Source organism: Nansenia antarctica, assembly GCF_963989245.1.
Source record: "Nansenia antarctica genome assembly, chromosome: 4".
Classification (NCBI taxonomy): domain Eukaryota; kingdom Metazoa; phylum Chordata; class Actinopteri; order Argentiniformes; family Microstomatidae; genus Nansenia; species Nansenia antarctica.
Genome location: NC_137689.1, coordinates 62136136 through 62274535, shown reverse-complemented (window position 1 = coordinate 62274535; position 138400 = coordinate 62136136). Strand labels below are relative to the sequence as shown.

The 138400-nt window shown below is 44.0% G+C and overlaps 1 protein-coding gene across 1 annotated transcript; it reads left to right on the top strand.

Moving 5' to 3' along the window:
- The first annotated feature begins 36478 nt into the window (after positions 1 to 36478).
- On the top strand, positions 36479 to 124459 carry psd3l (pleckstrin and Sec7 domain containing 3, like). Its single transcript, XM_080528344.1, has 14 exons — positions 36479 to 36575; positions 38194 to 38712; positions 64125 to 64319; positions 69912 to 69992; positions 70236 to 70348; positions 71885 to 71943; positions 76031 to 76120; positions 102860 to 102903; positions 111850 to 112034; positions 114333 to 114403; positions 118146 to 118303; positions 119844 to 119988; positions 120129 to 120272; positions 123988 to 124459. Exons 1-14 carry the CDS (start codon positions 36505 to 36507, stop codon positions 124183 to 124185), a joined length of 2073 nt encoding a protein of 690 aa, XP_080384470.1. The 5' UTR covers positions 36479 to 36504; the 3' UTR covers positions 124186 to 124459.
- The last annotated feature ends 13941 nt before the right edge of the window (positions 124460 to 138400 follow it).

The following is a 138400-nucleotide window of genomic DNA, read 5'->3' as shown; positions in this document are numbered from 1 at the left end:
ATATCTATGTCCTCAATAAAAAACTTTTGGCGAGAAGACACTCCCATTATGCAAATGAACACATGTGTGCCGCTCCCGCAACACACAGCAACACGCTGCTGCCATCCTCCACCCAGGGACGCCTACCGCAACTCAGGTAGAGGCCCCTGACTGAGTCACACCAGACATGCAGTTTAGAGGGTGTGGTGCGTTTGGCCTGCCGCTTAGGTTACATGAGATACAAACTAGAAGTATGTATCCGGTTGCCGTTGTTTGTCACAAATTGTAGGCATTGAACACACTTGTCCGAAGAACAGGTTCCTATTGGATTGTACCTGGTGGTGCAGTAACATGTCTTGCTCTGGAGTCATTTAAGGTTAGGACATTTGGTCATAAATGGAACTCATTGTAATTTTTTCCCCACCAGATGGTGATCTTGTCATGTCTACGATACTACCAGTCGGAAACATCTTTGGACTAAAAAATCCTCTGTTCTTCAAGGGTTCATTGAACGGCTGGTTCATTAAATAGATTTCAATATAATAATAGTGGGTTCAGATGTTAAGTTCCTAGCCTTCCCTAACTCTAACCCTAACTGCAAACCTAATCCCAGCTCCAAACCTAACTTTAAATCTATCCTTAACCCTAACCCTAATTCTAGCCCTAACTCTAACCATATATTGGCCACCAGATTTATTGTCCTTATTTTGTCCTGCCCAAGGTACTCAAGTGTCCAGTAATCTACCCCTGCAGTAATAGAGTTTGGCTGTACTTCTTTGGGGGTCTTTGCAGTGGAGACTGGAGACTGTGCCAACCAAGAGGTAAGGAGTTAAAGAACCACAACATTGGTATTCTATGGAGGAGTGACTTGAATGTTAACCAGACTGAATCAGACTATGTGCTTTGAATCACACACACTACCAGAGTTGGAGTTACATAAAGTGTGTGTGTTTGTGTGTGTGTGTGTGTGTGTGTGTGTGTGTGTGTGTGTGTGTGTGTGTGTTAAACTTGTTTGGGAGTCACCCCATGCTCAGGAAAATTATTCTACTGAGGACATTGATATTTTAATGTATTTCAGTCTCATATGTACCAAGCCAGGATTACATGCAATCATTCAAAATAAGTACCTTTACCCAAACAAAAAATATCCTTTATTAACAACCCATTACATCAACATGCTTTCTATGTAAACCTACCTAACCTTTATGTATTTGCCTTTTTAAAGACCTCATTCTCAAAAGGTGCAACAGGAGTCTATATTAAGACTCTAGCTCAGCCTAATATTCCTTCAACTAAACACATGTTATTGGTAGGGAATAAGAGGGTCTCTTTGCCCTTAATGGTGAGTGCTTGTTTTCTATGGAGCCTATGGGACCCAGTTCCAACCACTGAATGCTGCCTTTTATTACAGTCCTTCTGTGTCCCCAGTGAGAGTTTCCTAATAAACGACATGGAACACGGCACCTGGAATAGTAACGTATAAATGTTTATAGTAACAGGGCTTGAATACAGAACAAAGCCGTTGAGAACAGAGAGTCATGATCTATAGGTGCTGTGTGGTTTGGTGATAGGAAACAGATGTGGCTTAATGTGCTGAGATTCAAATAATCCTGTCTGTTATGATGATATAGGAGCTCTGTGTGTAGGTGTCAGAGGAGGCTGATGGAGGCAGAAATCGGAGGACAGGCCCATTGTGAATCATGGAATGGTTTGGAACGTGTTCGATACCGTTCCTCATTCCATTCCATTACAATGAGCCAGTCCTCCGATTTCTACCTCCACCAGCCTCCCCTGCCGCTAATTGACTATGAATTAACCTGAATATGCTACCAGCTTGGTCATGAATGGAGTTAATCTAATGTAATTATTCAGTCTCTTAAGCAGGCCTGTACTGTAGAAAACCGTTGAACAGCCCTGAATACATGGTTCCCAAATGCAGCCAACTCCCACAGTAGTACCAGACTACATAACAGCAAGTCAGGTTTCATTTAAATGCTTCACGTAAACAAACCCACCCGATCCCTGAGGCTGTCCATTAGGTGTGGTGGTTGGAATGCGTGTAACACAAACCTGTAAAAGAGGGAATCATCTGCTTACATTTACAGACTTTGGTTACACCATTTTAGGCCTACAGGTAAGTATCACACATAAGAACATGATTTGATTTTGTAATTGTGTCAAGTACATTATTTAAACCCTGGCTGAGTACCAGGGAAGGCTGGTGACGGTAGAAATCGGAGGACAGGCTCACGGAATGAGGAATGGTATCAAACATGCATTCCTCATTCCATTCCATACATTACAATGAGCCAGTCCTAAGATTTCTACCTCTACCAGCCTCCCTTGGTGTATACAGTTCAAGCCCCTCTGTGATGTTCCCCCTCAGCCAGGTCTCATTGGATTTTGAGAGAGACATTTTGAGTCACATGGTCATAGTATGAATCTGCCCTTGGTCTGACATGTCAATCTGCTGTAGAAAGTCATAAAAGAAGAAGAGCCACAAGATCACTGGTGTCCTGCCTCCTCCACCAGCCTCCACTGGTGTCCTGTCTCCTCCACCAGCCTCCACTGGTGTCCTGTCTCCTCCACCAGCCTCCACTGGTGTCCTGTCTCCCTCCACTAGCCTCCACTGGTGTCCTGTCTCCCTCCACCAGCCTCCACTGGTGTCCTGTCTCCTCCACCAGCCTCCACTGGTGTCCTGCCTCCTCCACCAGCCTCCACTGGTGTCCTGTCTCCTCCACCAGCCTCCACTGGTGTGATGCCTCCTCCACCAGCCTCCACTGGTGTCCTGTCTCCTCCACCAGCCTCCACTGGTGTCCTGTCTCCTCCACTAGCCTCCACTGGTGTCCTGTCTCCCTCCACTAGCCTCCACTGGTGTCCTGTCTCCCTCCACCAGCCTCCACTGGTGTCCTGTCTCCCTCCACCAGCCTCCACTGGTGTCCTGTCTCCTCCACCAGCCTCCACTGGTGTCCTGTCTCCCTCCACCAGCCTCCACTGGTGTCTTGTCTCCTCCACCAGCCTCCACTGGTGTCCTGTCTCCCTCCACTAGCCTCCACTGGTGTCCTGTCTCCTCCACCAGCCTCCACTGGTGTCCTGTCTCCCTCCACCAGCCTCCACTGGTGTCCTGTCTCCTCCACTAGCCTCCACTGGTGTCCTGCCTCCTCCACTAGCCTCCACTGGTGTCCTGCCTCCTCCACTAGCCTCCACTGGTGTCCTGTCTCCCTCCACCAGCCTCCATTGGTGTCCTGTCTCCTCCACCAGCCTCCACTGGTGTCCTGTCTCCCTCCACCAGCCTCCACTGGTGTCCTGTCTCCCTCCACCAGCCTCCACTGGTGTCCTGTCTCCCTCCACTAGCCTCCACCAGCCTTCACCGGTATAAACAGAACTTCAGACCGCAACATCACCAGACTACAATGTCAGGCAGGTACCCGGTGTAAAGCATGTAGAAGAGACTGGAATGTTTCATATGAGATTTGCTTTGAATGTGCAGTCTCCTCCTTCTTGAGACAGAGAGAGAGAGAGAGAGAGAGAGAGAGTGTCCACTTTTAATTTGACGTTTGTTTACAAAACATTTTGTTGGGAGTAGCGCCGAGCTTGATCTCCAAGGCAATAACCATTTCCTGCTCCACGTTTCAACGGAACTTGGTAATTTGTCTCTGTTTATGCAACAGTTGATGTTAATCTCGTCGGTACGTGAGATTGTTTTAGAGTTGGTATCATAGAGAACCATTAGAAGTGACCCCAGACACTGGCGAGTGTTTGATGTCAACAGAGGAGGAAGTTGCACAGAGATGAAGAGGAACATTCCTGGGTTCTTTATATTTTTACTGTATCGCTGTTATTACTGTTATTTACTGTCATTACTTTTAGATTTATGTTTACTTACTTATTATTATACTTTATTGTTGATGTTGATTGATGTAGTAGAGCTGCTCTGGCTCAAGCATTGTATACTTGTAATGACAAATACACTTGAAACTTGAACTTCCTGAGGAGGACCCAGGAGAGGACGGATCATAACCCAGGAGAGGAGTCATCAGAACCCAGGTGAGGAGGGATCAGACCCCAGGAGAGGAGTCATCAGAACCCAGGAGAGGAGGGATCAGAACCCAGGAGAGGAGGGATCAGAACCCAGGAGAGGAGGGATCAGAACCCAGGAGAGGAGGGATCAGGCCGGTGAGATGGTCGGAGCAGATGTACATGGCTGAGAGGGAGGGAGAGGACTTCCTTATCTAGACCCAGGTTGACAGAGCGGAGAGATGGGCAGTAGAGACCAAGGGAGGCTGGTGGAGGTAAGAATCAGAAGACGGGCTCATTGAAATTCCTCATTCCATTCCATGCATTACAATGACCCCGTCCTCCGATTTCTACCTGCAGCAGCCTTCCACGGAGAGACAGTATCTAGAGAGAGTAGGCCTGGGCAGAGACGAGTCAGGTAGAGAGCGCTTTATACTGTAAACCAGATTAGAACATGAATTTCCATTAAAGCCACGGTTACATGACCCGTGTTGTGGTATTATGTCTGACTACAGACAAAGAGCAGTCTCTAACTCATCATAACAAATGGGAGAGTGTTTCTACATTGTTTACTGTGCAAATGGACTTCTTATGACCTCCTTGTGACAAGACATGGAAGACTATTTTAATTGGATCAACCCAGAGAGCAGAAATACACTCTCTCTTCATCCATAACACCAGAGAGAGATGAAAAGAGGAAAAAAACACTCTGACTGTCATCCACCATGTCATCCACCACGTGGCCCAGTGTGTGGTCAGACCAAGGATTGGCAGGGAGTATAGTACAGGATATGAGGTGGGAGGGTCTTGGGGGAGGTTGCGACCCTGACCTTGGGTGTCTACTCTGTACTGACTGTGTGTGCGTGTGTGTGTATGTGTATGTGTGTGTCACATTCCTGTGTGTGTGCGTGAGTGTATGCTAGTGTGTGTGGGTCATTAGCAGTTGCAGGGAGTCAGGGGTGCATAGCTGTCATCACGTCTGTGTGTCACATTCCTGTGATGGCTTGACATGGTGATGGATCAAACCAATGATCTCCTGTCAACGTGTGTGTGTGTGTGTGTGTGTGTGTGTGTGTGTGTGTGTGTGTGTGTGTGTGTGTGTGTGCGCATGCAAAGAGGAAGTGCTCTTGATTCACTCTTTAGATACTCATGAAAGTCTTGACTCAAACCACCTTCACTGATCTTCTCTGAAGTGCACTAAAAGAAACTACTAAGCTAAATACTAAATTATTTTCACTCTGACATCATGAACATAAACAGTTCAGTTGTATGTATTGGCAAGAGACATCAGATCTAATTCATACAGAATTACAAACAAATCTACAACCCTAACATTTACTGTTGTACAGTATAGAACACGTGTTTGTCTTGGAAAAGAGTGGACATTAGTTACATCACAATGTGTGTGTGTGCCAAGATGGATGTGTTAGCAGGTGGCATTGGGTGTGGTGGTGTTGGTCACATGTCTCCACCAGTCCTCATTTACTCTCCAATGTTGTAAATCTGTATTGGTAATAAATCCTATTTCCATGATGAGCTCCAACTTGCACCCTCCACCAGCCAATGTGTTTATTTTATTCAGCAACATTACCTTTCTAAAGAACACAGTTTAAGTCATGGTACTTGTCACAGTTCTGGCAGACAAGCCTCCTCCATCCAATCAGAGCATTGCCAGTACATGTGGACGTCACCATGGGAGGCTCTGATTGGCTAGATTAGGTCATCATCCAAACCCTGCCAAATTGGAGAGACAGGAGGGCGGGGTCATGACAGATCTGGAGCCAACGCAGTCGGGTGCATCTCAATAGTCTAAAATGTCTTCTTCTCTCATATACAGTATATATATATATATATATATATATATATATATATATATATATATATATATATATATGCCATTTAGCTGACGCTTTTATCCGAAGTGACTTACATTGTAGTGAGTGCATACATAATTTATTTCAGTAAATATGGTCCCAGTGGGAATCGAACTCAAAACAAGCATTGTTAGCGCCATGCTCTACCAACTGAGCCACAGAGGACCTCCTCCTTTCATCCTCTCCTGTTCTCTCTCTGAATGAATGAATGAATGAATGAATGAATGAATGAATGAATGAATGGACTTTATTGTCATTGCTACAGTACAGGTACCAAACAACGACATTTAGGAGGGGTGGCTCCCCTGGTGTTAGGGAAAAAAAAAAAAAAAAAACTTTTAGAAAAAAAAATCACAAGAAGGTAAGGAGCTGGTTTACATAAATAAAGGCTATGTACACAATCCTCTGTACTATACTGTACAGATAGTCAACTAGGGTTGTCATATTGCACAATAGTATTTTTTCACGTTATTTAAAGTGTCACAGTTTGCAGGCTTGAAATGTACATGTTTGTGCCTCAGCACTACACCTGATTTTTTCAGTCCAGCAGCTGCCATACAATCCGTCCAGACTGTCCAGGGCCCAGAACTTAGGTCTTTGCTGTGTTCAGGGCCTGGACGGCCCTGTGGTAGAAGCAGTTCTTCCAGGTCAGGTCATCCCGCATGTGATGTCCCAGGAATCGGAGGGTTGAGACTCTCTCCACGCTCTCTCCGTCGATGAGCAGGGGCTGGATCTCGGACTTTTTCCTCCTGAAGTCTCTCTCTTCCCCTCCTCCTCTTTTGCTCTCTTCCTCTCCTGCTCTGCACCTCTCTTTCTTTCCTCTCCTGCAGATCAGGGAAGGCTGGTGGAGGCAGAAAGGCAGACAGGCTCATTCTATTCCTGCCTCCACTGATCTGCACTGATCTTTAAGAACTTGACTGGAGAAAATGAAAACCCTTGCACTCGTGTTGCTTTCACCTATCCCTTGTTTTCTGATCAGATGAAGGAGAGGAGATGAGCCAAGGAGACGAGGAGAGGAGCCATCCTAGACTATTGGGATCAGCCAGTAGTGTTAGCCTATGATGTCAGAAGAAAGTCCTGGTCATAAAAGACTTGGCACGTCTGTATCTGCTGTGTAAACGCTCTCAGCCCGCTCTCCTCCCTGACGCTGTCAATGGCCCCTCTGTTCAACCTGCTAGTCATGAGGAGTGATGCTAGAAGTGTGTGTGTGTGTGTGTGTGTGTGTGTGTGTGTGTGTGTGTGTGTATGTGTGTGTGTGTGTGTGTGTGTATGTGTCACAGTTCTAAGTGACAGAAGATATGGATAAACATGTTTTTCTACTATATTCTGAGTCATTGGTGTGGTATTCCTCAACGTGATGTTATCAGGTCAAACTTGTTCTTACAGGCTGTCTACAGCTTGTCTACACCAGTCACCCCACTATCAATATAGGCTTTGTTTGCTAAGTAAGTTGGGAACATTTTAGCATCATTTAGCACAGATCTTAAATGGGGTAGTTTAGGTTGAGTGATTTCTACCCCAAGTACACTGTTTCCACTCCTCTTTATCTGCGACAGTGCTCTTTCTGATTCATGTCATCATCAATGACCCAGGCAATTCATCATATCTTATTCAACAATCAATATCACCTGAACCTTATCAATGTGTGGAATCAGGCGATACATACTAGCCGTTACCCACATCGCCTTCATCAAATGATTCCTGTAAAACTCACTGTGTAAATAAATACTGTTGGCTGTCTTACTGGTTGACTTGCTAACGGTTGTGTTTGAACATTGCCTGTTTTGTTCTTGTTTTGAAAGCACCTGACAAACATTGCCCTTTCAGAACTTCACAATCCTTACTCTTCCTTGAGGGAGATGTTGGGTGCAGGAGTGTTGGGGGGGGGGGGGCTAGAGAGGTGGTAGTGTGCTCTGTGCCAAACCCCAGTCTTACCTCTGAGTCAGGGGAACAATGCTCCTTTCAGACCTCCCTCCTCTGTTTTGACTAGAATTCCTCCACAAACGCACAGCGCTGCAATTAGTCCGACCCCAGGCAGCTCGGGGTCAACATCTGGGTCTCCCCTTCCCCCCCACACCTCCCTCCCTACCTCCCCCCCGCCCCCGCCCCCCCCCTCCGCCTGTCTAATCTGGCTGAAGTGATTGTTTTAATGCAACTCCTGTGTATCACATTCCATAAATCTTCAAACACTCCTCATTATCCAGTAACCTGCACCCCCCTCCTGCTCCACTCAACTGATGATGATGTGGTATTGAAAAACATTATGACCAGTTTAACTTTTGAAAACATATACATGTTTGAACTGTTCTGTGGGCTATGTTACACATCAACAAGGGTAAAGGAAGCCATGCAAACAACATATCTATCTATACATGTCTATACAAACTTTACTTTGTGAACTGGTTCAGATTATGTGCAGAGAGGAGAAGAGGAGGGGAGAGGAGAGGACAGGAGGGGGAGAGAAGAGGATAGGATAGGGGGGAGGGGAGGAGGTAGAGTAGAGGAGAGGAGAGGAGGAGGGGAGGGAAGGGGTGAGAAGAGAGGACAGGAGATGGGAGGAAGGGAAGGGAGGGGAGGAGAGGTGTAGGAAAGCGGTAAGGAGGGGGCGCTGACAGTTCTATCTCTCTTTGACCCATTTCTTTATTTTAAGAAGAACTGACGTGGTCTCTAATTAGCACTGACCTTGAATCTGAAGGAAATTAATTTCAGGAGAAGTCATGTCCTCCTTTCTGAAACCTGACATGAAAAATCTGTCCTCCTTACAATAGCATATTTTCTCTGAGCGATAGACTTCCTGAAGAACAAACTTACACTTTAACATCAGGCAATAGGTCAATCTAAGGATTCTTATATACAATAAGACATTTTTACCAAATGACAGATTGAATCCTTTGTGGTCAGTTCTAAAGGAGAATGAGAAAGATTTAGTGTCAGAAACTGAGGACCTTAAATGGCTGCAAATCATCACTGAAATATATGATGATTCTTTGATGTTTACCACCCTAAATAAAACACAATGTCATCTGAGACTCTCATAATCATGGGTGGACTCGCTTCCCTAAATCACTTACCCATGAATCAAAGTGTCTACTAGCCAATCAACATGCAGATATTCTGCCAGCTTTGAAGAGAGAAACACATCTTGAGGTAATTGCTTCCATTTGCAGGTTCTATTAACCGTATCCTTGATGCTAAATATTTGAAATAACTGTTCAATTATTGTTCTTCAGTTTCATTCCCCTAACACTGTGTCCATTCAGTTACACATGTAGAAGGAAATGTAGAGGTTTTTGCAAAAGAGTAGGTATTTGAATCAATAACGATTAAAGATGCTTATTGAGAAGCCCCACTACACACTTCCTGCTCAGTGGTAAAAGTTTCTCCATAATTCTAATAATAATTTAAAAAGGCAGTTGATTAAACGTATCCCCAGAAATTGACAATATTCTTGACTCGACCGACTGCACATGCATTATTGTTACATCACAAAAAACGTTACACGTACAAGTGTAAGAGAGTAACATTCTTAGGCTTTTCTTCCTGTCATTGCAGCACAAGATAATAAAAGTGACAATAGTACAGACATAAGTGACAAATATGACAGGATACAATTAGCATTACAAATAGTAAATGGACTGACTTATGTAGCGCCTTATTCCAAAAAGCTTTACAATGACCTCTCATTCACACACACATTCACACACCAATGGGGACAAGCTACCATGCAAGGCGCCGGCCCGCTCATTGGGGGCAATTTGGGGTTCAGTGTTTTGCCCAAGGACACCTCGACATGTGGCCAGCCGGGGATTGAACCGCCGTTCTGCCGACCTTGCGATCATTAGATGCCGGCTCTACCTCCTGCGCCACACTCGCCCAATAGTAATAGTAAATGCACTTTGTGGCAGTGGGAGTGAGAGGTAGTATTGAGTAAAGTGACTGTGAGCTTAAGGTTTAGGTAGTTGGGAGTTGGTAGTACTTGGGGATGATAGCCAATTGTCTACAGTAGGCTTGTTTATGAGCCTGATCGCCTGGGGGAAGTAGTTGTTGGTTAGCCTCTGAGTTTTTGCCCTGAGGCTCCGGAAGAGGCATCGTCTTTTAGACGGCATCGGTTCAAACTGACTGTGGTTAGGGTGGCTGGGATCTTTGATGATCCTCCGGATCACCCTCTGTAGCGCTGAGGTTGAGGGCAGTGCAGTTGCCGTGCCAGGCAGTGATGCACCCAGATCATTTTATTGCCCATGTCAAACTACCGAAGTTGGTGGAATTTGTTTGGTACAATGTGTTACTAAGCTGGCCTGGAACAGAATGAGTAACAATGGTCTAGTATCTGGGCCTGACCAGGGGTCTGATCAAGAGAGGAGTCCAGTGTGAGTGATGATACACTTGATTAGCAGGAAGCAGTGAAAGCCAATGCTTCACCAGTCCCCAGCTCAGCTGCCAGTATGAATGAATAGTTTCTTGGGAAACAAACTGACTGCGGAAAGGAAGGCATTTAAATGGACCAGGATGTTAAGCTCTAGTCAACAAGTGCTGAGTGGTTTCTACAGTACAAAGGCTTCCTTGGCCACACACACACACACGCACGCACGCATGCACGCACGCACGCACGCATGCACACACACACACACACACACACACACACACACGCATGCACGCACGCACGCACGCACGCGCACACACACACACACACACACACACACACACACACACACATACACACACTTAATCTAGGTCAAGAAATGGCTCAATAGTGGATCACAAATGCTTGCGTTCCATAACATGTCATCACATGCTACATCTTCATGCCCTGCAGATGAACATGGAACATGGTGATTGTGTGATGATGCTGGATATGTAATCTGTCCATAAACAGTCTGCATATACAAGTGTGCTGCTCTGCTCTGGTGCCATGAAGGAGTGTAAGATAATTTCCTCCCAGGACAATCAGAGCAGTGTGCAGTAGTGACACCAGAGCAGACTCTTTAGAATAGGGGGCAGCATATAGGAGCAAATTGAAAACAGCTCTAACTCTGTCATACATGATGCTATCCTACAGAATATGAAGGCCAGGCCTGTGTAGGTCATGCACGCACGCACGCATAGACACACAGATACACAGACACACACACACACACACACACACACACACACACACACACACAGACACACACACACACACACACACACACACACACACACACACACACACACACACACTGGATTCCACATTACCATTGTATATGGTCAGTGTGCTATCTCAAAATACAATTATATGCACTATGACTATAGCCTACAGTATACTGTATTTATAATGATATATGCGCAAAATATTTGATATACATGTATTATATGAAGATTTCCAATATTATGATATTTTGTGATTTGTCATGATAGTCACTATTTGATATACAGTGTTTAGTGTGTGTTCTTTTAAGGTTTGGTCACGTCTGACTGGACAGATCGTCACTGTATGTCCACGGAGCTGAGTGTGATGTGTCTGTGTTTCCCTGGGTATTCAGACAGAAACACGTCCTATCCCTATCATCACAATCATCCGGTTCACTGGCGCAGTCACACTTGGGTCAACACACTGTCATTTAACAATGGGAAGGCAGGATGAGGAAATATTGGACAAGTTTGTGACTGACTAGAATGCAACGAAACATTAAAAGCATATTCAAAATGATAAAGTAGGCTACTTGATAAAATAAGTGATGTGTTAAAAAAGCAATGTATTCCTTTAAAAAAAAAAAAAAGCATTTGAATGAATTAATGAATTAATATTCAAATCATGCTTCAGAACAGTGTTAAAAGCTGATATATTGAGGAAGAAATTATTGTATTCATTTAATTATACTGATGATTTTCAACAGAGTATGTGAAGTATAGGTCCCATCTCCCCCTTTATGGTCAGAGAGGCTCCAGAGGAACAGATGTAGGGGTCCAATGTTGAGGACCTGCGATGCTAAGGTCTGTAGTTGGGGTCCCCGGCGCAAGGAAGCCAGAAACCTCGGGTTTGGGAACGTGGAGCGGGTGAGAGCGAACGAGGCAGGAGAAACAGCGGAACTCCCTTTGCAGTTTGGGCAGTCCAGCAACATTACGCACACCGGGCGTTATTTATTTTCTAGTGCAAACACGTGGGATTTAAACGCGGGCGGAGCGCGAACACTTTTGGACAACAATGGTTCAAGATTGAGTGCACACTTTGGAGACGACAGTAGGATTGTCTGAACCTATAACTAACTGCGTAATGCAAACTATCATTATCTACAAGCAAAAAAATCTACCAGGATGGGCTGGAACAGTTGACTATCATGGTAAGTTTGCTATGCATCTGTTTGCTATGCATCTGAGGTATGGATATATGGATGACATAGATATTTACATCATGCCATTTTGCCTGCCATGCCATCCATGAGTGTTGAGTGATGATGTGTTTAATTGGGAGATAATTGGGACTCCTACAGAGGGCGGTCAACTACAGTATATTAATGACCTAGAAAATAAATTAATAAAATTAATAAAAGTGCATTAATTCAAAGGAGAGGGAAATAGTGAACACAGGGGAGTTTGAGGTGTCTCGGTGGCCCCAAAATGTATGGATCATGTAATGTAGTAATCTGTCATGTAAATTCATGTAGTTTTACTGTCACAATTTTTTGTTAATGAAATGCCTAAAATGAATCCAAATATATACACACTCCCAGGTGTCTTCTCTTCTAGTTTTTTTATATGCAAATGAGATGAACAGACTAAATCTAATATTTAACAAGTGTACAGTAAACGTGTTGTTCCCCATAACTGATGTAGCGCCCCTCTCTAGAAGAGTGATGGAATAAAGCCTGAGAATGAAGCAAGACGTTTTTTGCGATCACTTTCTCTGACCAAAGAGAACAATAATTTAGACGCTATTATCGTATTAACTATTGAATGGACGCCCTTACTTCAAACACACATTTCACTAATAAAACAATATATTTGCACAGCCAAATTGTTTGTTTACAAATGCTACTGGCAATACACCAAGTTACACAGCTCTGGTTTCTGTATGGATATGGGGTACCGTGTCGGTATTTATTCTGCATAACAGACTTCACTCACAAAACAATAATTAGCCTATAGGCCGTTTGCATTAGGCTACGCTCCTACAGAAGGAAAAGTCAGTTCAGTTTATCAGGCTTGTTTCTTAGAGCTTTGTGCTGATTTCTCAATATAGTATTCTCAAATTACTTTAATCGTAATTTCGTAAAAATTGGCCAAATTTTTGTAATTTCGTAAATGACCCATCATTAACCGGTTTCATAACAATTCTCCCAGTTGTGTCGGAAATAAAGCTTGTGACACACGAATGGACAGAGACCGAATCATAGTCCCCTCTGATTGATTGATTGAAAACTTTATTAGAAGATTTGCAGAAGTAGGTACATGAAAGTACATATTACATACAAGGTCAACTAAAAGGATAAAAACCCAAGAAAGCCACTGGCTTATTTCAATTGGGGTCCTTAATGATATCATAGGTGGCGGACAAAAGGCAGGGGATCATAATTAAGAAGGAGTGTGAACACAGCAGTCTATTACTCACTACTACACATAGGCTGGTGTGGTATGCACACTAGTGTAATAGATTGGAATCATCCACATTAGAATACCATTTAGAATGCAGGGGCCAATTTGCCATGCATTGTAAATGGTATTCTAGATTGGTCATGCATTCTTAAGGGAATTCTAGAGTGGAAATTGGAACTTTGAGTGTCCATCAGGCAGTAGACTGCTCCAACTGACTTCCTCCTCCAGAAACACTTCCTATAAAGAGCCAGTTGTTTCTCTGACAGATTCCTCACTGTTCAGGACCAGGAGGAGGAGGAGGAGGAGGGCACGCGCTGTAGGCTGGATTATGACAACACACACCCACTCTGTCCTTTTATCAGGCCAGTAAATGTTTGGTTGGCCTGGTCACACATGCATGGAACCAGCATGTCCTCTGTCTTATCACAGCGGAGCCCCCAGCAGCCTGGCCATGCATGCCAGAATTCAATGGGACTATTGTTTAACCCCTGCCTGCACTTAAATTATGCTTTGACTTGTGTTGCCTTTGGAGCCACAATGGAACTCAAAAAGTGTCCACTGGGGCTTGTAACAGAGCTCTGGATATTATGTAAAACTGCATTTAATGTGATATTTCAGATGTGTTTACTTTTGCTCATTGACTTTTGATGCTTTGACTTTCGATTATTGCCTTTGCAGCCATAGTGAAACTCAAAGTGGTGCCGTGTGAACTTGTGAACAAAGCTCAAAAGTACAGATGGAGTATGTAAAACGCCATTTAATTTGATGTTTCAGACTTTGAAGAACAGTTTTTCTGTAGCTTTGAGTTTGACCCTTCTGTGAGTTTGTCCCTGTGATTGGATCACATTAAACACAATGTGTGATTGTATCACATTAAACGGCTACTTCTTCTGGTACTTGACATTATGGATAAACACTGTCCGTGTTTTCTAAGAAAATCTCTCAACTCCCTCAACCATGAAAAAGAAGGACAAGTAATATCAAGTCTTTGATGGGATAGAGGGGTGGTCTGTTTATACTTCTGCTTCAGCTGGGTTCTTGCTGTTGGGACTGGGTCTGGGCTGTCCAGAACCACATTGACTCTGCCAAGACAATGCTTTCATTGCAAGTGAAACCTTCAGCACTGCTGTTTTTATGGGCGCTGCTGAATGAACGAGGGAAGGGAGGGAGAGGTGAAAGGGAAACTGCCCCCCCCAAAATCCCCAACAACCCCCCCTGTAGGAGCCTTCTGATGACATAATTTCCTCTGTGTTTGGTTTCAATAAAGACCGTAGTTTGTATTGACTTGCCAGAATTTCAGCACAAGCCCCTCCCTGCGTTTAAACGTTTAGCCAATCAGAATGTAATCAGGCACATTTAACTTGACTCAGACAAACATTCACTGCTTGTGATCTTGAGGCTGTGGTCTGGTTGTGTGTGTGTGTGTGTGTGTGTGTGTGTGTGTGTGTGTGGCACTGGGTGGGCATGTGGGGGATGTAACAGGAGTGAGGTTCCTGAGACTTTGTTTCCACCAGCAAAATCCTAACATTAAAAACATCATTACATTCTCTAGTCAGAGTAGCTTCATCTTGGAAACGACTTGGGTCAGGATATTTGACAATGTGGTCAGCTTTGGAACCTGTTCAGTTGAACTCCCAGTGCTATGCCTGCTCGGTCAGTTTATGGCTAAGAGCTGGGTAAACAGGAGGACTTGTATACTATAATTGTACAGTATGACTACTGTAACAGCAGAACACATCATACTGGCCGTCCATCTGAACACAACCACACTCACATGGAAGTGGAAATCTGTCTGGATACTTTGACTACATTTGCCCATTAAAAATGTTAAAAGTAGTGAATTAGCATCAAGTCTATCATCATCATTCTTACCAAACACCACATAGCCTACAGTAGAGACAATAGCTAACCACGTCAGCTTCACAGTCTGCTGAACAACAGGCCCTAGATCTAGTGTTTCCTTTAAGAGACACGTGTGTGTGTGTGTGTGTGTGTATGTCTGTGTGTGTGTGTGTGTGTGTGTGTGTGTGTGTGTGTTTGTGTGTATGAGAATGTGGGTCACATTGCTTGACCGCTGAATTAGATGGATCCCACTTCAGACTGGTATTATGCACATTCCCTAAGCCTCGGCTCCAGAGTAATAACCCTACTGGAGATTAAATTGGCACACACACACACGCATGCGCATGCGCGCACACACACACACACACACACACACACACACACACAGGCACGCACGCACGCACGCACGCACGCACGCACACACACACACACACACACACACACACACACACACACACACACACACACACACACACACACTTCAGGACTAGACTGTATGTGTGTGTGTGTGTGTGTGTGTGTGTGTGTGTATGATGGGGAGGGGAGTTATACTGTAGCTATGGCTAGTCAGGCTGAAAATAGTAACATTAGCAGTCAATGATGTTGTTTATTCAAGGTCAATGCTTATGATAAATGTCTGCTTTTTTGGTTTAAATAGTAAATAATTCAATAGGTTTAATCAACTGTGAAGTTCTAACATTCAACATTCAACATTCTGCCTATGCATTGAATATGTATTTCCTCATACTTGTCTTGGTGAGTAGAGAAGAAGTCACATGATTTAACTGAATTATGAGTTTCCTCGGGTCAGTGCTCAGGTTGCATAATGGCCTGAGGGAACTACAGTTGCCTTAACTATATATTTCCATAACCAGACTAAACCTCAACTGCTTTTGTTTTTGAGTATGATACAAGGAGAGGGGATTCCCACACATTGCTTTCTTTCTTTCAAAGTGTCACCTTCTTATTGGAAATGTCAGCATTTCAGTCTTGCCACCCTATCAGAGCTTGTATCACTTTCTATATTCCAACATGATTGCAAAGCACCTTCAAGAGACTATTATCAAAACATGCATCCTTCTTCAAAGATACAGTTTATCTGTAGCAAGGGAGGCTGGTGGAGGTAGAAATCGGAGGACGGACTCATTGTAATGCATGGAATGGAATCATGAGGTTGATACCATTCCTCATTCCAATCAATGCATTCCAATGAGCCCGTCCTGAGATTTTTGCATCTACCAGATACCTGTAACGAAATTAAAGCATTTCCTGCTGATGGTAGTGTAAGCATTGATCTGATGATGAATAAGGAGAAAATTAAAAATTAGAGAGGTCACCTTCTCTCCACACCCTGCTGTGGTTTCACTTCCCTCCTCTGTTATGGCAGAGACCCTGTGAGAACTGGGGAAACGGTATTCTATTCTGAAATATCATGCACAGGCAATATTCTCTGCACACGGGGAAACAGAAACTTATGAGGAATACCATGACAGGCTGCATTTAATGTCATTTAGAAGACACTCTTATCCAGCGTGACTTACAATAAGTGCATATGTCGAAAGTAAGTGAAACTTACAGCAGTAAGAAAGTGAAATGAAAGCAGATGCTAATTACGACCACAGTAGAGTGTCGCCACTTGCAGTCAAGGTTGAACCCAGCACGCTCCCTAGGCCGTTCTCTGACAGGGGCCACCAGAGTCCATTTTCATGTGGTGTGGATGTTGATGTGCCTATGTAAACCCTGGGAATTAGAGGCTTATGTTTACGTTATACTACTGAAATGTATGTGTGTTGTGTTCTGATGGGATGGGGTGGATGAGGAGGAGCTATGTGTGTGTGTGTGTATGTGTGTGTGTGGGGGTGGGGGTGAAGAGAGAGAGAGAGAGAGAGGGTCATGATCATAATCTGATCTGGCCAGATGTACCATAGTGACTCCATGGTGAGCAGCATTTGGCTCTTACGTATATAAGGTTGCTGAGCATTTGCTTGGCTTTGAGGTTTTGAGGGGAAGCAAACACATTGCACATTTGCTTTAAAGTAGGATGAGGATGATGGCTCTCAAATAGACTGCCCTTTGGGACATCAGTCACTTACAGTATGTACTATTATGTATACACCATGAATATCCACATGTATACACCAAGAATATACTGTATTGTATATAAATGTATTCTATGTATAAATGCAACTCATATACATGCATATCCATCCATCCATCTAAACATACTGTATAAACAGCTAAAATAACAGAAAAGGACATTCTACTGTAGATCTTAGATGTTGTCAGTCAATTGTCTGTACACAATTCCTTGAAGTAGCATTGAGATGAATCACACATTCTCACCAATAACATCTCTCCATCTCTCCCCAGCCCAGCACTGACAGGAGTGGGGCTGGCCTTGGGACCCCGTCTCCCCCTCTGAGCCCTCCTGGGGGGCACGTTCCCCACTCCCCTTCCTCAGCGCCCTCCCACCCCCCTGCTGCAGTGCTCCCAGAGACGAAGTTCCCATAGAGGAAATGGGCGATCATCATCACATCAAGACTTCCTTCCTCTATATCCAACTGCAGTCACCCTCCAAGAGCCATGCGCAGCCACGCCGTGCAGCCAGTGCCAGCTCTGACTGTGGTGAGGAAGGAGTCTCCACCATCCCTGACCCTGACACCTCAGGAGGAGTCGGAGTCACGACCAGCTCTTCCACTCCAGAGAAAGAAGTCAATACCATCTCTGCTGTAGCTACCACTACACCCTACACAACTACAGCACCCTCTGATAACACAGAGGCAGGGACAACAGTTGCTACCAGCTCTGACACCACAGAAGAACACAACGTTAATATCACGTCAGCTGGAGCTACAGCTATAACTACGGCACCCTTCATTCCTGATAACATAGAGGACTATAGCTTTACGGCCCTGAGGGTAGAAGTCACCTCAAACCACGGAGGAGAGGAAACAGAGAAAGGAGAAGTGTTGATTTCATCAGCTGGGGTCGGAGATGTGTCTTCCTTCTCCGCAGATCCCCAGAACCAGGAGAGCTCGTGTCTGAGTGGTGACGCATCACTGGCAGGATTGCAGGACGTTAGTTGGAGTACTTCAGATCCCCCTGTTTGGGTCCTACGAGAAGACATTCCTCTGATGATGAATAAGGAGAATCCACAACCTTTAGAGGGAACCACCAACCCAGCGTCTCCCTCCCCGACCCGCTCGGCCGCTCCACGGGTCAGCTTCCTGCACCCTCCTGCAGGGTCAGATGCCCAGACCAGACCTGAGATGAAGAAGGAAGAGCCCAGAAGCCCCAGCAAGCCTGTAGACCAGGCCCCTGTCCACCCAGCCACCCCTGCCCAGCCCAGAGCGGCCCCCAGCCTCCACCGACCCAGCTCTAACAGCTGGGTCAGCAGTGCCAAGCAGAAGGAGGCTGGTAGGCCCAGTGGTTCACAGGTGATGTCATCATTAGTGGCCCCCAAGAGCCCAGAGCGCAATACTTTTCTGTATGCGGTCAAGGAGAGATCCTCCAAGATCCCTGGAGATGCATACAGACAGTCAATGACTAGGAGTACCTCTACGCCTGTATCTATCTCACAGCCTGGGGCCGTGACCTCAGGTTCTTCTCAGGGGTCTGTTGTTGTGAGCTCTGAGTCTCACCCCTCCGTCTCCATGGAAGGCCCAGCAGAAGCTGTGGTCAGTGTTAATGTCTCCTTGGCGACGACCAAGCCTTCTACAGCTCAGAAGGTGAGTCGCTGTGTTGGTACTACTGTACTATATGTGTGTGGAGTTGATGGACTAGATGAATGTACATTGCCGTTTCTAACTTGATGAACAGTTTCCTTTGTGACATTTCAAATGCTGTACCATAATTGCAGTAAATATTCTGTAGGCATTTCTGTGTCCCCTTACAACAAACAGTAGCAAGATTTTGCCCATGCAGTCATTATATTTCATGAACATTGCTCTGTTATTTCCCATGAAAACAATTAGCATTTTTGTTTTGGAGAACGGTGAGTATACCAAAACAAACTAGGAAACTTCTGCTGGTTTTAGATGTTTAAGAGCTCTTGCCGGTGTAGCATAAATGCATGAACTCAATGTCTGAGACATGACCACACAAGATGAACAGTGCCGTTTAGCTAGTTCCCCACCCAGATGGAATGAATGATAGCTGCTAGGTATCCGGGGCTTGTCTCTCTCATTCCTCACTCTAAATGGTGCAGAAAGAAATTTCATCTGTGGGATCTGCCTCTTCTAGAGATAACCCAAAACTGTCTGAAGTTCTAAGGACAATTTGATCTCTTCTCTGTCTCTCTCTCTATCTCACTCTCTCGCTTTCACAAACAATCCATAGATGTTTGTTTTATCCTCTTCAATATTTCTTTTTTTTTCTTTTTCTTTTTTACAAAACTTTTAGCTGTCCTTCACTAAGCCATAATATTCCTGTCTTGAACATTATCCATCTAATGCAGAAGAACATGTTTATTCTAAATGTTCTGTTTACTTAGGGCATTTGTATTCATTTCAGTGTTGTCACAGTGTAATTACCGAAAAGACAGCACCATCTGCTGCTTGTCTGTGTCCACTAACGAGCTAATGGGATTACTGTTTTTTAAGTGGGTTAAGTCCACCAGTATCCACCGTCTAACCCTAAACCTAGTTTAAATACTGTACATCTTAGATCCCACTGTCCCACTATCTTATTGTCTCTTTATGCTATACTCTGTGAACAAGAGCATCAGATGCTGCTGTCACCCTTGTGTTACCATGGTATGGGAATACTCTCTGAATAAGAAGGGGGGTGAGAACTGTGAATGGCTCAACCTGGAATTGGATCACCCCCTAGTGTTCGATTGTCATAATCTGAACAGGAAAATAGGACGCCACCAGTTTATCTCCCATCCTCTTATATATTTAGTTCTTGTTGAGAGGATTAACTGATACAATAACATTCCTATAATACCCTACATTAATGTTCAGGCTGTTATATATGATTAACAATGTCCGATCCTTTCAAGTCTGTATGTTGGTCACAGTTAGCTTAGCTGAGTTGTTGAGTTTACATTGGCATTGTCCCAACCTCTCACCTCCACCAAAATTAGTTTCATCTGTCTACTTTATGGCTGCACAGACCTGTTCCATTGAGAACTCAGTAAGTTACAGCAATATAACTTTAATAAGATGTGTATTTCAAACATTTGACATACAAGCACATTGCCCACTTTTTCCAGACATATTCAAGCTGTTCCTTGACATAATCACGTCACAAATGCAGCATCAGGAATGGAAAGCTTACTTTCCTAAAGAATCAAACAATCAGAAAAACTTGTGTCAAATTTGTGTGCTTGCTAAAAACAAAATCATATTATAATCATTATTGTAGGATTGAGCCCAGCTCTGCAGTCCAGCCCATCCCCAGTCTCTCTGTCTGCAAAGCAAACGATTTTCTGTCCTAATGTTTGTGGAAATTTGAGTCGGTGCAGTAAAAGTAAATGTCTATTTAAGGATTAGATGCGGTGGTGTAAAAATAGAGCCTATTTTTTAAAGATATACATAATAATGGTGTTTAGTCTGGCTATTCCCTGGAGAGCTGCAATTCAGGGGAGTGGCCAGAAACTGATATGTCAAATACATGTAAATGCCACGGAGTACAAGTCTCGCAGGTATAGCCCCTTATGGAGCTCTGTGCTATGTATTTTTCTGGACCACATTTTTCCCCTTGCCAATCTTCATTTGAGGTGACTGGGGGCAGTGTTTTTCTTTCTCCCTTTTCCATTTCTCACTGCATTTAAACATCATGTCTTGATTACTGTACAGCAAGATCCTGTCAAACGTCATACAGTTCTCAGTGGCTTGATTTGAAGCCTTTTTTCTTCATCTGTCAAATCAAATGTACAGTTCCCAGGGTGTTCAGACCTTATTATATGTCGGTGGTTCATACACTCTGGTCTTGGCAGGCGATGTGTTACATGGAGCATGCTGTATAGTGTACAGAAACACCTGGCAGTAATAAACCTTACACTTTTCAAAATTAAGATTCTCAGTCTCCTAGAATGTCCCAATCAGCAGAATGGACACAGTCTTCTTGCAACATTCACCTGTAAGTTATAGAAGATAGGCTACAGTAGAAATAGCCTCAGTGTCTACCTCCATGCAATGAATGAATTACTAGATTTTGATGAATGGACCATAGATAGGATTGCATACTTCACGCTACATCTGTAAAACATTTTTAGCACAGAATATTTGTATTTTCGATGTGAAACCAAAATGTTGTGTAATCAACAATATCTATTTTTTTGTTTTGTTATCACATTATTTACATAATCACAGCCTACATTTTTGACCAGTGCCTCGTGTAACCCTCTTTTCACTGAGAATGGATGGATCCAGGCAGTGGTTGTAGAGCAGGATCGTACCAAGTGTCACGACGTTTGAGGGGAAGGCTGGAAAACAAAACAAAAGTCAATAGATAAACACCGAGGGCAAAGTGTACAGTAGCGGCAGATAGGAAGCGAAGAGAGACAGAGAGAGAGAAGCACGGCGACTCGTGCAAATGCTTTGCTAGATGGGATAATATAAATCCATTATAGGTGAGTCAATCTATCGCTTCTTAAATACTACCAAACCTTTACAGAGAGCAGTGTTTGTGATTGGACTCTAAATGATGCGGGAGCGAGACGGAATCGAATTCGTGGCTCGCAGGTCTCGAGACCCGTGGGGTTCCAGGTCTTATGTCACGCCTCCATCCATTCCCTGCCAGCCCGGTTCTGCCCCGACTGAAGGGCTGAAGTCACTTTTATCGTTACGAATACTCTACTTTCAATGTCCCGCATGTTAGGAAAATAGGTCAGCTTTGTATTGGTGTGGAGGAGGGCTCTGAGAGAAGATGAGAGAAGAGTTTGTCGGCTAACGTTAGTGTTTTAGCCAGCTGTAACTAAGGAATATGGGGGGAATTGTGACCAGTCAAGGAGGGATCTGAACTGTCAGTGTCAGAAGTCAGCTTTACGAGCCTCACGAAAAAGCCAGTGTGTCAGTTTGGTACAAAAACAGTTGGGATATGGACGAGAGTGATGATGGGGTAAGGTGCTATGCTTTGCCAGCATTTCTTTATTCAACAAAGCTTAGCAAGCAGCTCTTACAGCCCAGCTGCCATTCATTAGTGGTAGCTAGCTAGCTAATGTTCGCTAGCTATATAACGGTCTTTTTTGGCTTGCTGTCAATAGCTTGCTGACACACAGTCTGTAGCTTACTGTGACAATCTGATGATTTTCCTTCTATCAGAACGCTGCTATTATTAGCCATTCAATATCCCAATACCTACCAGCTTTTGCCAATACATTTGGATAATGTGTCTTAACTGTGGTCCTGGCTGCCTGAAAGGTACCAACTGTCTGTAAGCTCTTTGTTGCCATCCAGCCTCTCCATCCAGCCTCTCCAGTCAGCCTCCAGGCAGTCAGACACCAGACAGTCAGACACCAGGCAGTCAGACACCAGACAGTCAGACACCAGGCAGTCAGACACCAGCCAGCCTCTCCATCCAGCCTCTCCCCCCAGCCTCTCCAGTCAGTCAGTCAGACAGTCAGACACCAGCCAGCCTATCCAGCCAGCCTCCAGACAGTCAGACACCAGCCAGCCTCCAGACAGTCAGACACCAGGCAGCCTGTCCACGACTGGACTATCTGGCCGCTGCTTTTATACATTGTAGGCTTCTGTACTTCTGGATCTTAATAGTCTCTACTGAACTGATACACTTCACTACATTACTGCAACTTGCTTTAGTCTGTCTGTCTTTTCAATTTAGAGTCATACATTAATTAAACTGATCAACGTTTTCAACACTGTTATATACATACACCTACATTCATCGAAACAGTATTTTACTAGTATTGTAGGCTACATTTGATTTCAGAAACGTTATAGGTAAACTTAGCTAACACTTTATTTTACAGTCCTACTATTTCTACAGTCCTATGCTGTAACTAAGTAATTGTTGGTAATAGCCTAATTGGTACTTTCTTAGTATTTATTAGGGTTGAAATGAATCCATAGTAATTGAGAATTAATTCCTAGGTAATAATTATGTAATTATGCTGTTTATATGGTCTCCAGGTAATTATGGGACTGTAAAATAATGTCTTCAGGATTTTTAGAGCAAAGTCATAACAGCAGTAGGTATCGTTGGACCATCCTTGCAAGCAGCGAGACTACTTTCTTTCCCTCTGTTTTTCCCACATGGTGGGAACAACACGTGTGTTTTTCATTATCCACAATTAACTATCAAAGTAACCAAAAAGTGCATTTTACCAAGGAGTTTAAACGGATGCTCCATAGCTACAATATGAGCTTCAGATAAAATCCTTGGCTCAGATTCAAATCTGGGTTAGAGCCCCAACGGTGTTTCCCTCTCAGCAGCAAATGTTTCCACTTCACTGTTCCCCCCCATCCCCTCATCCCCTCATCCTCTCTCTCCAATTACAGTAGCCTGAGCTTGTACAGTCAGCGGGGCTCTGCCTGAACTAATCCCCCTCTCTCTACAGTGGTGCCTGGTTCTGATGTGATTAAGTTCAGGTAATAGGGAAGGCTTGGAGAGACCCAGCAACCCTTACCGGCATCATAAAATGTCTTGCCAACAGAGGAGTGCATTAAGCAGCACTGCCTTCACTGGAGTAGCTGTTAAACTGTTTATGATGGACTAAGTAGGAGCTTTTTTTTTATAGACCTTAGTTTTTTTATTTTTAACACATGGTCTTGACACAGGCTTTCAGTTACTCATTTAGGCCTCCTTAGAGAGTGTTGGGTGACAGCAAGGCTCCTAGGCAAAGGGCATCATAACCTACAATACCACTACATTAACTTTCCATATGTTAATCATGCTTTTCTAGGGCAGTCCTGATAGTTCAACCTACACACACACACACACACACACACACACACACACACACACACACACACACACACACACACACACACACACACACACACACTCTCCACTTCACTATGTGGAGCATTAGAGATGTAATGACGCATGAATCCCATAATCCCTTCAATAGCTGTCAGAGACATCTTCCTGAGTGTGTATTAGGATGAGACTCCCTCCCTCCTGAGTGTGTGTGTACTAAGATGAGACTCCCTCGGAGTCCCTCCTTCCTGAGTGTGTACTAGGATGAGACTCCCTCCCTCCTGAGTGTGTACTAGGACAAGACTCCCTCCTTCCTGAGTGTGTACTAGGACGAGACTCCCTCCTTCCTGAGTGTGTACTAGGATGAGACTCCCTCCCTCCTGAGTGTGTACTAGGATGAGACTCCCTCCCTCCTGAGTGTGTACTAGGATGAGACTCCCTCCTTCCTGAGTGTGTACTAGGATGAGACTCCCTCCCTCCTGAGTGTGTACTAGGATGAGACTCCCTCCCTCCTGAGTGTGTACTAGGATGAGACTCCCTCCTTCCTGAGTGTGTACTAGGATGAGACTCCCTCCCTCCTGAGTGTGTACTAGGATGAGACTCCCTCCCTCCTGAGTGTGTGTACTAGGATGAGACTCCCTCCCTCCTGAGTGTGTGTACTAGGATGAGACTCCCTCCCTCCTGAGTGTGTACTAGGATGAGACTCCCTCCCTCCCGAGTGTGTGTGTAGTAGGATGAGACTCCCTCCCTCCTGAGTGTGTGTGTACTAAGATGAGACTCCCTCCTTGTGTACTAGGATGAGACTCCCTCCGTCATGAGTGTGTGTGTACTAGGATGAGACTCCCTCCGTCATGAATGTGTGTGTACTAGGATGAGACTCCCTCCTTCCTGAGTGTGTACTAGGATGAGACTCCCTCCTTGTGTACTAGGATGAGACTCCCTCCGTCATGAGTGTGTGTGTACTAGGATGAGACTCCCTCCGTCATGAATGTGTGTGTACTAGGATGAGACTCCCTCCGTCATGAGTGTGTGTGTACTAGGATGAGACTCCCTCCGTCATGAATGTGTGTGTACTAGGATGAGACTCCCTCCGTCATGAATGTGTGTGTACTAGGATGAGAAACCCTCCCTCCTGAGTGTGTACTAGGATGAGACTCCCTCCCTCCTGAGTGTGTACTAGGATGAGACTCCCTCCCTCCTGAGTGTGTGTGTACTACCATAATTATGGACAGGCTGCCCTCATTTGACCAGATCGTAGTGTATTTCTGAAACACACAGCCTCATGGTATTTCTATAGTGGGTCTGATTCACACACTGATTGTGTGCATAGTTGAAAATGACATTGCATTGCATTTCTTCTCAAACCAACCCTGGATGGTTTTAGTTTTTGGTCAGACAGAGTTGCTTTGATAATTACACCTGTTCTCTTACTGGTATTTAGAAACAGTACGCTGCAGAACTCCTCTGAGCTTGAACAAGTGACTTGATGATTCATGCTGCCTCATGCAAGCAAACAAGCTAGGCCTAGAAGGAAGACAATGGTTGTCTCTAGTCTGCCTCTCTAGCAGGAATGTCTGTCACCTGTCATTACAAGCAGCTTTCCTCCATGTTCATGATTTATTCACAGTAACCCATCTTCCACACTCTTAGATCCCTGCCCCCCCACCCCTCCTTCCCCTGTAGATACCCTGTGTGTTCAGCCTGTGTTTGTCTGGGTGTCTGTCTGTCTCCCCCCGCCTTCACCTGCCACTTGGGCCGGTCTGACTGCCATGTGAGGGAGTGGCAGCATGTGGCCTGGCTGACTGACAGCTGAGAGAGGGGGGGATTGTTTCCTTGGGGGATAGACAGTAACAAAGCCATATGCAAAGAGCCTGAAGCCAGGGGACTCACTTAGAAGGGTCTTTCGAAGTAAGAATAGGGGTTTAATGATGAGTAGATTGATGTTTTTAAATGATTCTATGTTTATTTAGGAGATCTAGAGCTGGTACAAATTAGCTTAGTGTAGTTAGTAAGCACATTTGTCTTATTTGGTTTCCCTAATGATGTGTCTCGGCTAGACTAGCCTGGATTTCATCTGTGGTGCGACTGCCTCCTAAGCCGGCCAACTCCTTCCCCCACAGCCCCCATGCAGGCCAGATTTTGGGCAAGCGCTCTTGTCTTTTTTACGGGCAAACAAGGACTGGTTTTCCCCTCCTCTGCTGGCTGATGGGAATAGTGAGCTTTCTGTGTCTTCTTGGACAGACCGTCCTTTACCTCCACAAGTCAGGCTGAACCAACGACACAGCCGGCTCTGTTTCCCATTAATAAAGAACATGATAGACTGCATGCATAGCAACGAGCAAACCTCAGAAATGAGCTCTTTTAGCTCAAGATGACATTTGATATCAGAATGGTTTAGGATCTATGCATGGAGTTTTTTCCCCCTACTTTCCATTGGCAATTTCATCTAAATTTCTATTTAGACGAGTCTATTCATGCACTCATATCATAGGTCTCCAATATGCTGTATACTGATATCCTTGTTGTTGTTCTTCCAGTCAGGACTTCTGCTAACAGTCTACATTGAGCTGTTTTCATACAGTAGTAACACTGTAATCAGTCCTGTTGCACCACAGTGATCGAGAAGTGGGGCTAAAAGCAGTCTCTGCAGAAGACAGCAATAAATAGATCATGTCTAATTCACAAGCTGTCTATGCTGTGCACCCGCCCCTCCTCCCTCCCTCCCTCCTTCCCTCCTCCAATGCTGTATGTCTGCTTCCTCTAATGCCCTACATGTGAGCCCTCATTTCACCTCATTAACTGATGTTATTAGCACGGCTCAGATGATATTAGCCTTCAAGGTCATGTCATATCCTGTTTCTCCAGTCTGACTGATGTGCCAAGTTACCCTGTAACTATTACTAACCTCCAGTGACCATAAGGCCTAGGATACACCTCAATACTAATGCAATAGAACTACTTGGATCCAGATTCCTCATGTCTCTGGGTCAAATGTATTAGTGCTTTTTAAGTCTTTTTTAAAAGTCTTTTTAAGTGCTGAGGAGAGTGGCGGTAGGAAACCCAGTCAAGTGTTTCATGTGGCTGGCATCTGATATGAATATTTGGCACAGAGCTGTATTTCTGCCATATTTGTTCAGTAATCAGTGCTCATGATAAGTAGGCCTGAGACTACATAAGAGGATTACTTCACGATTCAGGAGAAAGTCCTGTTAGTCCATGATAGACTTGAGCCTAATCAGATTCTGTACTGTTTGCAAACAAAGCATCAGAGACCAGCTCTACAGATTTAGTGAAAACTTGAGGTAGGCAGAGCTATAGATTCATGTAGGCCTATCTATTGGCCTGGAAAAATGTACAGGTATCAAGAGCATCTAATGGTCAGTGGTGTGAAAACACGCACACACACACACACACACACACACACACACACACACACACACACACACACACACACACCCTGTGGACATGCACATGTTATCTGCACTGTAATTGGTAGTGTAGAACCTCCTCCATTACAACTAATTACGCTGTGACACGGAACACGGAACAACAAGCCCAGATCACAGACAGCAACATGCTGACACGCTGCTCGGCTGTAATCTGGAATGTTCTCCAACCCCTGGCAGGGCTGTTGTGGTTCACACAACATTACGGCCTCATAACAAAGTGACAGGCTAATGGTCCTCCTAGGAGGTCAGATGAGTTCATTCATGAGGTAGAATCCTGAACAACACCCTGAGGCCCTGTGAGACAGAGCCATAAGCCCAGAGGAAGGCGGTGTGGGCAGAAACTGTGGGTTTATCTAATGCTTGTAAATATTAGGGGCTATTAAAGAGTGTGCAGCTGACTTTCTTTATCATTGTTTTCACAAGTTTATCATCTGTTATGCTGCTTCCCCTCTAAATGGAGGGAGGGCCTTATCTGTTGTGGACCTTCTTAGCTTCTGCTGTTCTCCATGACTTCTTCTACTTCATGCTCTCTCCTTGTTTCATCTCCCGGCTCTAGCATACATCCTCCTAAGACGTGAATCTAGTCCCTTCAGAGAGTTAACTTTGTGTCGGTCGGTGCTGTGTTTGTGTCATAACGGAAAAGCTGACCCGTAGGTTAGAGAGGAGCTCCGAGCCGGGAGCTGGGAGTGGAACCAACCAACTATGCAGCTGCACACTCCATGTTCCAAAACCATCTGCACTTCTACTTTACTTTGAACCTCACACACACACACACACACACACACACACACACACACACACACACACACACACACACACACACACACACACACACAGCCTGCCAGATGAGTTGGAGCACAGTTGTCCCACAGCTCAGGAATTGACAAATAGTTGCTCACTATAAATGGCCCCGCAGCTGTATGTTTGTGACGGTGTTTACTCCACCAGTAGACGTGTAGCCTAGCCTATATGTGCAGGAGCCAGTCAACAACAGTTTACAACGTGGGCCTTTCGAATGTCCTGTTTGTCTGACCAACACAATGCTTGAACACAGCAGTCTGTTGAAGACATAGTACAGGAGTCCTCACACTGTGGCGCCAGTTAGACTGCATAAAGGTTAGGCTTTTTATTTTAATGTCTGAGAGGAGCTTCTGCTGAAGTGCTTCTGCTGAACAGTGGGCATAACCATGCGTGACATTGTGGCATCCTTCAGGGCTGTAGTACAGTCACACCATTCTTCAACATCTCACAAACCCCGTCATTGTGTTCTCATGTGTGTTGTTGTGTATCATTTGTGCTGTAATGTTAACCTTAGTGTAGATGACTTGCAACCTTTTTACTGTTTGTTTGTGTGGACTGGCTAGATTTGGGAAATCCCCCGATTTGCAAGGTGAAGGAAATACCCACAGTTTTCTTTAACTTGTTCACAAGTTGCACACATGCTGGTTCCAGCCTAGTCCTCCGGTGAGCACGTCTTTTGCAGTCAAAATCATGGTATCCTGTTCTAGATTTACAGCTATGCAGGCCATTTCCACTTCTTTTTTTTTTTTTACACGGATGTAACTTTGGCTCAGATATTGAGCTCATAGTGCTGTATTTCATGCACTCTCATGTCCTGTCTTGTGCTTTGGGAATAAGTGCAAATATGAACAACTGCAAAAAAAACCAGTAAGGCTCCAATTTGCATTAGCAAAAATGGGAGCAAAGTCTGACATTTTTACCGTAATATTTCTAATAGAAGCAATGAAATTCTGTGTTTAGCGTTTCCATGATATGCAAATGCTATTTTCAGACTGCTCACTTAGTGAGTTCTCAGAAACATTGTTAAAGACAAGGTGCAATAAAAAAAGTCATGCTCCTCAGCACTAGCCTCTTGTTCCAGCAAATTGGGGCCCAAAGATAAAGTAAAGCAATACAGCAAGTAAAGCAATCTATTAAGTAATGCACATTCCATGACCTTAACCAGAACTGAGAGTTATTTTTACATTGGCTATTAGCCTAATTAAGGGAAAGAAAACTCAGCAAATCATTTAATGTTAATGTTTTATTAATTCATAAAAAGGACATGAAAAAATACATTAATCGTAATGCCTAATCCTTGATAATACAGCTCAGTTCTTCATGATGTAGCTTGATGCCTGTTGCCTTTGAGGATCAGAATGGTCAGATTAGTTTGGAGAGACGTGACTTGTGTGTGTGAGTGTGCTGTGGTTCCAGAACCACTGGAGGATGATAAATACAGCTCAGGCTCTTGTTCTGGAAGGTTCTTCTGCCTTTGATCTGACACTTCTGTGGCCCCACTGGGAAAGGATCAAACCTGGGTCAAATACATCGGCCAATGTCAAATGGTTTAGGCTAATGTATTTTATGTGTGCTTGCTTTAACTGGGAGTGTGCTTTTTTGGGACTGTTCCTTTGGTTTCAGTTGTACTGGCAAAACGGATTCAAGCACATCTCAAGGATTTGAAGTAGGCCTATTTGACACAGCCTATAGGCTACTTGACCTAGGTCTCCAAAGCTGAGCTGAGTTATAAAGTGGCTTCTTTGTGAGTGTGAGGACTGACTGAGATGATCCTCTAACCTTTAATGGAAAGCTGGCTGATGTCTCCCCTCCCACCACGACAGTTCTCTACTCTATTAATGACCTGCTTCATTAAAGCGGTGAATTATCATGTTGAGATTCCTCGCTGTTGCTAGGAGAGAAGGCATGTAGTCCATTTGGGTAGACTAGGCTCTGTGGTGTAGACTAGGCTCTGTGGTGTAGTCTAGGCTCTGTGGTGTAGTCTAGGCTCTGTGGTGTAGTCTAGGCTCTGTGGTGTGGACTAGGCTCTGGGGAGTAGACTAGGCTTTGGCTACCCATGAGAGTGAGGGAATGTTTTCTGTTAAAAACCAAACCAGTCATTTGTAAGACCAGACAGATTGGAATGTTGTTTATGTATGTCTTCAAGTGGTTCATATTTAGGATTTGTTGCCCTTGATCATCCCAACACCTCTCATAACTTTTCGATCCACATCATAGCTTGATTTTATCCAGAGACATTGAAGGATTAGTTTATAGCCTAATTAGATGGTAATAGAATGGTAATGTATTCCTAGGCATTGTAATAGACCATATCTACGGTAGAGAGGCCTACATGAGCAACCACTGTATTAGAATACCAGAGACCTTGTTGTCTTTGATAAATGTTGAATCTCCAAGGGTGGGCCTTGAATCTTCAATATTTGCCTATCAATTGTCCATTAAGTGAAAGGCCTAATTACCGGTTTGTTTTTGGGGGGCCGTTGAAAGCAGAGAAAAACACTTTTCTGGGAAGAGATTCAAGAGAAGCCTGCATTCCCAGGTCTCCCATCGGCGGCCATGGCAACTGCTTTCCCAGGGAGAGCTAGTTTCTCTCCTTAGCCCCTTAGGCAACATACCCTCTCCGTTCTCAGCTGGAACAGCATTTACAAGGTAATTTACTAACGGTTGTTACTATCAATATACGTACCACAGGGGATTGGGCCTCGGCCAATACAATATCAGCCTTTGATGTAGCCTAGCCTGGCTAGTTTGGCATATTTCCCTGGTGCAATATTGTACTGTAGCATAGAATTTATTGAATTAAGTGTTGTTTTGCCCAGTAGCTAATGGGCCTGCTATTGCTTTTCTCTCAGGAGTGGTTTAATTCCTTTCTTCCCCTTTGCTTTGTGCAGTAGTTGATGGGTTGTGTAGTAATGACAGTTTTAGTTGCATGTCATTTGATCTGTAGAGCTTAATTCTTCTTAATGGTCCGGGAATTTTAATATGTGAGGCGATTGTGATGATGAAACGGAGAATGACTTTAATACCTGCTAATAATGTCATCCTGGGTCAACCTCATGCAAATAGGCATAGGCCTAACTGTTTGCCAAAGCCTTTTTTGTTATATGATTATTCTGGTTGAATGTTGAGTTGTTGTGTGGGCAAATACTGTAACACTACCCTACAGGTTAAACAGGATCTAGGACAGGGAAGGCTGGTGGAGGTAGAAATTGGAGGATGGGCTCATTGTGATTCATGGAATCGAATGACGAATAGTATCAAACACACGCTTGATACCAATTCCTTATTCCATTTCTTCCATAACAATGAGCCTGTCATCCGATTTCTACCTCCACATGCCTCCCCTGATCTAGGAACCTTTCACTGAGGCCCAGTGCTGTAGTCAGACAGGTGCTGTTGTGCTAAGGCTGCTTTAGATTGATGCTGTCTGAACTGGTGGCCCTTGGTAGCAGCTTAAGCTTGGAGATGTCAGATGAAGCGCCAGGCTAGGCTACTCTCTGATGCAGGTGACACAGTACTAGACGTGACTGACGTTGTAGAATCTATAGGGCCGGTTTCACAGACAAGGCTTAAGCCTAATCCTAGACTAAAAAACATCTTCAATGGAGATTTTACATTGAAAGTGTGATTTAGTCCAGGACTAGGCTTAAGCCTTGTCTCTGAAACCGGCCCCTAGACTTCTAGAATCTCTAGACTTCTAGAATCTCTAGGCTGTAGGAATGTCAGAACCCAACAGACACCACTCTCTGACTTCAGTCACCTTCTAGAACCTCCAGACAGATCGCTCCGCTTCCTGGGGCTGTGAGAGGACACTGACACTTGGAACCCAGGCAGCCTGTTTGGAAGACTTTTATTGACAGTGTCAAGGGCTGTGTGTCCTGCTCTTTACCCTTTACCACACTGCTTTAAGTACACAGATACTAGCCTAGGCTACAGATTACTAGCTAGCCTCTATCGGCCTATAGCTTATAGGCTGTAGTGCAATCGTGGACCTGTCCTATCGCATTCTGCTATGCCCTTTGGCACCAACTTTCAAGGAAAACTTGATGTTTGGAACCTAGGCTACTGTGTAACTCTGTCAGTGTTGAATTAGGTTGTGTTGTTTTAACATTCTGACTTTGGCTTTTTTCACCCTGTAGGTGAAAAAAGCAAGCTCATTGGTTGAGCCTTTTTTTTTTCTTTTTTTTTTTTTAAACCAATGAGTGTTCCCTGCTTTCAAACATGGCGGTAAGTAGCCTGACTGGTGAATGGTGGTGTTAACCGATGGGGAGTATTGATTATGATGTACAAATCTAAATATAGCATCTGGAAATCATGATCATTTGATATTTTAAAAAACCCCAATCAAAACCGCCTGGTGATGCAGAAAACATGATGATAAAGTGCAGTGAGTTTGAATGGAAAGCATGCCAAGACATGGTGGTACAGCACAGACTACTGCGGGCCTACGTTCTTGCTGACACTTGAGCAAATTTGACCACAATAAAAAACAACCAAGATGTTTTGATGGAAGGATCTCACTGTCAAATCTACAAATCACAGTGATTCTACCCTGACGATGGTTGGATATCAGGGAATACCCTCAGAATCATAATAATCCTCTGTTCTGGTTTGTCTTTGCAGGAGGAAACGTTTGTTTGGGTCGACAGCTCGTCCTCACACGCTAAGAGTGTTGCCAAGGCCAAGTACGAGTTTCTCTTTGGGAAGGCAGAGGGGAGCAGCGCTACAGGAAGTGGTACGGCTGCTTAACACACCTCAGTCACAGCGTGATGTAGTCACCATGATGTATAGGCCTGGGCTGCTCACACACTTCCCACTACACAGAAGAGCCGCCGGAGACTCCAGCCTCCTAGACTGGAGAGAGAAAGACGAGATACTGCATGTCACCCAGTTTTCTGCTGTAGACATTCACTCCCTGGCTGTAAGGAGTGAATGGGAGGGGGGGCAGTTGTGTTAGCTAGCCAGGCTATTTAACAGCAGCTTAAAAGGTCATTAGTGGTCCAGGGGATTTGCACAGATTCTCTCTCCCAGTCTCCATGCTGTTATGCAGACTGTGTGTTGCAGCGTCATGACTCTATCACTTTCACTTTGCCTGCTAGTCTGTAAGCTCCATGAGAGGAACTACTCATGACCCTGCTGTAGCTAAAGCCCAGATTGACTGAGAGGCATACACCGTTTGCACCTGTTTTCACTATTGGGGATTATAACACAACTGATACATATACAAATGTGCAACATCAAAGCTAAATAGACTTACATAAACATACGTATACTGCTGTCATCATTTAGCCTATATTTTGCCTTTATTTACATTCCGTCTCATATATAATAGGTGCAACCCTGTCTCGTGATAATGCTTAGTAGCCTAGAGCTGTTCCTAGGAGGTTTTTCTAGTTACAGTTTGTGTTTTAGCCCTAGTCATGACCTGCTCTGCTTGCCAGTGTGTGACACCTGACAGTAATGTGTAACCTTGATGACTCCTTGCCCTGCTAAACAGGTTTTTGTTCTGTAATAACACCACAAAAACTGGAGTACATTTCTGAGAGCTTAGCAATCCTTATGACTGTAGCACAGCAGTGGCTAGTGGAGGTAGACATTGGATAACAGGCTCATTGCATGGAACAGTGAGCTGGATGGGCTGTTTTCACACACAGCGACTCACAGTGACTAGCTTATCTATCAGATCTTTAATGAGAGTCAGGCTATCATTTAGTGTATTAATAACATAATGCTACATTGGTTCCAAGCTGTTTAGTGATAAACAAATAAACAAATAAATCCAGTTTATAGAGAGAGTGACAGAGACTCTTGATGATAAACGGTCATCAAGAGTCTCTGTCACTCTCTCTATAAACTGGATCCTGGATATACAATTAAGAAAATGCTGCCCTCTAGTGTGGATGACTTTAACATGTGACCTGTGAGTTAAACAAAGCCATTCTACCCTTCAGTCAGGTACATGTCATGGTAAACTGGAAAATTGTGCTAATTGACACCCCCTTCTGGCCCACACCCTCGTAAACAGGTTCAACCAGAGGACAGCGCAAAATATACTGAGAGCTAAAAACCCTGAGGTGGATTTGGTTAATTCACTCATTATATATTCTCCCTACATGGATCAAAGTGGCTAAAGGGCTGTTAAATATTAGATGAAACACTACGTTATCTGACTTAAGAAGGGGAACCCACTGCTTTCTCACACTCCCTCACAGCTAATTGAAACAGATAGCTGTTCAAACGAGTCTATGAATGGCGATAATGTCTATGAACACAAGTCATTTCTCATGTCAGACTCTAGCCTTGGCTGTCACTGTGGCTGTGAAGAATACTGTCTTAATAACACTGAGCTATGGTCCTCTGAGGCCCTTTGACAGCCAGTGAAAGAGACATCTGCATGTGTGTGCTTGCGTGCGCGTGTGTGTGTGTGTGTGTGTGTTTGTGTGTGTGTGTGTACCTGTGTATATCTGTGTGTGTGTGTGTGTGGGTGCGGGTGCGTGTTAGTTAGTTTGGGTTGGACTCATCCCAAGCAGTTTCTTTGGCTTGCTCCTTTCCTGAGTGAGTGGACACAGTAACATAGTGTTCACAACCACACAAGAGTCCCTCAGATGTAGCATTTTGTTAAGAGAGATCTCACACACACAGAAGAGAGATGCACTCCAATATCTCCCTCATGATGACCACTAATGATCCGCTCATTGCAATGATGATGATGGTGGTGACAAGTACATTAAAGTACAGTGATACATTTCCTCTCTATTTTGTTGATCTTTTAGCGATGCTTTCTACGACAGTGTGCCGTATTTCTAGACCTTTATCTGGAATCTATGACGATGACAACAAAAGAGTAAACACTTTCTTGTTCTTGTGACATACTGTATTTGTCTGTCTTTACTCTCTGCTTTTGGCTGCCATGACATTCCATATTGACATGCTCTCTCCTTCTCCCAGTGTCGGTGTTAAACTCCCCCCCTGTCCCGGTGACTGGAGCCAGCAGCAGCAGCAGCAGCAGCAGTAGCAGCAGCACGGTCCTAGACTTCTGTCTCCTTGACCAGGACGATGACATTGACCAGACCTCTCTCTTCCTGGAGATCGACCGCGAGCTCGCCAACCTGCTGAGCGGCCTGAGCACCCGCACCCATGATGCCACAGCTGCCCCGGCCACGCCCCCCTCGTCACGCCAACCCCAGGACGACCGCAACTACGCCACAGAGAGCCACGCCACAGCCATGATCCCCTATAACGGCCAGAACGGCGCCACACGCAGCCGATCCCCTCTAACCGCCTCGCCACACGCAGCCAATCAGGGCTCAGAGAGGCCGTTGGTTGGCACGGTGGACGAGGAGAGGGAGGAGAACGGTGGGTTGGGTTTGGACCTGGGTCTGGATCTGGGACTGGGTCTGGATTTGCCTGGGGACCCTCTCCTGTCCCCCACCTTCCTCCTGGACTCGTGGACGGAGGCTGTGCTGAAGGAGGCGGCGCCCGTGGCCTCCTCCTTAGCAGCAGCAGCAGCAGCAGGCAGCGGCCTCTCCTCCCCACACCCGGCACTCAACGGAGACACCAGGAATGCGCCCATCCCCAGCCAAGACAAACGCAGCGGTCCTGGGAGAGCGAATGCCAGCGCCAGCCCGGCCCAGACTCAGACTGCTGCCTTCACATCTGGGCCGGGCTCAGGGGCCGGGGGGCGCGCGGGGGAAGCCACCCACGCTACGGACCAGACTATGAACCACCAGGCTACGGACCAGTCTCAGCCCAGGATGGGCTCGGGGTCTGAGCCGGCCGCTGAGCCTACCTCGGACCCGAGCCTGTCTGAGCAGAGAGGAGGCGCTGCTCTGGAGGACGGGTCCCTGGAGGAGTCCAGTAAGATCCTAGCTGAGATCCCTGGGATCTTCACAGCCTTCCTGGATGGAGGGACGCTGAGAGAGAAACCGCCGAAGAAACTCCGCTTCATAGAGAGCCGGCCGGGGAGCACGGCGGACGGAGGGGGTCAGATGCAAGGGAGTGTGGGAGGAGGAGGAGAGGAGGAGGAGGTGGAGAAGGGAGGGAGGAACAACCTGAGGGTGGAGAGCTCCCTGGACAGTCTAAGCCCCATGCAGAGGGACGGTCCTCTGTGTCTAGAGGATGAGGTGTTCAGAGCCCTGCCAGAAAAAGACTCTACCAGGTAGGTCACATGACATCTCATTTACCTGACTCTACCAGGTAGGTCACATGACATCTCATTAAACTGACTCTACCAGGTAGGTCACATGACATCTCATTAAACTGACTCTACCAGGTAGGTCACATGACATCTCATTAACCTGACTCTACCAGGTAGGTCACATGACATCTCATTAAACTGACTCTACCAGGTAGGTCACATGACATCTCATTAACCTGACTCTACCAGGTAGGTCACATGACATCTCATTAACCTGACTCTACCAGGTAGGTCACATGTTTGCTGAATCCCAAACCAACCCCTCGCAGGATTAGATCAATGGGGGGGGTCAATGTAGTATAGAAATTGCTGGAGCTCACCTTGCCCTCTGATGGGTTAAGTGGTTGTTTACTGTCCAATAGCTCTCCTCCCTGGAGGATAACCAGTGAGTCAGCCAGGTACTGTTGAAAATCAATGACACACTCGCTAGTCAACTAACATAGCTTGTTTTGTGAGCCTGCTAACAATGTAAAGTAGTGTTATAGTTAACTAGGTAGTAGTGGGGATTACTCACTGAATCCATTGCATTGCAGTATTTTGGCTTGACTAGCGAGTGTGTCATTGATTTTCAACAATGTTGAAATGTATTTAAATTTTTCTGAATAAAAGTCAGAACATTTTGATTGGTTGGCGACTTGTTCCTGATTTCAACAGCTGCCTGTATGTAGCCTAATGACTCCAGTATGAAGAGCACCATGGAGGTCATAATGCTGTTGATATGATCCAGAAGATGTTAGCCGACTGCCTACCAGAAATCGGAGGATAGGCTCATTGTAAAGCATGGAATGAAATGAGGAATTTTCCCTGTTTGCAGGAAGCTTCTGTTCTGCTCTGGAACCTGCTGTTCTGGGGGAAATGTATGTTTAGTTAGTTCAACTGAAAGGAAGCAGAGAGGTGTTAGGTCTCCTGGTTAATAATGGAATCATGTGCTCAATAACTTCCTCTGGGAGTTTACCATAGAGCTAACACATGAAAGGGACAGTATATATTTTGTTTTGTTTGAGGGCCATGAAGAATTTGAGGGAATTTGTGGTGTGCATGTTGAAAATGCCTTGTGTTGAGGAACTTTTTTACTCCAAAAAGAAACCCTTTCTACATCTTATTTGAGGTTTATTATTTCACATTTTCCATATACTTCAATAAAACATTGCACGTTTTTCCTACACTGAAGAAAAGTATGTTCTAAATGAGTTTGCTATGGTTTCCCTCACAAAGGTGTTTAAATGCAGTACCGTACTCACGGTTCTCTCACAGTGTAGCTCAATAGAAACAACATGATTGTTCAGTGAGGCTCCCTCACTTGTGTCTGTTAGAAACCCAGCCTTAAGATGCAAAAAGCAAAAGCTTTAATTCAAAGCATAGTAGAATATGACATGCAGTCATTGTCTTTTGGTTCAACAACTGGCTGCACCTTCTGTCATCCGTGTATTGTCCCATATCCCTCCAGCAGCACCAAGACCAGCTACAGCAGGCGTGACACCATGGCTCCTTCCAATGGAAACAAAAGTTGACTTTGTCGGATCAAACTGTCCTCCTGATGTTGTGGTTGTGTTTCTGTCTGTCCCTTCCTCTCCAGCAGCAGCTCCCAGACCAACGGCGGCAGTGCAGCAGAAGAGAAGGGAGGCAGGGAGACGTCTGAGAGCCAGGAGGCCACAGACGTGTTCAGCTGGCAGTTTGAGAGCATCCTGGAGTCGGAGCGCCTCCGCAGCACGCTGTACAGCAGCCTGGACTCCCTGGACGCCCTGTCCTCCTCCGCAGACGACGAGGCCGACGGCAGTGGGGGGGCGGAGGGCGCCGGGAGGGCGGGCTTCACCTTCGACATGCCCCTCACGCCCATGATCCAGCAGCGCCTCAAAGAGACCGCCCACTTCCTGGACGGGGGGGCGGACATGACGGCGAGACAGGAAGTGCTCAGCGTCACGGCGACAGGGAAGGGTGGGAAAGCCGCCCTGGAAGTGACGTCATCCTTCCAGGACATGACGGCCGGGGACCTCACGTTCGGCGACCAATCGGATAAACATTTCAGCGGGCCCTTAGCCAATGGCGTGGTGGACAGTGCGGTGCTAGACCCCAAGGATTGGCTGCACGGCTGCCTGAGGTAGGAAACACAGAGGGGTTATTATTCAATAACAATAAGAGCTCTCTTAGATTCTTAATCTGTTATTATGGATGAATAGGCTGTGTAATAGGCTGCTTGTCTCATCCTGTGTTGCTGCTCACAGTGAGGTCTTGTGTGGCTAAGCAGGATAATGCTAACTACCTGATTGAGGAGCTAGCGTCCACCGTGTCCTGCAGCTGTGCTAGGTTTCTGATCCAGGGTGATGCTGCCACCTACTGCACATAGTTCTTTACTACACTCAGACTTCTTTACTACACTCAGACAGTGATAGAGTGGTGCTATTACTAATAGTCTCTGAGCCATAATTTATCAGCCTTCAATACTTCAATCTTCAATACTGCTACACTGATGTTAAAGTGTTGAAGAACAGGTGCAGATACAGTTACAGATACAGTATACAAGTAATAAAAGTCATGTTAAAGGCTGATATGTTTGTCCATCAAACCAGAGGCAGGCTGATAAAGACTATGACCACCCTCTATATGGTAAGAGATAGTTTGGCTGTTTGGGTGCAGGACCATTAGGTTACATTTAGGGGTTAGTCCATTAGGTAAAGTGGCATCAGTGTTAATGCTGTGTAAGTGCCTGTGGACAAAACAAAAACATCTCAAATGAATAGAACTAGTTCAGTCAGCCCTGCCAGAGTATTACACCCACATATCTTTGGCTTAGCAGAAATACATTCCTCAGTAAATCCCTGATTTTCAAATCAATCCCTGCCGTTACAGTAAAGTACAGAATGTGTCCCCTACCTTTGAGATACTAGGTAAGGTTTAGCCTAGGTTCTACCTCCTCCTGAGTCCAAACACATATCACACTCCCCAGTTATATTATTACTACCAGTACTTTTCAGATCCAGCAGACAACATCATGAAACCACTGGGGGAGAACACCATGCATTGAGAACAGCTTACAGGATCAACAGGCTGGATTCCTGAGCATATTATTGACCAGGGGGCACAGACCCATTTGGCCTGCTCCCAACAGAAATACCACAACACACCATTTAGCCTTGGCTGCGTGAGCAGGGTGAGGGAGGGGGTAGTGGTGGTGGCTGATGCCTTGTTAAAGAAAGCTACCAGTGGAGGCTGGTGGAGGTAGATATCGGAGGACGGGCTCATTGTAATGCATGGAACAGAATTAATTAATGCGTTCCATGCGCGTCCTCCGATGTCCACCTCCCCCAGCCTCCCTGGAAGCTGCTGTGTGTAGTTCTGTGCTTCAGAAGTAAGGCCAAGTGCTCTGATCCGTCTGTAGACTGATGTCTTTGATACGACAGCCTCCCTTCACCCTGCCTTTGATGCCTATCGTCGGACCTTTAATATGAGCATAATGGGACTCAGATGGTACCAATGTGGGTGTGAGGGAGAGTTGTGATCGTAATTGAATTTATGGGTTATGAGTTATGGTTCCAATTAAAGCAGATGGATAGTATCTGACCTTGGGAAGGGTTTAATGAGCAGCATTACAGATGCAAATGATATCTCTACGGAGTCCGGCGCTATAATCTATCCTAATTTTCATCATTGTGGATGTAAGCTGACTGCTTTTGCATCTCATTTCCCATAAGGAGATTTGATTAAAAATGGCTTCTTAACGCCAGCAGTTTGAATCTTTGTCTATATGCACTGGCTGCAGCTGAATATTAGATTCAACATAGGCTATGTTACACCACTGCAGCTCTGGAGGCTACACATTAACAAAGGGGCTATCTCTGTCTGGTAAGAGCTGGAGCGTAGTTAATGGTGTGTACAGCCGACATCCCCCTGCGTTGGGCAGGCGTTTTTTTTTCCTTGTTTCAATGCCAAGCCAGGTTAGACGATATTAAACACTGGTGTTATTTATAGCCACAGCAAAAAAGCAGACATGAGCCCCTCTGGTGCTGCACACACACACACACACACACACACACACACACACACACACACACACAATCTCTCTCTCTCTCTCTCTCTCTCTCTCTCTCTCTCTCTCTCTCTCTCCCGTACGATGAAGGACATAAATAAACCCCCGGCACGCTGACATCATAGGCACACGCGCACATACACACAGAAACACACACACACGCTCCCCTGCCACCACCCGAGCCGCACGTTCCCCGTGGTTGGTTCATTCATGCTTACGTGAGGAGTGTCCCAGCGTGTGGGGCTTGGGCCTCGGGCCTCGTCTAGCAGATGGAGAGAGAGGCAGGAGAAGCAGGGAGGCAGGAGAAGAGGGGAGGCAGGAGAAGAGGGGAGGCAGGGGGCAGGGCGCCTTTCCAGCTGGAGCTCCAGGCTACGATGATGGTGGACTCTGCTCCACACACCTCTCTCTCTCTCTTTCTCACAAACACACACACACGCACACATCGGCCGGCCATACCGACTGCAGCTGGCTTCTAGTGAATAAGCAGAATCTGGATCCCTGTGCTCTTGGCTAGCAGCAGCAGCAGCAGCAGCAGCAGCACTACTAGCCTGGGTACCTGAGTCCTTCAGCAGCAGCAGCAGCAGCAGCAGAGTCCTGGTTCCTGGGCTGTTCTCCAGCACCAGTAGTCCTGTTCCTGGGTGGCTCTGTGGCTACAGGAGCAGCTCAGCAGCAGTCCCGGTTCCGAGCAGCAGCTCGCCACGAGGAGGAAACAGCGCTGCTCTTGTCTTCATGTAGGTCACAGTAGAGAGGCAGAGCGGAGCACAGCGTTGGTTCAGCTCACTCACTCAGGAACTCAGCAGCTGATCACATGGCTCAGGATACAGCCAAAGAGTTTCATTCTTAGGGAGTTGTTCTCCTCCTCTCCTCCTCCTCTCCTCCTCCTCCTCCTCCTCCTCCTCCTCCTCCTCTCTCTCCTGCTGGCTCCTATGGGCTCGGTGGTGTCCTCCTGTTTCTCCCAGACGGGGCGGGCTGGGCCCGAGGCCAATGGCGAGGCCGAGGCAGGACCGGACGACTCCATCCAGTAAGTGGCGACCTTCAGTAATGCATGACATCGTTTCTGCCGGCTGGCTGGCTTGTCGTCATGACGATGGCTGTGTAGAAAGCCTTGTGTTCCGAGGCAGGTCGGTTGAGTCTCGCTGCTAACGTGTTTCTGCTCCGCAGTGTCTCGTAGGAACAGCAGCCGGCGCACTCTGTCTCTGTCTCTCTTCCTCTCTCTCTCTTTCTTCCTCTCTCTCTCTTTCTTCCTCTCTCTCTCGCTTCCTCTTTCCCTCTCTCTCTCTCTCTCTCTCCACTCTCGTCTTTCAGGAGTGAACCTTTTGCGAACTGAAAGCTTAGCGTTGCTAGATTAATTCTGTTGCCCTTTCCCCCTCACTCTCCCTTTCTCTCTTTCTCTCTCTCTCTCTCTCTCTCTCTCTCTCTCTCTCTCTCCCTCTCCCTGTCCTTTTCTCCCTCTCTCTTTTTCTCAATAAGTGTGTGGTTCTTTAACAGGGCTCTGACATGACTGGTAATGATGAATGTATGTCAGGGCTCTTGGCTGTGCTGTTCTGTCTGGTGTAGAGATGTACTGCCTCTCGCAGGACGTTTGTGTCCAGTCAGCAGCTGTATAATGGCCAGCCCTCTACTTCCCACTGGACAGCCCATAAATAGGTGAAACATGAAGGAAAATGTCATTCATCATTCCACACCCTTAAGAGCCACACAAAGGAGAGCTGCTGTTGCTAGCTACATGTGTGTTACGGTCTGTCAGTGACCCTCCAATCTCCGGATGAAATCAGTGGTTGGTTGAGAGGATTTAGTTTCACGGTTAGAATAATGTTTTCTTTGTTTCGATGAGTGTTTCACACAGGCTGATTCATCGAGCTGATTCATATACGTAACTGTTACGAAACAGGGAAGTTGACTGCTAACAGGGTTGTTGACTGCTAACCCTATGTTTCTACTGAGGTCACAACCGCAAGTATCTTGAACTGGTATCCCATGTTTATTGACTTTCATAAATTAAAATATAGTCCTCATAATGATTGCTAATCATTTTAGTCTGGTTATAGAATATGAGTTGCTCTAACCCATTGCTGTTAAATGTCTCCTTAAGTTCAGGCATTTGATGTTGATATGGACTTGTTGTTATAGTGGACCTGTTGTTGTTATAGTTAGTTCAATGGAGTGTATTTGGATTGGAATCCAACGATGATGTCAGCGTACTTCTCCAGGGGAAGCCCAGCCTTGACGGGCCAGGTTATGAACAGGACACCAACTCTAACCATGACACTTCAGTCTGACTTTCATTAAGACATGAAACCTTTCACACATTCATAATCTTTTGAGGGACTTTGAGGGGTTTTAAAACCGTTTTGGAGAGTTCCTACTTTGGCTGGCTGACTGGCTGGCTGGCTGACTGACTTCACTGACTGACTTCACTGACTGACTGAATGACTGGTTCATTGACTGACTGACTGACTGACTGACTGACTGACTGGCTGGCTGGTTGACAGACTGACTGGCTGACTGACTGGCTGGCTGCCTGGCTTGACTGGTCCCTGAGAGTGTAGTGTGTTGTCACTGTGTTGTCATAGAGCTGTCTCATCGTCCTCACATCCTCACCCCCACCACCCCAGAGACCCAGCAGCACTGGAGCACTCTCACTCTCTGTTCTCACGTTCTGTCTATCTCTCACTCTCAGAGAGGACTGTGACTCAGCAACCTTAACCTCTGCTCTCTCTCTCTCTCACTCACACACACTCACTCACTCACTCCCTCACTCACTCACTGACTCACTCACTCACTCACTCGTCTGTGCGTGTGTGTGTTTTGGGACACCCAGTGAAAATGACTGCTTCGCTCTCTTTGACAAGGAAGCCTTTGGTGTTCTGTGTGGATAAGCACATTTTCAGGAGAATCAGCAGCAGAGAGTTTGTTTTACTTGACTGAAGCAGAACACAATCTGATGAACCACCTGCTCCACAGCCAGGTGTATGGTGACATTGTGCTAAGGCACGTGGAACTTGCATTGTTTAGGTCAGTTTCTCCTCCTGGACACCAAGGGGCAGTGATGAGCAGACAGACACAGGCCAGATGTGTACAGTCAGCTAAAGCCTGGTACACACATAAAGATTTTCTAAATCTTAACAGATTCTTTATCTGAGAGACCCCCACACATGAAGATAAAGTGGGGAACAGTTTTGATCGTATTGTGTGGTTTGCTCCGATATTCTCAATACAGCACGCCACATTTATAAAGATCTGATCTACGACAATCTAGAGTCTCGTCCCCCAGGCCAGAAATCTCACGTGATCAGGGTAGTAGTACCCTGAGTGACCTGTATGAGGCAGCCATGTGCGACAGGACAAATAAATTGCAGAAGAACGAAAAGAAGAAGACGCGTCAGTCAGCTCGCTTCTTGATTGGCTACATTCCATTCCACGTCACAATCGGACTCGGGAGTCGCCCACACACAAGAGGATTTTTTTAACACGTTTAATATTTACGATCGTCGGCCCGGACAATTTTCCGAGCAGACCGTTTGGAGAAATGTACACTTAACACACCTCACACCACAGGATAATCGTGTAGGATAATCTTTAGAGCCATCCGATAATCGGGCGTTTGCTATCCTTGGTCGGAAGGGGGGAAATCGTGCCAAAATCGTCCAGATTATCTTTATGTGGGTATCTGGCTAGACAGGGGAAGACACTGGCCACTGCATTACTAACTGCTCAGCCCATTACCCGTGATAACTGAGCAGTGTCAGAAAAGACCTGGGTCTACCATAGTTTTCCCACCTGTTCTCACCTATCAGGTACAGTACAATAGTTTCTAACCCAAACAAGTGTACAGTAAACATGCTCTCCCCAACGGCCAAACAGTGTCATTTTTACTACAGCGCCCCCCTTGGGCCAGTTAGTGTACTTTTGTAAACGCCTATGACAACGCTCTTTTTTGGGGGCATTTATGCCTTTATCCAAAGCAACTTACAGCAAATAGGCTACATTTGTCTAAGTAAGTGCTTGGGCCAGGGGCCATTGGCAGTCATAATGCTAGAAGGAGCAAGAATTACGTTTTTATTAAATGTTTATTTTTAATGCAGTAGAGATACTGTACAGGGAGGGGTTAGAGGGGATGGAGAGGTTTCAGGAGCGACAGTTAAGACTGTCCCCTTCCTGCATTCATCATGTGGGACAATGAACAGTTTATCAAGGCCGAAGGTATGCACTCTCTAAGTTTAGTCTCTAAGGACATAATTAGAGCCTATAGATGCTGATGCACATGCTGAGTCATCCCCCCCATAGTCCTCTCTCTCTATCCTCCTCTCACGCTATCCTCCTCTCACTCTATCCTCCTCTCACTCTATCCTCCTCTCACTCCATCCTCCTCTCACTCTATCCTCCTCTCACTCCATCCTCCTCTCCCTCCATCTGTCTCGTTCTCACTCTCTCGTTCATGCACGCACGCACGCACGCACGCACAAACACACCCTTATCTCAGCCAGGGTTCAGGGTGTGTGTCCCTGACCTGTGTGTGTCGTGCGGGGGAGGATAATAGGAAGCAGCTCCAGTCTTTCTTCAATACCAGGGAGTGTCTCTGCTCTCTCCCCTCTCAGATCCCTTTTCTCTGTTTCACTCTCTCTCTCTCTCTCTCTCTCTCTCTCTCTCTCTCTCTCCTTCTTTCTCTCTCTACCTCTCTCTTCCTTTGCTTCTCTTGCTCGCCATTGGTGTGTGAATGGGTGAATGAAAGGCCATTGTAGAGCTTTGGAATAAGGCACTATATAAGTGCAGTCCATTTACCATTTACCACTTGGATGTTCAGGGTTGACTGATGCTGACCACATGAGGACACAGAGATGTCAATCAAGTAGATGTTGTCCCCCACGAATGAATAGTACCACTCCTTTTGTGAATTGGTGACAATTATTCAAACGTATGACTGAAAAGCTACCGGAGTGTGTAGTGTTTATTTGATTAATTTCCAAGGATTTCACTTTAGCTACTTGAGAACAGTCAATTGGCCAAAAGGTGCGCTCTCCTCTTTGCAACTTATTATGAAGTGTTTAATGAAAACAATAGCTGCACCATCATCAAATGAATCGGTGTCACCTAAAATTGTCCCAGTGGTGTCAGAGATGAAACGTGTGACGTACGAACGGACAGAATTTTGTGACATATGAATCTCAGCATCTCCCTGACTTCATTGTGGGGGACAGTTAAAACCTGCCTGTGATTTGTAGCTTCTTGTCTATAATACTTAACACAAGGAGGATAACACAGTGGTTAGTATCTCCAGTTTCCTATTGTAGCTTATTAGTTTCTCTTGGTAAAACAATTATGAAATGGTATTCATATTAAATATCCCTATTCCCTATATAACTGTGAGATGCTGTGTTTCGTGGGCCCGCGTTGCTTTTAACGCTCTTGCATGTAGTTTCCCTTAAACTCAATATGAATAGCCTTCTACCTAGGACAAAGCTTACAATATCCCCAGGCAAGCAGCCGTTATTTGTATATCTCTGTGTATTATATTTGGCCAGAAACATGGTTGTTATTCTGTGGTTTAAACCCACAGGGTCACATTTGGTCCCAATGTGGTTAAACATTCTACACATGTTAATCATTTATAAACTATTTTGCTCAAATTAAACCCCTCCTCTTATTTCTGAGGCGTAGTTCGTTGAGCCACAGCAACGTTTTGATGAAGTGAAAATCATCTGTCGTGCTTGGGGTGGGTAGTTGACAGGTTATCACAATGACGGTAGAACTTCCTAATTTTGGGGAACATTTCCCTGTTTAGATGTTAGCGATGGAGTCTGAAGAGGAAATGAATATAAATTGTGATTACAACCGTACACAACTAGCTCCTCCACCCCCTCTGCTTTTGTATAATGAAACCAAAAAACTGAATTAAATGAGTCATACCAAAACACTCTACACTTCCTCTATTGTGAGGCCGCAAATGTACATTTACAGTACAAGACTATACCTCTGCATGAACCAGGTTCTGTTGACTGCTGTGACAGTTTTAGTTAACATAATTAGCATTTTAATTGAGCTTAGAAAATAAATATGCACATCCCTAAAATTGGAGAATGATTTCCCTGCTAACCATGTGTTGTTAGAAAACAGCATTAGAGCACGATGATGTAAGAAGACTGTTATGTCGGGGAAGGTATGAGTTGATGACACCCACAGTGGCCTGTCTGTGGCCGTACATCATCCTATGGGTGGAGGATAGTCTTTGTATTGATTAAATATTAATTTATCTCCCAAATTCAGACACAGAAGAATGAGTAGAGTGATCCTCACAGCAGCTTAAAGGCAGTGAGAACAGTTTCATGACTGTGAGTTTATGTTTAATGCAATATTAATAAGGTTTAGTTTGTCAAAGTGACTGATCTTTAGCACCGCTCTAGCGCCCCAGAGACAGATGCACCAACAACCAGAGGAAAAGGGAATATACCGTCTTGCATAATCTTGATTTAAGAACTGCTTCAAGTTAATCCTGGAGCTTTGAAAGCTGTTGTGGACTGAGTTGAACTCTGATCTAATCTCTGATGCCTTCTACTGGTCCTAGCTTTTGTGGAAACGTTCTCTTATGTGCATTTAGTTATCTCTAAATCGATGAATTGAGAGAGGGTGTAATTAAATCTATGCTGAACATTTTGCAAGTAAAAAGTCTGTGGCTTGGGATTTTTTAGTCTGTTTGGCCAAAAAGCTAGTTTCCGGGCCCTTTATACCCCTGGTCCTCCCTCAAACCTCATCCTCCATTGTCCCAGATGGAGGAGGCCTCTTGGAGACGTCCCCTGAGACCACAGACGGGCGGGCTGTGAGACGGCATGAGTCACTGCTGAGAAATCTCCTGGCAGCTGTTTTCAACGACACACCCTCAGGAGGCTTGAGAACACCAAACACCACTGGCCTGGCTTGGTCTGGCCTGGCTTGGTCTGGCCTGGTTCTGGTTCTGGTCTGCCTCTGTGGTCATGGGTGAAGGCATTGTCTTACGACAGATAGCACGACTCCGTCCACACTGATCTGTCTGATAACTTGCAAGCAATTATGGGAAGGATAAAGAGTAGCCCGGTTAAAATATGAGCTGTCAAAATGTTACCATCGGACAGGCAAAGTGTTCAGCCTCAAATCAGTCATGACAAAAACAAAACAATAAATCCATCAGTGATTTTCATTTAGTTTCTTTGCAGTGAATTTCCTTATAATGTAGTGAACAACAGGGTACAGTAGCTAGAAGTAAGTGGGTATTGACCTCACTACCTTCCGCTTACAAACCGGCCACGCTAGCTACAACACCAAGAGAGTTAACTCCCTTAGCGGAGCTGCTAACAGGCTTTACACAGGGTTATTACACTATCCCCATCGCAGGGTTTCCGTTAGAAAAAATGTGTGCCGGTCAACGTGTCCGGGAAGATTTCAATTTACCGGACAAACGTGAGATATTCCGGTCATCATATTAAAATATAATATAGCTGTTTGTCGCGGTGATTACTGCTGTGTAGCCTAGCCTATATATGCCGTTTAATGTCTATTTCTCATCCGATACGATTAGATGCGAGCTATATAATAAATATAATAATATAGGCTTTCATGATTCGCATGCGCGCTATGCCATATGTCCAGCGCTGAACGCGCGCCACACTGGGAACTGAACAGACTGCATCGATCAATGAACGGACTCCACATTACGTTAACTGAAGTCTGTTAAATTGTTTGGGATTAATGTGAGTTTTCATTAGCCTGCTCACAGTGGCCTTTCATAGCGGTTTGCTGTTGCCTCAAACTGACCGCCGATATGTGGTCACTGCACCGACTGTGATCAGTGAGAGCCGACATTGTCATATTCGTTGCTCCTCTCATGAATCCGTTATTCTTCCCCGATTTTTTGCACGGTGAGCAGAATTTTTTTCCTTCCCCATCTAAACGCAGCCAGGGGAAATTTTCTTTCCATTCAACTCGGAACCCTCGAGAGTTTTTGGCTGGAGGAGCCACTACGGCACTACTTAAACTTTGTCTTGCCATGTTTACCTCTCGCTCGCTATGGTGCACTTTGAGCTGCAACGTTTGCAGGTTAAAAGCGCTAGCCTATACAAATAAAAGTTATTATTATTATTATGGTGGCCCGCTACGCAGGGTTGCCAGATGGGCCGGGTTATCGCCGAATGGGCTACTGGGTTTAGCGGTAATAGACTGGTTAGGCTGTAAATTGTCAATCCCATCTGGCAACCCTGCCGCTAGGCAGGCTATTGCCGCTGTTTCGCGGAGTCATCATCATGCCGGCGTCAAATCATATAATAATAAAAGAAATATATAGCCTATATATTCGTCTTTTTTTATATAGAAGGAATCAGAATGTGACAATTAAACTTTAGCGAATTGTATTCAAATTGTGCTTAGAGGGAATTATTTTCACCGGACATTATGACCGAAGAGGTTTAAATTTGTCGGACTTCAACACATTTTACCGGACAAAGACCGGTAATTACCGGTTAACGGAAACCCAGCCCCATCGTTCTGGAGAGCATGCCCTCATGCTTCGCTATTCTGAGTCCCTCACGTGGACACGCCTATCCGGTGGCCTCACAGGCACCAACCCACTCTGACACCACTGTAGCGAACAACGGGGTAGAGAAGGTTGCCCTAAGTGGGTATCGAACTCACGACCTTCCGCTTACAAACCGTCCTCGCTAGCTACAACTCCCCTACAACAACCCTTGGCTGGAGCTGCTAACGGGCCTTATACAGGATCATTACAATAACATGACTGTATGACTAGCAGAGTAGTTTGTGTTTGAGTGTGCAGTATTTATTATGTTTGACAATGAGGACGAACACTAGTATGGAATGGTCAGCTGGTCACATTTAATACAAAAATGAAACGTGTGCACATCATACTTCTGTATACAAAACAGTGCATAAGTCCCTATAAAAGTAGTCCGTTTTGTGGCCTGGAATGGTCCAGTGGTCTAATACCACGGCCTACAGTGCACAGTGGTCTACAGTGGTTCGAATCCGACCCATGCCTTGCTGACATGCCCTCTTCTCCTTACTTTCCTGTCTATCTTCACTATCTCTATCCAATAAAATGAAAAATATGATCGGGACTGCCCCACTCAGAAAAAAATTATCTGTAAAAAAAAGTTGCCGGTTTCAGTTTTTTTGTAAGGTTGTAATGCCACAGAAAGCAATGGTTGCCGGATTTTCTGATGTGATGGCACTTGTATTTCCACATATGGTGAAGGCCTGTAACAATTGACAATCGCTCAGGTAGTTCAGACAAAGCAGCGTCATGCTAGAATGCGATATCTGATGTAAGACAAGGGCTGAAGCAGGACAGAGGAGGCACTCAAGGTCACCATGCACCTCAGATGATCGCTGTGTGATTGACAGTGGGTTGGAAGTTGGGTTGTCTGTCTGCCTACCTAGTACTGTGTTAGCCCACTAAGCTGAAGGCATAGGCATTAGCCTGGTAGGCTGACACTAGTCTTTAGTTTCTCATCAAGAGAGTGTGCTTTAAAGGGGCTATCTGTCATTAAACTATCATTTTGATCTCATCTCGTCTATGAAATTAAGAGTGGTTAGAGTTCTCCAGAACCCTCCCTCATCTGTTCCTGACACAAAAAAAAATGTCAGGAGCCCACTTTGTTGCTGTCACACTTGTGTAGCTCAGACAAGGCCCTGAGAAAGTTATGTTTCCCATGCTGCGTTTCATCTTTGTGGTCAAGGACCAGAGAGCGCTCAGCTTATCTGTCCCAGCCGGGGGGGGACTGTGGTTTGTGGAAACCATGTAGGGTAGGCGAATGATTATGGTTGAGGTCACACATGTTTGATACCATTCATTCCATTCCATGCAGTACATTGTGTGTTTTATTGGGTATTCTGTATTTGTATGCAGTATTATAAAGGCAAATATTGTATTTTTTTTACACTTTAAAGGATTAAAAGTATTTAAAACTGTTGTCGTCAAGTGTACGATGCTTTATAATGCAGATTGGCAGTGACACACTAAATGTCCTTTATGAGCTTCTCTTGATTCACATGTTCGGCAGGACTGACAAAACTCCAGCCTTACAGATGAGTTGTAATTGCAGTGCTCTCGTTTTTTCTCAGACCAAATGACACAGGATTTTCAGTGCTAAAGCAAAGCCTTGTAAGAGCTGATTACATGCTGGTGGTATGCATAATGTTTATTTTAGCTCTATCTTGATCCAATGAGGATAAACTGTGTATTTGTGTTATTGCCAGTCTGGCTGGCATAAGGGTTATTATGGTAGAGAATTGGTCTGTGTGGTGAACATAAGAGTGTTTTCTCTCCTTGAAGTTATCTTTTTAAAAGGAGCTACATTTTTCTTGGCCAGATCAGACCTACAGTTTAAGAAGCCGTTCTGCTTTAATGAAGGTTTGTTTTGGAATGAAGCACCAGACAAAACGCAGTCTCATAAAAAACGCTTGGGATTATAGACTGCTATTGTCCAAAGTCTGAACTCCACAGATGGAGACATCCAGACCACATATCATTAACATACTCATTTACATAAATTAGATATACACGGTCAAGTCGGCTAAACGAGCGGTTTTAAAGTAAGCGTCTGTCTTGCATTACTTGCAGCACATACTCCGTGCCTGCGTGTTCCGCTAAAGGGGAAGTTGTGTGTCTAGAAGAGCAGCGGGGAGGCAGGATGTCACAGGGAAACTTTCTCTGCTTGATGTTTCAATGAATTCACGAGACTCTTTGCTGCTCTCCGCTGTCTGGATGCAAGGGGTTGTGGGAAATGCCTCCACCACATTTTGAGCCAGCCTCGGAGGAGACGAGAGGCTCAACAAAGCGGAATGATGTTCTTCTTCGCTGCACTCTCGGCGTGTCGTTTCTCCACTGAACAACGGTGCAAACTGCCGGAGCAACATTCCTCACATTCTGGACCGGATTGCGTTTAACACGATAACTTTCCTGGAATTCATAGAACCACTTTTTTCACTGTGTGTGAATTGCGTTGTATTTCTGTCAGCATAGTAGTATTATCGCAGGTAAAAGAGCGCGTTTTGTTGTTGAATTTCTGACACGGCGCTAAAAAACTATCGACTCGTGACTGACTATACGAAGTGGGACATATTAATCAGGAATAAAACGGGAGGACTCCAGTTCGATGGTTGAGTACTCGGAGAGGATGCAGCTATGGTTGAAAGGTGAGTTTGTGTCTGCAGTCTGAATGTTGGGAAGGTGTGTGTGTGTGTGTGTGTGTGTGTGTGTGTGTGTGTGTGTGTGTGTGTGTGTGTGTGTGTGTGTGTGTGTGTGTGTGTGTGTACTGTAGTGAGGAGTTGGCAACACACAGTGTTTTAGGAGGGTGGGGCTAGGAGAGAGTCCGTTATGTCTGAGAGATGCTGATCTGGAACAGGTTTCTCCGCTCGAGACTTTCCTAACGAAACCTATCCTTGCACATTTGTAACATTTAGTCGTTTGTTTCATATAGGATTTGTAATCCACACCAGTGTTCAGGCCAAATCTATGAAGTAAGCATTTACAGCATTTACATTTTTGTCATTTAGCAGACACCTTTATCCAAAGTGACAACAAATACATTTGTCCAAGTAAGTTTTTTTTTTTTTTTTGTAGTAGTAGTATCTTCATTAGGCTAATATCAGATAGACACAGAAATTGAGTAGAGGAAATATTTAGACCTTTGAAATAGAATATTGCAATACTCCTGTGTGACAGAATTTGTGAACATAGATGTCTTTACTCACTTAATGTATCTATTAATTTATTATTATATGACTTTTTTTTATGACGGTATGGGATGAAGCTGCCACTCGCATTGATTTAGCAAGTAAAAGTCATTGCGGCTTTTTTTCATTGCTGTCTCTCAGGCTTCAAATCCTGGGGGCTCTGTTTAGTTACTATGCAGAAAAGTAACAAGCGACCAATCATAATGACATTACAAATATTTAGCCAATCAACATTTAGCCAATCAGCGTCCGAATCAGCGCTCTGAAATACGGATTTTGCCGCCTCTGAAATCATTCTCTCTGTCAACCTGAGGAGAAACTCAATTTACGGAGGTCGACATCAAGTTGTAATTTCGCAGGTAGGTAGCTAAACAAACGTTTAAAAGCAACGTTTTTAAATTATTATTATTATTACGAAGAAAATCAAAATGTCCACTTGTTCAGTTTGAAGATAACTCAAGTTCGCAGCTAAACGTTTAGCTAGCTAGCTGAAGCCTGTTAGTTCGTTGGTTAGCTGCGACCAGCGAGGTAACCACGGTTACCTTAGAGGTTTGATAGTTAACCAAAGCGTCTAAACATATAGCTAACTAAGTCTTATTTAACTTTCATTTCCACAGTGCTTATCTAACGTTTCTAATGTCTGTTATGTTCAGTTAAATTGAAGTTCGCTGCTGACCCGCCAACGAACATGGGTGCTGAATCAAGCCGTGATAGGTGAGGTAACCTGAGGTAACCTGTAGACAGGCAGTGCTGTGAATAACGGCGTTAAAATAAACGGCGTTATTTTTTTCTGTAACGGGTAATCTAATTAATTATTATTTCCATCGTTATAACGCCGTTACCGTTACCGGTAATTCAGTGCGGCGCGTTACTACTGAAGCTTCTCATTGTCATCCGACCTCAGTCACAGCTGCAACGGTGTTTTTATTTGTTTGTTGGGGAGGGGAGGGGCGGAACAACCGCTTAAGTGATCATGATTGGCTATGGTAGAGAACATTTCATGGTAAGCCAACCATAAGCCAACCATAGTTCAGTGTCAACACTTCATATTGGCTAGGATGTTAGATGACTGGGTTGGCTGGATGAATGAATGCATGCATGGATGGATGAGTGTTAGGAAGGAGTGTACGGATGGATAGATGAATGAATGAATGTTTAGGAGCTAAAGTTGGATTTGTCCAAGAAATTCATGTCTTATTTTTTCAGTACTACTTTAAAAGCACTTCATATTGTTTAACTGTTTACTTTTGTTGTGTTGAAAATACTTGAAGTTACAGTCTGTCTACCAGTTGTCTGAAGTTGTGTGACAGTTTGATTTACACTACAAAGATTTAAAAGCACTTCATATTGTTAAATGTTTACTTTAAAAAGTAACGCAATAGTTACTTTCCCTAGTAACTACCGGTAGTTACTTTTATAATGAAGTAATTCAGTTACTAACTCAGTTACTTTTTGGGATAAGTAACTAGTAACTATAACTAATTACTTTTTAAAGTAACGTGCCCAACACTGCATATGATCCATTCCTTACGCGTCAACTTTGCAACATTGTTACAACACAACACCTGCACAGTGGCTTATAAGAAATCTGCTCTTTTGTTTTGTCTTGAAAGATAGCCATGGTTTAGTGACCACCCCCCTCAGAAGATGGACATAATTGCCGTTTTGTTCTCCTAACACTGTCATAATTGCCAACTAATCGGTTGTGAGAGGCAGCACGTGCTTCCCCAATCCAGCTCTCCATATTTATCTTGTATGTATCTGCAACTGAAACCTTATTATCTGTATGTTGATGTGCAGAGTGTGCTTTCCTAAAGAAGTGGACTTACAGAACTAGCAGCTGCCACACTGTGGTGAAATATAGAACAGCATCCTCTTTCTCAGCATCCTCTTCTCTCTCTCTCTCTCTCTCTCTCTCTCTCTCTCTCTCTCTCTCTCTCTCTCTCTCTCTCTCTCTCTCTCTCCGCCCTCCACTAATGGGGATTGGGGACCATTGTATATTCTGTTAGCAAGTTTGTTTTGAGGTGACACGTGTGTGTGTGTGTTGCATAGGTCAACAATGGCGTGTTGTAAATAGGCTCCATGATTTTGCATTTGTTGAACCATAGAATCCAAAATGGAGTACACTCGCATAACAATCGTATTTGAGTGTTTGCCCTGTTCATTTTACATAGGCTACAGATTCTTTATCTTGAAAGTGTCACTTCTCATATTCTATTCCTGCTAGAAGAAAAGGGAAGTTCTCTATAAAATGGTTTAGCTTTTCTAGTTAGGCTACCAGTCGGTGTTTAGGGTGGACGCTGTATCCTGCCCCAGGCCTACTGGTACTAGACTTTCTAAGTCTGTATTCAGTCTGACAACATGTTAAAGCCAAGGTGTGTAATTACTGAGACTAGCAATGCTAGTGGCCCACAGAACAGAAGAAGTCATTACATCTTGGGTTGCATCTTGATTAGTCTTGGACTTATTATTATTTTTTTTAACTGTTTATCAGACACTTTTATCCAAAGCTTTTTGCAATTAAAGATTACAGGTAGAGATGCTCCGATCAGGGTTTTTGGTGCCGATCACCGATCACCGATCACTGGAATCAGTGATCTGCCGATCCGATATCACCGATCACCGATCACAGCGTCGAAAATGGCAATTGAAGCATTCTATTTATTGTGTAGCATTATTTATGTTTTAAATTATTCTTAACACCATTGACATTGTATATTAAGTATTTAAATGAAATTAGGAGATGAGAAAGTATCATGAATTGACGACCATCTGTTTTATTGAATTCACAACCACCTGTAGCTTACTTCAGGAAAAACAAATAAAATGTGAAAATAAAAATCATAATAAATAAAATGTACACTGTCACATCAAATGTGCAACATTCCACTCGAATGAGAGGAACTAGGGGCTCTTAGAGAACTTGGAGCTTATACTGTAACTGTAGCTTTCCTGAGGAACAATAAACATACCCAAACTAAACTGCAACATAAACAGGCTATAGCCAAATATAAAATACTGTTTCAAGTCAGTCAGTTTCAAGTCATATTTAGGAGGAGATAAGACAGCAAGTCAGCAATAATCAATAAAACAAAAAAACAAAACATTGCACCTAAGGAGATTTCAGACTCAAACCTTACTTCTGATTAAGCAGCATCACTGGCAGATTAGCCTTGAGAAATACAAGCATCTCAGCGTTTTTGGCACTCAGCCTGTTCCTCTTATCATCTAAAATATGTCCTGCTGCTGAAAAGTCGCTCGCTATCTACACTTGTGCAAGGTGCACAGAGGAAGACCTAAAACTCACGCGCTAATAGTTGTTGTTGCTAAGCGCCAAGTGACTTCCTGCTCGCGGGGTCACATGACGTCGGTGAACACTACCTACACTACGCTCGTGAAGTCGCGCTGGAACTCTGACCAGCACTCGTGGAACGCCTCTCGTCCAATCAAAGCACTCGGTCCCTTTATGACGTCGAGCCCAGTGTGCGCTTCGGCGCTCTCTGAGCGAATCGACGAACGCAGCAAATGCCGTATGATATTCGTGGTATTGAAAGACCTTGCGTGCGTTCCTCCGCAAGGTATTTCTTTTGAGCAGACATTACAAACGGCATATTTGTTGTCTCTTTCCGACACTGTGTAATATTTCCAGACTGGCGACGCCATTTCGTAAACTGATCGGTCATGTTTGATCGGCCGTTTTGAGAACTCCGATCAAAACCGATCAAGGCCATATCGGCCGATACCGATCGGCGCCGATCAGATCGGAGCATCACTAATTACAGGGACAGTCTCCCTGGATTAACTTGGGGCCTTACTTGGGGCAGCTGTGGCACAGGAGGTAGAGCTGGCGTCTAATGATCGCAAGGTCGGCTGATTGGCGGTTCGAGCCCCGACTGGCCACATATCGAAGTGTCCTTGGGCAAGACACTGAACCCCAAATTGCTCTCAATGAGCGGGCCGGCGCCTTGCATGGTAGCTTGTCGCCATTGGTGTGTGAATGAGAGGCCATTGTAAAGTGCTTTGGAATAAGGCGCTATATAGCCTAAGTCAGTCCATTTACCATTTACTTAGTGCCTTAATCAAGAGCACACGAGTGTGTTCCCAGGTGAGATTTTAACTCATGACCTTCTGATCACCAGTCCAACTCACTATCCTAGGTTACCACTACCCCTAAGTAGAAGTAATTGAAAGTAGATACTTGTTAACTAACGTTGCCATTTTCATCTTTTAAATTCATTCAAATGAATGTTAATTCATCCCATGTATAAACATGGTTATTATCTGTTTTGTTACATGTAGATGCATGTTGAATAATTCTCTCTAGAGTACCAATCAAGCCGCAACCATAACATTTTCCAACGACTTGCTCCGACATTTTTTGTGTGGAATGTTCAGATGCTCGGACAACCCGTCTTTTAGGCTACACGGCGCCGGATTTGGCTGAAACAGTGATGATCTGATATCGTTTGCACCTCCGACTCCGATCGCCGAATTCATGAGCTGAGATGGTGACGAGACGCTGGGAGGGTGTTTTGTATGGTGTTTTGTGGTCAGCGATTGGGTGCGTTTTTCGATAACAATAACGTACCCACAAATGTATTGTGGTTTACTTAATACTGTTCAGCACTTTGAGGTTACATTCAATGCATGACTTATAGCTATATAGGCTAAATAAAATTATGAAAGCGGCAAGTAACACATGTGCGCATCAAAGGTCTAGGCATTAGGCACGTAACATCCATATGCTGTATGAATAAAGTTTGATCGATTGATTGATATATGTGCGCATTGTGTGCGACCCAACCATTCACCGCAAGTCTTGTGCTATAAATAGCCTACACATGACCAGTGCTGTGATACTATTTATCGTCTTAGAAACATCTTAGCAAGAGGCACTTATAACAATTATCATAAAGTTTATTATGCATCAGCTCTTTTTATACAACCTAAATTTACACAGATGAATAAGTATAGGTCTACATGCCATATCTTGGATGCAGACGTAATGTAAGTGCAGAGAAGATTGATCGGGAGTTGACAATACGACCAAATGAATGAAAATTAATGAATTTCTATTATTTTACGGTACTGTCTCAATTATATTTTAATCATTTTCTGGGTCTACCAGTACGCGCATGCCCAGTGTACCTGAATACGCGATTCCATTACGACAATGAGAAAATGCTTGTGTGGCACTGGCCAGAGATCGAAATTGCGTTCGTCGTAGTTTTTTCGTAGTGTAGCCTAGGCCTCAGTCAGAGTGCCCAGTGTGTGCTCTGAGTGCTCCCAGAAGACGGTGCTCTGAATGACGCTCTGAGCGCTCTGAATTTCCGAACAACCAGAGAGCACCCTGGGTGCTCAACTCTGCACAAGAAAAAGGAAAGTAAATGTGTTTGGGTCATTGAATAGGCTGGACAAAGGGACATGATGTCTCTACACTGTGGGGGATGGAAGAAGAACATTCCCGTCTTTTTATGTGGTGGCTGTTTAACTGTAAAAAAAAAAAAAGCAGCACACTGCAAGTGAATGATACTTTTTGAAAGTTTCCCTTTTTCCAATCCAAAATTCCAATTTCCTAATCAAATCAATTACTTAAGCATACTCACATAACATACCGTACACTCATAATAGCCTATTAGTGTTTAAACTCCAGTACTGAAAGTTGGTTTCTCCTTTGTCTCGCATTGTGGTACAGAGCCAGGAATGTGAGAGTGTTTTCAGTGGGGCTGAGCTTGTTGCTGGGTCGAAATGGATCTGTTTTCACAGCATGACTCATTTCTGCCTGGAGAACTAAAACAGATTTTTTTTTTTACCTTAGCTAGTAGCATTTCACAGGTCAGTAAGAGTTGTGCATCAGAACCGTCTGTTCAGTATGGCCACCTGTGTGGTGCAGGAAGGATGAGTCACAGTATGAGAGTGTAGTGACACACACACACACACACACACACACACACACACAGACACTAGCCAGGTCCACTTCACACTTCCATCCCTCCTCTCCACTCCTGCAGCCCCAGGCCCCTCTTCCTGCCAGGGAGCTCTCCAACTATAACCCTGTGGGTGGAGCCCAGTGCCTGGTCTTCCTGCTCATATCTTATACACATCTCACTGCTACATGCACACACACACACACACACTCACACACACACACACACACACACACACACACACACACACACACACACACACACACACACACACACCGCCAAGCCTCAGCCCATCGCCTGCTCTGCCTGCTCATAAACTCACACACACACACACACAGCTCCGGGCCTCAGCCCAGTCACAGTGTCTGGTCTGCGTGGTCATATATTACACATATCCTGCTGAATTAAAACAACACCGGCAATAGCCAAGCCCAACCATTTAACCATAGATAATACTGTATTGTATACATTCTACCCTCTCAGTTTACCATAGAGCATATTGTTTACATTTTAACCATTTAGCAGAAGCTTTTATCCAAAGCGACTTACAATTAGAGATTACAGGGCATTAAAGGACATTACAGTCTCCCTGGAGTAATTTAGGGCTAAGTGTCTTACTCAAGGGGCACACTAGTGGTGGTGTTCTCACGTGGGATTTGAACTCATGACCTGTCCTTTTGCATACATTCTACCCACTCTGTTCACCAGCATATACCTGCTGTGGCGCGTCAAAGGACTGCCAAGGATGGAAATAATGTGTTATAACTTTCTCCTGGAAATGCTAGTGGAATTTCTGAGCTCCATTTAACACAGTGCTATAAAAAGCAAAAGGCAGACATAGCCTCTTCCACTGTAGACAGCAAATATCCAAGCATTGAAAATTGTTTCTTGTTTATGAGGTTTGTAGAGTGATGGTAGTAAAACAGTAGACACACACATCATGTTGATGTTGGGAAATGGGATGTAAATCAGAAACTCTGTTCAACAGTCATACTTTCTGTTCTTGTCGTTCAACGGCCCTGGATTCACCTTTGTTTGCATAACAAGTACCACATTTTAACTCAGTGCTGAAAAATGTGCTATAAAAACTGCGCTAAAATACTTTTGTTTCTTAATGAGACTATGTCGCGACAAATTCAACTATGTATGGGAAACACTGCAACAATCACCAGAGTACAAAGTGCAGAGGGTGTTACAGCAGATGAGTGCTGTGAATTGCGTTTCCTTCTAAGGAGAAGCGGTCACGTGACACCCGATTATGATTGTTTCTAAGTAGTATTTTTTTTTTAAATATTTATTTGACAAATGTATTTTTTTTTTTACAAAAAGTTCTGTCATCACTTTTAATAAGCTCTTCAACCACACAGACAGTGGTGCTGGAAAAACACTCTTAATTATATCTTATTATATATAGCAATTTAGGATGGTTTTATGATGGTATTAACAAAATACCGTTGCTATTTTTAAAAAATGCGGTTACGGGTATATGGTATAACCGTATAACCCTCCAACCCTACATAGTAGTGTTTTCCACTCATCATAGTGTTTTCCATTGAGCACATCAGTGTTCAATTGGTTCTTAGAAGTATCTATTTGATTGTGTGTGTCACAATCATTTTGAAAAGACAAAACATTATTTTGAATGCAGTGCTTGCAAGAGATTAGTGGATTTGTTTTGGATTTGTGTTTAGAGTTATGAGAAAATGAGCCATGCTTTCAGAAAACATATGGAAGCAATTGAGAAAAACTGTAAGAATGTATTGTAGAGTTGTGTGGCTGAACTGTCACTAGGTGGCAGTAGAGTATCAACTATTGGGTTTTCCTTTCCGTGTGCCAAGCACAGCACAGTACAACGGCCTATGGCTGACTTCACCTACAACATATTTTAGGGGTTTAGAAAATGACCTTCTTTGCAATCGCTCTTATAATCACCCACAAACAATAATATTTACATATTTGTGTCAAAAGTCAGAAAATAATAATCATGTTTTAATCTTCTAAATGGCTCTTTCTTATGCATTATTATTAGATAAGGAATAGAGTGCACCTTTCATTCCAACATTTGTTTGCAGATAATCTCCATCGTTCTCCCCTCTCAGGAAGTCCCCATCAGAGGCAACCAACAGCAGCATTTCCGTTGTCATCCTGAGCACACAGGTGTACACAGATATGGAAACATGGCTTTGTTTCCCAACATGTCCTTTCATTAAGGACATTATTCAATGTTTGGTCCCCGTCCTCGTCAAGCATCAAATCATTCCCATCCATCATCGTCACCCTGCTGCGGTCTGGCGTCCTGTCCCCCCACCCCCCCCTGAGGGCAGTGATGGACTAGGCACCACTTAGCCACCGCCGCTCTGTAGGAGTAGCTTCCTCGACGTCACGGTGCCTCTGCGTGTGTCCCAGGGGAGGCTGTTGGAGGTAGACATCAGAGGACAGCCTTGTTGTAATGCAGGGAACGGAATGGGCAATGCTATCCTCTGACCTAGAGTAGAGCACACGAGTCCTGGCCAGCCAGATTACCTCAGGCCTGATGCACCGTGCGGGTTGTTGGGATGTCTGTCCAATGATAGCTCAGACCAGTACTGCCCTAATGGAGCTTTGGAGCAGCTGTCATACCAGCAGCCTGGCATTAAGAGGTTATTGACATTGACAGGCGTGAAAGGCCAAACAACACAATAAGAAGTAGCTTCTCCACCACGGCCAGCTCCTCTGTCCTCCCTAGACGCTAACGAGCCCTTTCAGTCAATGAAAGGTTTTTTCGAATGACAGGATGACATTCTGGGTCTAAGAAATCAAAACAGAACATGACATATTACATGATTATAAATAAGCTGAGCCCTAACTTTTGATTGCCAGCTCACTTTTACCAATGAAATTGAACTGAATAGAATAATGTCATCAGAGAGAACTCTGCTCTCAACCTTTCCTAATAGTTGGGGGCCTTAGGGATATTTTTGTGCAAATTTGTGCAAAAGCACCAAATTTGGCCCAGGTGTAGCTCAGAGTATGCTCTAATGATTTAGCCAGGGCGCCCGAGCCAATGACCACCGGGGTCGTCATGGCGTCCAAATCAATATGGCCGCCCTCTGAAAAAGGTTTCGGCTATAACTTTTGAACCAAATGAACTAGAAATGCGAGCCTGGTGTCTATTTTATGTTTTTTGACTATTAGAAACACATTAGAATGCTTATATTCATGATTGGGTGTGTCTGGACCCCTAATTTGCATAATGCAATTTTTTTGTTTTGTTTGGCTTTTGGGTCAGGTCGATTGGCAAATGTCAATGTCCTTGCTGTGACGTATTGCATCGGTCTTGCAGGTGTGATGTGTGCCGCCAAATGCATTGTACTTATGACATTGACATTCTCGGTTGCAGGTTGGCATCTTCTGTATTAGCTGCACAGGGTTTGAGGAACTCTGGACCATGGAGGACGATATCATTGAACACTCGTAAGGGTTCAGCAACAGATGTTGTGAGACAGTTGGACAGGAAGGAGCCGTCAAATGTGTGGCCTCGTTGTTGTAAGCAGTACTTGTGTAAAACCAAGGCAGCCCTCATCAACAGAATTGCCTCATCCTGAGCCAATTGTTCCTCTTAGCCACTTGTTCCTTGTTTGCGATGTAGGTTTCCCTCCCCTTCTGGTGTTCACTCTATTCAGGCAGATAGCTGAGAAGATGTTGCTTGAATGTTGTTGTGTGGGGTTCATAATCAGACACAAACACCTGCGTTCTTTCACAAGGTTCCTGTAGAGTTTCCGTAATAGGAGATTGTGAAGGAGGATCTGAATCCTCAACCAGAGCAACAATTTGTGCAATAGTTAGATGGTCAAAGGTTGTCCCCCACTCACTGGTAGATGCTTCCCCTTCTGACACCCTGGTCTGGCAGTGTCATGAGATGCTTGCCATTTTGCTGCATATCGCAACATGAGATAACATTTGGCATGTAGTACACACCTGCTGCGTGCACATCGGAAGCTTGTGTAACTAATCTACCAAGAAGCTAAAAATGTTTACAGGATTCTGCCCAGCTTTTCAGATTGGAATCAACATTATCTGTTACTGCCTTGTGAAGGTCATCCATATCTCCCCCTCACATATGACACAATGAATGCCACAGGCTTTGGGTTGACATGATCGTAGCTTTTTAGGACTCACTACTAAGGAGGAGCCAACGTCATATCGGCGTTGCATTAACTTGACTTTGTACCTGCTCCACCGTCATTTGTCGCATATAAAAATATTGATTTTTCCACCTCAAGTATCAGCCGTTCGTCATCCATTTCTGCAACAAGCTTCAAGCACCTGTGGTGATTCACAATTCGCAATAGCTGTGACCAGGCACGAGCTATAGAGTAGTTGGCTACATGCATTTTCAATCTGGTATCTTCTCTATTAGTGGATTAACCGCTGTGGTGATTTAACTGATGATAAAAAGACTATCAAGTGGACTAAAAAACAGAGCAAAACAAGAAAACAACACCAGAAAACAACCAATATACAATTATAACCAACAACCAATATACAATTGTAAATATAAGTTTGCGTTCGCCATCCGAAATCAAACTTTGCCGAATTTTTACTTTGGACGCAGCCATCGGCCGCAACGCAACGCGGCCGCAACGGAGCACCTTTCATTGATTACAAAAGAAACGTTCCCTGGCTGACAGCAATTCCGGACGCAACGCAGACGCAACGCTCGATGGCCATAGTGGAGCCTGGGCGTTAGCTAGCCAGCTAACTAGCTAGCTAATGTTGTGAGGTGCAGAGAGCGGGATCCTGGAATATTATGAAAATGACTGATGATGAATGAATGACACGTTACTGTCCATCTTTATGACTTGCACACAAGCATGAAGTCACACTACTGTAAACAGCTTTTTAAAATTCTAATTCAAATTGTAACTGTCTAAGTTCACAAGGTCTGGCCCTCCCACATGCTCCCCAACATTCAAAATGGGTCAATATTGTATTTAAAAAAAAATATAAGTTATGGTAAAACTCATTTTCGGGGAGCCGCCATCTTGGAAATATGCAAATTATGGGTCCAGACACACCCAATTATAAATATAAGCATTCCAATGTGTTTCTAATGGCCAAGAAACATAAATAAGACACCAAGTTTTTATTTGAAGCTAATTTGGTTCAAAAGTTATTATAGCCAAAACCTTTTTCGGAGGGCGGCCATATTGATTTGGCCGCCATGGCGACCCCAGTGGTCGCTGGCTCGGGCGCCCTGGCTAAATCATTAGAGCATACTCTGAGCTACATCTGGGCCAAATTCGGTGCTTTTGCACAAATTTGCACGAACATAGCCTCATATAGCCCTAAGGCCCCCAACTATAAGAGGATATTACTAAGATTAACAATCTTTATAATCTCTCGTTCAGTAATATGTCGACTGGGACCAGTCGTGTGTGTGTGTGTGTGTGTGTGTGTGTGTGTGTGTGCTGGCCCTTTGATGTCCTGAATTCTGAGGTGTAGCCTAGGTTTGCTCTCGGTTATTTATGTGTCTGCTTTGGAAGTGTGTGGGCTGGGTTATTGTGTGGTCTGATAACCATCTTCTCCTGTCTCCTCTCCTCCTCTTTCTCTCCCTCCTCTCACATCTCTCTTCCTCCCTCTACTCCCCCACCTATATCTCCTCTCCATCTCCTTCTCCCTTCTATCCCTCTCCCATCCCTCTCTGTCCTAACCCTACCTCTCATTTTCTCATCTCTCTTCTTCTTTCTCTCCTCCCTCACCTCTGCCTCTCTTTTCTCTCCCTTTATCCCTCCCCCATCTCTCTCTCCCACCTCTCTCTTCACCTCCACCTCTCCTCCCTCCCCCCACCCCCTCCAGCAGTGATGCAGGTCTGAGAGCAGCGTTGTCAGACTGGGACTCTGACATGGGCAGCACGGAGCGGCTGAAGGACAGCACGGACACGCTGCACAACGGTAGCCGTGGGGACCAGGAGGCCGCCCAGCGCCTGGCCCGACGTCTCTACCACCTAGAGGGCTTCAGACGCTCCGACGTGGCCAAACACCTGGGCAAGAAGTGAGTGGGTCGGCTGTACACACACACACACACACACACACACACACCCTCATACCCTGTCACACCCCCTCGTACCCCCTCCCACCCCCTCATACCCCCGTCACACCTCCTCATAACCACTCATACCCCCTCTCACCCCCTTATACTCCCTCACACTCCCTCATACCTCCTCATAACCCCTCAGACCTTGTCACACCCCCTTGTACCCCCATATACCCCCTCATACCCTCTCTCTGACCCCTTGACCCCTGACTGACCCCCTATCTTTAGACTAATGTTAACCAGGGTAACATTGGGCTCATTGTAATGCATGGGACTGAATTACAATGAGCCTGTCCTCTGATTTCTACCTCCACCAGCCACCCCTGTTTTAGATTGGTGTTGATGATGTTGAAACCAATATTTGAAGTGAAAGATTACATCTCAGTGTTTTACTGAATGGTTTATAAAGTCTGACATAGCGTACAGAAAACTGTCCATAATGTACAGAAAATGTTCTCTAGACCTCCTTGTTGTTCCAGAGATCCAATAGGATGTGGCGGAGTTGTTGTTTAATGATGATGTTCAATTGACACCCTGTTCTTGGCTATACCCCTGCGCACACACACACACACACACACACACACACACACACAAGCACACTCCAGAGAATAGATAATGATAGTTGATGAGATCATTATTATGCTAACGGTCCTCTGTGGCTCATTCAGTAGAGGATGGCTCTACTTAAGGCTAAGGTTGTGGGTTCACTTCCCATTGGGACCATATATACAACAAATGTATGCACTCACTGTACTGTACAGGATGTGGATAAAAGTGTCAGCTAAATGGCATACAGCATGATATACTGTATGATGTAACACCCTCATATCCCTTCATTGTAATGAATGGAATGCATGAACATGAGCCTGTCCTCCGATTTCTACCTCCTATTGATATTCTACTGACGTGTTCTCTAGACCAGCTTGTTCTTTCAGAGACACACTATGCTGTGGTGTTGTTATTAGTGTAATGATGACGAATTGAAATACTGTTGGCTGGGAACCATGTTGTGGGTGAACAATATGGGTTTGTTCATTTGCGATGACTCAACCAAAGGTCTCCAAACAGCATCACCCTGAAAGTCCCACACATGCAAAACACACCAGGACTTATTTAGCATTCTGGCACCAAATTAGACCCACGCCAGCCACCATAGCTGCTGAAGAGGGTTGATCCTTCTGCTGCTTATTCAACTGGTGATTCACACACTCTCACACACACACACACACACACACACACACACACACACACACACACACAGACCCACACACACAGACCCACACATGGTTTACATCAATGCTTCCAATTAACTAATGCAGCAGGTCAGCTCCACCACCAGGCCTAAACACTGCCCTGGGGTGCAGCCCCACCCTGGGGACCCCAAACCTTTCTACACCCTGTCAGTCAGGGGAAATAACATCCACCTCCTTTTTGCCTGAAATACCAGTCCTGACCAGTGTTGCCACAGTTACTTTGAAAAAGTATTCTGATTACTGATTACTGATTACTCCTTTAAAAAGTAATCTAGTTACTTTACTGATTACTTGATTTAAAAAGTAACTAAGTTAGATTACTAGTTACTTTTTTAGTTACTATTGGCAGCTGCCTAGGCACCCGACCCCCCCCCCCCCCCCCGCAACATAAAAATGAAAACTGGTTTTGCCAAAACTCACTTTATTTTAACAGTAACTTAAATTACATAATTAAACTTTAAACAATAACTTAAAACAACAAAATAAAGAGTCTTTCTTTGCCTCACCCAACATAAATACTTGTTTTTAAACAATAAAATAAATATAATCTTTATTTAACACAGTAACTAGCAAGGAGTGGTTTCACAAAACCTAAAACCTACCCTGACCATTCAGATATGATCCTAATATAATCCTAATCCTAAACTGGGTGAGTCTGAGTTTATCAATGAAGAGTGAACTCAGCTGTCAAGACTGGAAGGAGGCCATGAACACGCTATGGAGGCCATGAACACGCTATGGAGGCCATGAACACGCTATGGAGGCCATGAACACACTATGAGTGAAACAGTGGAAAGGGGCGAGTAAACCAGTGGTTGTATCTCATTAACAGAAGCTTCTCAAACCTCTTGTCAGAAAGTCTGTTCCTTCTAGGCGTGAGCACCAAACCTCCCAGACTAAAGAGCCGCTCTACAGGAGCGCTAGATGGGGTTGGAGTGTTATACTTCAAGAAAATGTTCTTAATGTTTGGATACTGATTCAGAATCTGAAGCTCATGCCCTGACCTCAAGTAGTCCATGACTTCCTTTTCTGCCGAGTAGGTCTCCTCTGGCTCCGCCTCAAAAGCAAAAAAGTCCATCTCGCCTTGGTTGGCAGTCGTGGTGGGTACACTGGCAGGGCTCTGTGCTGCAGGAGCAGTTTTGCGACATTCTGCTGTGAGAAGCTCCTTTACTTGCTCCCTCCTACCTTCATCTCTCAGCCATCGGAGTTTGAATTTTGGACAACTAGCAGCTGCGAGAAGGGCATCTTTGTTGTCCAGCACACTGGCAAAACGAGTCTGGATAGCCTGAAAGATATAATTTGATATGTTTATTATTATCTAGTTGTAGCCTATAAGGTCTATTATTTATACCTTTATTTACTAATTATGTATGCAATTAGTTTGTGCAACTGACAACCTACATACTGCAGTATGGTGTGACTCTGCTCCATGTTCATGAATAGTGCAATGAAAATGTATTTATTTATCTTTAAGATGGAACAACATAGCATACCTGCACTATGGCATCTGGAAGGCCTGCAGTCATCTTGGATAGGGTGTCTTTCACAGCAAGGGTCTTCTGCATCAGGACTTCAAGTGTGGGCAGTAAAGTCCCATACGGACAGTCACCTTGTAGGATATCCAGTGCTATAGTTAGAGGCTTCATGACGGTACAGTACTCATGCAGGTACTGGTACTCCTGGTCTTTGAAGCACTTCACTCCCAGCTTGTTGCACAGAGTAGTCAGCTCATTCATGGGGATTTCTGCGATTCTCTTTATGGCTTCGTAAAAGGAATTCCACCTTGTGGATGTCGGTACCAGGAGCTTTCTTTTGTTAACCTCCTCCACCGTTTCTGACGCAACGGTAGATCGGCTTGCTTTCGTCCAGAGAGCTGTGCATTTTGCTGTGCTGCTCCTATACACAGCCTTGCTCTCTGGTTTGGAAGTGATGTACTTCTCCACATCACTTGTAGAAATAAGGTTGAGGGTATGTGAAGCACACCTTTGGTGCGGGGGAAGAATCAGCTGGCCATCACTATCATCCTCAGCTGATAGGATTTCTGACACATCTAAAAAAGTGACATCATCCGTGGCCTCCTCCACCGTCTCATCATCGGACTCTGTGACAGCAGGCTGATAGACTTGAAATGCCTTGACAAAGTTAGATCCATTATCTGTCACTGTTGCTACTACTTTGTTGATTAGTCCATATGAAGAGTGAATGTTTTCGATTTCTGCACCAATAACATCATACGTGTGTCTACCGCGGATTCTCCTACACGCCAATGCAGCCTTGTTGCGGTCTAATGTGGATCTACTAATCCAGTGGAGCGTTACTCCCATATAGCTCCTATTGTTAGCTGTCCAAATGTCCGCTGTAGTTGACACATAGTCGACCTCGTTCAGCGCAGCCTTCAGATGTTTTTCCATCTCTGCATACTCCTTCTCCAAGTACGAAGAAAAAGATGTTCTGTGAGGTAGCTCGGCATTGGTAGTAGTGGGGATCTTGTTAATGATGGCACGGAAAGAGGGCGAGTCAACTGTGTTTATGGGCAGCATTTCCTCTACAACATACCGCCCGACCAATTTATTCAACTCTCCCACACTTACAGGTTGTGATTTTGTAGGCCTACTGAAGTCCAGCTTTTGTTGCTTGAGCGGTGTGGGACCTCCCGCAGAAGTCGAGGCCGCGGTCTCTGGGACTTTCTCCGCGAGCTTGACTGTGCTGTGCAGAGATTCCAAATGTTTCTTTAAATTTGATGTTGTGGTTTTACCACAGGACAATATTTTCTTTCCAGCACAGAGTGTACAACGAACATTTATGTTCTTGTCATCCTTTGCTGACACAAACTCAAAATAATCCCTATATTTCCAGCTATTTAACGCATATCTCTGTTCTCGCTCCATTATACGCTTCTGTTTACACTGTGCAATCAGCGTGGTGATACACGTGAGCGATTCTGCTGCACCTCGTGTTGAAAACGTGATCACTGACGTCACTCCCCAAGACGCGAGAAAAGCAATAAATGTTTGTTTACTATCGAACATTACAAAGAAATACTGCATTTAGCCTAAGTTATGAGGTAGTAACGCAATAGTAACGCACAGTCACTCGAATAAGTAACTTTAATCAGATTACTGATTTGGAAATAGTATCGCGATAGAATACTCGTTACTGGGAAAAGTAATCAGATTAGAGTATCGCGATACTTAGTATCGCGTTACCGGCATCACTGGTCCTGACCCCTCCTATACACACACACACACACACACACACACACACACACACACACACACACACACACACTGCAAAAGGCACCAAAATATGAACTCTCACCCACTGGTAGTCCACATTCTGTGCAGTTACACTGTTGAAAAGCATGTGAGTAGACAAGAGTGTACAATAACACCCAGTATGTGTCACTCTGGGTTATGACAAGCACTGCATAGAACTAATCATCTGATGACGTTTCCATGGGTCCGTCTGTCGACACCATGAGTTTCCTGCCACATGACTCACCTGTGACCTCAGCAGACGGGACACGCATTGGGACAGAGCTAACAGATTCACCTAAGAGACAGAAGTATCTTTTTATACACCGTGTGAGCTCATTGAGATGTGCCTCTGACAACGATGTGGTGTGTGCGGAGCTTCCCTGCGGTCAACAGTGGCTGAACGAGCCCAGAATAGGAACCCTTCCCCTCCTGTATTGTGACGGCTCTGCTAGAAAGACAGGCTGTGTTCATGGCATGGCTGTTTTCAAAACAAGCCAGAGTGAAGAGAATTGGACTGAGAAATGAGATAATCACGCATCACGGTTATCCTCATTGAAATTACACGGCAGAACAAGATTGCCTGATTGCCATATTAATGCAGGACCTAATGGAGGCTCTCAGAACGCCTTCAGAACAACTCAGAACACTCCTGTTGAAAGGCAGTCCGAGACGCGCTGCGCTTTAAAGACGCCAATCAAACACCCAACGTGGCGGTCTGCGTCGCCTTGGAGACGGACTCCCAGATCACTCTCTGACTCCATTCTTTTATGTCTTTCTTAGAAAAAACACAGCGCTGTGTACACACACACACACACACACACACACACATCTGGATGGTCAGCATCTCTGGTTCTTTTATCTGTGTGTGTACAGGTGGGCAGGTTTGTGTGGCTTTAAATTCTCAACCAAAGGCAACATTTATCTCTCTTGTAGGTAATGACATCTTGCAGTTGTGGTATTTGCTCCCTGTCTAAACAAAGTTGTTGTGTGTGTGTGTGTGTGTGTGTGTGTGTGTGTGTCCACCCCCTTCCCCTCCACAGCAATGACTTCAGCAAGATGGTCGCCGAAGAGTACCTCACCTTTTTTGAATTCACAGGGATGACATTGGACCAGTCACTCAGGTACCGTTCATCACTTTACATTCATTTTGGGGAATTCAGCCCGAGCATTAAAGCACCAAAGGCAGAACTTCCAGAAACAATTTCACAGAGTGTTAGCAACGGCTTGTTGAGATAAATGATATCTTGTCACTGTCAGAGGTTTCTGTCTCCTCCTCCGGCGCCCGAAGGCACTATTTGATGAGGAGGGATACAGATGTATAATGTGCAAGTCGATTCATCTGAGTATTGCTTCTGTCCCCTCAGATCTTTCTTGAAAGCTTTTGCACTAATGGGCGAGACCCAGGAGAGAGAGCGCGTTCTGATCCACTATTCCAACCGGTACTATCATTGTAACCCCACCACCATCTCCTCACAAGGTACGTCTCCACCTCTCCTCTCCTTCTCTCACACCACCTGTTGTTCTGTTCAGAAAGATAAAAACAACAATGTAATAAAACAACAATATATAAGAACAAATTATATATATATATAAAAAAGACAATGACAGAAAGTTTGGAGTTCTTTTGATTTTTGTGGTAACAAAATGTGGCCTTTAAAACAGCCACTGCCTGTCTTCGGTTTTGATGGAAAGTTACCAAAGAATGTAAACCTCAGTAGGAGTTCCATTAGCCAAGACTCACCCCTCACTTCAGTTTATAAACACAGAGATGAGTTGCTCACTGTGGGCGGGAGCCTGCATTGAGGAGTCTTGTACCAAGATTGACTGGGGAAATGAATAGACCCAATGCTGAGGAAAACCTGACTCACTCTGTTTTATCTCACTGTGTACTCTGGTTCAATTGAATGTGCTACAATGTGCTATGTATTACACTGTACATCCAGTCTGGTTTCTCATTGACTTCTCTAAAGCCATTTAGCATCATGCTCAAACCAGGGGGAAAAAGGGTTGGAGGGGTCCTTTCTGGGGCACCTCTGTGGCCCAGTAGTTGTATTCAACTATATTGTTTATGACAATGTCAATGTCATTGGAATCAACGACATGTCCCCCGACAGTTCTAGAATGCAGCTGTTATACTGAATATCAGCACGGCTGTGATTCGGTCGTAGATACGAAGCCGCAGGCCGAGTACCGAAGACAATCTCAGCACGACCTCGAGTGTGATATTGCTTTTCTACAACAGTTCTACAGCGCAATTTATTAGTTAACAGTAATAAGTGACAACAGATTATGATTTGTTTGTTTATTTAATCATTTATTTTGGCTCCGTCAACAAAAAATTGTTCCACAACTGGACTGTTGCCTAGTAACCTGAATACAAACATCTGCAGGCTAGCTACTTTGTATTAACGGTCATTTCGGAGTGATACTCCGAGTCCCAGTGCTGTTATACTGTATATCAGCACTCATGGAATGCCTCTTGGCCAATCAAATGACTTGGTCGGAACAAACTGTTGTATAATGTAGTGTAATATCTCCTCCATAGCAACCGCCTTCGTAACAACAAGCCTGTGTGTGTAAAAGCTATGGTTAAAAAAAAGGTAAAAGCTAAAGCGGTTGCCATGTTGCCAGGCCTGTTGCCATGGAAGTGGTGGCCCGATGCGGAGAGGAGTGGTGATGTCATGATGATCATCGTCATCATAAGGGTCCATTTCCATCTACAGGGTCTTTAGAAACCCTGCGCACGTAGACAAGATATGACATTTCAAATCCCTCCATTTGCAGGAGGAAATTGGAATATGGGTTTCTGTATCCAGATCCTGAACGGCAGCTTTATGAATGTGTAATAAGTGTATAATAGAAGTATGATGTCCCACCCTGTTCATCAATAACGTAAACCAAACATAATAGGTTCATTAGATGTGTGATTAGTTATGCATCCACATAACTCATTTGGTCTCATGGATTTAAGGGCTATATTATGATCTGATTGAGCTTTACTTACTTTCTGCAGATGGAGTCCATTGCCTTACATGTGCTCTGATGCTGTTGAACACGGACCTGCATGGCCACGTAAGTTCTCCTCTACTGAGCCACTGACCTTTGACCTTCTGCTGTTACCTCTGACCTTCTGTCGTTGCCATGTTAAACCAGTAACACTAGACTGTACGCTGATCTAAACACATCATCACGAGGGGAGTGTAACATATCTGCTGCCACACCCCACACACACACGCCTCTGATCTTGGACCGTCCACTGTTAACTCTGACCTTCTGTTCCTGCCATGTCAAACCAGTACCACTAGACTACACACACACACACACACACACACACCCACCCTGGGTAACCACCAGGGGGGCCATATCATTGTTGCCATGCAGTTGTGTCTCTGCTCTGAGAGTCAGGATAGTGAGAAGAACACACTTCACCGAAGGGTACCTGCTGTTCTGTCACAGTTGGAAATGTTCATGTTCACTGCCAAGACATTGTGTGTGTACTATTGTGTGTTCAGGGGCTGTTAGTCATTAGATGTTTGAAAGGATCGAGTAAAGGCATTAGCTTTCTTATACTGTTCCATAGTGATTACTAGTGTGCTCATATTCCACGGTCCAGTCCCTCACGTCTCCCCTCTCCACTCTGTCATTGTAGTTGCTGTTCAAGGAGAAGATAATTGTTTTTGATTAAAATAAAAACAACAATTATTCGAACCGTTTAAGCTGTACTCCAGAGATTTAATAATTTGAGAACCCCATGCATCTTTAATGGTGCCCTCTGCCAGTATCAGACGCCAGATTCCAAGCTTTTACTTGATTTAGTGTTTTGTTCTTTTTAAAGCTTTTGAGCAATTTATGAAATGAAGGCTCTCACTTCCCGAGAGGTGGATTGTCTGGCACCTCCTGTCCTGTAAAATGGCTGACAAGGGCACAGTCAATGATGGAATGATATCGACGCAGCAGCCTGGCCAACTCAAAACAACCCCACCGTCAGTCACTCTCAGTGGGCTGGGACAGCTGGAGGACAAGCCTCGCTCAGCCTCAATAAATACACCTTCAACATGAACACTGGCAACACAAGTCTTTAGGCTATCTTTCCCCTTGTTGAAGGTGTGTTTTTTCCTCTCTCCTGGACCATCTGCCAGTGCCTCTGCTCAGCGGGCGGTGGCCGGAGTCTGAGGACGCTGTCGTTGTTCTCTGATCAACACTGAAACAGCAGTCAGATAAAGGGCTGCGTGCCCTACAGCAGTGTGTCTCCCCTCCAGCCCCAGGGACCACAGGTCTAAGTAAATAAAGAAAGACAGTCATGTGGGTCCCCAGGACTGGGAGCTTATAAGAACCTGTCCTGAAGCAACCCTCTTCTGCCTCACTGCTCATTCGAGAGACAGTTAGTCTGGCCGTCAGAAGCAGTGCAACTGGTGAGAGATAAAAATGTAGTTTAATTAGTCGTTCCTCCCTCCCAGACGGTGCTTTGGGTTTTACTTGCGTGCGGGGCTCATTCTGCAGCACCTCATTCCACAACACCATGGCCCATTAAAGCGCTATTAGACCCTGTTTTGTCGTACATTTGAACAGCCCGGGCCCGAACGACTCACATCACTGTGCACTGTGCAGCCATGCAGCTTTCTTTTATCCATCCTATTGTGAGGCCCTGCACGCGTCTAATTGACGTTTACCCCCCTCTTTTGTCACTGGAAGAAAATGCGTTCTTGAGTGCCTGAAAACCTGCTGTGAATTGATTTGAAGGCCACTCAAAGTATATTTATATTATGTGACAAAGCCACGTGTTGCAGTTGCAGCTATGTAGAAGTTATGGAGCCCAAGGCAAAGCCAGCCTGTTCTTGTCCTTGCCTCCCTCTGCTTTTACAGCTGAAACAGGGATGACCTTGAAAACCTTTGAATGGAATATCATGACTGTAGATTAGAAGAATTCAACATAATGAAAGGAGAACGATCGTTAAACGTAATACATGTGCATGCCATCCAGCCTTTTATTCAGTGAAGTCATGTCAGTGTCTCCATCTCCATAGATCCAACCCCAGCTCGCTGTGCTAACTGTCGCCCGCCGAGAACTCATGTCAGTCTGAACATTTCTCAGTGCTGTCCACCTACAAATGACACACACACACTGACAGACACACACACGCACACACACACACACACACACACACACACACACACACACACACACACACATACTCTCACACTCTTTTTGGAGATCTGGTGCCAGTCTGAACATTTGTCAGTGCGGTCCATCTACAAACTGGACAGGCCTTGGCAGGAGCTGTAGAGACATTGGAACAAACACCAGCTGCTCATTATTCTAGTATTCACTGGAGACTCTTGTCCCATCTTATGTCCCCTACATTATGAACGGCTAATCGACGTTCCCTACTGCCATTCTGTACGTGCTGAAAGGCACGCAGGCAAAACCCTGCGTACATCGAAAACGAAAGTAAACAGACAGCCGGCACTTGCAATGGACAAAATGCGAAGACCGTCGAATTTGCAATGATGTGCAAATAGGAATTGAGAGTTATATGCGACCTACCTGGTTAGACACAGTCAAAACACACATCCGATTCGTATCTGATTGAGGCCGGCATGAGATTGAGGCCTGAATCGGATCTTAGAATATCAGATTCAATGTGCTTTTTTACTGGTTACACCTACATGTTACATATTCGATCTGTGCCACATGTGAGCAAAAATTCTGAATTGTGTCACTTACACCTGGCGGTGTAAACGCAGACGTAAGTCCTGTATTTTTATGATGCCCGGCTCACAGTATTTTAGGTGTTTTTTCAGAGCCGGGGGAAAATGTCACCAATAATTATAGCCTCAAAGCAGCACTTGACATTAATTTACAGTTGGAGCGTGGTTTGGTTGAGAGTGAGTGTCTGCTTGTCTGTATTGAATAGGACTGCTATCCCATGAGACTGTGTTAGGCTGGGACCCAATCAATATGCACTGAAGGAAACACTTGCTGCACACAAAGTATTCAATCATGTAGTAGAACTATATTTTATTTAACTGAAGGGGATAATAAAAATCTGGGGTATGACAGGTGCAAGAAAAGGTGGGACTCACTCCAATTTAGATGTCGCCTCACTGAAATGAAAGTGTAAGTGCATGTGTATGTTCTACGGAAAGGGTGCATATTTGCACCTCAGGATCTATTTGACTTTCCTGCTGTACAGAATTGGTTGGTTTCAGTGTGGCCCATTAGTTAATTAGCACATTCGTTTCGACCTTATGGTTCAAGTTTTCAGTCTTTCTGATGCAGTGTTTAAGTTATGGATCAGGCCTCAGGCCATTTGTATGCATGAACATGGAATTTTAATTAAACATTGTGTGTGTGAAGGTCTGTAATTTAAACTAGTGAAAAACAGAAGTTATAAATATACCAAAATGGCATGAAGTAAAAATAGAGATGTCAGGTGTAATGTTAAATGTGTTTGTTGCTGAGCATTGTCGATTAGTTTGAGATGGATCTAATTATGATAATTGATAGAGTCCTGATTGTTAGTGGTGATATTTCATAGCCCCTGTGTACAGCTGACACCTCCACTTCCCCCCTAAGTGTACCTGCAGAAACTTACTTAACTGCCTCAGGGCGAAAAGCTAATAGCTTTTCCATAATGGTCCCTTTATCTGAGAGCCAAGTGATTCTATCTTCTAATCCTATAAGATGCCACCGTTTCCTCCGCTGTTGAGCCTTCCCCCTCCTCTTACCCCAATGTCAGCCTGCATTACAATTCTGTGGCTCGGTGCTTAATCTGAAACAAGAAAATCACTTTTTGAATAATGGCTGAAGTTGGACAAATGTATGCCTGTATGAAGCCGTAAATGAAGAATCTATTCATGTAGCATTGGGTGTAGGACCTCAGGGAATTCTGATGGCAAGACACTAACAAGATGCTGCTCTGCCTGCGCTGCATATAAATTAAGTCATGATCTTGTCCCCGACATGCATGCTGCACACACACAAACACACACACACACACACACACACACACACACACACACACACACACACACACACACACACACACACACCCTGTCAATGTGGTTAGACAGTGTAATATTGATGAGGTTAACCAGAGTCTTGGCCAATGGCTCCAACATTATTATCAGAGGAATAAATGTTTTCAACATCTTGCAGAATATCGGGAAGAAGATGACATGCCAGGAATTCATAAGTAACCTGGACGGGCTAGATGATGGACAAGACTTCCCCCGAGAGCTTCTGAAGGTAGGCCCTGTTGTTCCTGCTCAGAAAACCATCTGCCAATGTTTGTGTCTGCTTGTGTGTGGATGAGACGTGTTTGATATCGGTCTTCATTCCATTCCATGCATTATAAGGAGCCCGTCCTCCTATTTCTACCTCCACCAGCCTCCCCTGCTCTGAAGATTTTATAATGTAAAATAAGTAGGACTGCCTGTGTTGGCGTGAGTAAAATAAGGAGATAGAGTGGTCCAAGGCCCTGCCAAGGCTCTGAAAGGGGAGACTTCTATTGGGCCAGGTAACTCAAAACGCTATTTTGGTCCCCACTCTGTTCAAATAACAATCTGATCCCCTGAGCAGTCTAATAGCACTTGTTTTGGAGCCTCCAGCTGGCATTAACCTGATATTCCGTATGACTTCCAAGCAAAGGACAAACACTTTCTACCCCTGTATTAATTAGTGCTAGTTGGGTTCCGTCATCGGAGACAGGGGAGAGGTCTTTGGGCTTGGCATCAAGGGGGAATAAGCATTACACAAAAGCATGGATCTGTTACAGTACCCTAATACCATGGCTGCTGCTGGGGTCTATGGAGACCTGTGGTTAATATGACTGGCTTCGTTACTGGTAGTTATTTAGTTAGGGTTAGGTTTAGACAAGTCATTTAGATATATAAGATAAGGCAATGCTCCAATTTATTATGGATACAAATCTTTTATGTACATGTATATGTGTGTATCACATTATTTATTTGTTTATAAAATTGATTACAGACATGGGTTATTGTTGTTTAATGTACCTGCAGTATTGTCAGCTTCAGCAGACCCACTTCCTGCTGGTTAATCTCCTCTCCTGGTCCTTCTGAGATGTCCGGTGTTGGCACGCTAGGTGTGGCTAAAGCTTAGTCCTGCACCGTTAAACCAGAACACAGTCATTCTATTGGCCAGAAGCTCTAGTCTATGCTTGCACTCTGGAAAATAGGAAAGGACCATGTTCTGCCAAGAGTCGTTTCTCAGCAGACATAAATAATGAAATTGTTCCCCCACACCCATATCCCTCCTCCTGTTTAATAAAATGAACACATACCTTGCACTCGCAGCAAGTTCCTGCATTGACTGGCGCTTGCCAATAACAGCCTTTGGCATTGGATGTGACCAAATGGTGGCCATGATGATGATATCTAGCACAGCAAATCGCCCTCACGACTGCCTCCTCTGGCGCCTGCTGCCAGCTTGGAGCCTGCTATCGTGGCAAGCCTCTCTCTTCTCTCCTCACTTTCTCTCTTCGTCTTTGGGGAATTCGGTTCATCACAGGATTTGGCTTTTACTAGTGCAAGGCTCACCAACACACAGCACCATGGCCCGTTAAAGCGCTATTAGACCCTGTCAATTTAAGAGCCTGGCCCAAACAGCTCACACCACTATGCACATGTTTTTGTATCCATAGGGATTTAGAAAAAGGACAACCTTTTAATTCTATTTTTTCTTCATCAAATATCGATTGAAATACTGTTACTGCTGAGCATTTTCTTAGGACAGATATTTCATGTGAAACGTATTGCAGTAGTATAGATAATCCCTCCACAGCCAAGCATATGTATGTATGAAGATTAATCTTTAGTGCGATGATAGTCCATGACATTCAGTATCTTGGTGGTGTAAAACAAGACACAGATATAGTCGACCACCGCTGTTCTCACCTGTGCCTCAGCCCAGGGGGACGCCTCATTATGAACAATTCCTTGCACAAGGTTAAGTTCCAAGACCATGATCTGATATCTGCCGCTTCCTATGGAGGCATCAGCAGGGCTGCCCACCAAATACACTGATAGATGACTTTATCCTTTTAAATGCTTCATGCTAGGGGACCACAGGACCCCCTGCAAATGGGAGATAAATGCACTTGCTTTGGGCGGCTGCTAAAACACAGTCAAGTCTCACTCTGAAGCCAGACATAAATAAAGGCTTGAAATACTTGATCCGACCGGGATCTTTCATCCCTCTTGTTGGGGAACAGCAGGAGCAGGGATCTGGTTATCTTTATGAGCTTGTAACACCATGTTGTTATTGTCTCGAGGCATGTGAATAAAACAAAACTCTCCTCTTATATTTGTCCTGCTGCACAGAATGTCAAGGACCAGTGAGAATATTCACAAAGTCATTTTTACACTTTGTGATTTACAGTACAGACATTCATATTATCGAAATGATCACACAAGTGTCAAATCACATGTTTTTCACTTGGATAAATAATCCATTTACAGTACATATTCCCACCCCCTTTCATGAGGGTCCCATATTGTTCAACCGTGATAACCTGGATTCTTGAATAACACTAAATTCATTTGTTACGCCCCCTGGTGACTCGGGGTAGAAGGGCGCAACATAGAGCAACAAGATGGACAAGTGAGGGTGCAGTCACACAAAAACCAGGAAACTAAGGGTTGCAATTAACTTGATATTTATTAATACAGCAACGCAGGGAACAGAGAGGACTAACAGTGGCACCAAATAATAATAATTGAGTTTCACAGAGACATGTGCACAACAGGACATAACAACAACAACAACAACTAGTATCCGTGGGGGAGGTTATTGTCCCATTAATAGTAGAAAACTTTTTTTGCACTTTGTTATGCAGTACATTGTCCATAAACAATAACAGAGAATGTTCTTTCTCTTTTTCTTTTTTTTTAAACAAACTAACAAACAAAAAACAAAAACACAAACAAAAAGCAAAGAAAAACAAAACAAAACAAAAAAACAGGGGGGGAGGAGGCCATATCACATCAGAAATAAACAGAAAAGAAAATGACACAACAAATGCCATAATATATGGGGGGATCACCCCCATCGGAGACAACATCCAAGTCTTAGGGCCGGTTTCACAGACAAGGCTTAATCCTAATCCTAGACTAAAAAGCATCTTCAATGGAGATTTTACATTGAAAGTGTGATTTAGTCCAGGACTAGGCTTAAGCTTTGTCTTAGAAACCGGCCCTTACAGTCCTAAACACAGCGGCAGCACAAACACCAGCACAATAAATAACATTGTGACCCATACATTGCAGATCTGTTACACATTAGTCTTGTGTACTTTCTTGAGTGTAATCCACCAAACCTTTCATTACAATGGTTGCCAGTCTGGTACCAATATAATCTAAGAACGGAGACCAAAGTCTTTATCTTACACTTAGACCTGTATGTCAGATATTCCATAGGAATCATATAAAAAATTACCTTGTGCCATCCAGCTATTGTAGGAGGTTTGCAGTCTATCCATTTCAGCAATATATTTTTCCTTGCACAAAAAGTGAGGATACACAGAAGTCTTTTGGAATGCATACCTTTAAGTTGTTTGTCTGGCAGGCTGAGGTTTGTTAATAAAGTCTGGGGCCAGACATAATACAATGATATCGAAGAAAGTAGGCTAGTAACTGTATTAAATAGATATTATCAGATAACCATCAAATATTATGCTTTTCCCATGTTTGTGGGTAATTCTTCAAGTGCTGAACAATGTTTTTGTATAAAATTATAACTGCACAAACATTTGCATCACAGTAGCCTACTTTTGTCTGTAAACGTAAATTTAAACTCCACTGCATGGGCCACATTAAAATGTTTGTCAGAATTTATTGGCAGGCCGGGTTAAAAGCCTTGTAATTGACATGTGTGACCTACACAAAAGTGTTTGTGAATTGTGGATGGATGTATCTCACCTTTCTAAAGTACCAGATAACGATGACTAGATACAATTGCAATTTGCTACAGAATGATCTTTCACCCTTTGACAGTGATCTGTGTTCAAGATTGTGTGAAGGTTTTAATTGTCTGGCGCTGCAGTTATACATGTACAGTAATTGGTTGAATAATATTCATGATGCTTTCTACCAGAGCCGTTTCAGTTTCTTTCCAATCTTTATGTGGTTCTCTGCTGTAGTTGTAGCCATGGAGAAGCTCTTATATAGAAGGGCTCTTATTTCTCCTTAATCTTCACTTGCCTTTAATTTCTACATACGTGGTAAGCAAATATGTCTTATTGTCTGGTGAAAACACCCAACCCCAGTCCCTGAATCTTTTACCATCGGTCACAAAGGTCAGCCCATCAGATAAACCCATCCGACTTATTGGACGCTTGCCTCAGCTATGATTAGTAACTGATTAATAGGACTGCCGAGGTAACTGGAGAGTTATCAGGAGGACATGCATAGCATAGCCATTGAATGTAAATCTAGATGGCTCATATCGTACACTGGGAAAATGTGCACTTTCAGTGATTGCTATGACTGGTGTACAGTATGATATATGGACAAAGAAAGTCAGGTCTATAACATGAAATCTATCATGTTGAAATGTTGGTGTTTGAGGTATTTGGTGTAGGAGGTGTGTGGCTCCTCCCTCTGTGACATCGAGCAGATAATGATAATGACTGCAGGGACAGGAGATGTTGGCAGCCATTCATGCTCACACTCAGACAGCCCTGTCTATAGCCATGCAGACGGAGCTGAGGAATGCTTCATGGAGGATTATAGTCTGGGGTTCGGGCATTATCGTGTATGTTGCTGAATACACAACGTTAGCCATTTCGCACCTTTTACATTTCAACAACTTTTACTTGATCTGTATTCATTGAATAGATTAGAATCAGAAACATTTGGCGAAAATGTTTGACTCAAATCTGAAGCTTTTTACAGTATTTGTTTGCACTGATTATGCAAATGTTGTGATTTCCCTAAATCCCTATCTAAGAGTGTAATGGTGCACAGCCAGCAGATTACCTAGCTGGGGGGATAGACAGTGTTATTCATTCTACTACAGCGGCCCCATCTTCCACAGGAGACTGGCTGTTCTGACAAATGTAGCCTGACAATGAAAAAAGTTTCAAGGATGACTTCATTGTTTTTGGCATACACAACTTCCAAATGTTCCACTGTCAGCCGTGGACGTGAGTCTACTGTAGATGTTGTAGAATTGAGTGTCAGTAATTTCAATTCTGCAAATCCTAGATTGTCTCTTTTCTACTCTGCTTAGCAAATAGGTCAGGGTTGAGCCTGTTGTTGTGCCTAGGGGAACTCTGCTGCTCTAGGAATGTTAGGAAATAGTGCTGAATAGAAAGATAGATACAGCTGATTCCTGGAGTGTCAGAAATGATATACTTCCCCCTTCTCTAGAGTTGGTATACTGCTGGCCAGGATAGGTGGAGTTGGTTAGTCAGACACTAAAACTGTATGCCATTGCCAAGCAATCAATCAAGTTTGTATTTTATAGCCTGTTGTACTAAAACAGTTTTGTCACAATGCAATTTGCCATATCTTTCAGTGGTTAGGTGTCCTCCTATCACCTTTTGATTAGATTACAAGTCACATTATGCAAGGAGCCTAGATGAGACATTAATTTCTCATTGCCCCCATGTAATTTGGTCTGCACTGTTGATTCCACCTCTGGCTCTGTCTGAAAGTCATTGCCTGGCACCGTTCTTCTAGAGCAGGGGAGGTTGATGGAGGCAGAAATCGGAAGACGGGCTCACTGCAATGCATGTGATGGAATGAGGAATGGTATCAAGCAGCCTTCCCTGGTCCACGGCCAAGTCCAGATCCAGGAACCGACTGGTATGCTGGTCTGGTAACTGAGAGGCTTGGTCATGATGAGTGTCGCTGCAGGACAGCTCTCTCAGGACACAGTTTCCATGTGATCGCAAACACAAGAATGCATATGGACATATTGGGACCCGTGTGGTGCAATATTAAACGGCATCTACGATGCTAATATCACGTATCCCACTTGGTACATGGAGGCTCCTGTTACTTCAGAAGTTCCAGAAGTAGTTTTTTGCAAGGCACTTTTGTTGTTGGTTCTGTATGCCTTCATGAATACTATTTATTTAGTTTCTAATGGAATTACTTATGTAGGTAAGGGTGCGAATAGAATTGAATTTCTTTCATGACATGCACCATGACTTGGTATTAGTGATCAGTCGTTGTATTGAGTTGAGATAAAGCTGAAGATTTCGAGGACTTTTCATACAGTTAAATTCATCTCCAACGTGCAGTTAAAGTTTAATGTTGTTGTCAGTCTGAGGCTCTGTGATTGTGTTGTCTGTGCAGCACCAAGGTTCCAGTGACCTTGTAAACCAGGACTGAAGCCAAACGGCTGCAGCACTTATTCTTCTCACTTATTCTTCCTCTTTTTTTTTCTTAAACATATACAGTATATAGGTAATGTTTGCTTATACCAATTAACAATTTGAACGTTATATAACACACTTGTTGGTTATTATGGAGCTACTGTTTAAGTGGATTGATTACAGACAGTTCAACATGTACTGTATCCTTGACTACAGCAGCTCTTGTCAGTCAGACACGGTACTTTATTCAAGGCTGAATGAAAACCATGAAGAGCAAAGTGGTAATCTGTCTGATTATCAAGAGATGTATTCCATCTTTTCCAATTGAACAGCCATCTGCTTTGACATTACCATGGCAATGGAGTGATTCACCCAGAATAGATGTTCTTCGGTCTCTCTCTCGATACAATGCTACATAGTCTTAATTCCTTTGTAATTAGCAGATTGCTTTCCACCTCCACACACCAGTCCAAGGCATGCTGTTTGTGAAGGTGTATTTGTTCTTCAACTCAAAAGCATATATTTTAAGCAAAGCCTACACATAGGCCTGCTGTTTATGAGTAGGCCTATATATTTCTTCTGCAAATCAAAAAGAAGGATGTTAAGATTTACTGGTCCTGCTGTTTTTGAGTAAGTGTTTGCTCTGCAAGTCAACAGCCAGGATATTAAGGCATGGTCCGATCCCAGGCGCCCGTCCTCTGTATCCTGTGGATTAGCAGCCATCCCCTCACACACACACACACACACACACACACACACACACACACACACACACACACACACACACACACACACACACTGTCTGTGTGTGTGACTGTGCCAGTGCCAGCCTGGGCCTCCTGACAGCACAGTAGGTTATTGACTGGGGGTCTGTCAGTCATGGACCGCCAGGTGGATGATGTGGTCGCAGGCCTGGTCATTAGAGACCTGTGATTGGTGCTCTGCCCTTGTCGATGGATTTATATTAAAATCCGTTTCCACAATTTTGTTTGGCAGAGAGCAGAGACCTTCAGCTATATTTTCTTGATAGTATTGCAGCATATCCAATATTTATAATCTGACTCCAATGTAAATAGAAAGATGTTACATTCTAATAGAGTAGAGAGAGAGACACATGACCATCACAACACAAGATACTCACAACAAGATGAGAACCTCACAACAGGAACAAGAGAAAGAGCTAATCCCTGACCTCTGCTTTTACAGTATCATCCTAAAAACCCCAGTATTTAAATTAGGAGCTGTTGATAAGGCCACCAACCATCATTCATTTTATTGAATCTGAACTGATGACATCACAGTTTTGACACCTCAAGACATTCCACAGAGCTCACAGACATTTCCCTTGGCTTCCCTTCAAATGTCACCCTCTGGAAACCACACTGAGTTACTGGGTTCTAGAGACGGACCTCCAGGGAGACGGCCCTCATTCTCTAAAAACGAGATTCACAACGGACACTTTCACAAAATGTATGTTTTTTGTTGGACTCCGGCCAGTTGAATATGTCATGGTCTGGGCTATATCCTATAGATGTTGCCGGGGTAGTTGTGTGCGTGCGTGCGGTTTGTCCCATCCCTGAACACACAACCAGCTCAAATATCACGGGATTTAAAGAGGCCTGAGAGGCCCAGGAGGCAGGAATCCTGGCCAATGTTTTACAAGCCCGGATAATGTTGCATTTAGCAGACGCCTTTATCCAAAGCAATTTACAACATTTGTAATTCAAGTAAGTGAATCATCAATCCACCAGTTATAGCAGGAAAAAATAATCTATGCTTGGGCCTGGGGCCATTGGCAGTCCTCATGCTAAAAGAAGGAAGAGAATTTTAATTATGTCACAGGAAACTGTACAGGGGGGTAGAGGGTAAGTAGATGTCTCGGGAGGGACTGTTAAGGCATAGCCTGAAGAGATGGGTCTTCAGTTTATGGCGGAAGATGGCGAATGATTCTGCAGTCCTGACAGCAGTGGTGCTTCTGATGTCTCTGTCTCCCCCATCTCTCCCACCGTTCCTCAGCACTTGTCTCTGCTGAACAGTGTGTGTCCCAACACTGACCTTTACAACACGGGGGATGTAGCTGCAAACGAATGTGCTTCTATGTAATCAGACACCCATCTAAACAAAAGGCGCAATGACATTTTCTATTTCCGTCCAACTGATTTAGCAGCTGTTTGTAGCATCGACAGCCTTAAGCGGGCACAACAAGGAGGGTTTGTGTTGCAACAGTAGAAGCAGTATGTCTCTCCTCTTCTGTCTTCCACTGTTAGGGACTTGATGATTATGTACTTGGTAATTGTTTCCCATGAGTATAACCACGGCCAATTATTCTCTGTTTTGCAATGACAATGGCGTTCCAATTTGCGTGCTGACATATTAAGCCAACAAGCTCGTCTCTGGGCTTATCTGGTCAACTCCAGCTGAGTAAGGCCTTCACAGCTTAGCTAGCCCTCAAGGCACATTGTGTTATCTGACATTTATGTAACATTTATGTAACAACACATGCTGTGTTTTATATGTTCTAATTTCTTTCACAGGTAGCAATGTTTTCGGTTTTGAATTGTAGGGTAAAGGACAGCTTTATTTCACTGAAGGCAGTGCAGGCCATAGACAAGATTATATGAGTGTGTAACTATTTTAATAAACTATTTAAAAAAATGAATTAACTGAACTATTCTAACTCATTACTACACTTCTACATCAATAACTCTAGTCCTAACCTTACCTCTAACCCCATGCTGACTTATCTAACCTCGCTATTGACGTGTAAGAACATAGGTGCATTACAGTTGGTTGTTCTGGTGCTGCTCAGGCAATTTAAAGTATTGATCAAGGACCTCTTTGTTAAAAGAAAAGTGGTTGTTTTTCATGATTGTTGTAATTTGGATGTATGGTGTTCAATTGTGTGTATGCAGGGCTCCCTTAAAGAGAATAAAATAGGCCCTGGTCTCAATTGGACTCAATGTTAAATAATAAAACAAAGAGTATTTACATGAAGTCTAATACTTCAATACTTAAGATGAGTAATCACACAGTAAAACACTTTACTGTCAAGTGTGACCCGATCTTGTGCTCCATCCCCCGGTACAGCCTTCCTGGTCACATTCCTCATGTCTGCTGTGACGGTACTGTAAATACGTGTCCCTCCATGACACCTTTTGGATAACGTGCCTGTAGGTCTAGTGGCAGCAGCGGGCATGGCTGCAGTTGACACTATGTTAAGATGCAAAGGTCAAACAATCTATCACAACATTTAAATCCACTGTGTCTATCTTTAGCTGATGGCTTCAGCCTAACAGCCTAACGTTCTCAGACAAGTGTCTACTCGCTTGCTGCTTTGTCTTTAGCTGAATATTATTCTTGTGTTTTGTGAATGCCAATACATTTTGGGGGGATTTTAATTGGTATACACTTGACTGTGAATGACAATAGCCATTCGATTTGTTTAGCAATTCCAATACAGTATTTCTAAATAGTTTTCAAGATAATGAGATATAGACACTGTGCAATCTTGTAGAACGCCTTGTATATTATTTGTATTGCTTCTAGACCCTGTTCTAAACATAAAGTAATAGAATAGTTTGTTAGTAAGAATAATAAATAGTAAAGTGTAGTAAAAATAGATAGTTTGTTTAGTCAAAATAAGATTCAATGTGGTTTTCAGAAGTTGCCGTGTGAAGGGGTTAGCCAGCCAAGCAGTGAAATGCTGATTCTCCAGTTAACCTGACAAACTGGGGCCATCATCGGCTGGTCTGATCTCCTCACTGGCAGCTCATCCTGTGATGAGCGCTAGCCTTCGGCGGAGACTTGGCTCTCTCTGATCTTCATCTGTGTCATTATGGCTTAAGCCCACGTCCAATGTGCAAACCACACCAGATAGGGAGAGGGAGGGAGAGTGGGGGTGGGGAGGAAGGTGGAGGAGGAGAGTGAAAGACTCTCTCCTTGAGGTCACGACTTTCTTCTCATCTCTCTCCTCTCGGTGGAACCCACTCAGGGATTTTCATGATAGTGCCATTGAAAACTTTCATTTTAAAAGACTTGGAACGAGTGACAGAATCTCGTTTATTTAGGCTATCAATTATATACTTAACAGTTAATGCTTCAGAAACAGCTTTATAACCTGCCCTCGTCAGTGAAGCCGTCCCATAGTGACACGGCTCAGACGCCGGAGATGTTCTTGAAGCAGATTAAGCAGCTTTCTAACATTGTGTCATTATCAGCAGATGGTTATATTAGCCAGAACATTTCTTCCTCGCGGTGGGTGGTGTTTGAGCAGTACCTGTCAGATTATGATGGATTTACCCATATGTTTAACCATTTAGCAGACGCTATTATCCAAAGCAACTTACAATTAGAGATTACATGGACAGTCTCCCTGGAGTAACTAAGGGCTAAGTGCCTTACTCAAGGGCACACTGTTGGTAGTGTTCCCAGGTGGGACTTGAACTCATGACCTTCTGATCACCAGTCCAACTCACTATCCACTATTTTCTGAAAAAGGGGGAAGTAAATAACGTAATGATGGTGCCCTCCTCCATAGTTCAACGTCTCTTGGATATCACATTTGGAGTACTCTCCGCCCCTGTGTCAATGCAGAAGGAGAGGCTAGTGGAGGTAGAAATGAGAGGACCTACTCATTGTAATGCATGGAATGGTATCAAACACACCCAGTGATTCCATTCAATGCTTTACAATGAACCTGTCTTCCAATTTATACCTCCACCAGCCTCCACTGCTATGCAGTGGCACTCTGCATGCATCTCAGTATGCAGATAGATGGCTCTCAGGTGTAGGGATACGCTGGGATAAATGGCTGTAGTGAGGATGGTTGAATCTGTGCTGTCTATAGGAGTCCACCGGGAGCGTTTCTATAGAATAATCACTATTACTGGAGAAGTATTTACAGCTCACGCAGCTGTGAGAGAGGCACCAGCGGCTGCTAGGATTGACCCCTGATTATTCTTTCACCTCTCTCTCCCTGTGTGTGTGTGTGTGTGTGTGTGTGTGTGTGTGTGTGTGTGTGTGTGTGTGTGTGTGCGTGTGTGTTCAGTTTGGCGGTGCTCTCTTCTCTCTGAGCTATTCCCTCAGCCTACGCAGTCATTTACACATCTCCCAGCAAATGCTATACATGGCAACGGTTGTTCATAGATTTTCTGATCGACATACATGTGCGTGCTTCCTCTTCTTTGCATAGCCTACGCACATTACCACATTTAGTTGAATTCTAGTTTTTTTGATGGGCAGTTCCTGCCTAAAAATCAAGATGGGGTAAAAGTCTTGGCTTTTTTGGTGTCAATTTAAGACATGGTAAGACATGGTAAAACTCTTATGTATCAAATGTGACACATGGGCCATTGGCCTCAGGCATTGAGGCAGCATGTCATTTGGTGGTGTCATGGTCGGTAGAATACATAGATCTGGGAGAGCATGTGATTAATCTGCCGATGCTGAGCAGCTTGGCGGGATGGAGGTCACCCAGATCCAGACGGAATCAGACTAATCTGCTGAGGCTGACGATGTGATGGTACAGTAACTCAGAGAAACAGTCATACAACCATACAGAGAAACAGTCATACAACCATACAGAGAAACAGTCATGCAGCCATACAACCATACAGAGAAACAGTCATGTTACCATACCGAGAAACAGTCATGTTATCATACAACCATACAGAGAAAGTCATACAACCATATAGAGAAACAGTCATACAACCATATGAAACAGTCATACAACCATACAGAGAGATAACAATAAGAGTCATAATCAACTGGGTCTGACGTGAGAAAAGCTGACCAGTTGTTGCCCCAGTAAATCAATTACTCATCTCCTTTTTAATATGAAATAGTGATCTGATATGAAGGAATGGAATGGAAGGGGAATGGTATCAAACACCCACATCAGCCCCCACCAGCAACAGAGGACTGAGATGAACTATACCTGTATGAACCTTATCTGGAAAAAAAGATCTCTTTTGGCGATAATGAAAGCAGGCAAGAATAGCTCACATGTTTTGCGTAACATTTTAGACAGACCATATCAATGCTTGTCATCAGAGCTATCTATATTACTCTGAGGTCCTCAGAGACATGTAACAATGACTTGGGTGTGATGTGCCTATGAAACGGAGACCTGACCACGCATGAGTAGCAGAGAACTGAACATTCCTTTGGAGGGGTGGTTTATTGTCATCATTTATTCAGAGTTAGTTCATCAAATGTATCCACATTAAAGGGGAATGAGCTCCATATGCCTGGCCTCTGAGTAGCTCCTCCACTGCACAACACCAAGCCAGTAACCCGCCCACGTTGGCCAGCAGAGCACCGGGAACAATGTGCTACTAGAAAAAAAACAAAGGTGTCGCTTTCCAAACACTGGGCCGGGAGCCAAGACACAAACACTGACTGAAGAGATGGAAGCCTTGTAAACGTGTTCTCAGTTCTCTGTTGCTAAAAATGTTTTATGCAAATGTTTTGTCGACAAGACAAGATCTTTTCTGAGGCATGAATTTGAATGTCGAGACTAATTGTTTAATGTAAAAGAAAAAAATATATATTCAAAACACCTATTATGAAAATTATTTAGTAGATACTGTTACAATTTCTTTGTTACATAACAGTAATTTAAATCAATGATTGTTGGAGTCATTATGTCAGTCAAAACCAAGCTGATGTGATTACCATAGCTATTTGGAGACTACTGTTCTCTTAAGTCTTTCATGCTTAGTCCCAGTTCATTTTGCTGTGTCACACTGTCGTGAGACAGCATTAATGACCTTGGTGTCATTCTGTAGCGTCCGCTTTTTCTGCTGAATGGCGTGTATGTAGCAACATCGTGTCTTGCTGCCTTAATCAAGTCAGTGTCCATATGGAGCTCACAATGGTGGGTCATACAGTACCAACAGCCGGCCTGCGCTTAGTCATAGGGCTTCAGAATGAATACAGCGCTTGATTTCAAATATCAACATCCATCTGGCCCCGTTAAGAGCTTATCTAGAGCTGTACATCGCACTGAGCTCTGCCAATTAGTGCCGTTAATTTCTGGTGCGGTTTTGGGTTTATCCTATTTTTGTAAATCAAGTGTTGGGAAAAGCTAGCTGCAACATCTATGGGCTGGAACATTGTTGAATCACGGACTGCATGATGTAACAGTTGATGGATGGAAGTAGATCTACTGTGTTGTTTTGGCTCGCAAAAATAGAATGTAAACAGGTGATGTTTCACAATCTGTGTGTAATCTGGATCTCAATTCATGAAATTACTAAAACCAGTCGCTGGTCTCTAGTACATGCTTTCTGCAGTATCACAATATGAGATTGAGAATAAACCCCATCCTGGATCTCCGATTATCATCTCTGTTTCTGAAAGCTGAGAAGCTTCACCACCACCACCACCAACAACAACAACAACAACACCACCAACAACAACAACATCATCACCAACAACAACATCACCCCCACCACCAACAACAACATCACCACCACCACCAACAACAACAACATCATCACCACCAACAACAACATCACCATGACCAACAACAACATCAACACCAACAACAACATCACCACCACCAACAACAACATCACCATGACCAACAACAACATCATCACCAACAACAACATCACCACCAACAACAACATCACCCCCACCACCAACAACAACATCACCACCACCACCAACATCACCACCACCAACAACAACAACAACAACAACAACAACAACAACAACATCACCACCACCAACAACAACATCACCACCACCAACATCATGACCAACAACAACAACATCACCACCACCAACAACAACATCACTACCACCAACAACAACATCACCAACAACAACATCATCACCACCAACAACAACATCACCAACAACAACATCATCACCACCAACAACATCATCACCACCAACAACAACATCACCACCACCACCAACAACAACATCACCACCACCAACAACAACAACAACATCACCATGACCAACAACAACATCACCACCACCACCACCAACAACAACATCACTACCACCAACAACAACATCACCAACACCAACAACAACAACAACAACAACATCACTACCACCAACAACAACATCACCAACACCAACAACAACATCACCAACACCAACAACAACATCACCACCACCACCACAAACAACAAAACCACCACCACCACACAGGTGGGCAGGCAGGGGAACATACAGGTGGGCAGACAGGGGAACATGCAGGGGGACATACAGGGGGACAGGTAGGGGGACATACAGGGGGACAGGTAGGGGGACATACAGGGGGACATACAGGTGGGCAGACAGGGGGACATGCAGGGGGACAGGTAGGGGGACATACAGGGGGACATACAGGCGGGCAGGGGGACATACAGGCGGGCAGGCAGGCAGGGGGACATACAGGCGGGCAGGCAGGCAGGGGGACATGCAGGGGGACATACAGGCGGGCAGGCAGGCAGGGGGACATACAGGTGCGCAGACAGGGGGACATACAGGCGGGCAGATGGGAACAGGATTCATCAGGCAGTTCCCTCAATGATCATCAGATAGTTGCATGATGATGGACATGTGATCACTATGCCTCCCTCCCTCAATCTGAAGACCGACACCGGAATGGAACTGTGTTTCACTAGATGACTTGTTTCACGACAATAGAATGTACGTCATAGATTGTTACTATTCGTTTTGGAATGGAGATTCTTGATTTTATTCTGTCACAGTCGTCAACTGAAATGCACTCAAGTACGACAGATGTGTTTTGGTGTGGCAGCCGCTGTCAGAGTGGAAGCTTAATGATGTGTTAACTATGTGTTTATGGTCCTGGGAGAGAAACAACAGCAACCCCAGTTCTGATTTACTGTGCATATTCTTAATGGGTTACGGAAAGAGCTGCTCCTTAAATAAGATAAAAGAGACGATTGGTGTCTTAAGGCGATAGCTTTCTCAAACTGCCTCAACCTGCCAGTTTCACCACAGCACAACATCATACATTCTCATTATGTCCACAGGCTATGATAAAGCATTCATTACTACGAGTGAAATTATTACTGTTATAAATTAAATAATAAATAAGCTAGAGAATATGGTAAATATAGTGAGCTCTATGTTCTATTGGGAATACAAAGGGAAAGCTGATGTAATAGTGGGGAAGAATTATGACACAACTAGCTTCCAAAACTAATATAGAGGTTTGGTGCAATGCATTAATAATTTCACTGCAAGAGTCGATTGTTCCAGAGACAAACAAATATTTCATACCGTAATGAGTTCAAACTAAGTCACATTACTCTCCTTCTGTAAACTATATTGAGATAGGGGTTGGGGAACGGTTATGTATGTAACCAATAAATTCATACTGCCATTTTCCAGTTCAACAAATATCCATAGAACTTGGCAAATAGCCTCAGATCGGCATTTAACGTGGCCGAAGAGGCTGTGTCCCCTACATGAACCCATGCTCATAGACCCCGTCACGCACGCACGCACTAGCTAGTGGAAATAGTCACACTGCTCATTCCATACATACCGTATTTTAGTCTCATGTTATTATTAGTGTTCCTACTACTACTACTACTACTACTACTACTACTACTACTACTACTACTACTACTACATAGTACGAACAGTATTGTTATTGGTGGTTTACTTCTTATTATTCTTTTCCTGGATTTGGTAAAATAGCTCAAAGTCCCTGACCTAAAATGCTATGAATTTGCATGCCACAACTAGAGAGCATCAGTAACTATGGCAGAAAGAATGACCATGATTAGACCATAGGTGGCTCTATAATAACCAAAAGTAAATAGTTAACTTCAGAATGCTGGCATTTCCACCCCGTTGGATGAAAATCTATGAAACTTGGTATGTGTCTTTCCTCATGTGGAACATATTTGCCTCAAGAACCCATAAAGTCCGCCGTGATGGATTTTTCTGCAGGTGAAAAATTTGGCCAAACTTAAAATAAAAATTCACTTGAAAGCAACTGTAAGTCAGATTGGTCCAAAATTGTATAGGAACATGCGTGGTGCATGTCTCTCTATAGTCTATAGGGTGTTAAAGGATAAGAGATCCACGTACCTTGGCATCACACTTGACCAGTCACTGTCAGGGGAGAATAGTGCGGAGACAGTTCTACGCAAAACTGCCGGTAAACTGAAATTCCTGTACCGCAGAACAAGGCAGTTTGATTCTGCAATAATAAAGATCTTGTTTGGGTCAAATCACTATAGCAATCAGGGGAGGCTGGTGGAGGTAGAAATCAGAGGACAGTCTCATTGTCATCCATGGGATGGAATGAGGAGTGGTACATGTGTTTGATACCATCCCCTGGCCCATTGCTTATTCCATTCCATGTATTACAATGAGCCCGTCCTCTGATTTCTACCTCCACCAGCCTTCCCTGATTTCTATAGTGATTTGACCCAACTAGGATCGTTATTATTGTTATGGTGACTCTTCCTGCTGGCTTGTGTTTTGGTTAATTTTAGAGTGAGAGGGAGGGGCGGCCGGGTGGAATATCTCAGGCATGATGGACATTGTGGATCTGGTTCATTGTGTTAATTCATTTAAGCGAGCAGCGTCTCATCATTTCACAGTCAACGTGTTGGGATAATTGGGACCAGCTGTGTGATCCTAAACAGTAATCATTTATTTCGCTGCATTTAATCGCCCTCTTGAATCCACTAATTACTCGGATTATTGATCTTGCTCCCAAGCCTGTATTGACTTTATTACCGATGGAGTTGCAGTGTCCTCTCTGCTGTGCGTTCAGTTGGCTAGTCAGACAACGAGGCATCGGGAAAGACTGCTCCAGCTTTTGCTTGAGTCTGCCTGGAGTGCCACATGGCGAGGTTTGCACTTTTGAGACTTTTCCATTGGCTCCATTGCACCAGGCAAAATCAATCAAGCACAGCTAAAGTATTTGAATTGATTTCAAATCCCTTTTGAATCTTCAGCCACAGCAGCTCATAAGTCAGGGGTGAGGAGAGGAGGGGAGAGGAGAGGAGAGATGAGGAGAGGAGAGGAGGGGACAGGACAGGACAGGAGAGGAGAGGAGAGGAGAGGAGAGATGGGGAGGGGAGAGGAGAGGAGAGGAGATGAAGGGACTCTGCTCCAGCCATAGGTCTAGTCCCCAGGTTATTATGTTGTGTTTTATTTGCAGCGTGTTCAGCAGGCCATAGCGGATTGACACTAAACGACTCTCTCTCAGTGAGCCTTAAACCATGCTCAGAGAGATGCTGCTGCTCAGGGATTAAAGTTCTCCGTCGCTACGACGGATTTCCGTCAATTTATTCCAAGTTGCGACGGATTTATTCCAAGTTGTGACGGATTTTACCTGGTGTAATATGATTTGTAGAGGCATACAATCTATTTTGATGTTGGTATTAGTAGGGGTGTAACGATACATCGATTCATTGACTAACGATCTGATTACATCAACGCAATGTAAAAATATCGATCTATATCGTCATCTTATGCGCGCAGAGAGAGAGAGAATGTTTTTCATTTTTGATGAGAGACAGTAAGTCTATCCCTTTTAATATATATTTTGGAACATCTCTCTGAACCAGGGACGTTAACATACTCGCGTTCGCAATGTGTGACTCGCATTCACCGTGTGTGACTGTCTGTCCACTTCTCGGCTCCTCCTCCTCTCGCGTTCGGCAATCTCCGGTAATCTTCGGAAATGTTCGGCTTGTGTGAGTGCGTCTAATGAGAGTGCGTCTAACGGGAGTCTAATGGGCGAATACATTGACCGTTTTGGACACCAAAGATATTTTTTAACATCTACTCTTCGAGGCGAATCCAGTCAGACCAATATCAGACCTGCTGGACGTGTGTGACACGTGTGTGGACGTGTGTGTGTGTGTGTGTGCGTGTGTGACTGGATGTCTCTCTGAACGTGTGTGTGTGTGTTAATGAGCTGTATGTTAATTACCACTTATTACAATTGATAATTGTGTTAGATTGGCATATGATATCGCGTCATATCGATCATATCGTCATATCGATCTTGAATCGAATCGAATCGAAATCGTATCGTGACTGACATTGTGAAATCGTCAAACATTGTATCGTCATACAAACAAATCGATATAATATCGTATCGTGATGAAGCTGGTGATTTACACCCTGTAGCAGTCTCTAGGCACAGAGGGAGGTCGACACAGAGGAACAGTTGTAGAATAGGCTTTTATTTAACAGTTGCACAGCTCAGCACCGTCACTGACGTGCTGAGCGAGTCTTTTCCCCCCGCTGTTCTCCCTTTCGGGACCCGCTCCGTCCGCTGCTGGCAGAGCCCTCGCTCTCGCCCCGCTATTCCGCTCCTGGCAGAGCCCTCGCTCCCGCCCCACTAGTCCTCCCTTTCGGGACCCGCTCCGTCCGCTGCTGGCAGAGCCCTCGCTCTCGCCCCGCTATTCCGCTCCTGGCAGAGCCCTCGCTCTCGCCCCGCTAGTCCTCCCTTTCGGGACCCGCTCTGTCCGCTGCTGGCAGAGCCCTCGCTCTCGCCCCGCTATTCCGCTCCTGGCAGAGCCCTCGCTCTCGCCCCGCTAGTCCTCCCTTTCGGGACCCGCTCCGTCCGCCCGGCTCCCTGCACCTCACCCCCTTTCGGGGTCTCGTGCGTCCTCGCCGCGGCTCTCTCTCTCTCTCGGTCTCCCCGTGTCTCGGTGTGGCAGGTACTTCCTGCCCTTACTCATCTCCCGAGGGAACAAACACACACAGGTTAAATAGACCAGTGGGACAATGAGTCTGATCACTGACACCTGTCCGTAATCAGCCCATCATTCCCCTCCAATGGCAGTCTAGCTCCCTCTGCAGGCCAGAACGCGCCATGTTCCCCACACACCCCTAGGTATTAGGTATATAAATGATATATAATAGCCTATATAGCCTACATATAGGCCTTTATTGGCTACAACTATGCGACAGTAACAGAGCGGGGTGCACTGACGCTGAACCCCTCATAGTGATAAGTAGGTGGACATGGCGCGTGGTGCTGAAATAGCCGACATGCGGTGTGTGGTTTGAAAAAAGTAACGCCAGCTCAGTAAATCATCCAAACTTAATGTTTACTTATAGGCTATGTGAATGTGACTGCACCACACATGTGAACAGTAACAAAGCAAATGCAGTTTAATTTTATGAAAAACATTGACAACAAAATCGGCGCAAAAAAAAAAAAAAGAAGCTGAATCCGCTTAGCCTATATGCTCCTGAAACGACAGAGCAAACACGCTACATTACTAGGGATAATAATTACTAATAATTACAATGAGCCAATAGAAAAAATAATATTAGGCTATTTAAATCTCACTTAACGAGAAAACTGGCATCGGTCTCCCATCGGTCACTATTTGTTGGCTATCTGGTGATATGGACGTCTTTGAGTGTCTAGAAAAGCGCTATAAATCTAATGTATTATTATGATTTATTATTATTATGGACGTCACTTTAATCCGGCAGTTCTCAAGGTTTTTATGCACCAATCGATTCCTCTAGTGCGTCTTTATCACATTCATTGACGAAAAGGACGACTCGCATGTATAGAGCACGTAAAATGTGAGTCTCACAACGGCATTGCATTGATGAAACCAGGTAGGATGAACGCATAGTTCGCTGTCCATTCCTCTTTAAATGCCCTGTTTTCACCGTCAACTTTCCTCTTTAGACCTTTGGAGAGTGACATTATGTTTCTCTTGCTAGCTAGAAGGTTAAATGTTTAGCTAACTTCACCCGGCACGCAAACAACCAATCCAATAATAGTGTGACCTTGTAAGTCTGGGAGGAGCTGGAATAATTATCAGAATAAAACTTTGTTAAATAATTATTTGAATACGTTAGGCTGCGCTACATCGTCAGTCCACACATTTATTATTCAAAACTATGGAAAAGGGTGAAACTAAGTTTCAACGTTGTTGAGAATCACAACACAAACTCGCTAGTCAAGCCAAAATACTGCAGCGAAATGGATTGGACTGCTACCTAGTTAACTAGAACACTACTTTACATTGTTACCTAGTTAACTAGAAGACTACTTTACATTGTTAGCAGGCTCACAAAACAAGCCGTGTTAGTTGACTAGCGATGTGTCGTTGATTTTCGACAACGCGGAAATGTATTCACATTTTTCGAAAGAAAAGTCAAAGCATTAGAACGTAGAACGGAAAATCGCACGCGCGCTTTGCGCACGGAAAGCCACCGGCCCCGATTTGGCCTGAATTTTTTTTTCAGTCAGGAGATTTTTTTTTGCTTTAATCCCTGCTGCTGCTGCTAGTCATTTAGCTCTGATTTAGCTCTGTGGAGTGAGGGAGAGAGAGAGAAAGAGAGAGCCAACACCAGTTCACTCAGGCCTTCAACACCTGCCCTCTGATTATTCACCTCCAATCTGCCAGCCGTAAGATACACACAAACGCACGCACGCACACTAACTCACACACACACACACACACACAAGTCCTCATCTCCCCCGCACCCTCACTCAAACGCACGCATGCACGCTCACTCGCACTCACACTCAAACTCACACACAGACACGTGCACTCATGCCAGATACACACACAAACACGCAACACAGAGATTTTCATTTCTGTGACATCTCAATTCAGACTTCAATGATCTAGTCTTGCAGCATCATAGGACCAGTGGTGTTTCTAATATACATGAATAAATTCTCACCACTGCCTCCGTGTCAGACGGGGAAGGGATGGTCTCCCTCTTTCCCTCCCTCCCCTCGTCCCTCACTTGTTCCTCCCTTCTACCCTCTCTCCCTCCCTATCTCCTTCCTCCTCTCCTCTCCCTCCCTCCTCTTCTCCCTCCCTCCCTCCCTCCGTCCTCTTCTTCCTCCAACCCTCCCTCCCACCCTCCCTCCTTCTTTCTCACTCTCTCTTTCTCTGTGTAACTCAGTCACTGCCGTGTGGCTCTCACTGGAACTATCTCTGTGAATTCAGCCACTGGTGGAAACGATGCTGGAGAAGACAGCACTGCTGGAGCATTGAACAGAACAGAACAGAACAGAACAGAACAGAACAGAACAGGGCTCGCTAGGAAGCAACCACGTGTCTTTGATCATTCTCTCTTCCTCTATTTCACTCTCTCTCTCTCTCTCTCTCGTCGCCTTGGCTTCAGTGAAACCCTCTCCTTCCCTCCACCTCCATCCCTCCACGAACGGCTATCGGCGCTGGAAAGCTCTCTGGGACAGTTGTGCCGTGTGTCTATGAGCTCGCTCTCTCTTTCCCTCTCTCCACTTCTCGCTCTCGGTCTCTCTCTCCGCCCGGTGCTCGTGTGTGTATTGTGAGGAGCGTCTGCGTGTTAGCGTTGGGAGATGATCGGGGTAAACAGTGTCCAGGGGACCAGCAGCCGGCGGCCCGGCCAGCGACCCGGCGGCTCAGTCAAGTATGGCCGGGAGAAGGAGGAGTCCCTGCGACGCCACCACCCCCAGCACCAGCACCGCTCCAAGTCCCTCAAAGTCTCCAATTCCTCTGAATTGTCCGAAAAGCAAAAGAAAGAGAAGGTAATAAAAAGAAATCTAATAATAATTCAAAGAAAACAACCCTACAGAAGAAATCAGCATTGCTGCTGTCTTGTGAGTGTAGAGCAAAGTGGTGGAATGAGACGAGGTGTTTGAGATTGAGAAGTTAGGAGGTAGAGAGGGATTGGGCAAGTGTGTTTGATTTCCAAATGAAGTCAAACGCTGTGTGCCATGGTGTCATTTCCAACAGTTTTGACTGGGGGTGAAAACGGCATTGTATGTTGTGGTTTTAAATAGCGTGTTCTGGGCGTTCAGGCTGCGTCTCGGACTCTCTGACTTCAATCAATGATCTGATATGCATTAGTTCCGTTTCCGCGGGAGAGATGAGGCTTTCTAGTAAATAACCACTTGTAAGAACAGACTTAACCCATGCACACACACACGCACACACACAGATTAACACAGGGAACACATTGCTGCATTTTCCTCCAGCGTTGGCTTAAAAGCTGCTTTGGTATCTCAGTGGAGTATCATTTGATCAATCGGACACAGCGGGCAGCATTGGCTTGTTCACAGTGATGGATGGCTTTGATCCTCTCTTTCTTTCCTGCTCGCCCACCAGCTTCCTAAACGGAGGGAGGCAGCGGCGGTTAACCTTGCCCAGTCCACGGCTTTGTTATTTTCCTCTAAATACGGATGGAGCTGTCACCCTCTGCGCGCCGCTGCCAGCAGCCCTCCTCTGTGGTGTACTGGGGAGAGGTGCCAGCCAACCTGACGGACTCTGCCAGCTGGCCGTGCCAACACACTGCTGCTGCTGCCTTATATTACTGTCACAGTGATGCCACCTAAGGTGCCTTGGGACTGTTTAGCCTGGGTCTCGCTGCTGTTAGAGATGTGGGAAAGGTGTGTGCGTGTGTGCGCGCATGCAGGCGGGGTTGTTGTTGTTGTCAAAAACAAGCCTTCATGTAATCCATATAACCTTCTCTATTAACCTGAGGATATACAGAGCTGAATGTAGCTGTATGTTCGATGGTTATGAATTATACATGCTGCATGGAAATGTTGAATCGGTGTGGCTATCAACTAATTACCGGTATGTAGCTGCTAGTGTCATTGCATCTCTAAGGATTTTTGCATATTCAGTGTCTTAAAGCTTTTGAATCTTTTTATCCATTATTTCCGTTGATCATGCAGGCTATACAAATGTTGCATCAATAAACATGGGATCATTTAAATGATGCATTAAGATGCATACTTACATCCATATGGAATTATTAAAAGCATTTACATATCCATAGCAGCACAGGGCAAGATTCCTAGTGAAAAGGTGCACTTAATGCAATATATACTCACCAAGCCCTTTATTTGGAACACTGTACTCCTTCCCATTCATTCAGGTGGTGTAATGGTGTGGGGAATGTTTTCTTGGCACACTTTTGTTTTTTGTGGATGGAATTCCATGATACAATCATGTCATAATGGACCAGAATCTCAAAGGAATGTTTCCAACATCTTGTGAAATCAATGCCACAAAGAATTTAGGCTGTTTTGAGAGCAAAGGGATGCCCTACCCAGTATTAGTATAATAAAGTGCTTGTGTGTGTGTGTGTGTGTGTGTGTGTGTGTGTGTGTGTGTGTGTGTGTGTGTGTGTGTGTGTGTGTCTGTGTGTGTGTGTGTGTGTGTGTGTGTGTGTGTGTGTACAGTCATGTGGAAAAGATAGGACACTACCGGTACATAAAAAACATTGTCTTTTTCAACATATTTAAACATATGAATATTTGTTCTTCATTTTAACAATATTGAGAGATGGGGGTAATATAACTAAACAGATAAAACAAAACAAAACAATCCAGTCCCCAACAATCCTAAAATGTCATCACTGGACCTACAGGTAGCTCTTGCCACAGTTGATACATACATCTACCATCAGAAAGAGACTGCAAGTTTGATTTTCATGGGAGGTGAACAAGGAGGAAAACCTTGCTATCAACCCCCCACCCCATCAGGGCAAGACTAAAGTTTACCAGACAACACCTAGAGAAACACCATGACCTCTGTAACCATGTGCTTTGGACAGATGAATCCAAAGTTGAATTATTTGGGCACAGTAACAGAAGACATGCACAAGAACCTCATACCAACTGTGAAGCATGGGGGCTGAAATGTTTGGTTTGGGCTGCTTTGCTGCAGCAGGGCCTGGCCAGCTCACCATCATAAAATCCACTATGAATTCTTTATTGTATCAGCGGGTGCTAGAGGAAAATGTGAGACCATCTGTCCAAAAATGTAAGCTGAAGCGGAAGTGGACCATGCAATATGACAATGATCCAAAACGTTCCACTAAATCCACCAAGGAATGGCTCAAAAGAAATAAATGAAGAGTTCTGGAATGGCCAAGTCAAAACCTGGATCTTAATCCTATTGAGATAGTGTGGGGTGATTTGAAACGGGCTGTGCATGCAAGATATCCCTCAAACATCACACAGCTGAAGGAATTCTGCATGGAGGAGTGGGAAAAACGTTCTCCCAGTCACGGTCAGAGACTGGTAGACAGTTATAGGAAACGTCTAATTGACGTTATTTCAGCCAAAGGGGGCAATACCAGCTATTAGGGCATAGGGTGTCTTTTTTCCTCAGTAGGAATTGGCATCTGTGTTCATTTCTTGTTAAATAAATGATAACAAAGTAACATTTTGTTTTTGTATATCTATGTGTCAGTAAGGCAAGGCAAGTTTATTTGTATAGCATATTTCAGATACAACAGGGGCAATTGAAAGTGCTTTACAATACAGCATTAGTAAACAGATAAAAATAGATAGATAGATAAACATTTAATAAGATAATGAATAAGATAATAGAAATTAATTTTTAAAAAGCTTAGATTTAAATATCTTCAGGGTTTGGGCCTGTTTGATTTCTTCAGGGAGTTCCAGGAGCACACAGCAGAGTGACTAAAAGCTGCTGCACCGTGTTTTGTTTTCACTCTTGGAATGATTAGCTGATTAGTCTCAGCACAGTTTGAAGATCGTTGAAAGATTTCTTCGATGTCTCCATCTTGGTATGTGTCATTTTCCTCTTCCCAACACGGCTTTAGTGTGTTCACTAGTGGAACCAGAGCGGGACCGACATTTGATCCTCTGTTTTACTTCACTGGGTATGACCCTTACAAAAGCTATTCATATGGTAATAGTTGTAATTCGCTACCTTAGTCTTTCAATCATTTTGATTGATGTGGCATTTAGCTCATCATTTAGGACGGAAATCTGACACTATTCCCATCTTGTTGCCCTCAACCCAATGTCATGTTGAAGTTATTTGAGCTTCCTGTTGCAGTGCTTGATGCTGACCAACAGGTGGTGCTAAGGAGTATGCAGGGGAGGAATGGCATGTATGTAGAGAGTCAACGGGTGTTGAGGAATGTCGTGTTAGGTAAACCACTCTGGAGCAGTGGTCAGGTCTGACCATCCATGGCAGGGATTGAGAGACAACAGATAATCTTTTGTGCAACTTAAGACAAACCAAACATTTGAAGCCAGAGGACCTAAGTGTAAAGGTCTGCTAGTCCACAATTGAATAACAGATGGGCTCAGTAAAGTCAGTCTGGAAAGGTTGCCTCTGCTGAGTGATGGCCATGCATGTCGATGCAGAATGGATGTTGTTGTTGTTGTTGTTGTTGTTGTTGTGCTGGTGAAATGTCAGACCGTTGGCAGGACGTCATTACTCTGTTCAGAGAACCATTGCTATTGTTGAGCTGCTAGCTGGCCAGTGATCCGTGGTCCGCATCCTATACAGGGAGATCCACTTTACTGGAATTAATTTTAACGGAAGATAACCAATGTCCAAAAACACAAACAGTCCAGACATTAGGTTTTGTTTGAACACAGGAGCTTTCACCGGTGTATATCTCTGCCAAGATGGAAGGAGGAGATGGACTGCAGCACAATAGCTCTATAATAGCTTCCCCTTATCAGAGCCCCCCCCCCCCCTCTCTTTCTCTCTCTCTCTCACACTCACTCTCTTCATCTCTCTCTCTTTCTCCCTCTCCCCGTTCCCCTTGGCTCAGGGGTCAGATAAGACGAGCCGGTTGGCTGGCTGGTAGGAACACACCTGTCCAATAAGAGGGCTGTATCTGATTTCAGAACCCTGGCAGCCACACATGTAATTTACCAGCCTCAGTTATCAGCCTCAGCCTCAGTTATCAGCCTCAGTTATCAGCCTCAGTTACCAGCCTCAGTTATCAGCCTTAGTTATCAGCCTCAGTTACCAGCCTCAGTTATCAGCCTCAGTTATCAGCCTCAGTTATCAGCCTCAGTTATCAGCCTCAGTTATCAGCCTCAGTTATCAGCATCAGTTATCAGCATCAGTTACCAGCCTCAGTTATTAGGGAACTGAGTTTGTTTTCTCAAATATTGAGTGAAATAAGAGCTGGTCTCCTGAGTCCTATCTCCTAGGAGTGCAGTGTAATATAGTGTGAACAGGACAGTATTGCCATTATTAACAACAACAAGCATGGCATATGGTGAGCAGTTCTCTAGTCTTCATGCACTCCTGTATGGTTATGGTGGTTTTATACAGTTTATTTGCAACAGCTGAGGGTTCCAATGTTGACTCTCAAATCTTTTGCCATGACCCATATTTCCATTACTAGGTTTTCTGAGGGCTCATGAAGGATCACAGTCTGTTATTGATGTAATCAAACCTGTCGATTCCCATGACTGCGACCCTATGACCCTCAACTCAAACAGATTGAAGAGGCACAGGAAGCAGATGGATATGAGGGCAGTGATGAATCTGTACGGCTCTAATGCTGCTCTCTTCGTCGCCTTAACAAGGTGCCAGACATGAGAGATGATGGTTGCTAGCCAATTTATTCACCAACAGCCAATCAGGTGTCTGACACATCAGGGTCATCCGTTGTTATCTTATCTCATTGGAAACCCATCCCATCGCCATGGTGACCATATACATTCAGCCCAACAGACCAATTTAGTCGCCACTTTAGTAGTCGCCTCGTCAATTGATGAAATGGGCCAATAGGTGGCGTACAAATTAGGGGTCATGTTGTGGGTGACTGGGCATATCCACATTCATATAGGTTGAGTCGATACAGGCCTGTGAACAGTCATGCTGTTGTGGTTAATAATGTATAGTAATGGCTTCTTTCTCTTCTCCCCGTAGGCCTTGTACAACTCCATCAAGAACGAGAAGCTGGAATGGGCCATGTGAGTATCACTCTACACTCCTCTACACATTCATCCTCAGATGCCAGTGAGGCAGGAGGCAGCTGTCCCTGGAGGTCATCTTGAGGATAACCTGTCCACAGATGATTGTTAAATAACCTGTCCACAGATCATTGTTAAAAACACTGTAGGACTGACGATATAGTGTTTTTACAATGAATGAAACCTGGCATATCTGACCACCTACTCACACGTCTCGTGGAGCAGAAGCAAGATGCTGCGTCTCTGTTGCGTAGAACACAGAGAGCGAGCAGCGCACCGGTTTAGTGTCCTAGTTCCCCGTTCCCTAAAGGGCAACATTAACGCCGACTCATTAATGAACTCAGTTTCAGATGGTTACATTTCATTATGCCAGGCATCCATTATTTGTGTTGCAGGCCCTGTGAAAATAAATTGGAACCAATGGGCTTCTGAGTTTATTATCTAGTTGGTGGCAGACGAATTGAGTAAATGTACTCCGCAAATGTCAACTAGCTCGATGACGTGGAGAAATACCATGTCAATTACTTGTTGAGTAAATCGACTTCTACACGAGGACATTTTTTCGAGAGTGGAGAGGGAGTGTGAAATAATTGTATGTTTTCTCAATGTTTATTTTTGACCTTTGTAGAAAAGAAATATGTAACAATTCACATTTCCATGCTTGACCGGGCCATAAACATCTGGAGTTGTTTGTTATTTTGTGGCCTTCCGTGTTGTGAAACTAGCATCTCACAGCATTCTTCAAGAGACTGAAGACACCTAGGGTGTACATGTAAACGTGTGTGTGTGTGTGTGTGTGTGTGTGTGTGTGTGTACTTGTGTGTGTGTGTTTGTGTGTGTTCTATGTGTTTTTATATACCAAGCTAAATGATTGGATAGGTGACAGCTTAGACGTGTTCTGTAATTAGCATGAGAAAACGCCATCCCATTAGAATGACAGTCTGCCTCTGTGATAACAGTAATAAACACTGTCGCTTTGTGTTGGAGGTAATCTACCAAATTACAGCCTGCCAATGCCAACAAACACACACACACTCACACACTCCTCCTGCCTGCAACAACAGGCCAATGGTGATGTAATGTCCTCGGTTACTGCATGTCAGCGCTGACATGTTTAGGTTAAAAGGAGTGAGTGTGTCGGTGTGAATAGGCCTGAGGCTGTGGACGGGCCCAGCGCTTCACACGTGACCTCTGACCTCCCTGACTGCTGCTGTGGAAACATTCTGCTGTGCAATCACTCAATAATACTCAAACTCAAATAGTCCAACTGCACTGGATTAACTCAGAGCCAGTCAGATATGCCACTCAGAGCCACTTAGAGCCACTCAGATATGGATTTCTTAGAGATATGTGTCCTTGACCTTCATTTTCATGTATTCATTTTTCACTTTATTGATCCCAGACTAATGTTAGATCAGCTCATTAATAGTGGTTTATGTCAGCTGTTAGACGTGTGGTGTGTTTCATGCAACACAATGGCTGCTATGATGGAAAACAGACCTGTTGTTATAGCAACCATAATTCACTTATGTTGTTGCTATAAGACAGATCCCTGACCTCGGTGAAGGCAAGATCTACCTATTGAAGCGTTGAGAGAAAAAGACAGCCAAGATTGTACTTTAAACTTAATGACTTTTATTTGCCTGTATTTTAATTACATGCAATGCTTTGGTCCAACATTAAAATTGATGCGACAACAAAAAAAAGACTGTATCTAGCATATCAGGCACCTGTCTTGCTTTAAGAATTGTACATAACTGAAATTCAATTCAAAGTTTCATTATGTAATTTCACTACAACACAAAAAAGGCATGAGGAATGTATGATAAAATCATTTTGTTCATAGTAACATTAGCCAACAACAACAAATTGACATTCTTGACATTTTGACACTTGACTGACTTATTATTATTCTTACTTATTAACATTGACAAACATATTTACAATTAGCATTTTATAAAGTAGAACTGTAATGTGAACTTTCTTAGTCAGTGCTAAGTACAGTCATCTTATGCAGCATCACTTTTCACATCAAAACAGTCATGTTACTCACTCAAGTCAGTGTGATGGCTGTGACTGGATACTGTCTACAAGTGCTTTGTAGTTTGGCTCATAGCTACTGACTGCCAGTCTGAAACAGTCTGTGAGGTGTCTGTCAGTAAGGCGGCTCCTGTACTTCAATTTGATTATTTTCATCTGTGAAAGGGTTGACATTTCACAGAGATACGTGGATCCAAAGTAGGCACTCACTCTTAGTGCACATGCAGTGAGAAGAGGAAACTTCTCTCTGCTGACAAGTCCCCAAAAGTCACTGTCCCTTGATCTGGCGTTCAGCTCTGTCATTTTGTAAATCAGCCATCTCCATGTCAACTCCACTTGGCAAAGTAAATACTTGCTGTAATTTGGCTGCTACCTGCTCTATATCAATGGGCATATGCCCATAGTAAAATATATACTTTATGTGCAGATCAGACTAGGCTGGTGGAGGTAGAACACGTGTTTGGTACCATTCCTCATTCCATTCCATGCATTACAATGAGCCTGTCTTCCGATGTCTACCTCCACTAACCTCCACTGGTACAGATGAAACACATTAATGCACTTTGTCAAATGTGGCTATTGAACCAGTATAAGAAATGACCTGTTACAAATCCCAGTATTATATTATAGTGATTGTTTAACACCAACATCACAAAGGTCAGATTGAAAATCGACATGAAAATGTCTGTTATCAATCAAGCCCACATCAGTGCACCATGGAGACAGACTACAGCGATTCAGACGGCTGGGATATCATTTTTCCTCCCAGGCCATTTCCTTTTAATTGGAAATAGAATGATTGAAGGAAATCTTTCATAGTTTATTTTATGGCTGGATGCTGTTTACAGCAACTAGAAACTATGAACACAAGTTTGAAAACGTGAGGCTCATGTATCAACAACAAGTACAATTCCATTGTTTTCACTCATTAAAATTCAAAGTCACATTTTTGCACAAATCGCATCATTTAGAAGACGTGATTCTCATGGAAAACACTGGCTTTCAAAGTGCTACACCCTAATTACCCATTCAAGTGGCAAAACACTTCAATCGTCAGAGCATAAAAGAGGCCTCAGGTGACCTCTACTGTGTTGGGGGGGGATATGGAGCAGCATGGAGAACAGGGACGAAGAGTAAGAGTGAAACAAGAGGAGGTGGAAGAGAAAGGCGAGCCAATATTTCTTATTTTTCTCTCTTTTTTTAAAACTTTATTTATTGGATTTTACAAAGGAATACAATTGGGAACAGAGCATTTATAAATAGGTACATATACCCTCTATAGAAAAGACACAAAAATTACAGTTGACATACTACTAAACAGCTTACAGAGACTTACAAAGCTAAAATAACACAACCATAAACAGACAAACAAACAAACAAAAATCCATCAGTCAGCTAGTAGTGAACCGTGTCAGCAATGGACACTAATAATCAGTGCAGCAGCATATCACACACAATATTGACACCAAACCACAAAAGTTACCTCAGGAATGAGGGGGAAATGTATCCTCTGAATTAATTGGAAGAATGGACCTCATCATTTCCCAAATGTAATGGAGGAGTCACTTAATGAAAGACAGATTTTTTTCCAATCTAAGAAAATAAAGAATGTCTCTCATCCAGTGAGTATGAGAGAGTGATATAGTTGATTTCCAATTGGTCAAGATTACCGTAAATCCTCTAATAGTGTCCTTTATTCCATTAAAGGCCGGTGTCTTATAATGGCCGGGGTCATGGTCAACACGAACAACCTCCAATACAGGCCGGGTCCAAAAATTAAGAAAAAAACCAGACATAATATCTGGTATAAACCAGACGGTTAATACAGTAAACTCCTGGTGCCTGTTATATAATGTAACTACGGTAGCTTGTATTAATGTACCGGTGCCACAAAAAGAAAGAAAGTTAGCTTGGAGCTAGAAGCTAAACTTTCACACTGTTTTTTGTTTTTATGTGGCATTGGGCACATTTGGGGCGGCTGTGGCGCAGGAGGTAGAGCCGCCGTCTAATGATCGCAAGGTTGGCAGATCGGTGGTTCGAGCCCCGGCTGGCCACATGTCGAAGTGTCCTTGGGCAAGACACTGAACCCCAAATTGCTCCCAGTGAGCGGGCCGGCGCCTTGCATGGTAGCTTGCCGCCATTGGTGTGTGAATGTGTGTGTGAATGGGTGAATTAGAGGCCGTTGTAAAGCGCTTTGGATAAAGGCGCTATATAAGTGCAGTCCATTTACCAGTCCATTTACATTTATGTTATATTTTGTTAATACCTGTGGTATTCCAGTTTACTGGTAATCTGTTATCGTTATTACCATAACTTAAATGTATTTGCTTTGTGTTTGGTTTGTGCAATGTTTTGCAATAAAAGCCAGGAAATGAAGGGATTAAGTCCATGAGAGTTTAATTGTAAGAAATAAAGGCCTCCCTGTAATATAAGCCTGCCTCAAACAAAGGCCTGGTGCTCTCTGCGGCTCAGTGAATATTAGAGGATTTACGGTAATCTTCTAGAGTAGGGTGACAAAAGCTAAGACATCTTTCTTGGAAGTAGGGAGGGAAGGCAATGAAGGGGAGACCCCAAACAGTGCACTGAGAGCATTTGGTTCTACTTGTTCCCAGATTATATCTGAAAGGGTATCAAAGGTCTCAAAGCCAAAACTTGTCTGTAAGCTTTGCGGGAGATTGTTGACATCTATCACAGGCTGGTCACACACCGTGATAAATCTTAGACAACCGAGCCTTAGTGTAGTAGGTACGATGTATCAATTTACATAATATGTGTGTGAATAAGAGTGAATAAGACCATGTCTTGCACAAATAGAAGAATCTCCACCCAAACCTCCTCTGGTATTACCTCCCCCAGAGCCACCAGCCAAAGGGTCTTCAATGACTCTGGAAGTAAAAGATTGATTTGGTAATTGTATACATTTGAATATGTAACATGGCCTCATAAAGCCAAAACATGTATAAACACTATTTTCATGGTAGTGTTTTAAATTTAGTACACCCGTGTTTAATTGATGCTCTGTAAGAGATTTTATGATAGTTGTGTCTATCATTTTGATGGAAAGTATCCGTTTTCAGAACAGATTTTGGAGTTTTGACAAAAACGGTTAGCCAGATGTAACCTCCTTTCGGTATTGTGTTTCGAATTTTGAGAAGTTGAGCTATAGTTTCAGGAAACATGTTTAAACGATTGGGAAAAACTGTCGTGTCTGTATGCTGGAAGAGATCCCTAATCAAAAGCACTGTTGTGTTCAGCTAACAACCTGTTAGCTGTTATGTAATTGCTCCACTGTACAGTATTTTGGTGCTGGAATCAATACAGTTCTCATCTTTCAAGTTTCCTCGATCATTTACAAACAACAAAGCATTGCTACTAATACAAAGTACATTCCTTGAACCTCTCTGGTGTGTAATTGCTCTAAAAAAGCTCAGACTATCTGCCCCAACGTGCCAAAGCAGGCATTCAAATGGTGTTTGCCATGTGTAATGGCCTCCACTGCAGCATTGGAGACATTAGTGACCCCTGAAGGCCTTGGCGTCTACCCAGATGTCTGTCCACAGAGACAGCTGATGCTCTTTTAGCAAGTTGTCTGTCTTCCTGAGCTCAGAGGTTCCATGGTTCTTTAACAAGTCCTTCCTCCTGAGCTCTGTTGTTACTGCTAACGCCACTGTAAAGCCTCCCACTGTCTTACCGTTGCTAGGTGGGCATAGCTACACTGAAATAGATAGTATGAGTCCTTTCTGGTATTTTCAGGGGGTTGTGTGTGTTAGGAATCTTGAGGTATTGATAATCTCCACCTCCCCCCCTGAGCATCACGTTAGATGTAGCTTCAGCAGTATTGTCTGTGTCAGCAACTGGAGTTTGGGTACCCTAGACTGTTTGTTCTAGAACTCTACTATCAATGAACCTCAATTGAGCTGTTATTTCAAGAGGGGTTGGACTTAATCTCTTGAACGTTCTTAAGAGTGTGTCTTCAAACCGAGGGATCTATAAGCATGTGTAACCGAGTTGAGAGCTAGCTGGTTTCCACAGGTATTGTGGTGAAGGTCACATGTCTTAGCAATACAGAGAACGCCGGTTCAAGACTCTTTTGTCTGTGTTTTCAGCAACGACGCCTTTTGTTGATGCCTTTCACACATTTGGAAGCACTTGAAAAGCAGAAATTGGTGACACGAGTCCATATAAATGTACAGTGGGGGAAATAAGTATCATTTAAATATGTTAATTAAATAAACACATTTCATATTGTAGCTATTCACATGACATTTAGAGCAGACATTCATATTCACTCAATAAAACTACACAGCTAACAAAATTGTAACATTCCAATCCATAAAAAAGTAAAGGAGTATTGAACAGGCTTATTAAGCCTCTAGTTAGCCGCTAACTGAAATGTATTTAATACTTGGTGGAGAAGCCTTTGTTTCCAATGACGCTTCCAGTACGAAAAAACAAATCGTAGGCTTGGCCGGTTTTACGGTTAAACTGTAAACCTTGGTTTAAAAAAAATAAATAGCAAAGATTTTTGTCAATACCGTCATAAAACCGCCATGAATTGCTATATGTAATAAACGCGTTTGTCCAGTCTTCCCTTCGCTTTCTCTTCCATTCACACATGACTTCCGCTCAGACCGTGTCGCGCATGTTTACAATTGTAAACAAACCTTTCAAACTTAACGTTCTAGGCACGTTTTGCGCGCTGTAATTCTCCCCGATCTATGAGTGATATTGGATTACTATTTTGTCCTATTATTTTTTCATTCAACTTTTTACACCTTAGGACCTAACAACCAATAAACTATACCAAACTTGAAGCAATGGAGACGGACAATGTGACTTAACACAAGTGAATAGCTGCAATGGAAATATGTACTTATTACTAAAATAGTACTTATTCCCCACACTGTAATTTCTCTTTCACAGACATTAAGGCCAATGTTGGTGCGTAGTCCAACTCAGCCCCAAAGTGTTGAAAGAAGATGTCTTTTAAGCATAGCTACGTAACTTTTTTGTTGCCAAGTAATTAAACGAAATGCACTTGGCAAAGCGCAGGAGAGTGGCGGGCAGCCAAGGAGACAAGTGATGGTGCAGGAGGAGGAATGATGGCTTCGCTGTGATTTACCGCTTTACACTTTGTGGGGTTCATACCTTACTTACTCTGCATCAGGGGAGGCTGATGGAGGTAGAAATCGGGGAACAGGCTCATTGAAATCCATGGAATGGAGTAAAGAATGGTATCAAACACCATTCCTCATTCCATTCCATGTCCTCTGATTTCTACCCCCATCAGCCTCCCCGATACACAGCACCCTGCTGGCAGCAGCGTCCTCTGAGGCGGAAGGTAGCAGGTGCTAGTTCAGTCTTGTCACATCCATTGATTACCTTTGTTGTCTGATCATATCACTCATATCTGTAAACGTTCCTAAAGCTGTGCCAACCCAAAAACATCCAGCAAATATGAAGAGAAGGTGATTTATGTCTGAGCGGCCCATATGATCACACTTTGTAGTCTACAAGGAGAAAAACTCATCTTCAGCAGTTTTCAACAGAATTCAACTGTTTTCAATTTGTATTTGATTTATCTGCAGATATTCATCTAGATAATTGACACTGTATCATATGCTGAGTTCAAAGTTTTTCTTTAGTGCAGAATGTAATACAATGTCTGCTGAGAATCATTTGGTGTGTGAGTTTGTCTAAACACTCCCATACTGCAGGTTTATAGACCTTCATCTTAGTGCAGTGTTTCTCGAACTTTTTCTGACCAAGGACCACTTACCCAATAAAAGAAAATGTGCGGACCACCTAACTAAATAGCCCCGGAACAACAGGCCTTAACAGTATATCATAAAAATTGCAGCCAGTTTTATATAGCACAGCTTACCATACCTTGTATGAAGCCTCTGTAGTCTTCGCATTTTCCCCAGCAAAAAGGGCTCCTTCGTCATCTGTTTCTGCAGTTCATCACGTTCTCTCTCAAAAAATCCGATAGGTTTCCCCATGTACTCCTTGGGCTTACTTTCAAAAGGTATCACTATTATGTATCACTGTTGCTATATATAGCCTATATATAAACACATTGTGTTACAAATATCAATCTTATTCACTGTATCTAATTCAGCACTGAAGCATGAAGCATGAAGATTCAGCACAGTGTCCCCTTGCGACCTCTGTTGATATGAAAGAGAATTGCAGCCTTGGAGAAAAAGATGGCAGCCAAATACCAGGGCAAATACCACAGAAACACAATACTGCAAAATCGTTTTATACTAACTAGATTTTGAAAATGTAAGGATACTGGGTGGTAGAACGCACATATCTAGGAAAAGTCATGAAAGGTGGGTCCTGAAATTTGATCGAGTGCAAAGCTAGAATTTGTTTTTACTCACGGCTTTCCTAGTGTTAATGGCACTGTTTCCTGTGTCTGCCATCGTGATCCACCCAGGGGGATGGGGGGGGGGGGGGGTTGCGAGGGTTGTGGTGTCACAGAGAGGTCCCAGTATTGATTGTGAATAAGCTGGACAGGGTGTTGTTATGAGAGCTGTCTGACTGGGTTTCTGTTCAGACTACAGAAACACTCCCACTAGCACAGCAGGCCTGTGAGGCCACCCCACACAGGGCTGGACTGATCAATACAAGTCTTCTGCTGTGGAAACACACTACCGAATATTTGGGACATGGATTTATCTCATAGCCAGTTATGTATTGGAGGGCTTTTTGTTCAAATAAAGATTCATTTATTTATTTATTAGTATAGCAGCACATTTTATACATAAATGCAATGCATTTTTCAGGAAGATTAAATAAAAACAGAGAGAGAAAATAAAAACAAAAGGTAAATAAAATGCTCATGAGTAAATAGATAAAAAATACGAAAAAAAGTATTTTGTTGTGTTGTGTCCTCAGAGATGGAGATGAGCTGAAGAAGTCCCTGTCTGAGCTGGCAGACAACAAGACAGACCACAAGAGCATCAGCAGGATTGGAAGCGGCAGCAACCCTTTCCTCGACATCACCCATGACCCCAACGCTGCCGTCTACAAGACGGGCTTCCTGGCCCGCAAGATCCACGCAGACATGGACGGCAAGAAGAGTAAGGCACCCGTCAAGTCGTAAGCTGTCTTAAGCTGTGTGCCAATTCTCTAAAAAGAAAGTGAAAGAAAGTTGCACCCTCATCTCCAAATGCCACCAACATTTTTGGCTTGTACGCTTTCATCAGGGTGTGTCCCTACACTTTTATATAATAATAATAATAATAATAATAATAATAATAATAATAGTAATAATAGTAATAATACATCAAACTTATATAGTGCTTTTCTAAGACTAAAAAAGTTTTACAAGAAGAATTGAACGGCAGAGAGAAAAAAATCTAAATCAAAATAATGGGAAAAAAACATACCTCAGCTAGAGAGACAAGACAGAGGTTCGGGGAAATTAGGGTGGGGTGGGCAACAGTGACCACATGGCTGTGTTGGTGTACAGTATATGTAAACATGCGTTGGAAATCCACACTCAGGCAAAAGGGGAGAGAATTGGAATGCATCAGTAGTCCTATCACAGACTGCTCCCTTTTTAAATGTCACACACATGCAAGTGATAATTAATCACAGTTTGTTTCAAATGTTAAATCAGGTCACACACATTGAGTTTCTAACCTCGTGCTTATAATTGAGCAAACAGCTCTCACCTTTAGAAACTACTGGAACAAAAACAGTTTTTTTCTTTTGATCAACATTTGGCGATGGATTTTGAAAACCGTCTAGCAGGTTATTTTTGTTGATATACTACAGGCTTCGGTGGCTTCCTCCTGAGCTTCAGTCAGAGAGAGAGAGAGAAAACAACATATTTTCTCATTTATGCCATTCAAAAGCAGGATGGGATGGGATGTCATGGCTGTTTGAAATCCCCATGTGGAATGCCCTCTTGGTTGAAAAGAGGGTACGTCAACAACCTCTTCAGAGCGCCTGTCATGGCTTCCGTCAACTCAGAAGACCAGAGCCCTACGACGGTGATGTCTGCTAACAGGGAAGACAAATAGGTCATTAAAATAATTGCTGCCTAATGTGAACCTTAACAGAGCATTTTAGATGCAGCACTGCCAGCTAACCAACATGAATGGATGGATGGAAGAGACATTACTCCCCCGTATTTAATATCCATTTACCTCAGGGCTCTAATGACTTTTTGGGAGTCCAGAGGAAACAAAACCTGCTGACTTGTTAGAGCAGAGCTTTTGCTTAGCCTGCTAACAAACCAGCCACAGAGTCAAGTTAGACTCAACTTCTTTGCTTGGCAGAGGCCAACCCTGGCATTCTTCTATATGGACACATTAATACACTCCAACACAGCATGACAGACCCCAGACTGATAGTTCATATAATTGAATATATGGTGTTAAACGAGAGGCCACTGGTGCAGAGAGCTTTGGAGGTTATCTTGATCAATGGCTTTTACTTGGTATTTTCGATACGCATCATCAAGGGTTGTCGCGGTATGTTTTATACGTCGCATGCAGATTTTGTTTTTATAGTCCGTTTGAATTTAATTCCAGCCACAGTTCCTCAAAGATAACTCACCCAGTGAAGTGAAGACCCCGTAAATGTCCGATTTCACGGTTGTCATAAATAACTAGACCAGAGCAGACGAGGGCAGAGCAGAGCCCTTTTCAGGTACACAAGTAACAGCATTCCATACGCTCTTAGACCATTCCTCCCATACTTTCCATGCCCTAAAGTTTAGGGCCTAAACGGTCCCTCTACATACCCATGCCACAGCCACAGTGGAGCTTAAAAGGGACTCCAGTTACAAGTGCCATCCATGCTTATCTGATCCCGCTAATCACATGATGCCCTGTTAGAATGCATCTCACTGTCCCTCTGAGGACAAGATTCTAGAACTATCCAGACCCACATACTCTAGAATGGCCCTAGATACTCAGTATGGGTATTGACAGACAGACATGGCACTGTCCTCTTTGTTATGTCTGCCGGATAGAGGGATCGGAGTAGAAGAATGAAAAGTATGACAATTGGATTTGGACGGCTCTCAAAGCTAAGCCCAGACACTTGAGACAAAGCTATCCCCCTAGCAAAGCTGAAAATAAACTTTTGTTGTGGCGCATTTTCTCTCCCCGCAAGTGAATGATGTTAATTATTTTCAGTCACGCTAGATTGTTTGTAACAATATTGGATTTTTGTGTTTGGTTGTTAAAGTTAAAAGCAAAGAACAGACCTGAAAACAGATGTGGGCAGTTGACTGCTGACCATGCTGTATAGACAACCAGATTAGGGATGATTTGGCTCTGCTAGCATTCATTTTTCAAATAACATTTCAAAATCATACAAAAAGACACAAAATGAAACATATCCCTCTTCCTTTCCCTTCCCAGCGCCCAGAGGGAAGAGAGGCTGGAAAACCTTCTATGCTGTTCTCAAAGGAATGATCCTCTACCTACAGAAGGTAAGGCCCTCAACCTCTTCAGCTCCTTCAGATGTGATGGCCTTCCCTAGCCTAGTAACCCCTGACCCAAGGCCTGTCTCTGGGGTAACTAGCACTGGCCTGAGCCAGTCAGGCATGGAGAACAGTCCCACATTGTTTGTCTTGCTGAGCCAGTATCAGTGTGGAGGCAGACATCGGAGGACGGGCACGTTGGAATGCATGGAATGGAAAGAGGAACGGTATCAAACATGAGCCTGGAATGGTATCAAACCTCTGATGTGTACCTCCACCAGGCTCCAAGGCTTCAGCCAAGGTCGTTCAGAGGACAGGTGCACTGCCAGTGTGTGTTACTACATAGCTACAGCTGACCTGTGATGTTTCTGTAATTATGACTTTTAACTCTAGTTAAATAAAAGATACATAAAAGATAAATAATATGTTGATGTCCTCTGAGTCTGCTCAACACTCGTCCTTTGTGTTGCTCAGATTGTTGTTAGCTTTTGTTCTGGCCCAGTTGCCCATCAGAGCAGGTAAAGTGGAGGGTTTGGGAGGCAAAGCCCCCAAATGGCTACCGATGGGGGCCAGTAGATATGGCATCATGCTCCAGTTGCCACCATCTCCTCTGCTGCCTCCCAGCATTACTTAGACACATAGCGTCTTACATCTGCTTCCCCCCCTAGCACTACATTTCATTACATTTTAATTTGCGACTTGCCTTGGACAGAATTAAAATGACATTGCAGGGTCATTTACTGAGGAAAGATCGGAGCATATGTTTGAGATGTTCCAACTCAGTTAGAAGGTTTTAATAAATCAGTAAGGCAGGAAAGGGGGCGTTGTTAGGCGGGAAAGCAGGCGTTGTTAGGCCTAACACGGAGCGGAGGCCGGCAACCCATCAGCTGTGACTTCACCATAAAGCACAGACTCAACTGCCTTATTGCTTCAATACAACGGTTACAAAACAGAACAGAGAATTGTAACAAGAAAACAATGCTGTAAGTATTTATGGCATGATAGATTGTGGTCATTTCTGCCCTGTGCTTAGAAATATAGTTCTCAAAAGATCATTGTTGTCAAGGTAACTTGATAAACAAATATTCGTATTTCAAGTGTTTGCGCAGGGATATTGCTATGGTAAAGAGGAAAGACATGCCATTGCTGTTACTTTATAAGTGAATAAAGCACGACATCAAACGTCTCGGTCAATCGCTATTGTTGTTCTGATCAATCCTTATATAATGTAGGATATTGAAGCCTGTCTGTCTGCCATCTTTTGTGAGGCAGCACTTTCAGTGTCATAAGGTCATCCTGTAAAGTCTGGCAGAAACCTGCTTTACTGGCATTCCTGTCTGTTACCCTGCCATTCAGCTGAAACACACTCCAGACTCCCTGAAAGGCTGACATTGTGACATTTTACTGATTGAAGTCAAAGCCAAACTTTTTAGAAATATTCTCCCTGCAAACAGTTTTCAATCCTTTGCAACCAATGAGCAACATAGACCAGTGACTCTGCAATGTGCAGATTGAAAATTGGAACATGGTATTGTGCTAATGACCAGAACTTGCAGGTACATTAACTTTGGAGTAGCAATCACCGCAAATGAATCTCTGAGCCTCGTCAATAGGCAGAGGCTGAAGTGGCTAATCTCTCCCAGTTCTAATTTGAAGTGCACTGCTTTGACGTGTGGGCAGCGGTCATACGCAGGCTTTAGGTATAGAAGTCCTAGAACACCTCAGAACACTCTAGAATGTCAATCACCATCGGCTTGGGTCAATTGCACTTCCCTTTAAGGACGTCATCCACTCAGTAAGTTACATAACATACCTACGATAGTGTAAAGCATGGTGTAATGGAACTGTGGGGAAGGAATATTTGATGATACAAAAGCAAGCTATGATTCTATGTAGAGTGGAGATGATGATGCATCCATATTTTATTTGCATATGTCAGCATAATTATGAAAGCGCTTTATAGCCAAGGTGGGTTCAACATGGTGGAGCTGTCTGCTTGTTGACATGGTTATTAACTTTCTACGCTTAAATTAGATGCAGTGCACAGTTGTTGGGCGTTAAGTGCATTTTTATTGCTGTAGGAGACATCGAATGAATACAGATGATACGCTGTATGCATGGTTTGAATGTTTTCCTATGAATGACTATTTGCATATTGTCTAGTTTAAAATGATAACATGCTATTAGTACATAAGGAAAATTGTGCGGTTTAGCTTGCTTGTTAAAGAATGGTAAAAACTCTATCGTAGATAATGTACATTTTAAAAACTATTATAAGCTACAGAATACGTAGCTTGCATTATCCGTCTGGTTTTCACAAGGCTAGAAAGGCACAGCGTTCTAGATCATGTCTGAGCGATGAACAGGAAGGCATTCCATTCTGATGTTACAGGAGGGTACGTGATAAACAGTAACCTTGACATTGTGGCACCTGACAGATCTAGTTTTAGCATCAATAGCCCAGTCAATAGTGTTTACCATGCTACCATTCACCCTCCATCAGTCAATAGTGTTTACCATGCTACCATTCACCCTCCATCAGTCAATGCAGCCTGGCGCAGAGTTGTGAGAGATGTCATATTAACACAGCCTCCTATTCACACTAGGGGTGCAACAGTCCAGTTGGCCCACAGTTCGGTATGAACCTCGGTTTTTGGGTCACGGTTTCGGTTCGGTTTCAGTACATGTTTTTGTGCGTACGGAGAAATAAAATGCTACTATTTATTTACGAACTGTTACTTTACTTTATTTTGCTTATACTTATGGAACTTAAACATTTAGACACATTCCAGAATATGACTGGTATATTGTATAATATAAACAAATAACAAACAAAAAACACTTTCAAATGTAAAAATAAATTAATTAAATAAACACTTTCAAATGTGACACCAGTCAGGGTTTTGATAAACCAGTACATTACTTGTACTGAAACTACAGATTGTAAGCTTTCAAATAATGTGTCATACATTGAAATCCCCCCCCCCCCCCCCAAAAAAAAACTCATTTGAATGTTGTTAGACCTCAGGCACATATTGGGTTAAACTGGCTGTAATGAAACCGGAAACAGCAAACGCTGCTAACAGCTAGCGGCTAACAAAGCACATCGCTATGAAGGTCCAAACTGTATTTTAATAACATCACAACATGCTGATAGAACCTCAACATGCTAAAAACACATAACTACACATAATTAGATGATCGCACAGTCCTTGCTTTTGAACACGTCCTAAAATGAAAGTATGTTTACAAGCCATGTATCACTTATCCAGTAGCCTCCGGAAAACAATAACAATGAATCTATTCCACAAAGTATACATATTTAGTGATCTGTAAACTGTTGTTTAATACATTGAGTGGGCTCTTCAAACTTCAAGTTGCGTGTTATGACAAAAATTATTTTGGCAAGAAAAATCTATTTATAGCCGTTTCACGGATGCGAGTGGTTTACGGTTTCACCAGCTGCAGTCACAAATGTAAAAGTGCCTCTTAGGCTTGACTACTGGTATAAGAGAGGAAGAAGTGAAAGTAAAAATGCACTTTAGCCATGACATATTCGCATTATGCACATATTGTGAAGCATTTCTTCGACAAGTGTTAATGTTCACTGTTTTTGTTCCCTCGTCGCTCAATGCCCAAACCAGAATGAATTACCCCACAACGCAGAGTACCACCCCTGTTTTCCTCTCTCCTCTCCTGTAAAGTCACATTATTAGGTGTCTGACACGTTGCCTGTTGTATTTCCCTCTAGGATGAGTACAAGCCGGAGAAGGCCCTGTCTGAGGAGGACCTGAAGAACGCCATCAGCGTCCACCATGCTCTGTCCATCAAAGCTGTGGACTATGAGAAGAAACCCAACGTCCTCAAACTGAAGACAGCCGACTGGAGAGTCTTCCTCTTCCAGGCCCAGTAAGTTCTAAGGCTGCGGGCCAGCTGACACCAGCGCCAGCAGAGCCCACAATTTACTGCTGCTAAACAAATTTGCCATCACTTCAAGTATAGTGGAGAGGGTTAGGGGAAGTCGTATTCCTGGAAGCCAAATCTAATTTCATGCTTGGGTTCAAACATAGTGAAAACATTAATCTCAGCCATTTGTCTGTCTCAGGTCTATTGTTAGGCCTCCCCCTAAGAGAGGTGCTTATATCAATGAGGGAGGTCTGGGACCTGAGAGAACAGATCAGGGTAGAGTTAGGATCTCCTCGCTGTTCACCTGAACTACGCTTATTCATTCATTATTCATCTGAACTAAAAGTTATCTTAAATTTAAAGGTGTGGTATTGTCACTTTTGAACACCTTTCTCACCCTCCAACCCAACCTAATACCTTGGCTTTCAAGCTAAAGCATTTTCCAATTTCAGCCTGAACTTTGCAGCATGCCACGAAAGGTGTTTTTAATCAAAACGTTCCCATATGAAGTCACAAAAAGCAATCCTGCCCAGTGTTTCCTCCAGGAATTTTTACAATGGTGGCGGGTAGCGTTGACCGCGCGCAGCGCGCGCCCGCGATTTTTTCGCGTGCACGCGCATGAAACGCGCACGCGCGCTCAAAACAACGACGTAATTTCAGCCAAAACTCGAGGATGGCCCAAAAAAATAAAATGTTTTCCCGTACGTCTCTTATTGTCTGTGTCTGCATGTTTTTCCAGCATGTAATTCCGTTGTCAATAAAAAAATCGTCTCCCCTTCTTTTCATTATCATTATGGAGGCTTTATGGTTGTTGTAACTATTATGGGAAGCGGTTGACACAGTAGCCGCTTTTCGTGTACGCTGCAGTGGATCCCTTCACAACGCAGAAGAAAGAGGAGAGAGAAAACATTGTCAATGTGCAGGGAAGAATCATGTATCAGCAGGGTTCAACAGTAACGCTTGCCTGGGGCAAGTAAAAAAATTCGCCGGGTTTGTTTGCGCGAGCCCGAAGACGCTGCTGGATCCTGGATCTGTTTACCTGTGTGCAGGAAGAAAAACAGACGGAGCAGGCGCCAGACCAGACTAGATGATTGTGGAGTGAAGAGATTATTAAAGCGTACGCGATGCGACGGGTGATCGACAAGCACGTACACTTTCATAATATCTTCACTCCACGATCATCTAGTCTGGTCTGGCGCCTGCTCCGTGTTCTTCCTAAACACCGATGCACAGATCCAGGATCCAGCACCGTCGTCGCGCATATTGTAACATTTGAAGTAGTTTGTCTACACGCAGCCTAGATGTATTCGACCAATCACAAAACAGTTTTGCAAGCGCGTCGCTTCGCGCTTGTGGGTGTGTCTAAAAGAAAAAGCGGCCTAAATTTTTTTTTTTTTTGAGAAATCTGCATGGTGGCGGAGGAAATTCCATCGTGGCGGTGCGCCACGATGAAATGCATGTAGAGGAAACACTGCTGCCTGTTGTTTGTAAGTTGTTTATTTATTTATTTATTTGTTTGCGTTTTTGTGTTTTTCGCCACCAGGAGCCCAGAGGAGATGGACTCTTGGATCAGAGTCATCAACTCAGTGGCGGCCATGTTTTCCGCCCCCTCATTCCCTGCTGCCATTGGCTCCCAGAAGAAGTTTAGCCGACCCCTGCTTCCTGCCACCACCACCAGAATGTCACAGGTACAAGATGACCGCTAGAAGATCACCTTCTGTCTGGAAACCTCTATGATCTCTATGGCTGATTTACCATAAAATCCATTTGATGATGGTTGTACTGACCTAGTGTAGTACCTTAGTAAAGCATAATCTCTCTGTTCCAGGAGGAGCAGCTGAAGTCTCACGAGGCCAAGCTGAAGCATGTCTCCACAGAGCTGGCAGAGCACAGGTCATACCCCCCGGACAAGAAGGTCAAAGCGAAGGACATTGACGAGTACAGACTCAAGGAGCACTATCTGGAGTTTGAGGTAAATATCACTGTGACCAATACAGATGTTCAGGGGAGGAGGTTGGAGAGGTTGGAGTGGAGAGGGTGGAGAGGATGGAGATGTCGGAGGGGAGGTTAGAGAAGAGGGTGGAGGGGAGGTTGGAGAGGAGCTTGGAGAGGAGGAGGTTGGAGGAGAGGTTTGAGAGGAGGTTTGAGAGGAAGTTGGAGAGTAGGAGGATGGGGAGGTTGGAGACGAGGAGGATGGAGAGGAGGATGGAGAGTAGGAGGATGGAGAGGAGGTTGGAGACGAGGAGGATGGAGAGGAGGATGGAGAATAGGAGGATGGAGAGGAGGTTGGAGAGTAGGAGGATGGAGAGGAGGTTGGAGAGTAGGAGGATGGAGAGGAGGATGGAGAATAGGAGGATGGAGGGGAGGAGGATGGAGAGGAGGATGGGGAGGAGGTTGGAGGGGAGGTTGGAGAGGAGGAGGATGAAGAGGAGGATGAAGAGGAGGATGGAGAGGAGGAGGGTGGAGAGGAGGTTGAAGAGGAGGTTGGAGAGGAGGTTGGAGAGGAGGAAGATGGAGAGGAGGTTGGAGAGGAGGAGGGTGGAGAGTCAGAGCCGGGTTGCTGCTGGTCAGAGCTGACTGCGCTGGTACTGGTACTCGCCTGTCTGTTTTTTTTAAGGCGCTAAAAACTGCTTGTTTCTGTGTGCGTTCAGCCCACCTCAGCCTGATCCCTGCTGACGCACACTGTAGAGAGTAGCACTCATAGTTTCTGACATGCCCTCATACAGGCGGACCACAAGGGAGGGGGAAGGAGGGGAGGGTGGGAGATGCTCTGGCAACACTTTTGAGCTTTTCTTATCCACTTGAGCTTTTCTTATCCACTGGCTCAGGATGTCTCCTCAGCCTTCATCTGTATCCTCCACATGGTCCAGTCCTCAGGGCCAGATTACAACCCAATCCACTGTCCTCAGTAGGCAACAGAGCAGCTTCAGGATACAGAAGAAAAAGAACAATCTATGTACCCTTTCTTATTTGATTTTAAGGTTTTATAGTACACCACAAGGTCTCACGCACACTGTCAAAGGTAACTTCTAAGTCGTTTTCAAGAACCATTTCCTTTTCTTAAAAGCTTATGGACAGCCAACCATAGTATTTTTTTTAGGGTTACACTTTATTTTATGGTGCAGAAATTACTTGAATTTGACTTGATAAACAAAGCTAATATCCATTCTAAGAGCATTTAATCACCTTTATCGTGTATCGACATACCAGCGTCATGTCCAGGAGGTGTACTTGTACATCAAGCCGCCTCACTCTACAGAAACAGGAGATTGGCTCCTGCCCTATAGGCCATTAGGCTCGAGAACCACGGTTCTCAAGGCTACTTACTTATAATGATATATATAATAATGATTTAATTGCTCTGCTCTGCTCTGCCTCCATCTACAAGTGAAAGGTTTCAAAGCATCAACTTAATTTTGATTAGGGTTGGGTATCGTTTGGGTTTTATCCGATACCGGTGCCAAACCACTACTTTTAAAACGGTACCTAAATCGATACTTCAAAAAAATAAAAGACTGGGGCGAGAGAGAAGTACCAAAATTAGGTACCGAAATCTCCACTGCAATTCGGTACCCAACCCTAGTTTTGATTGCTATTCAACTCTCTAATCAAAACTCTGAAATCCAAAATATGAACCTTTTGTTAAAATGATGAGTCTCCACGTCAAGCAAATTTTGTTTGTTTTTGTTTCAACACAGAGAAGTGAGTGTGCTATTCAATTAGAGAATTATTCTTCCTAATTTGGCTCAGTGCCTCAATGGTAAGTGTTCTCTATTGTGTTCTCTATTGTGTGTAAACGTCTTAGGAATAATGATGATATCCTTCTGGCTCCCCTCCTCCTCTCATCTCCTCTTCCTCTTCCACGTCCTCTCCCCTCCCCTCCCCTCCCCTCCCCTCCCCTCCTCCTCCTCTCCTCTCCTCTCCTCTCCTCTGCCTCTTCTCTCCTCCTCTGCCCCTCCTCCTCTTCTCTCCTCCCCTCCCCTCCCCTCCCCTCCCCTCCCCTCCTCCTCCTCTCCTCTCCTCTCCTCTGCCTCTTCTGTCCTCCTCTGCCCCTCCTCCTCTTCTCTCCTCCCTTCCCCTCTTTGTTTTGACTTCTATTTATCCAGCCTCTGACTAAAGATCAGCTTGTCTAGAGGTCAGCCTCTGACCTAGAGGTCAGTGTGGTAGGGTCTTCTGGGGTGGGGGAAACACACTGGTGTAGGGAAACAGGCCGTCTGTCCATCCACTCTGTATCATCTCTATCAACACACCAGCTAATAACTGCCAGGAATAGGTCAGGAGCGGCTAACTTTAGCGTTAGCTTTAACATTTCCGCGTAAAGTATCCTAAAGGGTCGTCCTGAGACGGCAGCAGTAAGTCACACTGGGACGGCTTTCCATTATATGACCCCATTCACTTCCTGCTGAATGAACGTATTCTATGAACAAATTATATGAGCGAACCCAATGATGGATGTGTCCAGAGTGGGTCTTGCGCTCCCTGGGCCAGGTGATGGATGGGCCTAGGTCCAGTTCTCTAGTTGAGTGATTAAAGAGTAGTGTCCGGAGAAGCTGGGGTCGATACACACTGGCTACTGGCTACAGGAACCTCCGCTCTGCTCCCCACTCACTAGTCTACACAGTACAAAGGGCAACACAGAGCAGCTAATTGGTTAAGAGATGGATCAGCACTAAGCTAAGGAGAATGTTGTCATCCACGGCGTCTCTTTGGAACTTTAGATTAGCGTAATAAAATTCTGGTTGGTCATGATGACATTTGGCTTGCCAGTATGAGGTCACTGGCATGCAGGTGATGGGAGACATTGAGGGTGAAGTATATTGATTAGCAATCACTAGGGCTAATTGATGAGCTGGCTCTGTCTGTGTTGGGAGGCTCTCTTTAATGTCACTCACCACATGAACTGTTCAGTATTGCTGTTCCTCTCCTCAGCTGCTCACGTAGGGTGGTCTGATATGACAGGTGTGAGAGATTGAAAAAGAGAGATTGCATGAGAGAGATTTAGAAAGAGGGAGATTCCTTCCACAGGGAGTTAGTTATGTTGAGGAATGAAAGATTCATGATCGTGACTTATTATTTCTGCTGTGAATTTCCAATTAATCCTCCACAGAATTAAAAGATAGATGTTTTAATCAGAGAGCTATCATAAAACATCTCCCCATGGCCTGTGGGACTGTAAGCCCACTTGACATTTGAGAGATCCTTAGATAACGGTTTGATGTTACAGAAAAACATATCTCTTTCTAGAAGTTTCTGCTTTCTCTGAGTGGTCTGTCTCTCTGGAATAGAGTGATGTCAAACAGAGCCTCTGAGGACTGAAAGAGGAATATAGAAGTCTTGCCTTGGGGTTGGGGGGGGGGGGGGGGGGGTGGCAGTTGGTAGCAGAGCAGAACATACATTTCTGTTGTAACAAATGCAAATTGTACTATTATATATCTGTGATTCTATTCAAAGCTTCTGTGGTTTATATTTGAGGAAATACATACAGTAGCTTGACATGGGACCTCAATGCTCTGAGAAGCTAGCATTGTCACTACGGCTAGAAGCTAATGATTGTTCAATTGAAGTCACTAACAAACAGTTTGTATCTTAATGAGTGTTTACATCAATGTTGTTATATCCTCTAGTGTGTTTATTGTAAGCACTAACTAACCCTCTCTCTCTCTCTCTCCCTCCCCCCATGCCTGAAGGAGAATCGTTATGAGATGTATGGGAAGCTCTTAAGAGAGGGGGTGAAGGAGCTGCTGGCTGGTAAAGATGGTGACGCGGCTTTGAAGAAGTCCCAGTCCAGCCCGTCTCTGAACCAGGAGGGCCAGCCGGCGGCGGCCAAGGTAAAACGCAACACCTCAGAGAGGAAGGACCGGCCTGACACGCCCAAGGTCACATAGGAACCTCCTCCTCCTTCACCATCTGAGAACGAGCCATTAACACGCAACAAACAAAACAAACAAACGTGTGAATATATTTTATGTAATTTATTTATCTGCCCACTGTTTTGTTGTAAGGAAAACAGTTGTAAAATGTAAATGATTGAATAATCGTCCTTAGATTGACTGGTGCTTGCGTAGCATTTTTTCTTTTTTATGGAAACATTGCATTATATATATTTGTGGTCCTTTTATTTTGTTGTTATTGACGGACGTTGCTGTTGTCATTATTGTATTGAACGTAATGTTTTTTTCTTTTGTGAAGCGTTTGACTCTTTGTCACTTTATTTGATCTCGCTGTATTGTACCTTCCGTCTCACAAAATTGATAAAAAAAAAGATTTTTGTTCTTGTCTCCAATTTAGTGGAATTAATATCTTCTGGGAGGGATATACAGTACATAGTAGATAGATATAGAGTAGTCTTACTCAGACGTTTTTATTTTGATATGTAGTTGAAGTGAACGTCGAACACATTTAAATAGTCAAACATGGAGAGTATTTTACACAAATATGGCTTCCAGCGAGAACCGGCAGGTGATTTTGACGTCCAATTTTGCTCCTGCTTTTCCTCATAGACCTTTTAAGGTTATTTTCTTCTGGGAATGTTTATTTTTCATACAGATGGTGCATCAAGATGTACATAATAGGAAGGTGATGCATTGTAGAGTTTAAATGTGGTTGAGGATTCTAGAATCTTTCCCTTCACATTCAAACCAAAACACACTACCAAGACAACAGCCTAGTAGGGTGGTGTACAGCAGGGTAGCATGCGGAGTGGTATTAAACATGAACGCCTCCCCTGGTGGACAGTATCCTATTCCTAGTTGAAGAATGCACCAGCATGTTCCAGCCAGTGAGAACAGTTTCCGACCCCTGTTGGGTCATTCATGGTTTTGCACCAACAGAACCAGTACTTTTTCAGACTGCAGTACGGCTGATGTTCAACCTCAGATCAAAGCTGAGCCGCTTTATTTTTTTATCTTTTAAGGCAAAAATATAGCAGGCCTACTCTTCTGCTTGTTTTGAGTAGTCTAAATGCCAATGCTCCTTCTGTGTCTTTTATAATCTTCTTATGTATTTTGGATTTTCAATTCTAAGTTGAAAACTGTATTGTTGTAAAGATCAAATTAGTATTTATAGTGCACTTTATAAATTAGTTCTTTTTGGATATAATAGAGCTGTATACAGGTTAGACTGCTATGTTTCGTTGATGATATCACACAGGTTTTTCAGGCAGAACTCTTTTATGAAGGTACTGAGCTGACTGTACGCTAGGTTTCCGTCAGCTCGATTCGTAATGTCCTCTTAGTTTGTTTTAAGTGGTTCGGTAGTTTTGCTGTCATAGGTAGATTGTTTAACGACAAAGTTTCCCTCTAGGAAGCTAGTTATAGAGCTGTAAGTTGCAACTATTGCCTTTTCCAATGCTGGTGGTGATGTTACATTTCTAATGTCATTTACACATTTTTCATTAGAAATATTTCTGACATTACATGTACAACGTTAGCATTTTGTTAGACATTGGATTGTATGTCTAAACTTCCATAACGGACCTTTGCATACCAACATATGTTTTCGACCTTACCAAAATGTGTGCATTTTTGATGTATTGAAGATTTAGGAAGGAATTTAACTTTTTAACATGTTATGAAGAAAGGTTTGTGATGATTCGAAGCCATTTGAAAACGTATTTGTCTTTGGAACGAACGAGGGTAGTTAAGAGTTGAAAATCTAAAACAAATTTGTTGTTTACTTGAAATGTTTTTGTTATTGACACTTTATTTTTCATTACAATTTTTCTTTCACAGTACGGACACAAAATGTAACGTCTCAGAGCTCGATGTGATAAGCAGACTAAATATACCCATATCCATGATGCATTGTAATGGCAAAAGTTTTATCTAGCTAGCCAGTGTTCAAAACTTCCCAATTTCCTTTTCACTATATTGGCACTATATTATTACCTGTACGATAATTGTGAAGTCAAGCGAGTGCAATGTTTTGACATTGAAGCACTTAGTATACAGCATACATGTGGTACAGTACTGGTCATTTTCGAAGAGTCTGAGTGTGCAGAATTTGATGTCACATGACCCCAACAGCTGATTGTGTTATCTACATGTGTGGACAGTAGGTGGTCATATGAAGAGGTCTGCCTCACTATGTTTGTTAAATATGTAGCCTACTTTTTTTAATTTGTTATTATTTTAACCTCTTTATATTTTATTTTATTTTATTTGAAGACAATGGCTGGCCACTTAAGGACATTTCTATCCTAATGTAAACATTGACCCAGCATTTTACAGTAATTGTTGCATTCCGTTTGCACAGTTCTGAAATGTTAAATCCGACATAGAGGTAGATATTTGGTACAGATGCGTTACATGATTGCATTATGTCAGCAGCATATTGCAGAGAATTCAGAGGACAGACAGGTTTTTTTGCAGCACATTGTGTTTCTGAGTTGTAAACGATCCACATCTATAAGCTCTTATTGAACACATGTACAGTAGTACTATCCTGTCAGCGCTGTAGACTAGCACTCATGTCGAATGTTTGGTCTTAAAGCACTAGTACGAGTGACACATCAAATCTCACCTCTTTGATTGATTCATTTGCGTTTTTCATCTCAGATGAGAGGCTATGTTAGGTCATGCACGGTGAGTACATCAGTACATGATGTTACAACATTCGAGATCACCTGTAACTAGACACCCTCTCAGTCTGATGGAAAACACTGCATATCTTCATATTGTTTAAGGGGGAGAGGGGAGGGGGTTCTCCATAGATGGAACTTCCCACTGATGATTCTCCCAACCATATCTGACATAGCCTGTACCTGGTGGAGGCAGAAATCGGATGGAAATGAAGAAATGCATGGAATAAGGAATGGCATTGTGTGTTTTATACCATTCCTCATTCCATTCCATGTATTACAATGAGACCATCCTCCGATGTCTATCTCCACCAGTCTCCTGGTCTGTACCCTGCTTCTTCACTACATACATGTTGGACTAGAATCAGTCCTGTCCTCTTTCTGTGAAGGTTAGAAGACAGAGGATCATCTGACAGAGCCACAGATAGATCTCCATCTTGGCTCTGTGTCCTTGACATTCTAATTCTGCATTCTGACTAGAATGTGATGTCATAGAACCTTTAGTCACATGATGGCGCCCATGACAATTCCACAAATCAAACTGTTGATGTCAGTGCTCTATTTATCTAGGACTGCTCTGACCTCATCTTGCCCCTCCTCCTCCGTATGTTCATCCTTATAGCGTAATGCACCTTACAGTGTCCCTCCAGGCTCTGTTTCAGTCTCTTTACACACGTACGTACGCATCCAAATATCTCTGAAAGCTGTGATCCTGTACAATTCTTTAACTCTGTAAATGTTGTTAGATATAACTGTCGCCCTGTGTTTCTAAAGGCCCAGACGTTGGTTAGGTTGTTCAAGTGATCTCTCTCTCTCTCTCTCTGCCCTAGAGCGTGCCTTACGCTCCTCAGGGCACAACTGGTAACACAATGTTGGTGGTCAATTCAAACTGTAGGTGGTTTCAATGAATAAAATACTGTATTTAATTGAATCCCGAGTTTTTTGTTTTAGTTATTTCTAAACGTGCACTGTCATGTTAGAAATTATTACTAGAAACTGCTCTCTCTCTCTCTCTCTCTCGCTCTCTCTCTCTATTAAATGTCAATGATTTTAACAACAAAAGATCATCCTGGTAATCCTAATTACACCACAGAGCTGAGCTGCACACATCCACCATCATTGCTATTACAGAACACTGTTGGAAAGGACCCTATCTGAAGCAGCTGAGGATGGGGAAGAGAGAAAACTCTGAAGACAAGCCACCACAGTTAACAGCCATGAGAGCACCTAGCCCTGTCAATACAGACACATCACAGAATATGGGGGGAGAGGAAGGGAGGGAAGGGGAAGAGCTGTGTGTTGTTGTGTTCATGGGAGATTTAGAGGTGTTTAAAGCAGTATAACGGGGGGGTTGATGATGGATGGGAGATTAAAGCCTGTGGCGGTCAACAAGGAAGGAGAGGATGTGCTCATCAATCAGGAAGTTCTAGAAAACTCCAGAGAGAGAGAACGGAAAGGAGAATTAAGTGTGAGAGGTAGGAAGATAGGAGGAGAGAGAGTTGAGAGAAATTCCAGGGATTGAAATGTGTACCTCAGTCGATGCCCTTCTTTTGGAATAAATGGAAATACTCTACGTCCAGAGTACTCTGTCCCTCACTGAGAATGCTAATGCTAAATTAATGCTCCATTCTCGTTTCTCAGAAACTTCAGAAAACGGCAACTCTACAAAATGTTGATGCTATTACCATTTTTACTTCCGCTATATCTACTACAGAAGTTAGGAGAAAACGTGTACAATGTTACATGTACAGTATTACTGTATGATATCTCAAAACATCAATATTACAGCATCACAACCAATGTCCAGCAAGTTGGTTCTGTGTGCAGATGGCATGAGAGAGAGCAGTCTGAGTTCCACTAGAGAGAACAACGGACTGGAGGATAATTGCAGGCAGTGGTGGTATCCATGGTTCCTAATCAGTGTGAACAGAGAAAATAAATGAGCGAGTGGGAGGACGGCATGAAATGAGGGAGAGAGAGGAATGGAGGGAGGGAGGGAGGGAGAGAGGAATGGAGGGAGGGAGGGAGAGAGAGAGGCAGCCTGCTCATTATCACATTGAGATGCTCCTTCTGCATGAGTTAGAACACACGTACACACACACTCACACACACACACACATAAACAATGATCAGGAGTTAGTCCAGTGATCAGTTATCATGACACTTGACTATGTGCCTCTTTCAAAGTTGGCCAGTGATTTGTAATCTGCAGATGGAGTTGTCATCGTGACAGGCTTCATGAGTTGATGTCTTCATACCTGCAGGAGGAGAAGTTCCCACAGCGTAGGTTCACCTTCTGTTATATAAGCATGCAGATCTCAGACAGTTGCTTGGAAACAGAGGAAGGAGAGATGTACTTGATGTGATGAAAACGGAGAATGAAGGAGGGAGTGAAAGAAGGGACATGGAGGTAAAGACCAGCGAGAGTGAAGTGTTGTATGACTCCTCTTCCCATGTGAACACTCTTGTTTATGTACTATGTATGTAATATGTATGAATGTAATATGCATGTGTGTAATATGTATGTATGTATGCCCATTGTGTGTAATATGTATGTAATATGCATTCAGATCCCTTCACTTTTCTACATTTTGTTGTATTATAGACGCAGTAAAAAAATAATAATGTTGCCCTCAATCCACACACAATACCCCATAATGAAATATTTTTTTAAATGTACGTATGTATATGCCAATTGTGGTTTCTCTCAACTAAGACTATCAGAAACACCCACTGGTACAGAATGTAATTAAAGTAAATATACAGGCTGAATTAAATCAGCCCTATGAACCTTGTAAACTGCTGTGGCACAATACCTTCCAGAGCCATGAGATGTTAGTTATTTAAGCAATAGCTCACGACAGGCCGTGGTATATGCTTATTATATCACAGCTAAGGGGCGTTGTTCGGCCCGACGCGAAGCGGAGGGACGGCAACCCCCTTAGCTGTGATATAATAAGCATATACCACTGGCCTGAAGTGAGCTATTGCTTTTATAAAACGGTTACCAACACTGTCAATATGAATTAGAAAAGCACACTCAAATTCAAATAGTTTTTATTCGTAATTAATCATCTTAAATAGTTCCCCTCAAATAAAATAGTTCCTCTTATTGCAGTTGGTCGCTAAGCAACAACACTAACATTCTTTTTCATTAACCTAGGCTACTAGCATTGTAGATTTCATAGGAATTTAGCATTTATTTACACATTTTCATTATTTGCATCTATTTATTTACATTAATTTGGATGTCTCCGTTGATTGTACACCCACTAAAAAACTGTCAACGCGCGGCTGTAGTGGACGCAGGCAGGGCACTCCGAAAACGTCTCGACACATTTTCAAACAGGCTTTATTTTGATAAACAGACCACATATTGGGAATCTACATGGTTACTTTGGGTAGGATTTTTATTTGTATTTATTTTTAAGTTGATAAAATGTCCTTGAGATTGAATTAAAAGTCTGTTATATTTGGAATGTTGACCGTGAAACAGGCGTATTCATTTCGAACTGTGATGAGGCTCTACTAATCGTAGCTGTGGTATACGCTCAATATACCACGGCTATGAACCAATCAGATTGCTTGATTTCACCCATCCGTTTTATAAAGCTTCATATTCAACACCGCACAAGGGATCAATGCTTTTTATATCCATCAGGGCAGGCTGGAGGAGATAGAATAGCTTGATACCATAGATAGCTTGATACCGTTCCTCATTCCATTCCATGCATTACAATGAGCCCGTTCTCTGATTCCTACCTCCACCAGCCTCCTCTGATATCTCTGTATAACCCCTCCCCCACCCTCCTCCTACTGAGCCTACAGGCATATCCTAGGGAGCCCTGATGACCACGTTGGTAGGTAGCATGGGGAAGCTGGTGGAGGTAGAAATCGGAGGACAGGTTTATTGTAATGCATGGAACAGAATAGCGAATGGTATCAAAACATTGTAATGCATGGAATGGACAAATGTTGTTACCATTCCCTACGCCATTCCATGCATTACAATGAGTCCGTCCTCTGACTTCTACCTCCACCAGCCTCCCCTGGTAGGTAGGTAGTCTGACGATGCAGGATCGATGAACAGTAGACAAACGTTATTGGTGCGTTCTGTGGTGGTAGCGTAGGACACCCAGTGCTACATAGTTAGCCAGAGAAAGGTGTCAAGTTGTGATCTATGGCAGCACACACAGCAGCAGGTCCGACTCTTGACTCTCTCACCTTATTAAGTCACTGAACAATCAGACCTAACAGTGGCACGAAGCTCCATAGACTCCAGCAGTGATTTAAAACATGAGGTGTAAATTGGGTTTTGAGAAATTGGGCTCTGAAAGTCTGGAGCATACATCTCACTGACATAGAGCTGATGAAAAAAAGTAAATTCAGTTTGACGGCCAATGGTTAACTAACTCGCGAAAGGTCATATCCGCCCATGGTTCCGCAGGTAATATCTGGCTGCTTCACAATATGTTTCTCATGTGCAACTAATCACGATGTGATTCACCTGTTACATGAAGAGAGGAAAAGCACTTATCTCAGGAACTGATTTGAAATGCAGCGGAGCGTGAGGCACAGCAAATGAACCTTGGAGACATGTGTTTCCTAGACAATAACAGAATGAAATATTCATTATTGTTCCTCAATCGTTGAGTTAGGGTGTGTGTGTGTGTGTGTTGTCTCTACAGCACATAATTAGGATTAGGATTACTTATTCAGTAATATTACTCTCGTATTCATGGTTCATGGTCCCGTATTCTTGGTCTCACCAAGCTACCAACCAGTGGAATCCACTAAATACACATCAGGGGAGAATGGTAGAGGTAGGAATCGGGAGACAGGCTCATTGTAATGCATGGAATGTAATGAGGTATACACGTTTGATACCATTCCTCATTCCATTCCATTTGTTACAATGAGCCCATCCTCCGATTTCTGCCTCCACCAGCTTTCCCTGATAAACACAGCCATGGTTTACACACACACAAAATGTAAATGTAGCCATAGTCTAGTATAACTATAACAGTGTGTCTTTATAACAGCCACACCCCTCCAGTATTGGGTCACTAAGGACAGCCACACTCCCTCCTCCAGTACTGGGCCACTAAGGACAGCCACACTCCCTCCTCCAGTACTGGGTCACTAAGGACAGCCACACTCCCTCCTCCAGTACTGGGTCACTAAGGACAGCCACACTCCCGCCTCCTGTACTGGGTCACTAAGGACAGCCACACTCCCTCCTCCAGTACTGGGTCACTAAGGACAGCCACACTCCCGCCTCCAGTACTGGGTCACTAAGGACAGCCACACTCCCTCCTCCAGTACTGGGTCACTAAGGACAGCCACACTCCCTCCTCCAGTACTGGGTCACTAAGGACAGCCACACTCTCTCCTCCAGTACTGGGTCACTAAGGACAGCCACACTCCCTCCTCCAGTACTGGGTCACTAAGGACAGCCACACTCCCTCCTCCAGTACTGGGTCACTAAGGACAGCCACACTCCCTCCTCCAGTACTGGGCCACTAAGGACAGCCACACTCCCTCCTCCAGTACTGGGTCACTAAGGACAGCCACACTCCCTCCTCCAGTACTGGGTCACTAAGGACAGCCACACTCTCTCCTCCAGTACTGGGTCACTAACAGTGATGCCGGTAACGCGTTACTAAGTAACGAGTTACTCTAATCTGAATACTTTTCCCAGTAACGAGTATTCTAACGCGATACTATTTCCAAATCAGTAATCAGATTAAAGTTACTTATTCAAGTGGCTGTGCGTTACTATTGCGTTACTACCTCATAACTTAGGCTAAATGCAGTATTTCTTTGTAATGTTCGATAGTAAACAAACATTTCTCGCTCTTGGGGAGTGACGTCAGTGCTCACGTTTTCAACACGAGGTTACTATGGAAGGCCATGCCCGCAAAAAACGGCTCTCGACTATCGCGAGATTGCAGCAGAATCGCTCACGTGTATCACCACGCTGATTGCACAGTGTAAACAGAAGCGTAGCCTACACAATGGAGCGAGAACAGAGATATGCGTTAAATAGCTGGAAATATAAGGATTATTTTGAGTTTGTGTCAGCAAAGGATGACAAGAACATAAATGTTGATCATTGATCAACTCAGACTCACCCAGTTTAGGATTAGGATTATATTAGGATCATATCTGAATGGTCAGGGTAGGTTTTAGGTTTTGTGAAACCACTCCTTGCTAGTTACTGTTAAATAAAGATTATATTTATTTTATTGTTTAAAAACAAGTATTTATGTTGGGTGAGGCAAAGAAAGACTCTTTATTTTGTTGTTTTAATTTATTGTTTAAAGTTTAATTATGTAATTTAAGTTACTGTTAAAATAAAGTGAGTTTTGGCAAAACCAGTTTTCATTTTTATGTTGCGGGGGGGTCGGGTGCCTAGGCAGCTGCCAATAGTAACTAAAAAAGTAACTAGTAATCTAACTTAGTTACTTTTAAAATCAAGTAATCAGTAAAGTAACTAGATTACTTTTTAAAGGAGTAATCAGTAATCAGTAATCAGAATACTTTTTCAAAGTAACTGTGGCAACACTGGTCACTAAGGACAGCCACACTCCCTCCTCCAGTACTGGGTCACTAAGGACAGCCACACTCCCTCCTCCAGTACTGGGTCACTAAGGACAGCAGTAAGATGATTCCTTCAGTTCCACAGACAGGAATGTGACTTTGGAAATAAATGTTTTACCCTTCTAACTTCCCTCCTCTTCACATACCCAACACCCCACAAACCTCCTTCTGTCCTGCCATAGCCTTGATGCCACCGACCCCCCACTAGTGTGTGTGTGTGTGTGTGTGTGTGTGTGTGTGTGTGTGTGTGTGTGTGTGTGTGTGTGTGTGTGTGTGTGTGGAGCAGAGAGTATTGAAGTGAGAGAGAGGAGGAATGTGACATTACTTAGCTTGAGTCCCCTGGCTAAGCTCCAGTCCACCCACACACACGGGTGCGCACGCAAGCACACACACACACACACACACACACACACACACACACACACACACACACACACACACACACACCACTCCTGGATTTGATGGATAGTCATTGGCATCAGAGACAGACAGCCCTGTGGCCACCTCTGATCCTCACTACCAGGGCTGTTATTCAACCTTCTCTGGCTCAGCTCTCTCTTCTAATACAGATCTCAATGAAACTCAACTTGACAAATAGAATTGACAAAATCTGTTCCATTGAACCATCTCAGGGACTGGCTCCCATTGTGTTCCTGTATGAAACATCCTCTTTACTGTGAGTCTGAAGACATGGGTCATTAGCTTCCAAATGCCTGGTTTAGAGAGCAGACAGACATTTTTATTTTGTCTTTCATATCCATAACTTGTGTTTCTGTGTGTCTCTCTGATGAAATGTAAATGCCATTGACCTGTACTTGGCCTTGCTCTAATCTCATCTTTGTCTAACATCAAATCTGACTCCATCCTTAACGGCCTATAAATATAAAATAGTTTATTTTATATATATTTTATTTTATATATATTTTAAAAATATATATATAGAGAGAGATATATGTTCTGTCTTAAGTTGTCGTTAGCAACTACAGTACCAGATTCAGAGCATTACATTTTTGGGACTTTTAATGAAGTCCATAATTAGTCTGTATGTGTAGGAGTTGGACTTCTTCGTCATACATTTGAGAAGCAGAGTTAAATGTATTAGTAGAATATGTAGAACTGGTAGGTGCATTTCTATAGTTTAAATCTTGAGAATGGAGTGAAAAACAACAATATAATTTCCTGTAATTTAAGCACTAGTGCTTCTCTTCTTATTTCAGATGAATACAATACAATACAATACAATAGTCTCCAGATATACACCAAGGGAGACTGGTGGAGGTAGTAATCGGAGGACAGGCTTATTTTAATTCATGGAATGGATGGTATCAAACAAGCCAGTGTACAGAAAAAGAGCAGAGGGAGGAGGATGTTGACTATATGTTTTTCTCCTGACGAGGTGATGGTCTTGTGAGTGAAGGACCCTTCAACTTAATTATCAAATGGAGAACTCTGTAACGAGGACCACTTACACCTGCCTGTGATGGCCGCCAATTACTACTGGAGTGATTCCCTCAGTCTGGCTCTGTGTGTGTGTGTGTGTGTGTGTGTGTGTGTGTGTGTGTGTGTGTGTGAAATCCAACACCTCTTCGCCAATCCAACACCTCTTCGCCAATGTGCACATCCCTCTCAAGGCACTGAGAGAGATGACGAACAGAACTGTCCAGCTGGTCAGAAAGTGGGTGGGCCTCAACACACACTCCACACGGGGCATGATCTTTCTCCCATGTGGAGAGGGAGGGCTGGGAGTCCCCAATGTCGAGTGGACCTACATAGCCACCAGGCTAGCCCACCTGCTCCACATGCTTAACAATGACGATGCCACCGTTAGAGAAATGGCCAGGGCCTCTCTCCTACTGGATCTACGCAGAAGGAAGATCCCCCTGGCCAGCGCACACCAGAACGACTTCCTCGGCTTCAGGAGGAAAGACTCTGGGAAACTGGATTCCCAGGCCAAGGGCTTCGGGGTCTGGTCTGACTGGCCGGATCTCAATGACCTCTGCAACCAGACTGGAGTTCAGCTAAGATGGACAGAACTTAACACACAGACTGAAGTCCCTGTCTCTGATGAGGTGATCACAGACCCCTGTGTGATTGTGAAGGCCGACATCACAACCCCGCAGGAAGAGACTGTCGGACTGCACAGAGACTCTGCAAGGAGGGTTCTGCTCAGCCTGAAGCAGTCTGAGATCAGGCAGCACTGGTGTGGACTCAGACTACAGGGAAAGCTAGCTTGTTTGAAGTTCGCTGACCACTCAGTCTCACACTCAGTGTTTAAGAACGCCGCTGTTGGTGAGGATGTTTTGAAATTCACCATCAAAGCAAGACTGCAGGTATTACCGACCAAGTACAATCTGTCCACCTGGTATCCCCACACTCACAGTCCATTCTGTTTAAACCATCAGGATTCACAACACCTAGAATCCATTGCACACATAACAAATGGATGTAATGCATACAAACACCTGTACATAGCTCGTCATGACCGTATTGTGGACATTGTGTCTGATACAGTACAACACATCTTACCATCTAGCGCAGCTATGTACAAGCATGCCAGAGTGTTACCAGAGTGGTTTGGTTTTACCAATGACGTTTTTGCCAACATCCCAAATACACCTGATGTTGTCTTTGTTGACACCAGCCACAAGGAGGTGCTGATTGTAGAAGTAGGCTGCCCCTTTGACCTGTACATGGACCAGACTTTCCAGGACAAGTATATCAAATACCAACCACTACTTAGTACGATAACCAGCTTTGGGTACAAGTGTAAATTCAGCATACTTGTATTTGGAAGTCTGGGCCATGTATATAAATGCACCATGAGGGGTCTGAGAATTGCTGCAATGTCTAAAAGAAAGGCCAAACAAGTTGCCAAATTTTGCTCTGTCTCAGCTATCATTGGCAGCTTGGCCGTGTGGAGAAGGAGGTGTTATGTGTACCCTTGAGTGTTCAGTGCTGCTTAGCCCCGAAATATTTGATTCCCTGTTTGTGTAATATAATTTGTGGAACCAAATAAAGTATTCAAATGTGTGTCACTGGAGTAATTCCCTCAGCCTGGCCATCTGTGTGTGTGCATGCATGAGTGTGTGGCTGCCAGTACAGAGTTTACCCACACCAGCCTCTGTAGGATGTGACAATCAGAGGGTCCATCCCAATTGTCCAGAGATGCTATATCCTATAACGGGTTGGTGTGTGCACAGCGGACCCAGGTGCGGTGCAGGACAAAATGACGACAGCAATCAGCAGGCAGCAAAAGGGACAGCCCCTGCCTACCTGCAGGCAATGGGCACCCCCAAACATCAGCCTATTCACTCTGGTCCTCCACCTCTGCTGCCCGACTGGCCCAACCACCTCTACGCCAATACAGTAGTCACGCTGCCCGGTCACGTCTCTTCACTATACTGGCTCCCCGCTGGTGGAATGAGCTTCCCACGGCAGAACTGCAGAGTCACTCCTGAGGACCCATCTCTTCAGGTTACACCTTAACTGCTACTCTTGAGACATCTACTACCCCCCAGCACTGTGCCTCCTGAGACACCTGCTTCCCCTTATACTGTGTCTCCTAAGAGTTCTACTTCCCCCCCTTGTACTGTTTCTCCTGTGTCAAAATTGTTTTATTCTTTCTTCTTCTATCACGACGACTGCCAATGGCCCCTGGCCTGAGCTAGATTACTCTTCCTGCTACGACTGGTGAATTGATGATTCACTTGCTTAGTCAAATGTATCGATTGTAAGTCGCTTTAGAATAAGGCGTCTGCTAAATGCCAAAAATGTAAATGTAAGCAGTCAGCAGTTGGCACAACTAAGGACACTTTACTTAACGAGTATAACGAAAAGCCACAGGAAGAAACCCTCTTCCTGTGCTAAAACAAACAAGACAGAACCCCAGTGGAAGAACGCTGCTCCAAACCGGTGCGAATACGGTAAACGGTACCAACAGGCGAGATACCTCTCCACTCCTGCGCAAAGGTCTACCCGCAACACCGGCTGGAGCAGCCTTGTGCAAGGCAGAAAAAGAACAAAGCAGGAACACACACTGACACAAAACAGACAGAGAGATCAACCGGCAGGGAGTGCCGGGAAGTGAGGACATACAGTAAATACGCAGATGCCAAACATAGGTGACACGCATTAAGTCCATAACAAGGCAAGTAACAGGGAGAGCAGTAATGTCCCAGGCCCCCAGGGGCCGCCAGAGTGAGGCACCAAGGGTCGCCAAGGAAATGGCGACTCCAACCGTAACAGCTTCCTCTCCTTGTCATTGTCAACCAACATCTTAATTGTCTAAGAACAATTCTAATCTCTTCTTCCTCACCTGCAATGCTGTGAAAGAGCCAGACTATTAAAGGCAGATATTACTTTCACTCATCCTTTATCTTCAGATCAGGGCAGATGAAAGAGATGAGACGTCACTTAACGTGATTGGTATTCACCCAATCATCATGCTACAGTCCTGTCTGGTTTGCTGCAGCGGTTAAAGTTATATCACGTGTCTGATGGATCACCCTAATGCAGCACAAACACTTCCATACCCCAGCAGTATGTGTTTGAAGCGCATTATGTAAGTGGAGTGACTAGAGATTTGTAATGCTATGAAATAGGAGGTGTGTCAGATAAGGCAATGTATTGTAGGGGAGGCTGGTCATCACCAATCCTCATTCCTTTCCATGCATTACAATGAGCCCATCCTCCAATTCTACCTCCTTTAGCCTCCACTAGAGTGTATTGGCTTTGAATCAATTCCTCTGGCTGTACTCCAAGAGTTGAGTTTGATCCACCGACTCCATACATCAGCTATATCCGCAAATACTGCCGATTCATTTTTGGTTTGGCTGCATCTGAATTCTGTTTATAAATATGAAAAATTACAGGACGAATTTGAAGATTTGAAGCCACAGGAAATGTATTCAGTTAGGGAA

Coding starts and splice junctions, on each gene's coding strand:
- psd3l (XM_080528344.1), top strand. CDS start 36,505: ATGCAGAGGGACGGTCCTCTGTGTCTAGAGGATGAGGTGTTCAGAGCC. Junction 38,713..64,124: donor TGGCTGCACGGCTGCCTGAG/GTAGGAAACACA, acceptor CACCCCCTCCAG/CAGTGATGCAGGTCTGAGAG. Junction 70,349..71,884: donor CACCACCATCTCCTCACAAG/GTACGTCTCCAC, acceptor TACTTTCTGCAG/ATGGAGTCCATTGCCTTACA.